This window comes from Dermacentor albipictus, chromosome 5, assembly GCF_038994185.2.
Source record: "Dermacentor albipictus isolate Rhodes 1998 colony chromosome 5, USDA_Dalb.pri_finalv2, whole genome shotgun sequence".
Classification (NCBI taxonomy): domain Eukaryota; kingdom Metazoa; phylum Arthropoda; class Arachnida; order Ixodida; family Ixodidae; genus Dermacentor; species Dermacentor albipictus.
This window is the reverse complement of record NC_091825.1, coordinates 41,061,513-41,205,691: the sequence shown is the minus strand read 5'-3', so window position 1 is coordinate 41,205,691 and position 144,179 is coordinate 41,061,513. Positions and strand designations below refer to the sequence as shown.

The 144,179-nt window shown below is 47.9% G+C and overlaps 3 protein-coding genes across 5 annotated transcripts; 2 read left to right on the top strand and 1 right to left on the bottom strand.

Moving 5' to 3' along the window:
- The first annotated feature begins 28,805 nt into the window (after window positions 1-28,805).
- Window positions 28,806-110,450, top strand: LOC135902101 (uncharacterized). Of its 3 annotated transcripts, none has more exons than XM_065431999.1 (14): window positions 28,807-30,208; window positions 32,397-32,526; window positions 38,531-38,692; window positions 54,722-54,816; window positions 57,794-57,842; window positions 62,233-62,345; window positions 63,548-63,631; window positions 68,252-68,384; window positions 76,372-76,454; window positions 79,196-79,243; window positions 81,942-82,166; window positions 88,951-89,202; window positions 102,270-102,449; window positions 110,101-110,450. In XM_065431999.1, the coding sequence occupies exons 1-14, from the start codon at window positions 29,054-29,056 to the stop codon at window positions 110,308-110,310; spliced, it is 2,919 nt and encodes a 972-aa protein (XP_065288071.1). In that variant the 5' UTR covers window positions 28,807-29,053; the 3' UTR covers window positions 110,311-110,450. The 3 variants fall into 3 exon arrangements, with proteins under 3 accessions (XP_065288072.1, XP_065288071.1, XP_065288070.1); XM_065431998.1 differs by having other exon boundaries at window positions 28,808-30,208; window positions 62,227-62,345; XM_065432000.1 differs by lacking the exon at window positions 102,270-102,449 and having other exon boundaries at window positions 28,806-30,208; window positions 62,227-62,345.
- LOC139060425 (uncharacterized) lies at window positions 97,682-99,776 on the bottom strand. The gene has a single exon (XM_070539558.1). The coding sequence runs from the start codon at window positions 99,774-99,776 to the stop codon at window positions 97,788-97,790; it is 1,989 nt and encodes a 662-aa protein (XP_070395659.1). The 3' UTR covers window positions 97,682-97,787.
- Window positions 110,451-111,304: 854 nt separating the features above from the next.
- LOC135902143 (uncharacterized) lies at window positions 111,305-112,165 on the top strand. The gene has a single exon (XM_065432072.1). It carries the CDS (start codon window positions 111,305-111,307, stop codon window positions 112,163-112,165), a length of 861 nt encoding a protein of 286 aa, XP_065288144.1.
- The last annotated feature ends 32,014 nt before the right edge of the window (window positions 112,166-144,179 follow it).

The window sequence follows — 144,179 nt, the reverse complement described above, 5'->3', positions numbered from 1 at the left end:
CACCACAACTTACTATGTCTGCATCAAAGCTTGATATTACCCACACGTCTGCACTGTCTTTGTGTCTTCCTTTTGTAGCTGTAGGTCACTGCATAAGCAGAAAATTTTTTTTTGCCCAACTGTTCGTGTGCTTAGGTAGGCAATGTAATGTACTCGATTTTCACAATGCTTAACTTAATTGGTGGTATGCCTGCAGAATGCACATGCACAAACTGAACAGTATATCCAAACAAGAAAATGGCTAGCCTATCACAGTTATGTTGAGTCGTTTGAATGAACGTTGGGACAGTTTTTGTATGGGATGGCTGATGGCATCCAGGCTCATCATGTCACCCTCAAAGTGGGAGCAAAAACACTGTATATGTATAAAAGATGAGCACTTTGATTGGCATGTGCTGATTTACATGCATCTCACTTCAGCACAACGATGTCTTTGCATGTCACCTGTGTCGATATGAAGCCACTGCAGCTGGCGAGCAATGTGCTTGCAGATGGCACTGGCTACATTCCTTTGGAAAGGCATCCTCATCTTGCACAATGTAGTGAAGATGAAGGCTTTCAAATCAATGTGCACTTTATTTTTTGTTCACCTCTCCCCTAATGTTTAATGTTGCCAACACAAATGATGTCTCCTGGTGAGCCGAATGCCTGTGAACATTCCAAGGCAGTGTCAGGCAACCCTTTATAATTTTCAGCATAAGACTGTAGAAGGCGGCCGTCTGGTTCATACACATGAAAGCACCAGGAAAGCAAGCTAGATACACAAAAGACTGCCTGACTTGACAGCTCTGTACAGCCTATACTGCTTACAGAAAGCAAGTCATGGGACGTATAGCAGCGGCATGCAAATAGATGTATTTTATTGCCTGTAGTACATATACATAGCCTTTCTTTGAAAAATATGTTTGGTCACTTTTCATTAACTTTGCCTAGTCAGGACGTACATTATCACTTAAACTACTTGGTCTTTAAATAAAACGAACATTTTCTGCATAGTAACTATTACTTACATGAAATATGTAGTAGTGTTGACCTGTAGAAGTGTACACAATACATAAACTTTTGAAGCACTTAAGCATAATTTATAAACTATGCTAAATTTAGGTGCACTGACAAACTGGACTGTACAACACAGATAATATAGAGCACTTGCAAGACAGTTTCTTGACGGCCTAGTTCCTAGAAGGTTTTTAGAACGAAAACAGTGTCAACTGATTGGAAGAGGAAAGGAGGCAGACGCAGTTCTCACTAATGAATCAATGTTTTTTTGTGTGTGAGTGCAGTAAAATATACGAGGTGTGTTCAAAAAGAAACCGAACTTTTGAAATAGCGTGCCAACCGGCAGAGAGAGAGCGCTGCGGCCACTGCGCACATGTAGCGGCAGCTTAGACAACAAACTGCCGTTTGCCGCGTTTCACTCTGACCATTAGTTGGCGAGCTACAGCCGCTGAAGTGAGCACATGAACAAGCTGCTCTTCGGATTGGTGCCAAAGTGACAATGAATGAATTGGAAGAACAGCGTGTGTGTGTGAAGTTCTGCTACAAACTTGGGAAAACTTTCACAGAGGCATTTAAATTGCTTAGCCAAGCATACGGGGAGGTCTGTATGAGTCGCACGCAGGGCTATGATTGGTTCACGTGTTTTGAAGACAGAAGAATGTCGGTCGGTGACGATCCCAAGCCTGGACGACGTTCCACATCCACAGATGGCGACCATTTCAAGAGAGTTCGAACTGTGATTCGTGGAAATCGTCGTTTGGCTGTTCGAGAAGTCGCTGACGAAGTGGGTATCAGCGTAGGATCATGTCATGAAATTTTGAGTGACAAACTTGGGTTGCGTCGTGTCAGTGCGAAATTCGTGCCGCGTTTGTTGACTGACGAACAGAAGCAGACTCGTGTTGAAATCAGCCAGGAAATGCTCGCTGCTGCCAATGATGACGGAAACTTTCTTAAAAACGTCATAACAGGGGTGATGAGACATGGGTTTATGGCTACGATGTTGAAACGAAAGTGCAGTCATCGCAGTGGGTGGCCAAAGGTTCTCTTCATCCAAGAAAGCACGCATGAGTCGGTCAAAAATTAAGGTGATGTTGGTTATGTTTTTTAATGCAAAGGCATCGCCCATCAGGAATTTGTGCCACATGGCCAGACGGTAAACACAGAAGCTTGCCAGAGAATTCTAGCACGTTTGAGAGATCCTGTGCGCAGTAAGAGGCCTGAATTGTGGGAAAATCAGGCTTGGATGTTGAATCATGACAATGCCCCAGCTCACGCGTCGCTCCTTGTCCGCGGCTACTTAGCGAAACACCACACTCCTCTTGTGCCCCACCCACCACATTCTCCGGACCTAGATCCAGCAGACTTTTTTCTATTCCCCAAACTGAGAACCACAGGACGTCGTTTCCAAATCGTAGAGGAGATCCAGGACAATGCGAGAAGAGACCTACGTGCTATTCCAGAAAGTGCGTTCCAGGCGGCTTTCCAAAAATGGAAGAAAAGATTGGAAGAGTGCATTGCCAGTAGAGGGGACTACTTTGGAGAAGACAGCAATTAAGATGTTGTACCATAAGCAGTAGAGATGTTATAGCAAAAGTTTGGTTTCTTTTTGAACACACCTTGTATGCACGGAAAGGATGGGGTTCAAGACAGGTACAAAAAGAACACAAAATGTGAGGTCAAATGAAGAATCCGGTGTCCGAACCACAACAGTAAGCTGGTCACCTTTAAACGGTTAGCAGAACAGTAATGCTACGGGAACTGTCATGCCCTTCACAATTGCAAAAGTCGGAATGTTGAAGTGTCTTTTCAATGTCCCATTAATTTCCACTATTCTCATTCTAAATTGATAAATGCACCTCCATTCATTTACCGTGAGACATCTTCAAGAGACCAAACCCACAAATGCTTGTTCTTTCTAGGTAGCTGCAGCAAAATAGCATTTTGTTCAGTCAGTATTGATGCAAGTTTCGAAACACTCCTATCGTGAAATAGCGCAAATGTCCACCTTGAGCAAGGCAGTTATTAGCTGGTATAGTGTCAGAATTTCTTTATCATTTACCGGTAGACCTGCTGATGCTGATGATAATGTAAGCAGGATGCTGTTGAGACCACTGAGAAAGTGTGAAAAGAAAATAATTATTACATTGTTCCAGCCATCATTTCCCAAGGTGTCCACCCTGTCCCATCGTAAGCAACCACTTCACTTCCCAGTATGCATATTTTTCTCATTTCTTTATTTCACTTTTTCTCTATTGTGTAGGGCTGGTCATATTAGCTTAAAGCACTAGAAATAAATAAAGATGGCATCAGCAGTGCCGCTGAGGAATGACTGAAGGTAAAGAAAACAGAACAAAATCATACAAGTAAACTAAGGAACACACACGAGCCGCTATTCACAACTGCAAGCTTATTGGTAAAAATACAGGGACAACACAAATTGATAAGGAAAAAAATTTTCTCATAAAAACTGTACATGTGTAACAGAAGCTTGTGGGTGCATAAAGAAAAAAAGACTAAACATATACAGTATCTCTCCTTGAACGGTTACTCAAAAAAGCTTTGACACCATGCTGTATAAAGAGCTGAATGTGGTTAAAAATTTCCCTCCTCTAAAGCCTTTCCTCTCCAATGTCACTTTCATTCTATGTGGCCTTGGCTATGTCCTGCCTCGTTGGGCACGACATCGTACAGTGTCAGTAGTGTTGGCTTCTTGCAGTTTACTTGAAGCGAGTGTGTTCCTGTGTCACTTAGAGATGCAGTTTTTTTATTGTGGCAATGGTGGCCTCAGAACGATGTTTACATAGAGCGCTTATGTTTTGTACAGCGTGCAGTCGCGATAGCTTATACTCTGCACTCACCTGCAGTACAAGAATATACGTGCAATAGGTACAGTGCAAGTTTCTGCCACCACATGTACCCTTCTGCTGCTTTGCTTCGGTTGCTGTCGTCACTGTGCTATTGTTAAACATTATTGCCTTCTTTTTCACTATTTGCCTGCACATCTACAGCCTGGCACATCCACAGCAAACCCCTGCTTTTTTGGAGAAACTCTAATTGATACCTTCCCTACCACACACATACATATGTACTATCGACCAAGAAAGTTTACGAACCAAGGGATCTGACAAAAAGTTGAATATCTCCGCAGCCTCAAAGCGCAGCCTGGTATTTCCATTTCCAGCCTCTACTGGTATATGCGAACATTGTGATGTATGGTTTTACTGGCTACCTTTAAAGGCTGCTCGGATATTTAGCGTTTTCTGAGATCCCGTGGCCCGTAAACCTTTTTGGTCGATAGTACATGTGCAGACAACAGTAGCAGACAATCTGCTATCTCAGGCAAGTCTACAATTGGACTCAAGAAACATCTACATGTCTTACATTAGTGTGTTTACTTTTACAGGTACATCAATTACTATGCCTTCATATCCTGCTAAAAGTAAGCTTAATGGAGAGGCTTGCTTTGTGTATTCTTAATAATGTCATGTCAGAAGCCAATCCACTTCATAAAAAAAGATCACTTGTTCTACTAGAGGTGGCTCAAAACCTGGGGAGTGGTGCCACTGTGACATTTATAAATGAATATGTTTATTACCTAATAGTTACACAATTGATGCAGAATACATAAATTTTATTTCATCATTAGTACACAAGGAGATCTCGGAGTTACAAAAACTGTCAATGTGACCTATTAGTAGTTTAACAATACAGTAATAATGCATTATGGCAACATAGCAGTGATACACATCAGAATACACGTAGTTAATGAAGCAAATAATCAAATACAAGGAAGGTGCTTACAAATACCAGCAAATGAAATAGATACTGCGTATGTATAAATAAAGATGTAGTAATTGGCACGTTATAGAAACATAGGGATGACACATATCACAGAACACAAGGTTAATGTACCAAACAATTGGAAACAAAAATATGCTTACAATATGCGAAGTACAAGTGAGATATGTACTGTTCGACAAAAAACTTAAAATCTCTAAAAAGAAGGAAGAAAAAAATAAAGACAATGGGCGATAGAGAATAAAAACAATACATTAGGCAAATACAGAAGCATTGAAAGTGGTAAAGTAAATTTGTAATACAATATGTGTTCATAGTAATGAGTCTGTAGCCTGTAGTGTCAATAGTAAATATTTCTTGATATCTCTCTTGAATGTTAATGTGGTGCGGCAGGCTTTAATATGGGGTGGTAGTTATATAGGTGTAAGTGGCATTGATTGCATGCATTTAAGGCCGCACTGCTCCACTGAAGGCCCATATGTAGTAGGGGTTTTCATATTCTGATATTTCTGGATAGAAATAAATGTGAATGTTTGAGGAAATTGACCTATTGAATATTGAACAACAAATATGATTACGTTTCAGAGAAGCGCGGAGAATTTTTAGAAAAAAAAAAGAAACTTTAGATGGCAAGGATTGACTTTTAACATTGTTCGTGCATTTTTTAGTGCTTAGCGCAGAAACCTTAGACTATGCAGACGAGAGAAGAGACACACACAAGTGGTACTTTCAAGAATGATTTATTGGAAGTTAGATCACGGGTTTATACATGCAAGCATTTGCTAGCATTCTTCATAAACCTGACCAGATTGATGTTATATTCCTGTATTGGAGAAAAGCATTTGAGCTTGTTTGTCACTCTAAACTAATTGAGAAGCTCGACATCACAAATCTTCCGCCATACTTAATTGGCTGAATCTCTGCATACTTAACTAAGCACAAACAATTCGTCAGCATAAGCGATTGCCCTTCCCATGAAGTGCCAGTTATTTTCAGTGTTCCTTAAGGCAGCATGCTTCGCCTCTTGTTATTTTTAATAAATAATGAAGATATTGTAGAACTAGTCTGTCACCACGTTCAAATAAGGTTGTTTGCTGATGATCTTTTTTATTTAATGAAATACATTTCTATGGGCCCAAACTTCTGTTATTTCCATCTCAAAATTGGCCTTCGCCGGATAATTCGAACCTCACTGCTCAGATTCGCCCCAATACAGCCGTGTTATGCGCTGAAGCATACGCAACTTATTGTCGTGAAGCATACCAAGAATGGTAAAGGGCCACGGTCACAGGACATAGTATGTGTTCTTTGATTATATAGGTACGCAGTCTCCTGTCACAGTAGGAGCACCTAGCTACCTAATAAGCATACTGGCAGCCATTCAGAGCTGTTTCCTACGCTTCAGTTGTGATTTGAGTCCTTGTTTCACCTTCCATGCGTGTCTTGTATATGAGACCGTTAATGAGGCCTAGTACGTATTCCTTAATGAAATGGGCCGTGCACGGAGAAGTGAAAAACAATCGTGTTTTGGGAAAGCTAGCAAGAAGGAATGCAGAAAGTTTAAAAAAACTGCGATAAGTCAAGGAGATGTTATAAGCCAACAAAAGAGTGTGAGTCTATCTGAAACTCTGAAGGCCTGCCCATACACGTCTTGGTGCTCATACTGTGACTGGAGACTGCACATGTGCATGTACATAAATTAGGGAACACGTGTTATGTGTTGCAACAATGGCACCTTTCCCTGCTTGGTATGCTTCTGTGCATGACATGGCTGCATTGCAGTGAAGCTAACCTTAAGAAAAATAGTAAACTGGGCAAGTTGGTAGCTGTTCATGGTTGCAGGGGTAGCGCTAAACTTAAACGTGACCAAAGTTAACTTTAAAGACAATTACTGCCAAGTGAAGCAATGCCATGTCTCGATGTTTGCTTATGCCTTTTGTATAATTTGACCGGTCTCAATGGTCCCGTCAGGATCGAATTAACGGGTGTGCCTCACAAACAGAACTGGTTTTGGCACGTAAAACCCCTGAAAGATGATCGAATTAAAGGAAGTTGACTGTATATATGGCTCTTGAGTAGAGTCACACTGCCTTAAATACATGCAACCAATGCCACTTAAATGTAATACAACAGCTTAATTTGGGGTTTTACATGCCGAAACCACGATATTGACACGCGTACTTATTTATCCTTTTTGGGGGGACTGCATTTCACCCGCTAACAACTTCAAGCTATCGCTCAGCGCAAGAGGCACCTGCATGATAGGAACTTACTCAAATGTTATTGTTGATTCTACCTGTTATGTCTGTTCTGGTCTAGCCTAACCTTGTGTGATTAGATTGTATGCACGACACGAATTGTGAAGTACTTTCTGGAAGGCATGCGGGCACCAGTGATTACCCTGGAACCTTCTACGAATCATGTATAAACGCTCACACGCCTTACATTTCAGATCATATTTTCGCAGATGGCCGACTGTGCTTGCCGCCGTCGTTGTGCTTTACTGTTGCTTGTTGTTTCCGAGCACAGGTTCGCCCAATAAAGTGTTATTTTCATGATTCACAGCTTTTGCTACTGCGTTCTTCACCGTGACTACACTGTGACAATATGATTATCAGGCACTCCGTAGTGGGAGACTCCAGGTTAATTTTGACCATCTGAGGTTCTTTAACGTGCACTCAATGCACGGTAGCCAGGAGTTTTTGCATTTCTCCCACATCAAAATGCAGCCACTGTGGCCGGAATTTAATTGCGCACCCTTGGGCTTAGCAGTACAACCCAAAATGTCACCATGGCGGGTGTTGAAACTTGAGTGGTGGAAAACGTGTGTGACTATGAGTGAATTCTCCTTTCTTTATGGGTGGCTGAAAATGCGGGGAATGGTGCCCCTTCGAACTCTAGTGATACAGATTTCTTAAACTTATAATAGATGAAACGGTTTATATGAGCACAAAAAACTTGCTCCCTTACACGACTTTTGGATGAGACGGTTTATTTTGCAGTTCCCATGAAGATCGTATGAATGAGACACCACTGGAATTTCGGTGGTGTTCACAGCAACAACAGATTTGGTGAAGTAAGGGACAGGCAGAGTGAAAGAGGACTGTGAAGTCTATCAAATGGTATGTTGAGCTAACAATGTGGACTGATTGTATAAGGCGAGCAAGCTGTCGGGAATTGCCAAGCTTGATGTGCAGACCTCGCATATCTTAGGCAAATAAACAGTGCAATGTCTTGTTTTATTATTGATGGCTGCTCTGCCAGTCTGCCTGAATTGTCATTTTTTGTATTTATCATAAAGCAGGCACTTTCATGTTTTTGTGGCTGTGTGACACAGAGTCATTTGTTTCTTACAGCCATCATCTTCTCTGAAGCAGGCACTCATGCTTGGAGGCCTGCAGAGCACGAACTGCAGCATGTATGCCGAAATAAACAGTTATTGCCTATTTCAAATAGAACCAACGTAAGGCAAGGCCCCTTCCTGCTGCACTGTCCTTTCCCGTTCGCAAAGCAATGATAAGATAGAATGTAGAAAGAAACATTTTCTTTTATTTGGCGGACATTAGAGTGGCATCACAAAAAAAGAAATATTGAGCAGCCCCAAGTCAGTCACTACACGAAGCAGCTCCACTGCATTTCACATGACCTAGCAACTCCAGCCATACAACCGAATGATTATTCGTATAAGTGACGCTCAAGATCATTCTTCACTTGAATGCCACAGTGCGCTGTTCAGTAACATCAGTCAGTTTGGGTCCCTGCAAGCAGGAATATTAATGCGTGTTTTGGTTATTGATGACATAACGAAATTTGTAATTTTCTGGCCCATCAGATGTTTGAATCAGGAATAACTTCTCCAAAGATGTACACCTTGTCAGCGGTTCATGGAGGATGATTTGCGGTGGCCAGAGATTTTTGAGTGGGACATCGGTATCCATGGAGGTATAATGTGTATGCGTGCTTCAGTACATGGGAGATTGGAGGCAGCATCAAGGCAACCTATAGGCACTGTGTGGAAAATCTTGAAAGCTATGATATTTGCTAATGCTCTTCTGCCCTGTGCACTTCATAGAATACTTCCAGGTTTAATTTCAATCAGAAAAGAAATGTAATATTTTCTGATGCTACCTTGACATGTAAACAAGTTTTTATCATGTAGGAGGGGGGATAAACTACAACACAACATATTTTGTCTAGAAGTTTTGCAGCATCCTATTTGATGTGTGGTACACTTTCTTTCATTTGCCTTACTGACCTGGCAGTCACGTAGTGTTGGGCCAGGGATGACCGGATGGGAGAAGACGATGAGCTGTACTGTTCATTGTTTAATAGGCGCTTGTGTACTGTAATATGTAAAAGTGAAAAAGGAGTGATATTTTTGTGCTTTATGCATTTTTCAGCGTGAGGTAAGGTTATAACGATTTTTTTTTACTTTAAGAGATGACAGAAGATAGCGTTGCTTGCTCATGATGTTGCTGGGATACCCTAGTACCTAGCTCATAACTCTTTAGTGCAATGAAGATCACCAGGTAGAAATCATGTCAATTTGTAAGAGTTATGATTCTTCAGCATAAAAGTAAATTAGTGCTTTATTTTATTGGATACGTTCCCCTTTTGGAAAGTTCTGTGAACAGAATGAAAATTTCCGAAAGGAGCAAAGAAGAATTTGCAACAAGCATGCTATCAACACAAGTAATGCAGAAGCAGAATTTAGTTACACTACATACCAATACGGACTGTGTAGGTGTGAGAACGTTGCTAATACTTTACGTTTCCACCGATGACAAAGGAAAAAGGTTACTTTAGTAATTCAGATGAGAACACAATTCGTGTTACACCATCCTTATAATGTTCTTTAATACAACGGTTTACCTGACTTGGAGGCAGCTTTATCTAGAGAGCTCCTATCTGAATACATGGGAACAGAGAAATAGTTTTTCTCTTAAGTCAGCCCATGGAATTCGATGAGGTTGGTTACATGCAGTAAAAAAACAATTGTAGCAACTGTTTCCAGAGGCAATTTCTTGCGGCAGGAAATGTTGAAAATTACGAAATTAAAGAGACTTCCGTATGAAGTTTACAACTTTATACAAAAGCTATGAAATTGTAAACTTCGTGCTTATATTTTTTAAAGCTCACTGACTTCCAGCAATTTTTCCTAAATATTCAAGGTCCTAAATCAAAATTGTGCTGCCTAGAAGGACTAAAATTTAACGTTCTCTCTCAAATGCAACAAATTTCATTGCAATTGGTCCAGTAGTTGTTACAAAAGCATGTCTGCATTTTACATGTATTTGAAAAAAAAGATTAGAGCTGGCACTGAACTAAAGCATGCTCCTCAAGGTAAGCGCATCATTTCTGGCCGTAAGGCCGGTTATCAGTCGACACTCTACACTATAAAAGGGAATAGCCTTTTTTTTACACTTTTCCAGTAATTCCAACTTAGTAGCACGCTTAACTGAATGCAGCTAGGAAAAAGGAAATTTGACAATGTTTAGTTTATGTACAAAATTAAAGCGTTTGTATGTCACTGCACTTCGGCCTTCATGAGCATTCAAATCCTTGAATTTTCTTTGAATATTCAATCGAACATTCTGTACAATACCTGAAGCAGCTATCAGACCACTAAGCAACATAAGGGCAAATAAGAACTTCATGTGGAAGCACTTGAAAGGTCCGTTCGATTCGCCTGCACCACTGGGAACCAGTTAATGGCGGTTCACGAGAAGTTCAGAAATTGTGCAGCTCGATTTCCGCGGTGCAGGCACAGCGCAACACGCGAAACGAATGCCAAGGTGCAGATGCGTGCAGGCGTTATGCTATGCCCGAATAATGTGCACAGAGTGCATTAATTTGAAAGATCCTGAACTACAAGTATGATCGGCTTGTGGGCCGTAACTACAAACCACACTTGTCGACACATCAGACGTGCGTAAGCGGGCTTTTAATGGCGCTCGCGCCCGTGTGCTGGGTTGTCTGCTGCTTCGCACCTGTACGCCTGCACCAAGTCGGCACCGACAGCGGAGTAGGTGCAGCAAAATCATGAACCAGCCTGCACCTTTTGAAACGGATGGAGTGGCTCAGCGGGCACCATTGCTGCACCGCTGGAACGAATGGCAGGGTGCAGCACCTCGTGAATTGGTTTAGGTGGTGCAGGCGAATCGAACGCACCTAAAATAAAGCACGTTCAGGGGCGCTATAGCGTAAAATTATTCCAAACTGTTTTAATTTTAATCTCCTGACGTAAAATTTACGTAGCCACCGGCGAAAGCATCGACTGGTGACCTGCAGAGTGGTCTGAAGAACCCAATCAAACACTCTCCTCGTTTATCGGTCCCCTTTGTTCGCTTTCAAAACCAATAACATTGCCTACACTCAGCAGTTTTTCTTATCTAATTGGCTGACAAGAAGCGAGGAGCACGGTCTAATAGAGAGAGTTTCGATGGGGCCGAGCCAGGACAGTGAAAATAGATACCGCATGAAGAAGGTGGTGCCGGCTTTTCCGATTGGTTCGCCTTACTTAGCTTGCGGTGTCCCGTCGAAAATTGCGGCGGCGTGCAACTGAAGGATAATGGTATCTTCGACTGGTCGCCTGTATGCCCCGAAGCAGAGTCAGGTAGATCGGTCGCTTCCCGAGCTCAGAGGTAGAGGACAAGTGCGCTAGCCAAACGTGCGACTCGCTCTCGGAGGAGGAAATCGCTGATGCGAAACCACGTGACTACTGCCAACGTCCGATCTTTCGCCTATCCAAAGCCCCTGGCGCTGCCGGGAAAACCGGCGGACGTGCTGGTGGGAGGAACGTTCGTCGAGACGCCAGCATGCAGTGGCCTAGGTTGCCAAGGTTACGGTGAGCCGTCGCCAACAGCAGCGACGCGGCGCTGCGATGACGTTTCAATCTCGATGACTGCTCCGACAACAGGGCTCGGAGCGCCTCAGAGCGCTCCAAGATAGAGGAGAGCAATCGAGAAGAACCAGCCAAACGCAGGGCGCGCACCCTCTTTCAACCAGCCGAAGACTGCGCCGCTCGCGAGAGCGCTCCAGAGTGCTCAGAAACGACCAGCCGAAGATAGCATTAGAATGCCGCTAAAACGGATCCTCAGCAAAGAAGAGTTGGCAGAGCGAAGCCGTATACGTGCCGAAAGGGCTCGATAACGTTTTACTGCCACGCAACGAGGTTTATCATGTGCAAATAAATACATGCTCACCGGCAAGTGCGAGTAGCGAGGGCCTGAGCGATTGGCGGGCAGCTATCTTCTATTCCTTTCGGAATGGGGAAGTCTCTGGCTATTCAGAAAAAATTTTCAGTTTTGTTCTTCATATTAATGCATTTTTTTCGTGTGCACGTCACTTTGACGCAGTGAGTTTTCGCGGTGTTGTGAGGTCGCCTGACACATAGGCGAAGTGGGCGTAGCCCGAAAACATTGAACCAATAGCAGAGAGCTAATGGTGAAAAGGCGTCGAATCACGAGTAATTATTTTTCTTTTGTGCGGTTTAATCATGTATAATCCGTGTGTACACGTTATATCAGATGGGGAGCTTTCTCGGCTTTCGTGACCTCGCGTGACAGACAGGCGAAGTTGGGAGTAGCCCGAAAAAGTTTTGACCAATCGTGGTGGGCTGATTGCAGAATTGGAATAGAAAAGTTTAGAATCATTTTACGTTATAGCGCCCCAGTACTCTACAGGAGGCCATAGAATGTGGACTTCCATGCAAGATGGTCAACCTCACAAGGCTGACGTAATGAAGTCGACCTAAGCTGATCTCAACTTCCCAACGGGATGCGACGTTGGTTGGCTGTTAAAATTGTTTAGCTATGGCAATGGCAACCTCATGGACGAACTTGAGGTTGAGTGAGATCGAATGCTCGGTGAGGTTATGATATTTCACAGCTGCTGGTGTGCGCATTTCCTCCTCATAAATAAATATTTGGAAAGTTTTATCATTTTACTGATTTGAAGTGGTAAATATTTAATACAATAGCCCCAGGCAGGAATCTGGAAGTGGGCTTCACCCCAAGCCACCTGAGGCTTCGTTTTCAGTATGTATAGACAGCTCTCATCATATGTGAGCCATAGGTGTACATTTCTTTTGCTTTACATCACATACGTGACACCACCGCAGTTGGATATCTTGCATCGGCCTATATCATCTGACCTTGCTTTCAAAAGACAGTGAGTCACGTGTCAAACTTCTTCCTCGTCGAGTATTCCTGCTCTAAACCAACAAATGACAGTTGTTACCTCTCATTAAGTGTTGGCCAAAGACATCTAGCCAGAATCTTTGTACTCAATAATAAAACTAGGCAACTAGGCAAAAAAAAATTTCTAGTATGTTGCCTGTAGGCAACAATTGTCAATAAAGGGTTCATGAGAAATAAACTAAAAACTGAAATACAGTAGAGCCTCGTTGATACAATCTTCATATGAACCGTAAAATAAAGTTTATCATACGAAAATCATATCATCCAACATATTATCCTGCCAAACCGGATTTTCGGGAAAAGAAAAAGAAACTTAACATCCAGAAAATTGTATTAAGCAGAATCGTATCTAGGTTCCACTGCATAAAAAGAAACGACACTGAAACTGGCTGTAGAAAAGTTAGTAAATTACTAACTGCGCTCTGAAGCTTGCCACAATTTTTGCTAGAGTTTAGAAATCTAGGACCTTGATTTAACACAAGAAATGAATAGTCAAAAATATAATGTCAGCACCCCTTTAAAGTTCAACATCTTGAGACATATTTCTGCACATTGAGAGGTAATATTTACCTAAGCCATAAGACTCTTAACAAAGCATGTTTCGCAGTCTTGCAGGCAAATCGAACATTAGCAAAGGTGCACCTTCAAATGGTGCAGTCAGTTCTATGGACCTAATGCTTGCATCTTGCATACCTGCTCAAGTCAGAGGCAGGAAATTAGGACAACCTCCAAAACACTTCTATTATCTTTTTCTGAAAGAGAGAAGTGTGTTTTAACCAGCAATTCTTGACATAGCCAGACTGGTCTAAAGGCAAACTAGCAACTCTGTTCCTCATGAAGGCCTGACTCACACAGGTGTAATCGGCCCCATCATAGTACCCACGTCTGTCAGGACAGAGCATTTCCTTGCCGATTTCTCCGCAGAAACAAGACGCTATCGACATTTGCTGATGCTCTAAACAACATCAGTGTCCTATGTTAGAGGAAAAACTGGTGTGAAAACCCTCTATTTTCACAGATACAGGTTCCGTAACATTTGGTGCCGAGACATGACAGGATGGATCAAATGAGCGTGAAGCAGAATTAACTTACAATGGCACTTGAACATAAGATAACTAAGAAAAACATTGCTGTAAACAGATGGCGACACAGGTGAAAAGTTTTAGATAACGATGCCAAAGGACCGACACCATTGCTTGTAATGCTTCAGTAGAAGCACAACGTGATATTTTCAAGATCATAAGCTGAAATCTAAACTACGCAAGGCAAGCAAAGCCCGCCTGCCAACTGTGTTCACAGCAGCTTACACATATTGTCAACCAACGTGACGTTTCTGTGGACAACATACCATGGCGGTTGTGCCAGGATGACTGTGGACGCAGATGGCAATGTGCCCGATGCACTCTCGCCTTGAACGGGCATTGCAGATGCAGCCGAGGAGCGCCTGCTGCATAAATCCGTCTTGCATCTGGTAGCGTCCGCAACCTCCATGAAAGTCTTGCAGAGAAAAGAAACGCACCAAATATGTTTACTGAATATTTACAAAAACTGTAGCAGCTGACAAGGTAGTAGTTAGCACGCGAAGTCCAAAACTGTTACCTTCTTCATCAGCCTTTAAAATATGCTCTCTAGATCACTAAACTTTATCTAAAGCAGGAACAATCGATCGATCCTCTTCAAAGACAATACAGAACTGACATGCGTACTCACATGCTTCATGTGTCGACCACTGGAGTATGTTTTAAACACAGGCCTAGTTCCAAAGCCCCAACTGCAGTGCACTTCCTTTCATGAGTTATATGTAAATTAATTTGCGCTAGTTGATGGGTCTTAACCTGAATGCAAAGTGCAAAACAAAATATAGGTGGAAGTGACAACGTGGAAATAACTGTCTTCCAACTGTTTCTATTAGAGCATAACCTCCCTACGAAGCAACATATAGGGAACTGACAGTTATAGTGAAAAAAAGTGCCAGTCCTAATTACACTCCCATAGGCATTCACATATTTTTCAGTGATATCCCATTCATGCACTGCGTGCACAAGAGACTATTTGAATATGACACATGCCTTTGATGTAACTTAGAATGATCAGGGGTTCCCTGTACTGCGATTCAGTTTAGTTCAATACATATTGATTGGTTTCATTGCATGGTATTTATATAATTGTTATTTTTACTGAATATTTCGCCTACTGCGTAATGTGAAATTTGAGTGCAGCTCTATACATGTTTTCATTTTGCAATATATTAGCTGGCGCGGACAATCTGTCTCGTGTGGCACTTCGCAAACGAACCGAAATGTGGCGCGACTGACTTGCTAATTGGAAGACCACGAGAGCAGCACATGGGTGATGTGTGGGCGCAATTCACAGCAGCTCCCGCAGACAGACCTCCGCTCATGCAGCGCTTTGTTTCCATACAGATGATACGCACTAGTGTAGTGTAAAGGCATCCAAAATTTTCCTTCCTAGGAAACATCTAATGAAGCAATAGCTCCTAAGAAGGCAACTATCCAAAATAATCAAGAAAGAGCAATAGAGAAAAATGTAACAGAAAATCACATCAAACTAGGTCAGAGCATTAAAATTGACCAACATTATAGGCGTCGCCAATGGAAAAAGTCTTTCAGCAAGGTTAATAGCAAGGTTAATTGAGCACAAATGATATGCAGGTATTCTATGGAGTGATGTCAAGGCTCAAACACTGAGCTCTGCTCTTCAGCAGGAACTTGGTAATGCACAGTTTAAATGTCATTTTCCTGGCTACTATGGTTTCCAGGAAAATTGGTCATCGTTAAGAGGACAGGACATCACCATAGTACATTTTCAGGCATTTTACTTGCGCTGGCAGACATAACAATTCAGGTCTACTGACAACGAACATTTGCCGCAGGAAACGATAGCAATAACAGTATTTGGCAGGATGTTTAGACAAAAGACTAAAGATAGTGGACTGGAGGTGAAAGCAGTTCTTTTGGTGAAGTATTTAACTCAGCATTCAACAGTGCATTGCTTGCATATAGGGTAATGTACTTGTCATATGTAAGTTTGTAACATGGTACTTATGATGGAAAATTCTGATCAGAACCACACCGTGGCATGGTGAGGCGAGTGGACAACACAGTGATTTTAAAGCATTGTTTCGTGCTGAGTACTAAGTAGCAAGTTCGGTATACCCGCAATGCAGCCAGGTTAATGTGATAAAAAATGCGGATAAAATGCCAAACCAAGTGACAAAGTATGAAGCAAGACCTATAAAGTTTCGAAGTGCTTTGAGTCGTGTGTGCACATTGTTGGCAAATGTGTGAACTTCTGACGTAGAAAAAATGCCATTACAAACAACTTGTCAAAGATAATCACTTGTTTATCAAGAAAGCTAGATTTTATCAGACAGGAGTTCAAAAAAGCCTGCCTAAAAATGAAAAACACCAGTAATTCTGACGTGCTTTTACATTGAACTCCCTGTGATTAGTCTGTCTATGGCATCTCTAGCATGTCATGCGGACTAGCACTTAGGCAAGAGACAATGCCAGCAACTGCTGAAGAATAGGCGAAGGCAGAGAACACAGTAATGGCACGAAACAGACTAGCATTACAAAAATAGAATGCACAAGTTTTATGACAAATTACCGTATGAACGCGTGTAAGGGCCGCACCCGTGTATGGGCCGCACCCCCAACTTCCCGAAGCAAATATTTAAAAAAAAATATCCGTGTAAGGGCCGCACCCCGAACTTTCCACGACCCACGTGTGATTAGCCTTCAAAATGCGCGCGCACGGAAGCTTCCAGATGCCGCCCACGGATGGCGCCGATGTCGCGGGTCATCATCATCATCATATTTTCTTTCTGCCGCGAGCTTCCGCAATCCATATCGTCATCCGTATCATCAGCCCTGGCCACCATGCTGGCCACCCCGGCTTTGTTTTGCGACTGTCGAAGGCACGCGAGTTGTAGCAGCGTTGTTGGCGTGGGCGCACGCTGTTGTTGCGGCTCTCGTGTGTGCTCTGCTTTATTTTTCACGAATTGCCATCGAGCGTTGCCATTCTAGCACGATGGGCAAACATATCAATAGCTACACGGCAGGCTTTAAATTGAAGGTAGTGGAGTTTGCCCTCGACCATGGCAAGCGTGCGGCGGGTAGAAAATTTGACGTGGACGAGAAGTGCGTCCGAAGGTGGTGCAACCAGAAGGATGCGTTGAAGACCACCAGCTCCAAAAGGCGTGCTTTTCGAGGCAAGCCATGCAAATATCTTGAGCTCGAAGAAGAGCTGTTCCGCTACGCAATGGAAGTGCGGAACAATGGATATGCTCTGACGACGGACATGCTGCGCGTGAAGACGCAAGCTTTGGCGCGTGCGAGAAGCATACCCCGCGAGGAGTTCAAAGGTAGCGTCGGCTGGTTGCGGAGATTTTTAAAGAGGAAGGGCCTATCCTTTCGGCGAAGGACCACGCTGTGCCAGAGGCTGCCCCCCGACTACACCGACAAGGTGCTGAACTTTCAAAGGTACGTGATCGGGATGCGCCATGAGCACAACTACATGTTGTCGGAAATAGCAAACGCCGACCAGACCCCCGTGTGGCTCGACTGTCCTGAGAACTGCACAGTTGAGCTTAAAGGAAAGAAGAGCGTTTCTGTGCGGACAACTGGCGCGGAGCGCCAGCGGTGCACAGTTATGCTGTGCGTCACTGCAGACGGGCGGAAGCTGCCCCCGTATGTGATTTTGAAAAGGAAGAGGATTCCGAATGAGGCTTTCCCCAAGGGAATTGTAGTTCGAGCCCAAGAAAAGGGCTGGATGGATGATGAGCTCGTCCTCGATTGGATCAAGAGCGTTTGGCAGAATCGCCCAGGCGCGATGTTGGCCAAACGATCGCTGCTCGTCTTGGATAGCTTCCGCGGTCATTTGACGGATAGAGTCAAAAAACAACTGGGCAGTATCCGCACAGACATGGCCGTTATTCCGGGCGGCCTCACCGGCGTGCTGCAACCACTGGACGTGAGCATTAACCGGCCTTTTAAGGTTGAGTTCCGGAGGCAATACTCGGAATGGATTGCAAACGGCGATCACGATGAGACTCCGACCGGGCGGCTCAAGAGGGCACCGCTCGCGACTGTGCTGGGCTGGATTTTGACCGCGTGGAATTCGGTGTCTACGGACATTGTATCCCGCAGCTTCAAAGTGACCGGGATTTCCAACGATTTGGACGGAACTGAAGACGACGACTTGTGGGGTGATGAGCCAGAAGAATGCAGCACCAGCTCGGAGTCTGAGGACTCCGCGAGTGATGATGACTGATTGTAAATAGTGATGATTGATGAGGATTATTGTAAATAAACGCGCATTCACTTATTGGTCTGTTTTTACTTGAAAAAAAAATTTTTTTTTCGTATGTCGCGTGTATGGGCCGCACCCCGAAAATAGGCCCTCGAATTTGTAAAAAAAAGTGCGGCCCTTACACGCGTTTATACATAAAGAAATACAATTCGGAGCCCTTCCGCTATGTGAAGATGGAAGACCAGCTGCAGGTCTACTTGTTGATAGTATATTGACTTATATATGGTTAATTGCTATATTGATTGAATAAAGACACATACACACAACTTCGTTGTTTTCTTTTATTTTCTATTTACTTTGTCACCATGCTAACCATTGCTTTCTGGTCACTGTGATATACTGCAATTGGTCGCCGATGCTTTCGCACCCACTTCCGCTTCAGTTCTCAAAGGTGATTCTCACGGGGACGCTGTTACTTCATCGGTCACACAGCAGCTATCCGACATAACGGATCTGCGGACAAGACGCGTCCGGCTATAGCAGCTGCCCGTCACCTTCACGCCCATTCACGCTGTTGCTCACACCGGTGCTCTTTACATGCACATTTTCTTCTTCAATATGGACTACATGTCCTGGCCATAGCAGGACCAAAGTAAAACTGCTGATAACGTCGCTAGACGATGTCGACGCCACAAGAAAACGAGGCACAGACATTGGTGGGTACACAATGACGTTTTATGATTCCGCCATCCACTCCGGAGCCACTGAGCCCCGCCGGCGCACAGTAGGCTACTGCGGATTCAATTTTGTCGACGCAACTTTTTTCTACGCATCCTGTTGATGTATCCACTTTTGGTCAGAACCTAGCCATATACAGCTTCGCTGTAAAAATAGCAAAGGAAACGGAAGCAAACACGTTCAATGCATGACAAAGGAATGCAGCAGGCAAGACAAAGGAATGCAGCAGGCAAAAAGATGCGGTTTCTGCAGCCGTTAACACAAGCCATGACCTTGTACAGCCTGTGGCAACAATATGCAGCACAAGCAGATAGCTCAATCACTTCGCAGTTCTTCTAGCCTTGTGATCTGGAGCAATTGGCTTTCCTGTTCAGGAAGCACAGGCAATAACACTGCAGACGTGTTGGTAATATCAAGCTTTGATACAGACATAGTAAGCTGTGGTGAGGAATGAAGTGTAATCTTTGTTTCCACTTCTGTTGAATTTTGTGGAAGTGCTGGAGGGTGAAGGTGTTATACAGCACTTAATAATTTATGTATGCGGTCTAACAAACAATTGCAAAGTGAATGTGTGGCATCTGCAACAGATAGCCAGGCACTATCATAAAAAAGGTAAAATAATGCTGGGGAGTGGTTGTCGAAAGTTGCAGGTTCTGAGGAGAGAGACAAAAGGACAAGACTACATCGATCCATTGGACATAACTGAAGGTATGTGTGGTATGTCGAGGAAGAAGCGGACAGAAAGACTGCAACGAAACACATGAAGGAGAACAGTCTGACAGTGTGAAGGCAAGAACATCACATAAAAAAATTGGAAGAAAGTAGCAAATGAACGGGGAGATCACATGCCAAGGAGCAAGCATTCTTTGCTAGAAATGTTATTGCTGTTGTGCCTTAGCCCTGGTGCTGCAAATGGAAGAAGGAATAAACAAGTACACTACAAGTCTAAAAAGTATTGTGGTAAGAATGAGCGGATTAAGATCGGTGCCTCATCAAAATGATTGAATTTGCAGTGCTCATCTGCACTCAACAAAGTGGGGTAACCTGAGTTGCTGGAAGTGTGTGAGCTATCTCGAGATGAAATGTGCTATCAGCCAGCTCTTCCAGATTCAGTAAAGACTTAAGATCAGAGGAAAATTTCTAAAACTACAAGACGGCAAATTGATTAGGTAAATCATAGTTTGAATGTTTCCAGTAGAAGCACCTGCACCAACGGAAACTAGGTTGCAGTAAAAGTTGGACTTCAGAAAGTACGTCAACATTACACCAACGATAAACGCAATTACACTACATGGATGACTTGCCTTGTATGAAAACATTTTGCTCTCCTGTTCGCCACATAAGCATTGCGGATTAAGACGAAGTCTCACTGTTTAGCGCAATGCGTTTGTCACTGGCTGACCACAAATTAATCGCTATCAATGTCGTATAATGAGCATTAAAAAGTTCTCTTCCGCTCCTACTTTGTGACTGATGAGCAGGCTGTGCTTACATAGGTGTGGATCCACCTCCAGCGGTTCATCACTGAATTGTGTGTTCTTTTTTTTTTTACAGGAGCATGGACACCTGCATAAATAGTGTTTTTTGACTGACTGCACATAGGTTACCAGGCTTTTTATCAATGTTTTAAATATCCCACACAGGCGTACGTTATCCTATTCATTTAATAAAGAGGGGTAAACATCGACAAAATTATGCAGCTGAAATAGCTTGAACGTTTTCTATTCGCAGTGACGCACAAGATGGCTCGAGCGTTGCATAATGCCATTTGCATAAATTCAGCTTCGCCGCAATGCGTCAATGTCGCGCAGTCAAGCATGCGCAGTGTATTGCGGCAAAGTATACCAAGAGTGGAAAGCGGCCACTGTCAAAGGATATAGTGGGATATACGTGCGCATCTGCCGTCACGTCTCCTGTCGCAGTACAAGCACGGAGACGCCGAACAAGTGTACTGGTAGGCCTTCAGAGCTATTTCGCACGCGGTTGTAGCGATCTGAGCCCCTGTTTCGCCCACATGGAGCGCCGCGTATATGGGCTAGCCATGAGCTCGACGCAGAATTCGGGATTGAGGAGATCAGGCAGGCGCTCCACGCCCTCAACGGCAGATCGGCTCCGGGTCCGGACAAGATCACAAACAAATCTCTACGGAATCTGGACGAGAAGTCCATCGAATACCTAACGGACATCATTAACCAAGCATGGAGCAGTGGTAAAGTCCCGGAAATGTGGAAATCTGCCAACACCATCCTCATTCCCAAGCCAGGCAAGCCGCCCAGCCTCGATAACCTCCGCCCAAATTCGCTCACATCGTGCGTGGGGAAAGTTGCTGAGCACGCAATCCTAAACAGGCTTTCACGCTACCTGGAGGATCACGACATTTACCCACACAACATGATCGGCTTCAGGGTCGGACTCTCGACGCAGGACGCGATGAAGCTCATCAAGCATCACATTAATGACTGTAATACGCGGGACAAGAGAGCCATACTAGGTCTAGATCTGGAAAAGGCATTTGATAACACTCTTCACTCATGCGTTTTAAACACAATCTCTAGCCTAAACCTGGGGAAGCACTTTCATTCCTACACGAGATCTTTCCTGTCAGACAGAGAAGCCGCCCTTAAGATCGGGGACCTGACTTCAGACATGATCAAGCTGGGGTCTAAGGGGACGCCACAAAGGTCAGTCATATCCCCAACCCTCTTTAACCTAGTCATGATCGGTCTATCCCGGACACTCTCTGATATTGATGGTATCAGTCATACCATATACGCAGACGACGTTACCATCTGGTGTACGGGAGGTAGTGACGGACAGGTAGAGACGGCCCTGCAAGAGGCGGTTGATGCTACCGAGAGACACCTTGAGTCCACGGGCCTTCGGGGCTCACCGCACAAGTCGGAACTGCTACTTTATCGACCCAAGCGCAGAGGCCCGAAACCAAAGTGATGGAAGCCACTCGCCGAATGCGACATAAAACTGCGCACAAAAGACGGAGGCTATATTCCGAGGGTAGATGCTATCCGGATTCTCGGCATGATGGTAGAGTCGAGTGGTTCAAACAACCAGTCAGTGCTGCGACTCACTAAGACGGACAATGCCATCAGACTGATCAGAAGAGTGGCCAACTGGCAGCAAGGCCTCGGAGAAGATAACCTCGTGAGATTGGTACATGCGTTCGTAATGTGTCATTTCACTTACGTCGCGGCCATGCACAGCTGGCAAAGATCGGAGAGGGATAAGCTCAATGCAGTGATCAGGAAGGCAATCAAGAGAGCTCTCGGCCTCCCCGTATACACAACCACGGAACGCTTACTTCAACTTGGCATGCATAACACGCTAGAGGAAATAGCGGAAGCACAGGAGAAGGCCCAGTTCATCAGGCTATCTACCACACAGGCTGGAAGACACATCTTACAGGAGCTGGGCGTTCCTTCCAGAGTAATCAAAACAAAGTTCTGCAGCATCCCTCGAGAGCAGCGGGACCGCATCACTGTCGCGCCGATCCCACGAAACGTCCATCCAGAACACAACGTGGGAAGACGTCGGGCGCGCGCGAAGGCTCTCCTGGAAAAGGCTCGTGAACGCGCTTCGCAGAACAGTTTCGTAGACGCAGCGCGCTACGCCGACGGACAGGCCTTCGCTGTAGTTAGCGTAAATCATGAAAGCCAAATAACGAACGCAATCTCGATTCAGACGACGTCCTCTTAAATCGCAGAGCAGGCTGCAATAGCGGTGGCTTTATTGGACAAGAAGAGGACATCAATCTACAGTGACTCCATATCAGCTGTTAGGGCATTTGCCAAAGGAACCATATCCGAGCTGGCCCTAGGGATATTAGGAAGCAAAGAGATCAAGCCACACACATTGATCTGGTTTCCAACTCACATGGGACAGATCGAGAGTGCCCCGCCCAACCTCAACGAGTCGGCACACGGAGCTGCGCGAGGGATCATCAACCGCGTAGCTACCGGGCAGCGTGACGCCGTGGGTACTGACAATCGGGACTCTCTTTCCTCATACACCGAAATTACCAAGCACTTTTACTTGGCTCGGAAGATCTACCCCCTCCCACATTGCAAACTCAATAGAACTCAGGCTTTGACACTAAGGCTTCTACAGACGGGGGCATACCCAAACCCCCTACTTCTTCACAAGATGTACCCCGAAATTCAGACAGCAAATGCATGTGCATTATGCAATGACTTAGCGAACTTACCTCACATGCTCTGGCGATGCCCCGCGTTACGCGGCGATGAAAGTAACACTTCTTCACGCTGGGATGCTGTCCTACACAGCCCCAACCTCGAAGAACAGTTATGGGCTGTCCAACGGGCCCGCGACGCAGCGGAGAGGCTCGGCCTCTCTGTCCCGACGTGGGAGCGGCCCGCTGCGCGCTAGGGCGCGCCCTAAAGGACCCTAATAAAGTTTTTCATCCATCCATCCATCGTAACAGCCGGGATTAGTAATATGAGCTCCTTAATTTATTACCCTTGCGCACAAACACCTCAGAATCGCTACGAATCTGCACAACGTAGCCAATACCGCTGTTACTGTACAGTTTTCACAACAGTCTACTGCTATGAAATTGCATGACGACCATCGTTCTTTAGCATACATATGTTCCGTATTCATCAGCAGGGCGTAGTGTTTTGCCAGTGTGGCTGTACAGCTCTCACAACGATCTACGGCTCAGATTGCATGGCGACGCAAGCTTTAGTACTTTCACGTACAGAATACAAAATGTTCCATTCCCACGAATCTCCAAGTCTGCTGTATGCTCAGTTACATTAAGAACTAATACATCGTCACAGCAATTGAATTCATAATCTGTTTCTGTAAACTGTAATCTCAAAATAACTTTCATTCATTCCTCCTGAAGTGTGCGGCATGCTGACCTGGCTCAACGACACTAATGAACAATGCATCAGCACGATGTAATGCTTTGCCACTAAAGTCATCCGAGAAGACACCTCACTTCCATACGTATCCCCCTGCGACGATAAAAATTTAGTATGATACCGTCGCAAGAAAATACCAACAAACTCGCCTCGGACACGGCTGTCTGCTAGCTTTATAGAGAGCCGTTGTCAGATGGGAAGAGGACTTGGCACCTTTGAAGGCACCGTGTCCATGAGCGTTCATGTACTCATCAACCCAGCATCATCCGATACATTGGCCCCGGCGCCCCCCCCCCCCCTCCCAACCCGGGTTGACTGGGCGGGCGGCTTTGGTTCGGTAGAGACAAACGGAGCTAACAACTTTTTTCCCCGTAGTACCTAGGCGAAGAGAAATCTCAAGAACCGAAAGTCCCCACATTTCTCTCTCACAACCTCGCAACTATTGCTCCTCACACATGCGCAGAAAGAGCGGAGAAATCCAATTATGATGTGCTCGTCACGTCTCCTGCCGCCCCAGCCTCCTCCGCTCCCCCATTGGCCAATCTGCGTCACGTGGAAGCCGGCGCCGCGCTTTCGTATGTTTTTTTCTTTCCAACGCTGCGCAAGCGCCGCGCTTTTGTATATTTTTTTCTTTCCCGCGCGCGCCGACCTCCATTGTTGGGCCTGCTCGACGAAAGCGACGAAAGTACGGCAGGCGGACTGACGGAGTGCGTTAGCGTAATAGAATGTGTAGGGCCGAGAACCTAATTGCGATGCCATGCTGCTGCGCCTTCGGTTGCCACAACAGACACAGCGAGGGCAAAAAGCTTTTTGCTTTGCCGTCCGGCGGGCGCAACGCAAAAAGAAGTGGGGATTCGCAGGATCGGGCGGGCTGACTTCGAGGAAGTGGCAAAAAACGCACGGCATAGTGAAGTAAGGGCCACGGCTACTCACAACCTCTTATTTTGAGCCTAGTTCACGCCTTCCGCTTCGAAAAAGTGTGTGTTCATGCTCTGCGTGGTTTTTAGCGCGTTGTCTGGCTTCTTGTTTTTTTTTTTCGAACGTGCTCTCTTTCTTTCATGTAGTTTCGTCTTGCGGTGAAATTCACGCATCTGCAGCTGGCCTGTGACATAAAAGCGACCTTATTCGGGGTGTGTTTTGAGCTCCACCAGATGTTAGCACATTCTGGACGCTTTTGCAAGGCTCAATATGACTTACGAATATGGCTTCGAATGTACGCCCACAAGTATTGATTTGGTTTGTGGTGATTAACGTTTTTAACGTTCCGAAGCGACTAAAGCTAGGATGGAAGTCCTAGTGGATGGCTCCGGACAACTTTATCTAACTCGCCTGGGGTTGTTAGCGTGCACTTTGATCGTAGAGTCGTACGTGGGCCGGTAAATTCCTCGTTGGCGTTTCATAACACTCGCGCGTGCGCGCTAGCGCTGCTTTAGAAGTCGGCACCTCGGCGCGATTGTATTTCTTCAATAAATTTTATTTACTTGTTGTAACAATTTGTCATTATTACGAAATATTGACGGCGCCTCCAGGGCACCAAAGCGGCAACGGGAACACCAAAGCTAGAACCAGGGCTGGATGGGGCTCACCGAAGCCTGTGCATGCCAAGGGGGCATAGAGTTGCAAGGGGGTATAAGATCGCGGACAGCCAATTTTGCATGCGAACACTCCCTGCGACGCCTGCATTATTGTAATGTCACGTGCTCTTCGGAGGCCTCCGTTAGCCATTACATGTGCGCTCCTGGAGCAGTACTTGTAAAAAAAAAACAATATATCGTCACGATTACCAAAGCACCCCGCAATGAAAAAAAAACGGCCCTGTTGCCAGGCATTGCTGACCGCACACGGTCGGAATCTCTCACGTATCCTGCAAAGTATCCTGCAGGTACGTAAATGAACCTACGAAACCACGTACACATACTTTCACGCTGTCAACACCTGAAACTTTGGTAATTACGCGCGTGTTTGAGTACACCGTGTGCTTGCGTCGTGTTCCAGCAACACGAACGTGCGCTTTACGCCTTAAGTACGCCTTGAATAATGGTCCTTTTCTCTATTTCTTCCGCAATTCCAACACGAAATTCCAGAGGCCAGTTACTGACTGACGAAGAAAGATCTCGATTGAAAAAACTGCTCCGCACGGCTTGAACGAACTTTTTTACGGATTTCCTCCCGTAGCGTGTTAGCCGTCGTCTGCTATGGCAGGCCCACCACCGGCGGCGCCACCGTCGAGGCCGCGCCGAGCGGTGGAGGAGGGAAGTGAATGGCGCTACTACAGAGGCTAGAAGAAAACCTTCTAACTTTGGGATTGAGGGGTTTTAGTTTTAGTTGGATGGATGGATGGATGGATGGATGGATGGATGTTATGAGCGTCCCCTTTGGAACGGGGCGGTGGTTGCGCCACCAAGCTCTTGCTACTATGCTGCCTAATATCCTACCTAGGTTAACCAATGAAAAAAAACAAAACACTATGAACTACCACGTCCAAATTTTCTGATACCCTATTGCGGACTGTGCTTTTGTACGTCTCCGTCCTTTGTCGTTTCCCTACTTTTCTTTCCTTACTTTTCTTACTTACTTACTTTCCTTACTTACTTACTTTACTCCTTACTTTCCTTACTAACAGTTTTGCGAGACGCGTAGTGCCACCTGCCGGTACGAAGAAGCAGTAATTGAGTAGTGCGAAGCCCGACTCTCTTGCTAAGTTGCCTATGCAGCTAGCGACTACGAAACAACTATTTAACTAGATTTTGGTGCATATTGCGAGTGTTTTGCGCATTTAACACTCAGACAGAGAGCTATAGATTTCTACGATAGTCGGACGGGCCGCCGAACTGGCCGAACTGCCATAAAGCGCTTGATGGCGGAAACGGCGAAAACCGGGATAGGTCCGCGCGCTACGAAGAAACGCCACAATCGACGCTACTGTTGTGTATAAATTGCCATGAACGTGAAGGACGGAATAACAACGTTCAGTTTTACCGATTTCCATCGCCATCGTATGAAGGGGAAAGGCACGAGCGCTGGATATGGGCCGTTCAACCTGTTGGGTAATCAGATTACTTGCATTCCCCACAACAAAGCGGCTCGCATGAGAAAGTGCGACAATTTTGTTCTTCTGTAATTGTGTTGCGTAGCTTTGACTGAGGACCGTGGTAACCAAGCGAAAACTCAAGAATCTGCAGCCGCCACTTCGCTGGTAACAGAAAAAACTACGTTGCGAACCATCCTTCTTATGTGCTATCGATATCTCAAGAAGTGGAATGGAGAGATTTGCCAGGTCAGCTTAACCAAACATTTTGGTTCGTTTATGAATTCAAAACCCTGTTCTAGAGCATCGTTGTATCGCGAGCTCATTTCTACTTTCGGTATTTGGTATGCTTTGCGCCGATACAGCAAGCACGCTTTGCAATGTGCTGAGCCTGTTCGACTGCGTTTTTCAAATGTGAGCAATAAAGTTGCTGTAGCAGCACTGGATGTGTAATTGCGAAGTAACGCACGTGTGTAAAGAAAAATATTTTGCGTTTATTTACATTTATTTGTGTGCGCTTGTTGCTCGAAGGATCTGCGAAAAGTTCAAATTAAGGTACTGAGCGATGCTGTAGCTCCTGCGAGAAAGAAAGATGCAGCGCGTAGGCACTGTAGGAAGCTTACTTTCGTTATGATCGCACGCTGTTTGCTGCCTTGAAAAACGTTTTCTGTTTAGTATCCTGAAAAAGGCTATGAAAGGATTTACTCTGTAAATAATTGTGAGACAGAACATTACTATAATATACATAAAAATATAGGAGATACTCAAGTCTTGTGTTCAGGACATATTCAATATGAACCAATTTGAAATGCTTAGATTTTTATGAACCTAATGCTCTCTGTACTTGCGAGTTGCAGCACGCCGAAATAACACTCAATTGAGACTTTATTTTATATTGTACACGCACTCAACCCTGCAGCGATTCCTTTCCGTAGCGTGGATGGGCGGAAGAAGTTTTCCAGGTCGTTGATTTTTAGGAAACCGTACCTCAACACAAACGAAGCACCTTCGCTTGCGGACAGCTCTCCTTGCACTACTCAGTTCGTGCCAAGGCTGCGATGGGGGCGCTGGTGACGGGTTTTTCGGCAGCGCCGCCTGGGCAGAGTCTGAGGTCTATAATGGCAGAATTATATAGTAGGCACGTTGCTTATAAATGTACCGTGTTTGTTGTAATCAGCCAAGCAATTTTAACGATACTGATTTGTTGTTAAATTCGAGGCTCTGACCTACTAATGTTTGAACGTGCGCTCGTTGATTCTTCGGCATATTTTGACAAATTAAAAACAGCGCGTTGACGAAAAAGCGCTCCATTTTCAGAAAAATGCGTAATTCCATTCCAATTCCATTTTGGGCAAACTGCGCTAGTTTCTTTCCTCCAAGCGTTGTCGCCATTTCATTCCCATTACGTTCCGGGGAATCGAAAATGTGGAATGATTCCGGAGTGATAACTTCATTGTCAGTCTCCAAGTTTCTGCCCCATATGTTAGCAACGGTAAAATGCACTGATTGTACACCTTTCTTTTTAATGATACTGGTAAGTTTCCAGTCAGGAGCTGAGAATGTCTGCCGTATGCATTCCAACACATTTTTATTTTTCCGTAAACTTCCTTATCTTGATCAGGGTTCCCTCTGAGTAAATGACCTAGGTAAACGTACTACTTCACAGTCTCTAGAGGCTCACTGGTGATCGTGAACTATTGTTTCCTTGCCCGGCTATTCAACATTATCTTTGTCTTCTGCATAGTAATCTTGAAGTTACGCGTCTGCAAAATTTGGCCAAACCGTTTCAGGGACATTCTTAGGGGGCGCTGTGTGTGTGCCGTGAGCGTAATCATTCAATGAATCATCCATCCACCTAAGAGCCGCTATGAGCCGCCACGTTTGCATTGCCGCACGCGCGTAGTCAATCCAATCCGTGGAACAAACGACGCCAACAAAGCGTTCGCGTTCCATTTTGTCGTTGGCGTGTCCCGTCGCGTTGAGATACGAAAAGTTGAACTCTAGCCCTCGTGTGCCTCAGCTACTCGGAGTCCGTGACTCCCTTTGTGCGTCCAAGTAAGTGAGGGCCACGTAGTGGACGGTATCCAATCGTTTTCAGGCGAGATAACGCGACAATGCCCCCGCGCAAAAACACGGCGCGCCGCGGCCGGCCATTCAAGTTCGGAGAAGGCGGTGATAGGACTGCGTCGCAGGACGACGCTCCCTCGGATGCAGCGGCCGTCGCTTCTTCCGATGCTACAGAGAAGCCCTCGCCCCAAGCTAAGAAGCCGGCTGTGCCACCGCGCAAGGGGGCTGCGCCCAAGCCCAGCCCTGCCAAGCCTCGGGCAGCCGCCATTGAGCCCGCCGCTAAGAAGCGCGCCGTCGCCGCCAAACCGGCAGCCAAAAAGGAGGATCCGACGGCACGAACTACCAGCGACGCTTCCGAGGCCGATGCGGAAGACGACGGCGCCTTCGAGGCGCTTGTTCTCGATGCGGACGACGATGACGAGGTCCTTGCCGAGACCGCCGGGGACGGGGAGACAGGCGTCGGCGACGACTCGGTGCCCGCTGGTAACGAGGAAGGCGTCGCAGAAAGTACCGACCAAGACGCCGAGGGAGGAGACGCAGGGGTGGGCGAAGCCGACGAGGCGCCGGGCGATGACGTGGTTGCCGAGGAAGGGAACGGGGACTACGCCGGCGAGCCTGAGGAAGGTGCGGAAGGTTGGCAAGGGGACGCCGATGGTGCCGACTACGAAGACGACGGTGCCGCGGAAGTAGATCCTAACGAAGAAGGCGCAGAAGGAGAAGGTGGTGAGGCGGAATACGCAGAAGGCGACGAGATGGGGGATGCCGAGCATCCGGCAGAAGAGCTGGAAGGCGACGCTCTGGGGGCAGATGCTGCGAACGATGCTACGGAAGCAGGAGCTGACGACGGAGCGGAGGCTCTCGAAAACGGCGTCTCCGCTGATCCAGAACACGAAGAATCTGGAGATGTTGCTGCAGCGGCTACCGGAAGTGGCGAGGGCGAAGGCGAGACGATCGTGGGCGATCTGGCGCCTTCGGAGCGCGACTTTGTGATGGCCGAGGTTGAAGAAATCAAAGATGAGCCGACAACCGAGGTCACTCGGCTGTGGGACCTGTGCCCCGACGTGGAGCTCGACAGTGCCGAGACCATCACGGCATCGGTCCACGATACCATTCAGCGGTCGGTACGCCAGTTCATCGAGAGACTTCTGCGGGACGCCAAGGAAACGGGCACGGTTCCCGACGATGCGAGCGCCGCCGCACAGGTGAGAGCAGCGTTGATGAAAACTGCGTGTGCCTTGAATAACAGCAGCTCGAAAGGAACAGGCAGAGATTCACTCTGATCCCCGACTAATTAAACCAATGACTCAATAGCTAAATGTAGTGACTTTAGCAACCTGCTGAGAGGTTAAGATTATCCAATAGAGGGGAAGGGGTCTTATCTGCGCAGAATTCTGATCACGCCACTCAGTCACTAACAAGTGCACTGCAACGAACGCTAAAAAGCATTGGCATCATGATGCGCCATGCTGTTAGTGTGTCCATTGACTGGGGGCAAAAAGTAGTGCTGGTGTTTGTTGACTCCCTACGAATTTCCATTTTGTCCACCTTATACAGTAATAACACTCTGCACACACTAATTTTGATATGAGCAAGTTAGTTCTCCTTTTTTACTGTGTGATGGCACATGCTTCCTGCTCTAGCAAATTAGTTGCGAGGCGTTTTGGAAAGGCCTTGCACACCAGCCACGAGGCCCGATCCCGAGGGAAGGCCCCCCCTAAAAAGAAAACGCGTTCAGGCGTATGCTGCTGCGAACATCAGTGCCGTTCTTGCGCTCGAGGCAGGGTTTAGGCCAGGAATCCACATGACGGAAGGATGAGTTCGTGCGATAGTAGGAATGAAAGAAAAAGGATTTATTTCACATTATTGACACTGGCTCCAGATAAAGAAGCCCACTCCATGTAGGAGCATAATAAACAACTGAGTTCACATCGGGACGCGTCAGCAATCCCCTCACTGTGCCAGAAGTCTCCGCTTCTTAAATAGTTGTCTTCCCTAGAAGTATAGACTAGGGAATCTGATGACTATATCTCGGCCACTCGCTATCTTCGAATCGGTCACAAGATCCCTCCCATGATGTCCGCTTTGCCCACTTTCACCGGACTCTGCCTCCTATGTTTTGTCTTTGCCCCGGCATATGGCACAAGTATGTAGCAATTGGGGAATCTGAGGTTGACGTTCCCACGGCAGCCGTCGACGTTGGCCCCTTTCATCAATTAATTCAGCATGTCAAGGTCAGGTTCTTTGATCTTTGCCATAGTTATCCCCTCCACGGAGGGTGGTAGTGGCTGCCTCGAAGTGAGCTCCTTTGCTTGTGCGTTGTCGTATATGTTGAACCTCGTCACCGTCTAGGTGCATGCTGATCAAAGGACAGCCTCGTGGGAAACGTCTAAGGAAGTCTCATCGACGTATTGAGGCATAGCACCATGTACTGCGTTGAAACTTGACCGGCAGCTCGATGTCATTGCGGTGCTGAAAACTTGCTTAGTGCGAGCTTGCAACTCCACTTTAAAACAAAAAGCAGCCAGGGTTCCATCCAGCCACTGAATGATCCAGACTGCACCGTGAACCATATAGTTGCTGCCTTTCATTGTTGGCTTCGAAATTTAACAAAAGACCTTTGTGTGCACTTGGGCGACAGTTAAAATCATCACATTGCTAATTAAGTCTTCTTGCAGCATCGGCCCTTACTTGCTGGTGTTGGCAGTTGGTGAGCGCTACATGGCTTCCAGGAACAACACGCTGCACGGGAGAAGCCATTAATAATTATTCGTGATCCATAAAATGCACAACCAACATGCACTAAACTTGGGCGCAGGTACACAAATCAACTGGGAAAAGTCTCGGCACCCTACCAAGATGTTTCCAGTGGCGTACAGCAGAGGCCAGCACAGGAAAATGAAAAAGGCGGATTGAGAATGTAGCCACATTTTGATTCATCGGTGCTTGCTGAACTTGAGCTTGCCTGTGTGACATTTTGTTTCAACAACTGCTCCATGTGCTGGTTAGTGGCCTTGTGTGAGGCACCAAGCTTCGAGCCCGGGTAGTAAAATGAGTGGTGTGGCAGTGTACGTTTATATTTATTCCAAAACAAGCTGTTGGTTGATGGGCCATGTGCATGCAAATATCAAAGACTTGTCTCCTGGAGTTGTGCAGTTGAATAGAGTAAATGGGTACAAACCCCAGCAGAATTCCGATGGGGTTGGGATGCAAAAGCACCCATGTACGTAGATTTAGGTGCTTTTTATAAAACGTCCCAAGTGGTCAATAAATATCTAGAGCTCCATACAACAATGTCACTTATAGCCTGTGTGTTGCTGTAGAATGTTAAGCCTTGTAACGTGATTGTATCTCAGGCCCCTCATTTGTCCCTCTCTGGTATCTCTCTCACAGGATGGGAAGCCAGTGTATGGCTGCAACCTCTGCAATGTCCAGATGGACCAGCCGGAGCTGTTCGACTGCCACGTGGAAAGCCAACGCCACATCAAGCGCCTCCGCTGGATGTACTTCATGGGCATGAACAGTCAGTCAACTTGTTACTGTGGTTTTCTTCACATTTGTGAGCATTTAGTGATGTAAAACTATTGACGTCCGAGTCATTACAATACGGTTGACAGTAACAAAATTGTTTGTAGTACTATCAGGCATTCTACCGATAATACTATATGATCACGTGATGTGCCACATGCTGCATGTAAACACTGCAACCCATATTTGTAAAGTTTCCCGGTTCCTACTTGCGTGAATTGGGTGTTGCTGGTGGTCAGCTGTCAGAAAATTTCTGGTCCAAGAACTTCCAAATTATTGATCGCACCGTCAGTTGTGAATTATTGCTATGCTATCAGTTGTACTATTGATAGTACTACTATCAGTGGTTTTTCTTATGCTATTGATAGTTCTCTAGCAAAATACTGTAATTATAGTGGTATTGGCAATAATACTACAGATTGTATATTTTACACTATCAAAATAGTTGCAAATAATGTTCAATTTACCAGTAGTTTTATGTCACTAAATTATGCCACCGCTCAGTATTCTGGTGATGTGTCAGACCTATTGTAAAATAATATCCTAAACAACTACTAGACTTCCACATTACAATGCAGATCATCAGAAGCCAACAAACACTGACACCAGGGACAACATAGGGGAAATAACATGTGCTTAATAAATGAAATAAAGAAACGATAAATTAATGGAAATGAAAGTGGGTGAAAAACAACTTGCCACAGGTGGGGAACGATCCCACAACCTTCGCATACCCAAGGAAGTGGATGGGGAAACAGCGCTGCGGTAGCTCAATTAATAGAGCATCGTACGCGAAATGCGATGGTTGTGGGATCGTTCCCCATCTGCGGCAAGTTGTTTTTTCATCCGCTTTCATTTTCATTAATTTATCGTTTCTTTATTTCATGCACGTGTTATTTCAAGCACGTGTAATTTCCCAATGTTGTCCTTGGCGTCAGTGTTTGATGTCTTATGATATGACTAATAAAATTCGGGGCCCTCGGTTAACCCCCTTTCTTCTCACATTACAAGGCAGGAGTCATACCTTTATGGCCCAGAAAAGATGAGTCCAGTGTTATGGCAGAGGTTTTCCTCCACCAAATTATTTTCCCATTGGGTGTGTTGCCATTCTGTAATGTTCCCGCATCTTAAGTTGCCTTTGCCTGTGTTGGTCATTTAAAGGGACCCTGAAACGACTTTGACGATTTTCTAAAAACGTACTGAGTCGTTAGAGTAGGTCCTTCTGATCATTAATTGACGCATCTAATTGCTCCGCGTAAAGCGTGTAATTTATTATAAGGTTTTAAAAATGCACATCACTGCCTATCGCAGCTCACTGCTCGGCGAAATTTTAAGCCACCCCTACCCATATGACGAAAATCACACATATGACGTCAGTGGGGCGAGCTATCCGATTGGCTGATCACGGCGCGTGATCGATAGCTTTTCCAGCTTTACGGTAAACAAATGGTGTTTGTAATAGTCGGAATCTTAGTTAATTTGTTTTTATAAAAGGAAAGTAACATAAAGAGAATGCACAAGAAAAATTTTTCAGTACACTTCAGCACTTCCGGCACAGAGCAAGTGTCGTCAGCTTGTGTTACAACGTGCTCCATCTTTGACGAAAGCTCCGCTGTCAGTGTCGGTCTGTCTTTCCGCAAGCGCTGTGATTCGACTTTGTTGCGTTGTGGACTGCAAACGTAGCGACTGGCAATATGTCAAGCTGCGGCATTGTGTTCTTCTGCAAGCCAGTAGACAAGCGGACTGGCTGCAGCGCAACGGACTGCCGCTATCTGATCTGCGCCAGGATTTGCACGATTGCGGCCATCACTTTGCACCGGAAGATTACTAACACAATAGCGTTTCGCGAGTCTGGCATTAGGGTAAACTCAAGCGCAAGGGGGCAGGGCCTGGCCATGTCCCCTTGAGTGTCGTTTCATGGAATGAAAAGAAGAGCAAATGTGAATGGTCTGCATGGTGCAGCCACCTGGTGCCATAGAGCTCAACCGCACACAGTAGCAGTAACAAAATGTATTCTTTGTTGCCTGGGCCGAAAGGGTCACTCCTCGTGAGGGGCCACCCTAGGACTCTGGCCTGCCACTGTGCAGAATCTGAATAAAGTTCTTACCACCACCTTGCTGCTGGTGTAAAATTTTCTCAGCAGTGTAATCATTAACATGTTTTTATAAATGTTTAAAATCTTTTACACTTGGTTAGGGCAATATTAGCTCTTTCTTTGGCTGGTTAAGCTCTGAGCTTCGGGTGGCTGGACCGTGAAGACCGATCAGGCAGCTCACGTACGTCTACGCTAAAGTTCCTTCATCAGCTTGAGTTTATGCCTCCATCATTGGGTCGAAACGTTCAGCTAGTGTGTTATTACCGCAGTACCGGACACGTTCAGCGCTGCGACAGAATGCTCGCAACGCACGCTGCTTCAATAGCTCTCGCTTGGGGTCGACGGCTAAATGGCTAGTGGAGCAGTTTCGCGCGGGCGGGGCCGGGCTCCAGAACTACCGGAAGTGGACGATATGATGTCGCAACGTGATGCAGAACCAGTGAAGGCGGAGCTTAGCCGTGATCGCTCGGCGAACAAGTTGAGGAGGAAAAGCATGGCCAAGGAGGAGGGTAACTTGTAATCGCTTGTAGCTTCATTAATACGTAATGCTTCACTTAAATTGTGGTGCGAATGTTCTGCTTAAGCTGTACCCTACGCATCTACAAAATTTGTCCGAACTGTTTCAGGGGCCCTTTAAAGTTAGTGGTACAGAGGCAAATTTGGGAGTATGAAATGCCGGGAGGCATGCAATCGTCAGTCCCGATAAGAGTGTGACGGCATTGTTGTAGTTTTGCCAGCTCTGTGCAGTCAGCTTCGTCACAGTACAGTTGTGTTATTTGGTGAAGCACGGGAAGCAGTGGGAAGGGGCCATTCTCACAGAACATAGTATATGTCCCTTATTTATTACGTTGCTTTTGCGATGTGTGGCCTTCACTGTTATGCTTTACCGGCTGTTATGTATTTAACTTCGTACTTCTGGCTTTGAAAAACCTACTGGTTGCTTGTTTTATCCTAGCATTGCCATCTCAGGTGTCCCATGTGAGTATGATTGGGCTAACTTGCTGTTTAATTTCTACCACTGTATTCTTTTCAGAACTTTATATTCAAAAGACACTTCAAAATACCTAAATTAATAGTCCACGGGGAGTGTCACTGTCTAATATCCATCCTTATCTTGCAGCACACATACTCAGTGTCGATCCTTAATTATCCTTTCAAAATTACTCAACAAAATGGAGTAGTTGTCATTGTAAAGCACCCTGTTGCTCAAAGGAAATGTTGTGGGACCAACACGCAATGCAGCTGGACAGCAAAGAAGAATGAAAGGAGCTCTAGTTCGCTTTCTCAATGGAACCGTGCCAAATTGGTATACTACTCATTTGAAGCTGCATTTAAAAAAAAAAAGAAAAGAAAAATTATTCTTGTGATTACGTGACTGCCATGCCAGATTCCCCTACAATAATGTTATAGAAGGACCTGCCGTGGTGCCTTAGCAGCTACGGTGTTACGCTGCTAAGCACAAAGTTGCAGGATCAAATCGTGGCCACATTTTGGTAGGGGCAAAATGCCCGTGTCCCATGCATTGGCGGCATATCCCCTGGTGGTCAGAATTAATTTGGAGTCCCCGCTACAGTGAGCCTCATAATCAAATTGTGGTTTTGGCACGTAAAACCCTAGAATTAAATTCTATTATTGGTAGGAAACTCTTATGTGAGGACTGCAGTCGAACCTGACTATATCGAACTTGTTCACATAGAATTATTCTATATATCGAACAATTTCTGGTCGCGGTATAGTTACAGTGAGGATATATATAGCAAAAATTACGCTTACAGCCACCGTAGTCCTCCATAAAGCAAGCAGCAAAGTCCCAATAAAGAAAGGCGTCAGGCAGGGAGATACGATCTCTCCAATGCTATTCACAGCGTCTTTACAGGAGTTATTCAAAGACCTGGATTGGGAAGAATTGAAGATAAAAGTTAATGGAGAATACCTTAGTAACTTGCGATTCGCTGATGATATTGCCTTGCTTAGTAACTCAGGGGACCAATTGCAATGCATGCTCACTGACCTGGAGAGGCAAAGCAGAAGAGTGGGTCTAAAAATTAATCTGCAGAAAACTAAAGTAATGTTTAACAGTCTTGGAAGAGAACAGCAATTTACAATAGGCAGTGAGGCACTGGAAGTCGTAAGGGAATACATCTACTTAGGGCAAGTAGTGACGGCAGATCCGGATCATGAGACGGAAATAATCAGAAGAATAAGAATGGGCTTGGGTGCGTTTGACAGGCATTCTCAGATCATGAACAGCAGGTTGCCATTATCCCTCAAGAGAAAAGTATATAATAGCTGTGTCTTACCAGTACTCACCGACGGGGCAGAAACCTGGAGGCTTACGAAAAGGGTTCTACTCAAATTGAGGACGATGCAACGATCTATGGAAAGAAGAATGATAGGTGTAATGTTAAGGGATAAGAAAAGAGCAATTGGGTGAGGGAACAAAGGCGAGTTAATGACATCTTAGTTGAAATCAAGAAAAAGAAATGGGCATGGGCAGGACATGTAATGAGGAGGGAAGATAACCGATGGTGATTAACGGTTATGGACTGGATCCCAAGGGAAGGGAAGCGTAGCAGGGGGCGGCAGAAAGTTAGGTGGGCGGATGAGATTAAGAAGTTTGCAGGGACAATGTGGCCACAATTAGTACATGACGGGGGTTGTTGGAAAAGTATGGGAGAGGCCTTAGCCCTGCAGTGGGCGTAACCAGGCTGATGATGACGCTTACATTGAGCAAAAATAATAGCAACTCCCGATATATTGAACGTCAAGCGGCGGAACAGTGCCCCCAGAAGTTGGCTTTCCCTCGCGGTAGTGGAGAACCCGGCGGCGGCACTCCATCCAACCGCTCTCCCTAACGTGACCGCGCTGCGTCAGGCGAGCTGTCTATACCCCCCTGCAAAAAAAAAATGATCCTGGCCCGCCCACAGCGCTTGCTCAGACAGCCAATCAGGGGCTTTTGTGCCCTTGTCGTGCAAGATGGTGAAAGTGCGAATTGTGTAGCTGCTTTTCTGGTTCATTGTGTTTGCGCATTGTGGGCCTTGTCCCGCAGTGTTGCCGTGAGGAAGCGGCGGAATTCACCTTTCGTCGTGAAATTGAAATCGTAAATCGGGTCGAACGTGGTGACAAGTCGGATGTCCCCGCAGCTTGCAAGATTCTGAGGAGCACTCTCAGCACGATCTTGGAGATTAGGGCTAAAGCGGCCAAACTCGCAACCTGGTGCCCATGGCGCTCGATGCGTACGCATGGCCATGTACAAGTGGTTCTTCATATATGCCGGTTTCAGCGTGCTCGGTGATGACTAAATTCTGATGAATGCGACGAATCCGTTGCCTGTGTTGCCGAAGTTTGGAGCGAGCTGTCAGAATTTCCAGAATCGGTTGATGAATCAACAGTGGAGGAGTTTGTGAGGGCAGATGATGGTGTTGCGCCCACGGGAGAGCCCGAAAATGAAGGCTACATCGCCGAGATCGTACCGAGCACAAATGAAAGTGGGCACAATGAGGAAAGCAACGACGGTCCTTTGCCCATGTTCCCCGAAGTAATTGGTGCGCTCGCACTAGTTGGTGCTTCTGCGCGAATGCGGAAGGTTGCGGCCTCAGCTGCTCTGACTCCTTTTGACAATGTGGGGAAGTGCGTGCGTCGCAGGCAGCGAATTTGCCCAAGCAGAAGAAAATGCAGGACTATTTTATGTGAAACTAAGCTAGTTTCATCAATAAAGTGATTTTATAAATTGTATGGGCTTTTATGACATCCAATTATTTAGCAGGCTTATATCGAATTATGCTCTATATCGAACTGATAGGTGTTTTTTTGTGAGTTCGATATAACTGGGTTCGACTGCATAGGGAATTGTTGAGCCTTGGTTATCCGTCTGATATATATGTTTTGTCTTTCCCTGCCACAGAGGAGCTGAGCAAGTTCCACTGCCGGGTGTGCCACATCTCGGTGCCGTGCAAGGACCACCTGGTGGGCCACCTACGCAGTGACCGCCACGTGTGTCTCAGCAAGTCCCTGAACGTGCATCCCAAGTACTCCGAACACCTGCTGTCCCAGCACTTCCCCAAGGGTGAGTTGTGCCAAGCCGTGCGGGCACTCGACCCGCCCTTTCTTGTCGTCGTTTTGGGTGCATGGGTGTAGGTGGCTGCGCACTATCACTCTCGCGGGCTTGTGCTCACAACTTCTAAAACTGAGAACAAGGTCCCAGTCGAATGATGATGGAGTCGGGGGCAGTCGCTGTACCATGATGAGTGCTTACGGTGAAGTGGGTGGGGAGGAGCACTAGCTCGTAGCTCCGAAGCTTAGCTGAAAAGAGTGTTTTGTAAATGACCAGCCAGTTACAGGGTCACACACACACACACACACTGCATAGAAAACTTCTGCACGCATGCAATGAATGAATCAGTGTCACGCAGCTAGTGGAAAACATGCAGTACAGTAAAACCTTGTTAAGTCGGACTCGTCCTTTGGTTCCGTCAGGCTTAGGGTTTATTTAATGCAATGGAACTAATTACAGTAGACTCCCTTTAATACGAACTCAAAGGGACCATGAAAATTTGTTCGTCTTATCAGAAGAATAATTGGAAGCACAACCAGGTGCACCCAAATATCTCTCTTCAATACGGTAAATGAAATAGACTTAAATCAGGGGTGGGGAATGACATTAAGGTCAATTCGATTCAGCCAAGTTTCCCTGCACCTATTCACGGTACGCTGCACCTAGGCCTTCGATTCCTCGAGGTGCAGTGGTGCGCCCGGCACACCACAACTGGCAGCCTCTGCACCTTTTCGTTTGTGGTGCCGTGCACCTTTTTCTGAATCGAACAAACCTTTAGCTGAACTTAATACAGTAGAACCCCGCTGTTACGTTCCTCACTGCTGCGTTTTCCCGGCTGCTACGTCGTTTTCATCCGGTCCCGGCATAGCTTCCATAGGATACAATGTATAAGGAACCCCGCTGTTACGTAGTAGCTGTGAAAACGTTCCCGCATGATACGTCGCAACTTAGCACACCGCACCCGCCTGGGCTAAAGTAGGCAACGCGTTCCAACCGCCATTTTGGCTTCTGACGAGTTTTGGCTGGGCTTGGCCGAGCTTGGCTATGGAACTGGCTGCAAGAAGCCGCACGCCAGTTAGAGAGGCCGCCACTAAGTGGCCATTCGTGAAAAAATGCTCTCACTATCATCACTGTGATTACGGTCACCGCATCGTTGTTGGACATGTCGACTCACGGAGGAAAGAAACTCAGGAGAGGCCCTGACGTCACTCTTTGTGAAGGTAAAGTGAAACCGGAAGTTGGCGTGCTGGTGGCGTTGCTCCGCCTATCGGGCCAGCTCTCCTCTCTTGTTTCCATTTATCCCATGCCACGCTGCGCGTAACCGGGCGACTTGGACGCGCGCGCTCCGCAGCAATACTAAACAATTGTTAGCATGTTAGCATGATTACGCCAAAGAGCAAAATTTCCCGCGGATATTCCTTCGTCCGTTGCCATTGTCGTGGCGCGGTGACGACGAGGAGCACTAGCCGCATGATGCCAGTGAGTTGCCAAATTGTAGCTTTGGAGAAGCCGTCGCGGCTCTGGACCTCCTCCGCAGGTACGTCGCACCTCGCAGCGACGCTGACAGCAATGCGGCCTTCCAGGCTATTCAGAAGCGTGTGGCGATTTCTAGCGAGCGAAAGAAACGGCAAGCCACCATTATAGACTTTTTAAAGTCCTAAGCACACTCTGTGGAAATAAATTGTCTATAGTTGAAGCTGCATTTTTTCATTCATTTTGGAGCTTTCCTCACTGTTGCGTTTTCCCGGCTGTTACGTTTTTATCCCCCGGTCTGGTGAAAAATGTATGAACGGGGTTCCACTGTAGAAAACTGTTTTCGAGTGGTACTCTTGCTTCGTTTCATCCAGTCCATGATGGACATTTGGCGCTTCTGTGCAAATCGGTGAGCACCCACAAATGATGTCATCTCACCTAATGACCATAAACACTATTCTGTGCCTCTGTGCTGCTGGAAAAAATTAGCAATGGCTTAGCTCGGCTATGCCAGGATATACGTAGCGTGAGCTGAGGCATGTCGCTCAGCCTTCTGGCAACGCCGCTTTGCTAGACAATCCTCCCTTTGCTCCAATGTCTCTGCAGCACATTTAGCCTTCTTATGTTCCTTCTTCCTACGCTCAACCGCTAATTGCCAGGCTACTACTTCGGGATTCGATGAGTTAAGCTTCTCCACTCTTCTGCGCCCCTGAGCAGCAATTTCGCTCTCCTTTTCCACGGCTATACCACACTGGCAAATGCCCCGCTATATGCATACCCCCACTGATACCTCTGCGCATGCGCACAAAGTGAGAGGCGCTATCAAGCAGCTCCGACGCAGCGTCAGACTTGGCTACTGCGCAACGGAGGCGCACAGCTGGGCACGCGCCGACTCTAGTGCATCTGCTGCAGTTATGACGTCACTCTTCTGGAATGCGCAGACCGGCGAGGCCTGCACGGCGGCTCCGGCAGGCTATCTGTGTGCCGTGTGACGTCACTGCTCCTCGCGCATGCGCAGCACGGCTCTCCAGGAGCCACGCGAAACTGCACAACCTCGGCCAGTGTAGTTCACGCTACAGAAGTTAACTAGGGAGCCAAAGCAGGCATTTGCTGCCTCACAGGTCGTCGGTGCAGGCTTTGAGCTAGCAAAGGTATGAAGGAGCGCGGAGCAAAGTAGCACATCCTAGATGAAAGTCTAGATGACGTTGAGCGAAGTGGGGAAGGAGAAAAGAAGTTGTCGTGAAGGAGGAAGGCAGGCAGACGTGCACTGGGTTGACATCCTCCGACAGTTGCTACAGGTTTCGTTTCCAATACGGACGTTACCAGGTTCGTTTCATGCACAGTGTCAGATTGGTCTCACGATAATATCATCCGTGCTTGCTGTACGCTGCGTGTGCGAGTGAAAGCGTGTGATGGTGAGCCGACAATAGCGCTCAATATTGTGTGCGTGAAGGAGGAAAGGTGGAGGGGGGGTGGTAGCCCGCTGTCTTCCGTCGCGCGCATAGCACTGTGGGGGGAGTGAAGGAGAGGGCTGTTGCACTTCGGTCGTGCGGCTTTAGCTTGAACACGATCTGCTTTGGGAGCACAATCAGGTGGACCTATGGCTCACAGCTTCGCGTGCGCTGTGTTCTCGCCGCTCATTTTTCGTCGAAGCAAGAGACAGTGTGAAGTTCACTTCGCTTGCTGCTACTGCCGCGATTCCTCACGCCAGCATTTTGACGGAGAGCGACCGCGGTCATCGAGTGTGATGTGTTCATGTTTGCCTGTGCATGCTGTCACCAGGCTTGTTAATTTAGTTAGTAACCGAAGGTGTTACCGTATTTACTCGCATAATGATCGCACTCGCGTAATGATCGCACCCCTAAATTTTGTCGTCGAAATTCGATTTTTTTTTTAATTTCCCGCGTAATGATCGTACCCTGAACTTTCCGCAGCGATATGTCGTGTGCCAAGTCTAGCTAATAATGATCGCGCTTACCATCTGTCGAATGCTTCGCGAACGACTCTTCAAGACAAGCCAAGCGGCCTGCACGCACCAAACATTCTTAAGTAGATGCCTCATTTCATTAATTTCATCACTTTCCGCACTTCTATGACATAATGAGGTACAACCAAACTTGCCTTTATTATGGGTTGGCTTTATAATGGTTGATGTCAACAAAAACGAAGGCGCATTTCGATTCTTTTCATCTGCTTTTGCACTCGTGAGCACGCAACAAATCGCGCGCGGCAATGATAGTAGCCACGTTTACTCTGATACGTTAAAAGTGCACCCTATTCATACGTCGACGCTTGTAACACAGCTAAGATATTCGCCCACCCTTAGCGGAAACGTGCCGTATTAGGATAGTAGTGAAGACAGATGCCGCGGTTTCCGCAGCACGTCGGCCATGCATTTCTATGTCACTGGCAGCTAAGCGCGCCCACCAGTTTCTGCCTCCTCATTGTGGACATGGCTACGTTACTGCCGCAAACTTGCCGATATTAACGATAGTATTCAGCACTGATACGGAAGAAACTGTTTGAATACTTGTAATGTACTCACGAGAAGAAAAAAAATCGCGTTCGGCGCGTTCGGCTTGCTCCGCCGGCCGCCATTTTTGTTTTGGTGTCCCGCACCCGCAATCTCGCATCCCACAGCAAACGCGGGTTGAAAAAAAAAAAACTTTTTTTTTTTTCGCGGGAAATTTAACCCGCGTAATGATTGCACCCCTGAATTTGCGTCAATTTTTCTGACAAAAAAAGTGCGATCATTATGCGAGTAAATACGGTATATTTAAGCAACTGCTGCGTATGGCATGGTTGGATTATGATCTGCGATGCGGACAGTCTAGGCGCACCGAGGGTCAATAACTTTGTATGCGCTAGCAGCACTCGTACGCTTGCGCGTCACCCGCATGCATGAAGTGAAACGTCACTGTCTTTTTGTTTCGTCCTCTTGTTTTTGCTCTGTCCACGGGTGATGTGCACCGCAGGCCTCCAGTAGGGTGCCTTGATGCGCCCCCGCCCCTAGGCATGGCTCATCGAGGCACAGAAGCCTTTGGTAGCGGTGGTGATCACTCCGAATGTTCGTCTTAATCAAAGAGCACGTCTGAGGCAGTTTGTCCTAAGCAGATTTTTTTTTTGCATTGAGTCTATGGAAAACCAAACAAACGTTTTCATGTTCATTATATACGAGAATTCGATTTGACTGAGTTCGTCTTAACGAGAGTTCTCTGTAATTTGGACGGATTTGGCTGCATGTCAGTTAATTCGAACAACTCTCGGAGCTTGTTGAGCGCGGAGCACCGTAAATGTGCAACGAAAAAATGCAGAAACGCCATTAGCGCCCACCAGAACGAAACGGTGGAGTTCACATCGCCATGGTCATTAGTGGAAATCGTGCGTGGATGCGTGATTTACAGCAATGCCAGAATGCTTTGTGTCAATGTGTGTCGTTAAAGCCTTTATTTTTGTGTTTACAGCCAAGCATAGTACCGTGTCGCCCACATGCCTTCATGGCTGCGTAGTTGCCATCAATGATTTTGTCGAAAGCAGCCACTGTTTTGTCTGCAGTTGCAGAAAACTGTAGTTTCGTTCCGACTCGCTGCGTGCGACGGTTGCATGCCTTCAGAACCGCAAGGTCGCCACCCTTGATTGCATCGACAGCGGCTGCTGTTTTGTTCGCAGCGGCTGAAGCAAACTGCAGTTTTGTTTTTACTCAGTGCAAGGCTGTCGAGGATGAAGAACACGATCTGCATCACGATGGGCGGCGACACTGGCGTAAAAATAATGGAATGTTCGCGTGCTAGTGAAAAGCATGCCTCCGAAGACGAAGCCGCGCGCTGCGGCCGTGCTGGGAAGAAAGTCGTGAGGCCTTCTTCACGGCGTGCACTAATCAGTCAAGAGAAGACCCGAGTTGCAGCTTCCACACTGATTTTGTGCAAAATAGAAATGGTATGTGCCGATTCATTCAGTTCAAGCATTTGTTTGTTTCCTAGATACCCTCAATAATTTGACATTCGGTTAATTCTGGCATTTTTTTTTTCGGTCCCATGAAATCCGAATTATTGAGGTTTTACTGTATATCCACACGTTATCAAGATAGGACAACTGTCCTTCAGAGAGTAATAGTTACAGAAAGTGACTAATTGTTTTCAGAATAGGAAATCTGTCTACGTAGCATGGAGTCTGCTAACGCAAGATGTTGCAATGCATTGTAGTGTTATTCAGTTTCCAGCAAGACAGGGCACCACTGCTGCCGTGAAAGGCCATGGCTCTGCAATGGACCTACACAGGCTGATGACGAAGACGACGGCTACTTGCAAGAACTGTAAGGGGTGTTCACTATGGGACTTCTGCCGAGGATGAGAAGAGGGATCATCACCGACGTTGTTTTCGACAAGCCTCCTACTCTCTCGCCTGCGAGCAGCAGGGTTGCCAGCCGCCACTGAGCAGAAGCACGCACCAACGCTGGGCACTTGCTCCTCCCCGGATGTCGGGGAGCGTTTGTAGCTTGGGAAGAAGTGCATTCTTGGCTCCACGGAGAGGTCCCTTAGGCTGTGCTGATTGACAGAAGCGTCATCACCACGTGGTGCGAGGAGGTGGATTTCTCTCTTGTGTGAACACCCCTGTAACGATTGTTGCACACCTTTGGCACTTCAGCAGTATTATCGTGCAGGGTCCGAACTGGGGGATTTCCTCACGATGGGCTGCAGTTGTTTGGCAGCCCACCATTCAAAGTCGCCGCTCAACAGTGCGGCAGATCTGCTCACCATTTCATAACGCCAACTGCTGGTGCAGGGGCCAGCAACACTGTGCAGTGATGTACAGACGCCAGGTGCATAAAGAAAACCAGATGCACAGCTCTTGGCACACAAAGTGTGTCATACTTGCCCTTTACTTGTTGGCTGTAGAGGTGCGAAGGGCGCACTCTTCATCTGTTATTGTTGGCAGTCCTTGCACTAATGCAAAGCACAGTTCTCCCTCGTTTACGATGTTCTTGTGGTTACCTATAAGCTACACTTATATGAACCTGATAAAGTTAGGTTGAGTCAGCTTGTTGGACCAAGGACCAGTTTTCTGTTTCGTGTAAGCTTTGCTAGTGGGTTGAAGCTTTCGTGTCCATTCCACCCTCGGTGGCTTGCCAAGATAACTTTGGGTTTTGCTCACAGTGATATGACACCAATGCTCCGTTTGCCACACCGCTGCTCTCCACATAGTCCGATGAACGCAGCATCAACAGCCGTTGGATGCTGCAAGAAATTTTCACTTTAACATTGCATGGAGGCAAGGTGACAAACTGAATTGTGACAACTTTGTTTTCTGTTTTGCAACATCATGCATGTATCATGTCAAAAAAGTTGAGGAAGCCGTGTGTTGCTCAAGTCTCTGTAGCCATGCATTAAATGAAGTCTTGTGAGCCGGTTTTTTCGCACAACACCCACATGGTTCTGCGGAATACTGGTGCTGCGAGTACGTGCGAGTAATAAAATCTGTTGGGTGCTTCGGTATATCCAAAATTTGTTTCAGAGGCACTGAACTCACCTAAAATCATCTTATTTGCGCTAGAAGTATCCATCGTAGTTTCAATTGCTTAATTTGTCCTTCTTTTTTCGAGTCAAGGATAGGTTCTTTCAGCTTCTTTCGACTTCCAGATTTTGAAGAGGGAGTGTTCATCCTTTTTCTCCGCTTGTCAAGACCTCTTGCAAGACACCCGCCTTGTCCTCAAGCCATAGGGCATTGCATTTAGCCCTACCGCTACTCGTGCTTGTCACTTGCTGCACAAGGCAGGGAAGAGTGCATTATTAACAATAAAAACGCCAAATCGGGCACTGGTGGAAGGCATCCATACAGTAAGCAACTATGCTGCTGCACAATCCACCGACACATGTTCCCCGTGGTGCCTCTGATGGACTAGCCAAGTTATGGCCTTTGACATCTGGCGGTGTGTCTCAAAGGCCATGACTAGCTATGTTCGCTGATGCCAAAGCAGAGGCTGTTCTGCTTTGGTGATTCCCCTCTGGCACTCGGCACGCGATTTGAAAGGTGCGCTTGCAAAGAACTGCATGCAAATAATTCGACCACTGGTGCCCATGGTAGTTTCTGTTATTGCCTCAGTATTCCTTTGCGAGAGCTGTGAAATTTTGCTATACAGTAAAACCTTGTTGTAATGAAGTTGAAGGGGGGCGGTCGTAATTATTCCATTATAACAATTAGTTCGTGATAGCCACTGTCTATTTCTATCCACAATTAGGAAGCAAGAGAGGATGTACTCAGCACCAAATCTCACAGCAGCCCACCACGTGAAAGAGAAAACGGCGGTCGCATGGAAAAAAATAAGTGAAAAAAAACTGCAAGGAATTGGTACTTTATTTAGGCCAAACAGCTCATCATTGATCGATTAACAGCGCACCAGCTGGCGGCTTACTTCACAGAAAAAGAGTTCTTGATAGATTTTCGCCGCGTCTTCTTCAGGCGAATGATGGCTTTTTCAGCTGCAGCCACTATTTCGAGTCTGTCCTAGCTGTCATCGTGAGCGCCAGAGAAGTGGCGCAGCAGGTCTGCCGCATCCAGTGCTTCTGCGGGCATTGGTACGTCGGGTTCGCCAAGATTAGCGTTCGGGCTGTCATCGTCACTGTTGTCATTAGGTACCCCAGTCACTGCGTACACAATTTCCACCTTCGTTAGCTCTTCCATCATCACCGCGTCAGCGTCGACACTGACGTACGTGTAGAAGGTGTCGCAGTCGGGCACAACGCTGGCGTCAAAGAGGGCCTCCCACGACGCTAGGGTTTGGTTGCCCACGGCACCCTCATTGGCGGCGGCACCGAGATCTTTGCTGTAACCGCCACTGCTGATGACAAATGAGGCGTACTGGAAGCAATTGGCAATCGTGCTTTCCGGTACACCCATCCAAGCAGCCTGTAGCACCTCGATCGCCATGTACAAGTCAACCGTGGACTTGCGTTTCATGCTCATATTGAGCAGAATCCGGTCGATCACACGCTTGCAGTAGCCGAACTTGAAGTTCGCGATAACTTCTTGGTCGAGTGGTTGCACAACTGCAATGCAGCTTGGCGGCAACGAGCATAGCTCAACATTTTTGAGCACAGCGGCAGTGTGGCGGTCTGTGCAGTTGTCCAGTACGAGGCATATCTTCCGGTTCAACTATCCCAGCCGCTCTTCCCATTCCCGCAGCCATTGTGCGAAAATTTCTCTCGTCATCCAAGCCTTACGGTTAGAGACATAATTCACTTAGAGCTTTCGTTTACCTTTGACGCATCGTGGTGACGCACTTTTGTCAACCACGAGGGCCGGCACCTTTTCCGACCCATCCATGTTGGCACAAAGCAACGCTGTTACGCGGACCTTGCTCTTGCCCCCTGGCAGCGTTACCTTTGAGGGCCAAGGTTATTTTGCGGCAGCATCTGGTAGAACGAGGTTGTCTCATCTGCGTTGAACATATCCTTGGCACTGTATTTTTCTAGCAGCTGTCCGTTTGTCTCCACCCACACCACTGCAGCTTTGGGGTCAACAGACTGCGCTTCCCTGCTGACAGCCCTGCAGACGATGTCGTGGCGCTCCTTGAAAAGCTGCAGCCAGCCGACACTCGCCACAAGATTGTCGTGTCCCATGATGCACGCGAAGTCCCTCGCTTTGCACTGCAACAGTGCCCCACGCACAGGAGGGCTCCTTGCTCTTGCGTCCAAAAACCACTTAAAGACCGCCTTCTCTGCAGCTTCGAAAGCAGGGGCTTGCAGCTTCTTTCTGTCGCCTTTTACGCCACTTGCGACAGCACTGGTGGCATCTTCTTTGTTGCTCGAAATCCTCGACACCGTGCTCAACACTGTGCCTAAATCTTCCACCGCTTTCTTCTTCACGCCGGGCTCAATGGCTTTCAGCGTAGCCACCTTCTGCTTGATTCATATCGTTTTGAACTTCCATTTGCCGTCGTCCATCTCCTTTCTGGCAGCGGGAACTCGCATGAACCAACTGATGGAAACGCTGATATTGTTGATGCACACGGAGGCAACGACAAGCTACAACAAAACTGCAGTCGGCGCTGCCCGACGCATGCAGCGGAAGAGCGGGCGGGTCTACCAGTTCCACGGGAAAGGGGAGGCCGGGAGACGCGAACGTCGCGCGCTATAAGACATTAACCTGATGGGTACCCATATGGTCTGTAAATGCTCGTTGTGGAAAAAAAAATTGCCGACGATTACGCTACTTGCTAATGCGAAATTTGAGCACAGCTCTTCAGCTGTTTCGGCTTTTTTATGTACTGAGGCAAATAATTTGAGCAAGACAGGTATGTGCAGCTATAATTTTTTTATTTTTCACTTCTTCAAGGAATACTCCACTCCCAATTCTTGATTGCCATGAAAGTAGCTTTGTGGTTGGAGAAATAGATGGATATATGCTAGATTTGCTGCACCAGTGCCTGGTTCGGTGTAGCGCACCTCTGGACTCTGGCGGAGACGGCGCTGGGCCTCTGCTTGGTCAGCTCGTTTAGCAGCAGCGGCAGACGAAGGACTTCCACCAGTTGCCTCCCTCGTGGCACAGAAAGAACTGGCTCAGAATAAACTACTTATATAGGCAGATGGATTATATTATAATATAAACTGTCTGTGAGCCTCGGTCAGTCCATCTGGTGCGGAACATTTTGCACCAGCCGCCACAAACGGAGTGTAGCTTCACGCAGCTGCCTCGGTTATCGGGAGGTTGTGGGGGGCAATGCGTAGATTGCGTAGGCGCATGGGAATGTTGTGCGGCGAAGAGGCGGCAGCAAGTCAACTGAAGGTGGCTTTGCGTTTCAGATTGGGAAGCGCGCACCATGACCCGCTGATACCGAGCTGGCGCTCAGCAACCATGGTGGCAACTGCGCGCGGTCGCCGCCACAGAGTAGAGGAGCGGGGAAAGGAGTACACGCAGTGGCGAACGGCTTGCTTTTTGGCTTGGGCAGCAGCACATGATCGATATCAGCCGCCACCGAGCCGGCGCTCTGATTGCCGCCGCACAAGGGCGGCATTGGAGGAGCAAAGACTGCAAGGCTCGCGCCGTGTGTGAGAGAATGGCGCTAGAGCAGTGCGCTGGCCCCGGCTACGGAGCTGGTTATAGAGAGGCACGACGGTGCTGCGAAACGCAACAAACGGTATCCAAAGAGTTGCGCTCTAAATGAAGGTTCGGTAAACCCATTGTGAGGAAATTTTAGCTTCGTTAAAATGAGGTTTGCAATACATTGGCATCCATTGGAATTTCAAGGGGAATCACGATTGCTTCATTATATCCATTAGTTTGTTATATCCTGTTTCATTATAATGAGGTTTTATTTTATTGAAATCGCACATAAATACGTTTTGTTATGGTTAGGTTAAAAACTCATTGTGTTCATTGGATAATGCCACGCTGCACGCCGATATGACACAGGTCAAAATGGTGGCGCTGCTCGTGTACTTCAGTTGGCTACTGGTGCATCTCGTAGCAGCTGCGGTACTGGCTTTTATAGATGGCGTTAGTTATGCACCATATTGCACCATATTCGATTAAAAAACCCCGTGTTTTTTGAAATCCTCGAACCTAAGCTGACCCTAGAGTTTGGTATAGGACTACTTAAAAAAAAAAGAACTATCAGCTTAGATTCGAATAAGTACGGCACATTGACGTTTAGCTACACCCGCCTATGCTCTCCTTCCATTCAGTGACCACTTTACCAGCTTTGTTCACAACAGGCGGTTAGGACCGTCTTTCTAACAACTCACACCAGCATCAGCACACTCTATAGTCGTACTGACTACATTGCTGGGCCAAAACATTCCTCAAGAGTTGGTGGCTGAAAGTGACCGTTTGGTGCATAGTCGATGCAGGATTTCTTCACAGCAGCTGGATGGCACTTTGAATGCAGGGAAATATCCCTGCCGCTGAAGTCAAGGGTACACGTTACAGCCTGAGTGGCGCTGGCTTTGTTCTCAGCATTATCTTTGCGACATTGTTTGCATCTGAAAAATGTGATGAGGCGCCATATTGCATTCAAATCTCCGATCGCCGCTACTCGGTAACTGTGGTACAGGAAATTTCAAATAATTTAGGTTTGGCAAGTAGGACATGCGGCAAATTGGTTGTCGTCCAATCATAAACTGCATCTTATCTGCAAAAGTTGTTTTGCCTTGGGAGCCGTTGTAGTCCACAGTGTGTATTTGAGAGGTGGAGAGCAATAGTAGCCTTGTTTACTGGGATGGCGATTCATACTGAATTTTCTTTGATTAAACTTGCATGCGTAAGCTTCTGCCGATCTCTCCTTGTTCTGATGGTTTCGGGTGCCCCTAAACAACTCACGGAAAAGCAGTTTGCATCACTTGACTGCCTTTATCTCTTCGTGACTCGCCATGCAGGTAACACTTCCTTACTTTTGCTTAACACGCTCTTGAGAATAATAACTGTCTTACGAGAGTAGCACAGCCTTCAGGTATTTTAGAGTGCATTCTGTGCACCATTCCATTAGTTGATACTATTTGATCTTGGGAGGAAATTATTGTGTATTTTTGTGCTGTTGCTGTGAGCAGTGATAAAGGTGAACACCTTGACCGGGCAAGAGGGGTGGTGATCAGACTTCCAAGGAACAGGCCTGATGACGGCACTGGCTATGTGGGAGGCAACTAGATGCGAAATCTGTTCTGTGCTTGTGTATGAGTGTCTGATAACTCCGACTGTCGTACAACTGTCCAGGCAGTTTGTTGTTTGTCCTGCATCCTGTTGTACACTGCATTTCGTTGGAACTTGCTGGAAATCACTGGTGTGCGGCTCTTGGTAAGAGAAGTCCGACGCTGGATTTCGTGCCGGTTTATGCCGTGCAGTTCCTACTTCCATCGCAATCACCGCTCGTGCAGTCACATTCACTAGCACTTTGCATACTTATGTGCTCACAGAGCACAGCACAAGGCGTGCGAACATCAGCCAAGCTATATCGAATGCTGGCTGTCCGTGTCTGTATGTTGCCACTGGTAGGCGCGACATCATGCCTGTTGGCGCGCAGACCTATGTGGGTTGACTTGCAGCCAATGCGAGCCTGTCAACCTTTGAATAGGGCAGCCATGCGTTCACAAAATATGTGATATGATCACTGTGTTTCAGAGTGATTGTGTGTCCTCGGTGCAATTTTGATGGGGTCTTCATCTATTTAATGTGTTTGTTCAGTATTCTTCAGTACCCTGCCTACATAGGGCATGTTGGATGATTGAGCCCAATCAAGATTGAATTTGTCTATCATGATTGGCTCGCTTATACAGCTTGCACAATGAAGCCAATCGTGATCGAGAAATCTGATTTCGATTGAATTCGGTCACAGTTGAAAGTGCCCTGTGTGACTTGTGCACAACAAAGCCTACTTCTATGGCAACACTCACTTTAGATATTATTAAAATGATTTTTCTTATGTTGGTAACTTTCATAAATGCTAAGCTTTTGCTCACGATGCTGGCGCTACAATTGCTTGGTCTCATATTTTTTTAAGGACACCAGCGGCCGTTGAGCCTCCCAGGTAGCGGCGATACAACTCGTGCAAGTCTGCAAAATTAAGATACATTCACACCAATGAGCCGCAAATGTCATGCAACTAAGTTGGAGACGTTTGCAAATGGTTGCTTGGTGGAAAATCCTATCTCACGTCTGTCGCATGCCGCACAAGTTCTCTGCTCCGCGACTGGCATCGCAACACTGCTGAACCAATCGGAGGTACAGGAGCAGGACGTTGTAATCAACTGACGGTTATGATACAACAATCACAGTGCGAGCAGATGTCAGTGACAGTTATTGTGAGATGTTGCGGTTTGATGACAGGCAGGTTGCATATGCCTATGTTTACACCGGTTGCCTCGAGTCTCTCCTTGGTCGCGAGTTGTGGGCAGTCATGCTACGTGTGTCAATCACCAGTGTGAATGCATGAGCCCATTGGGGAATATCGGAGGCAGTTGACTCGATAACCATTTAAATGTGCCCATGTTACATGTGTATAACACTTTGGTGTGCTTGATATGGGCCTAATAGTGGGCGAGCAGAGATCGGTCATGCCACAATTTGTAGACGTGTGGGTAGACATGTGGGTGTGGGTCATAGCTATTGCCTTTGATCACGTTTGACATAGGGCTAAGTAGTCTACTATCCTTGCTGTCAAAGTTGCGAGACGCTGAACAGGTGTGAATACGATTAGGTGTGACATTGCTGCTGACCTTCTTGCAGCTGTAGTGTTATTCTGCAGCAAGGGTGCATGCCACGGTCGGGAAGAGTCCTGCAGTGGTTGAAGTGACCTGTCAAAGACCTTCTTCAGCAGGCAAGCTGTTGATGGGAGTATCAATAATGACCAATTATTTAAATTCAAGTTACAGGCTGTATTCAGCAGCGGTACCACTGGTTGCCTCGTGTGCCGCACCTGTTTCCGTGACACGGTCCTCGGTAAAATGTAGGCAGACGTCGTCTCTACCCACTGCCAACAGTTGGTGATTTGGAACTTGGAGCAGAAGGTGCCTACTTGGCACCTTCCAGCTTACTTGCTACCAGCTTAGAGGCTGCTGTTTGTAAGTGGTTGGGGGTGGTGGGCCAGATGCATTGGTATTTTAGCCCGTCTGGGATTCCTAGGGTGGTGTGTAACTGTTTTACTGTTTTTTTTTTTAATTTTATCTTGCACTGGTCATGGTGCTTGAAAGGCCAAGCTTGTGCATTGAAGTGCCATTTAGTATGGCGTGCGCTCAGGCTTGTTGCAACGTGTTTTTTTTTTGTGCAGGTAGCTGTTTGGGGAAAAGTAGCTTTCTCTTGTTTGTACACCATCGATGCTACGGGAAGAGGTGAAGCTGTGAAATAAATTGTTTTTACCCTGCCTGTGATGGGCAGAGGCAACAACCTTAACTGCCTATTATGGTGGCTGAGCAGCTATAGTGTTTTGCCGCTGACTGAGAGATTACTGGTGTGATCTTGAGCTTTTATGGGTGCATTCTAGTGGAGGCAGTGCATGAAAATTCTCACGTGCATAGTTGTAGGTTCCCATTAAAGGAACCCTGGCACCTAGGTCCAGCGCAGCTTCCCTTGTAAGATAATGCAACGTTTTAGGATGCTAGACCTTGAGTACCGGTAACCTCGCTCTGTACTGGTTTGTGGAGATGTGAATAGCCGTTTATGATCAGTTCAGGAGCGGCAAAGGTCATTCTCGCATCTGTTTGCCACGTTTGGCACCATTGAGGTATTTTAGGCACTGCGGCATCGTAGTTGCTCTACCAACATCTGGGCATGATATGCGAAAGAGTTTGCGGTAATGGGTCTTGCACAGTCAACGGTCTTTAAATTGAAAACAAATGCTTGGGTGCACTTATGTCTGAGTGATCTCCAGGCATATAAAATTGCTGGGTAGGGCATGTCAACAGACTTGTCCTGTTCGCAGGCTGGCACCACTCAGCCATATACTGTTTGTTGTAGACCAATGACAGCACAATGACCTAGTGTCCTGCCTTCTCTGGAACTTTTCAAACTTCATGCGCTACTAGGTCCTTCAAAAGGTTGGCAGTCACATATTAGGGTGTCACTGGCCTCTGGAAAAAGCGACCACCACCATGCAGCGATCCCTCTGAAGACTTTGGGATGGTGACTGTAGAACCATGCAGTTCCCCACGTGTTGGAAAGTGGCATGGTTTCACAAGGGAAGGGCTCATTGTGGAAAGAGTTGCCAAGTCTGTCCTCTCATTCTTTATCATGCGCATGTGAGAGAGGGTGAAAGCACTTCGCAGTGATCGTGGGTAGCGTGTGACATTGCGTGTACTCTTCAACGGTTGGTGATGTTGACAAGTTTGAGTTGGGGAAGATACCACCGTTTTAGGGCTGCGCACCACCTTGGAGATTCAGAGGGCGTCGCAAAAATGCCAGATCTCTGTGCTGGCAAACGTTAGTGCTTGGGAGTGGATGGTGACTGTCTGAGGAGGGCTTGCTGCATGGAGGAGAGGACAGAGTTTGTAGTTGTAGCACGATTGGTTGCCTGAAGGCCAGTCTGCAAACATTTGTCTTCGATGTAGCGTCCCGGAGCACTGGCAATGGTGTTCGCACTTGTATTAGTCGGTGCTTGTCTGTCTGTCTGCCCGTAGAACAATACAGCAGCTTCCAAGCTGTGAGCAGCACAGCTTGGAGACTAGAGGAATACTGCAGCAAAGGGCTCGTTCCCTGCTGGCAGCTGAGGGTCACCGTCATAGTTCGGAAGCCGCCGTTATGTCCATCGCACAATGCCCAGGCAGCTTCAGGTTTTTCTTAGCCCTCGAAAGCCATCTCGAACGCTATTGCAGATAGCATTCTCAGCTGCCGAACTGCGGGCGTGCTGTAGTGTGTGGGCATAGGAGTGCCGTCCAGCGACATTCACAGGGGCTCCTAGGGCAGCGGTGGGCGCATAGAGTTCTGCGGTCAGGACCCACAGTGTTGCTCCCTGGACCTGGGCTCTGCGATTAGGGGTGCAGAGACCCTTGCAATGGGAGCAAGCACACCTGACCTCCCTGACGGCGCCCGGGCTGTGCCTATCTTCCGAGATGCTCATGGTCTTCTCGCTTTTCTTCTGCTTGACAGCCAAGGTGAAAAGCTTGCTCCAGTCACAGCAGCAACAGCAGCAGCAGCAGCCATCTGCAACCGCAAGTCAGCCATCGGCCACCGGTAAAGGGAAGGTAAAGCTCGCCACTCGTGCTTTTCTGGGGTTGCAGGGGGCGCGCGCCGTCACCTGCGGCCTTCAGGTACCAAGTGTCCACAGTGCACCCCGACGACACACGAGCCAAGTCGATAGCATGTTATTCGTGCGTACCTCACCTTGCATCCCATTGCTGCAAGGGAGCGTGCTCGCTGAATACGTCGAGTTCATCACTGCCTCTCTAATTTGGGTAGTGCATTGGTGCGGGCAGTTTTCATTTATTTTCTGCCTACGCTGTGAGCTAGGTAAAATCCAGGGTGTTACCTTTTTTTTGTTTTTTTGCCCAGGTTTCAGCAATTTGGGTTTTACTGTGGCTGCGTTGTTAGAAATGACACAATATGTTCACCATTCATGACAACTTGTTGTTTTTCACAAGCCATTTGAAGGGAATGGTCATGCAATGACAAATACAGCGGGCATATTATTCTCGTCAAAAAATTTGACTGTTACTTATGAACTTCATTTTCTTTAACGCTTTCTACAGCCATTACCACTTACATTTGCCTTAGAAGGAATGCCTTATACAGTGCGTTTGTATCGTGACTAAATGATAGCACTACATTTGCATCATAACCAAATAAAACAGGTTCCTGAAGAGTGCCGTTGTTTGCATGGTGTCTGCAGCTATTGCCTCATTTCTGCTTGGCTACTAACAATAATTTTTCTAGCGTACATTGTCATAGCTTTTATTTAGTTTCTAGCATAACCTAGTTTATTTTTGTTCTACATCCTGCTTAGAATGTTGAGCCTATAGCTAGAGTGTTATGCGAGTGCGAGTGCGTTTGCTTAAAGCATTTCAGTTGGTGCATTGCCAAAGTTTTTCGCAAGGGTGAATAAAGAATGAAATGTGTTTTGTCGTTCAAAGGCCAGGATCTCCGAGTGGAGCGTGGGACGTAGTTTGAGCCTTGCCTTTCTTTCTTTTTTTTTGCATGTGAAAAATGTGTCTTCTATGCGTAACCTTACAAACCATGAACCTGCACGCTCTCTCAGCTTTCTGTCGTTCTAATTTTTAAGAGTTTCTGGATGAGGATAATAACATTACATGTGATGTGACAAGCGGGGTTTTCCTTCCTAGTCTTCCTTGCAAAGTGCTTGGAAGAGGTTGTAGTGGCAGCAGCATTGGAATGCGTTGTTGGGCAAGTTGGTTCATTGTATTTGGTAAGATTGGATGCGCTTTGTAGACGATCACAAGGAAAAAGTGCCTGTCCCGTCTTCTTCCTTGTGATCGTCTACAAAGTGCGTCCAGTCTTTCCAACAAGCAGCATTGGAGTTGCATTAAATCAGTTGCATGTGCTTGCATCCTCATGTGTTGATGCGTCGCACAGCATATGCCAGCATCGGGTAGCATTCAGCAGAGGACGTATCCTCAGACGACCGCTTTCGGCGATATCGCTTTCGTTGCGTGCTTATTGGCTGGTCGAGCAAAATGGGATGAGCTGTTTGGCTGGTTGAACACTATGTCACGCAAGGGTGATAATATTGCCGAAAGAGCGTCCAAGAATACGTCCTACGAAAGATGACATATTGATGGCATTTCCTGTCTGCTTGCTTCGAGGGCCTGTCAAGACCTACCAGTCAGCCCTGTCACTCTTCGTCACAGTGTTGGACAGGCATTTTCTAGCTATGTGTTGCGCTAAGACTGTCCAGTAGGGGCTCGCGAAAAGGTCCGTTAGTGCAAAGAATAGGCAAGGCATTGCAGCAACGTCTATTGGGGTTTGTGTAAAAGGTTAGCTGCAGTTCCTGCAAAGAACATGGTGCACTGTATGGGCAAGGAATTGCATAAACATCTGTTAGGGTTTGTAGAGTACCCGTGTCACACGGGCACCCACAAACTCCTTTAGCATAAGGGAGCGCCTAAGGGAGTTCGACCTCAAGGATGTTGTGCTTGTGTCACATGGCCAATAACGAGAAGCCGCCAGAGACCCACTCAGCGGTGTTTGGTCTTGGTTCAAGTACAAAAATGTAACTTCTAATTGCGCTTGTAGCTATAATTAACGTTCCCTCCATCAAAATAGTATGGCACACAGCATCGAGCCAAGATGTCAGTGCATTCTAACTGGGCTTGCGGTTCCCGCTGCCATCTGCAACAGCTTTATTTCATGGATCTTATCGCTACGATGAGGTTGCTCTGCACGGTGCCTTGTCCTGACACCATTCCCACTGCCGGTGCTGGCAAGCTGGAACCGTCCGCGTTTACATGCACGCTGCACAACGGGTCAGGCTGAGTCAACCTACCCCATGCAGTCAGGCGGGCTCATCCCGACTTGACACTTGTTCAGTCTGATCGGCTAGTGTCTACATGAACTCGACAGGCATATTTGAGCCCGACAAGCTGGCTCGAACTGATTCTGTCGTGTTCGTGTAAGCTCCCTGAAAGACGAGAAAAATGTGGCGCCAAGCGGTGTAGGCTAAAAGTATTTGTGCAGCAGCAAGCATAGCTTTTGCTGAATTGTGTTTGAACTTTATTTAATTCACTAGAAACATTCTTAGCGCATGCAGCATTAATTTTAATGCTGACAATAATCAGTTTTACAACCACTGTGGGCATGATAGTACTCCCTTCAGCCGCCAAGGGAGATCGTTTATGTCCCTTGACCAAAGGCTCCGTTAAACACCCTTAGCGGAAGGGCGACCGTGCAACATCTAGTGCATCTCCCTCAAGATAGACGGTGTAGTGAAAAGGAGTTTGCGGGTGCCCGTCTGACGGGGGCATAAAAGGTCATCTGTAGTTCCTGTAAAGAACATGCAGTGTAAGGTGTAATTAAGGCATTGCAATGATATCTGTTGGGGTTCATGTAAAAGGCCATCTGCAGTTCCTGCAAGCAACATATTCCTTTTCTTGGCGCTCACAATTTGATGCGTATTCTCGGGAAAGGTGTGTATGACAGTGGAGGCACACATTAGCCTGTCTTTTCTTGTTACTAACTCCCCTCTCGTCTACCCCCTTCTTATACCAGGAGCAGAAAGGTGCGGATAAGCGTCCTGACAAAGGCAAGGCAAATGCAGGTGAGTCGCAGTGCTTCGCTGTCTTTCTTCAGCCGGACTTTAAAACCTCGAATGGCTGAAGTTTTTCAGTTTTCAAAAAGACACCTCACCAGGTTTGGGTACTGCAGGCGGACAAGTGTGGCGAGCAGATTGCGCCGTGACAATTGTGCGCAAAGTATTTCACAGATTATAATATTCATTGCAGTAGCAGCCGATTGAAACGAAAGCCTGCGTACCCTCCTTAGACAGGACGCCCTCCCCTTCGGCAGAGACATCACAGGTGTCATCTCTGCGTCACCTGTGCTGCCTCCGGCACGCGAATCACCAGCGCCGAAGCGAGACGCTGTTATTCCCGCGAAATACGAAGTGCACAAAACTGCCGCCAAAAGTGATCTGTGCGGCAGCAAGGGACAGAACGAGGCGAGATGGCGCTGGGTTCATGACGTAAATGCCATGTGGGCCTGTCATCTGAGGGTGTGGCAAAGCAGCGCACGGTACAGGAATAAACAGACAAAATTGTCGTGTTTGTTTATTCTCCTTTGTATTTTTTTCTCTGCCCTGCACTGTGTGCTGCTTTCCATGTTTTAAAAGCGATTTGCCACCAACTCACCAAACTGTTGACTTTGTTCAAGTTGCATGGGCAGCCCCCTCTGTGGGCCGACACGATGGAAGGATTTCTCTTGCCGGTGCTGGTCTACGCAGTGGTTGAGAGAGCATCTGCTGCACGGGGAGGGTAGTTCATCTCCTTGCACCATCGCATTGAAAACCTTTCATTATCGTCTGTCTCCTGTCTTTCTAAACCATTCTTGTATGTTATATGCAATACTCCCTTGATGCTGCTTTTACTACTTCCATTGTTTAGCCAAAACTTGCGCAAAAGGCCTTGTGAGGGGCCCTTTGAAAGAAATAACCAAATTGCACTTAATTGTTGATGCTTATTTTCTCTGTGGATGCATTAGAAATGTTTTTATAAACATTTGCGCCTCATAGCAGAAATGGTAGTTATAATTGTCTGAGTTAGGCGGGAAGCTACGTATAAAAGCCAACTTACCTATTTATTGATAGACCTTAAAGGGACACTAAAGCGAAACAAAAAATCAGTTTGGACTAATGAAGCATTGTTTGAGAACCCCGTAGGCAGTCATTTAAAAGAAATACTGTATTTACACGATTGTAAGTCGACCCCTTTTTTTAAATTTGAAAGTCTGAAGTTGGGGGGTCGACTTACCATCGAAACCGAAACATGGCCCCGCCAAAAAAAAAGCGATACCAACGGGAGCTACAACGTAGTTAGAATTTTATGTTTGCTTTATGGCCCTACCCGTATCTTTTCGCTATCCCGCGTGTTTGTTCGCTTTTCAGAAGGATTTTTCAACATTTTTGAGAGTTTTACAGTACATGCAACACTCATGGGCGGGTGTCGATAGTTGATGGAAGCGTCGCTGTTCCCATTTGCGGCGGCACCCTCAGAACGGCGGCGCTTGCGGGGAGTATCGGTAGTTCATAGAAGAGCAGACACCGCTCGCTGGTTTCTCTTTCTCTGTTTGAAGGCATTGGTATTGACATGGTATGGGTTTGACGCGTTCTACTTGACTGCCGGCTACGTGCTACTTCTATGCTTCCCCAGTCGTCATGAGTGCTCCAGGCCCACTAATCGTTCGGCACTCGTTCACAGCACCGTTCAAGAGGGCTGCCATCCTTTACGCCGAAGAAACAAATCACTGCACAGCGGGCCGCAATTTCGATGTTTCTAAACGGGCGGTGCGAGAGTGGCGACTGCAGCGAAGCGAAATTTCCGCCTGAGATGAGAAGTGAGAAATTCCCGACGTGCCAAAGTCTGGACGCTTTCCGGAGCTATTAAGTCGGATTAAGCCGTACCTTCGCCTTAATTTTAAGGTTCTGCACCGCCGTGAGTACGAGTGGTTGGCAGCAGAAGACTGCGAAATTACGCCAACCGGACCTGTCAAAAGAGCCTCCCTGGCGGCTGCGTGTGGTTGAGTGCATTTGGCGTGGGCAGCTGTTCTGCAAGATGTCCTGGTGCGGTCGTTTGCCAAATTTGAAATTTCGCTAGACCACGACGCGCTGTGCGACCGCAGCAACGATGCGATGGCAGCACTAGTGAAGACGAGTAGTTCAGTGATCATGTCAGCTACTAATAAATTTTCGTTATCGAATGCGCCCTCGGGTATGCTCTCTTATTTTTTTTTTTCCGGTCACGCGATATGGGGGGGTCGACTTACATTCGAGTCGACTTACAATCGTGTAAATACGGTAGTTTGATTATTAGATGAGAAAATGAAGGTGCAAGTATCAGTAATTGAATTTTGCGCCGAATCCCCAGCGCCGGTACGTCAGCGTGACGTCAGGGATTCCAAAGTACGTTTTCGCATTTGGGCCGCGTTGTCTGAATAAAGGCTCCCGAAACTTGCCATGTTTAATATTTGGTTCCTTTAGAACCCATTTTAGTCAATCTGTACCGCTATACATTATTAGTAGGCCCTAGGAGATGCCATCAAAATCCAAGACGTCACAGCCCCCAGGTGCGGGAACTTGAGGTCTTTCGTTCTTGCACTTTTTCTGGCTTACCAAACGTCTTATCTGTCAGCGTTGATCGCAGAGCTCCATGCTTGGTGCAGCCACTTGATGAGAACTTTTTCTAACTTCTCATGCTGTCCTTTTTTTGCCGCTTTCCGCTTGAGCCCGAACTTTTTGGCATTCTCACTGCTTTGTTTGCCAGGATCGTCTTACGCGAAGATTTGGGTATCTTAAGGTCTTTGGCAATGCTGGATTTCGTCGCTCCATGCGACTTTTCCGCTTCCTCGATAATATTCAGCTCATCGCCAAGTGACAGAACTGTCCACTTCCGGGACATCATGCATCGCGTTGCTCCACACAGTTCAAAACCTCCGCTGAACGCAGGTCGCTAGGATTACAATGAAGAACACATGCGATAAACCTAGGCCTCTCCACGCTACCTTGTCGGCAATCTGCTGCCAGCAAACTGGAAGGAGAGAAACGGTTCCCCAATGCGACGAGAGGCGACGCCGCCGAGAAGAGAGGAAGAAAGTGATTGTGGAGAAGAAAAAACGCTATTTCAGCACAGCTAGCGTCGCGGGCAGCTGGTGGTGGGGGAGAGAGAAACGAACGAATATACGAGGCAGGGAAGAAAGCTGCACCGGAGCGAACCGGTCGAGCAGTGTCAAGCGCTCCACATGCGGAGAGACGGAGCGAGGAAAGAGACCCGCGCCACTTTTCTTACGTCTGCCGTTCTGTCCCGTGCTTCGCCAGGGTCGTCGTATAATGCGGGTCAGGCATAAAAAACCGTCGGATAACTGGGGTTTTTAATGCATTGCTTCTATGGGGACTTCGCCGGGACTGCGCTAATCCGTCGCAATACTGGTGGACATATAACCGGGGTTCCACTGTATTGGCCAGAATACACGAAGCGAACTTTCACGACGAAGTTGGGGCGGCAGAAAATCTGCCGCGGCGTGACGCCGTATGTTCGTCGGGCTGCGCTACAAAGAGCCAAGACACGGCGGCAGCCGCCGGCGAGTCACTGTGTTGTTATCAGTGTGGCTAGACGAGGCAAATGCGCTGTAGTGAAACACATGAAAAAAAAAAAACTTTAACGACAATTATTATCGCTTTTGAATTGCAGAACCCTCTAAAAACGTGTAAAATTTTGTATAGAAATGATTTCTAGTGTTTTTATGTGTTTGAGACATACATGTGCCGATGTAGTTGAAAGAAAGCGGCGATGCTATGCGTTGTGGCAACACTAGGCAGGAAGCCTACTCGGAAGTTGGGGCGGATAGTGAGAGCTGATTGGCTCCCTTTGGGGCGCCGCTCGTTTGCTGCTTCCGGTATCGTCGATGCCCTACGAACTTTTCTGCGCCAACTAGATCGGCGGCGAACGACGTTTTCTCCGCCGTCGCGCGTACGCTGCCGGGCGTCGAATGCTGATTATTCGTCGCATACTAGCTTCATGTATTCTGGCCTTAAATGCTAATATGTGATTTGACATGAACTTGCGTCCACAAGTTGTAGTTGTAATATGTGAAGTAGTTATTCTGAAGAGAGCATGTCTGACCCAAAGTAAATGCACTGAAAAACGTGTGTGGAGGCAGGATTTTGTGGCTGCCCTACCTGTGTAGCTTCTGCAGTGCTCCCTGTTGTGTATGGAACGGAACATAAGCCTTGATTGCTCAAGGAAAGCATAACTGCTATCGCTGTGGAAAAATGAATGCATTATGGGCTTGCCTTTGCAGTATTGTGCCATTCTAGCCTAATTTAGTGCCTTGCCTTTGTTTGGTACCCCATTATCAAGCTGTGTGGTTGATCTGCATCACTCGTGAGTCACGTGGTCCTTAACGGGGTCGGCGCGTTTTATGTCTCGCGGTAGGAACAGGCAGTGGACAGCAGGGCAAGAGGGAGCAGTCGCCGCCGCCCATCAACTCCAACTTCATCTTCCATTGCGAGCTGTGTGAGGTGATCGGATACAATGAAGACCAGATTCAGGAGGTGAGAGAAAGGGCACCATTGTGACGTACCATATTTACTCACATAATTTTGTGTGTGTGTGTGTGTGTGGCGGGGGGGGGGGGGGGTTGCAGCACCCTATTTCAAAAGTTGGTGTGCAATATCTATTCACTTTATTTTTGTGTGATTGCCACTGCAGTTGACAATCGCAGTAACGGATTGTCTCTCTTGTTCTTGCCTGGTTGCTCCTTCCTGAAGCAACCTTGAATGCTCGTTTTCAGCGGGAAAGGGAGCGGGAGGGTCACGTTTTCGAACGGGACCAAAATGACGGCCCTCCGTTGATAGGTTTTCGAAACTGTGAGCGGCGCAAAATGGGGCATTTTCGGTGCGTCTTGCAGATGAAAGTGAGCGTCTCGCGTGATAAATACGGTGTCTTTTTGCCCAAAGACGCATTATTTCGCTTTAATTTTTCATCGACAAGCGCGTGATGTCTAGATTGTGAAAATAACAATACTGAATACTTTACTTTTTAGCAATTTTTTTTCGTCTCCAAGACCCGTATATCCCCTTAAACGGTTATCACACTGGGGACTCCTTGCACCGATGATAGGTGGGGCCCACCTATGATGTTTCCAGTGAGCTGCTTCTACCTCCCTGGCAAGCATCTAGGTTGCGCGTTGCCACTGAGCAGATGTATGCGTGAAGGTTAGGCACTTCTCCCTCCCCGGCGAAGAGGGCTGGTGCAGCGTGACGTAATGGTGACGTGGTGCGCTCTCTGTGCCGCTGGGAGTGGGTTTCTCCCACATGTTAATACCACTGCTTAGGCTCGGGAAAACTGAGTCACCTGGTATGTGTTCGTCTTGAAGTTTGTGCAGCACTCACAGTTGGACGAAGAACAAAGTGTTTTTTTGTGATGAATTCTAACTATGTGTTGTTATTTTACTTTCTTATGTGTTTTCAAATAAAAGTCACTTGAGAAAAAAACTCTACATGTCCACTGTGCTTTCTTTGTCTAGCTGTGAGTGCTGCACAAACTTTAACATGTGTTAAGCTTGTTTACGCATTTTCTGATCAATTGGGGTTACGGTGAGCTCTCACTTTTCTTTCATCTAAAATGGCTCGTGCTTTGGGCCATTTCCATAGCAGTGTTGTCGTAAATAAAGTGTAATCATTTGCCTCTCCCTTTTCGAAATACAAAATTGATATCTGTTCTCACTTGCATTTGCCTGCCTTGTCTGTGACAGCACTACAGGGGCAAGAAGCACCGAGCCAAGATGGCCGAGGAGCTGGAAAAGCTGTCCAACAAGAAGCAGGACACCACGAAAAAGGTCAGGACTCTCCACAGTGTTGAGTGAATTAACTGCAACAGCAGCATATGGCTCCTTCTTACTCGATGGGCCAGTGCTTGTGGTAAATGTTCATTTGTTCGGTATTCTCAGAGCTGCCAACTAGTCTGTTTTGGCACAATAATAGAATTTTTTCCCTTTTTTTTCACCCTTGTTTGGCATATCTTCCGGGTACAGCTTGCTGTTTCCCATCTGTAGTGCGAAGCAGGACAGCTGAAACACATGATTGACAATATTTTTCCTACCTACCTCATTATGCAGACTTCCCGTGATACTGTCTCTTCCTCCATAAAACCAACACATGATGGCAGCTCATGCTGTGCTGTGCTTCTCGGTCATTTGGGCATTGTGCGGTGTCACTGAGTATGGTCGCCAGGAATAAAGTTAGCGCCACTTAAAAAGTGGCCCCTGCATTTAAGGGGGGACACGGGCCTTTGGGATAAAAAAATAGCAAGAAAAAAAAAACTGACTTTTTGAAAATGGTGTTTCTGAAATCTGCTGCCTTTTTTACACAACCAGACCGAATTTCTAAACTATTCGATCAGTATTTTAGCCTTAGCATTGCTTCATTTCATTGATACTAGCAAAATCTGAGCCGAAATTAATACTAAAACGGCACTTCTCCTGCGAAACGCAGCTGCCGTTTCACACAGTAGCGCAGACATCTTGGTCTCATTTCAAAGAGCGGTCTTTTTTCTTCAATTTCCCGCCATCGCAGGCTCTACGCAGCCATTGGATTCCTTCAGTTACCGTGCCAAATAAGGGTCCCAGCGCGCTCTTATTCGTTGTTGAGTGCAAGTGACTTGAGGGTGCGATATGATTGGCGAAATTCCTTTCTCGTCGTCTGCTCCCCGCTTCAGTCGGCTGTGCGCCATTCGTCACATTGCCCTAGCATCAGTGTCTGCTGAGCGATGGCCCGTTTGGGAAGAAGATTCCACACGAGGAACAAGTTTGGTGAAAGAAAGGTGCGACGTACATTGATTGAGAACTGCAAGAAGCGCTCCGCAACCCAGCAAAGCGTCAAAATCATAGCGCCCACCTGCGCTAACGCCGATCCGATCGCCGATAACGCCAATCTAGGCCTAGGCCTAACAAGCCCTTCGCCTTCATCACCTGCCGGAGGTACCGAAGGTAGTGTGCGTCAGGACACGAAGTTTCTGCAGCCCGCAGAAATAGAAGAGGGCAAAAGGAAAACGCAAGAAAAACTGCAGCGCTTCTCATCAACTCCCGCGGCGCGCCCCGTTGATGGGACTGTGTTTACCGTTGTCAGTTTAGATGCAGGGAACACTATGCTTGCAATGGCCAATTGCAACATATGTAGTGGGGCTTAAATATACAGTCGCCGACCGTTTATTCGGACCTCACGGGGACTGCGAAAATGCCCGAATAAACAGGTGTCCGAAAGAGCAGATTAAGAAAAAAAATGAAATCCTTTATTTCCACACACTTATTCGGGCTCAGCAGTAGGCTTGGAAGAAATCGTGAATGCGCCGTTGCACGCTGTTCCGTTTACGCGCAATCAGATAAGCCTGAATCACGGAGAGGGTCGTATGGTCACTATTAGCAGCTGAAAGCACAGTCACTGCTTGTACACGCTCCGCATGCGACGGCAGCGTAGCACATGGTGCTTCATCTTCCGACTCAGAGTCATCGCCCGGCGGTGCAGCAGAAACCTGACGAATGATCTTGCCGTCGTCGAGTTCTGCGCATGTCAATACAGCAGTGTCAGCACCTATGAAACTGTCAAATGAGACGGTGTCCGGAATCGCAATGCAACCACTGTGCAGGTCTTGGCAGAACATTTTCCGTGTCAGTAGGGAGCACATCGGAAGGCAACAAATCTTAGGCCTGCCGGCACCCGCTTGCCGGCATTCCCCACGCGGGCATTGTCGGCGCCATTAGACCCAATGTGTACGTATGGCGCGTTGGATCACTGAAACCTCGACACAGCACACAAAGCAAACACCACCGTGCTGACACCAGTCGCACAAACGAAAAACACGGCCTCCTCGCAGCATCTTGCGCGAAAAAACAAATCAGCTGCTGGTTTGTCTTGACATGGCTTACTAAGCTGAAGCCGGAACTGCTGCAGAGCCACTCTATCTAACCAGGCAGAAACGATGATGATGAGCGGGGATTTCCAGTAGCGCCACTTTGTGGGGCAGCAAGGAAGCTCCGTTCAAAACAAAAATGGCGTTTAGCAAGTCGAACCATGCGCCGGTCAGAGTGGGTGCATGGTGCTCTTGACAGAGTTGGCTCAAGGAGTGTCCGAAAAATCAGACGAGAGGTTGCAAGGTGTCCGAACTTTCGGCAGTTGATATACATAAGGTCTATGGGGAGAATGGGTGGTGCCGCGAAGCTGACCGAATAATCGGGCATGTCCGAGTTTTTGTAGTCCGGAAAATCGGTCGGCGACTGTAGTCAGAGAGCAGCATGAATATGGACTTGCTGTCAAGTTGCTTCTTACGTGCGTGAACTGCGGTGTGGTGTCATTGAACTGGAGCTTGCTGCGCATGTGCGGTGTACAAAAAGTGAACCCGTTTGCTGTGAACGTTCTCGCCGCTCGCGCTATGCAGGCAACTGGAAATTGCCAAACAGCCTTGAATGATGTGTTCTCAATAAGGAACATAAGCCGTTGCGGACTTTACACGAAGACATGGCAAAGGTACGTCAAGGGAAAGCTGACACCTGCAGCCGATCGTGCGGCCCGCAACCTGACAAGCGAGTGTGCACGTTCGGTGCACGATCTTTACGCTGAATTGGGCCTTAGCAATCGCGGAAACACCGAGGTGTGCTGAAGTTTAATGCAGGCAACTACAGAGCGTCGGCGTCTATACTCGAAGAGATGAGCCTCAACTGTAGCAGAGTAAGCAATGACCGCATGAATAAGAAAGATCAGCGGCGAATGAAGGCTTCAGCTAGAAAACATGAATCGAGCCTTGAAAAAGTGCCACACAGGGAACAGTTCCCAAGTTGACTATCTGCCAGGGGCATACTAGCCTGTTGTGGCTGGTATTTCATGATATTCTTGAATAAATGAAGTTGTGTGTGTTTTTTGCAATTCTCTCAGAATGAGCTTTTCATTCACCCTGCTTGTTTGTGGCAACAGTATCTCAAGATCTAGGACAGCTAGAGCTGTATTTTTTTGTTGTATATACAGCTAAATGCATAAAGCTTGAAGTGCTGCAAGCAGATTCTTGTTTTTCATTTTCCTATAATTTTTGTTCTTGTGACCTGTAGCCTCGGTGTAAACAATGGACTTTGATGAACTGCTAAATTGCTAAATATTGTTGGATTTGAAAACTGCTTGCAGCATTTCACTCGTTAAACATTCAGCTGTCCACTCATGCATTAATTATAGCTCTCTGTCCAGAGTTTTTTATCCATTGTCTCCACAAATAATAGTAGTGTACTTTTAATTATCTCCATAATTACTTGACCTATAAAAAATGATTACACTTTTAAAATCAGCTTGAAAAACTGAGCAAGTCTATGTACTTTAATTGAATTTCGTCTAAAAATAAGTGTGATATCTCTAATCGCCATTTGCCCCCTTACCACATAGTATTTCCACTTTCGTTGCGCAAACACAATGGTATGTCGTCTTCATCGGACAGCCCGGCCGAACAACAAGCCTCAGAGATAAGAACGGCCTCCACGCACCCTGTGCGTTTGTGTGTGAAGCCACATCAGCATCAACATTGTTTCGGCGCCGTGCCAGAGAGTGTTGTGGCGTCGTGTAAGCAAAGACTTGCATTATTGCCGAAGCTCAGATAAAAAAAAGATACCGGATGCTCAGCATAGAACAAAAATTAGACATCGTTCGTGATACTGAACGTGGCACGAAGAAGTCGGCGCTGGCAAGCGACATGGGACTACTGTTGAATACGGTGTGTGGCATTTGAAATGCGAAGTTGTTTGGCAGCGCTGCTGTGACCACGAAGAGATGCGGCTACGAGATTCGACTTGTCGCCATCGTTGTCTCTGTTGTTGCCGAAGTGTCGCCTAGCGACAGTGATGAGGGTGACACGGGAAGTGACAGCACGGCCGATTCAGGCCCGACAGTGGCAGAAGCTGCGCTTTACGTCACGTCATGATTGCAATGGTCGAGGCTAGAACAGCACCCTGCAATAAAAAGACGCCTAGCGACTTCTGCAAGACTACTGCGCCTGTGCACGGAGAACATGCAATGCCAACGAGGAATCTATCATGCAAGTGTTTGCCAAGAAAAGGGAGCTGGCTTGAAAAGCTGGCTCGCAGCTTCAGTAAGTTTGAGGCCGCTGTCGTCGCTGCTAGGCCGCCGTGGCATCAAACGAACATAACACTTTTGTCACGCAAAGTGAATAAATGCTGCATGTTTTTTCTCCCTTTCATCGCACTCTCTGAGTTCCATTTTTTACAGGTAAATGGGCGATTTCATGCTATTTCGGTTAAGCAGTACTGTCGTTTAGTACATACTTTTTTCAAGCTCCGGTTTAACAAAGTTTCACTGTACTTCAGAGGGTCTAGTTGGCCTTCATGTTGACTGGAAAGCTTCTCAAGCTTCCTTGTTGACCGGCCCCATGGTATAGTATTGACCAGTAATGTACTTTGCTCTTTTAGGCACCTGCAAAAGGAGATGGCAGTGGTTCCCAGGCGACTAAGGAAAGCCCCAAGGGTCCTGCCAAGGGCCCAGGTCCCAACAAGAAGGGACCGGTCGGCAGGCCACAGCAACAGCAGTTCAGAATGAAACAAGGTGTGAGACTCGGCTAGTTGATAATCCGTTATTACCCTATTACTGTATTTACTCGCATAATGATCGCACTTTTTTGTCAGAAAAATTGACGCAAAATCAGGAGTGCGATCATTACGCTGGTTAAATTTCCCGCGAAAAGAAAAATTTTTTTTCCCGCGTTTCCTGCGGGATACCAAAACAAAAATAGCGGCCGGCGGAGCAAGCCGAACGTGCTGAACGTGATTCTTTTTCTTCTCGGGAGTACATTACATGCATTGAAACAGTTTCTTCCGTACTAGTAATGAATAATATAGTTAATATCGCAAGTTTGCGGCAATAACGTAGCCATGTCCACTTTGAGGGGGCAGAAACAGATAGGCGTGCTGAGCTGCCAGTGACATAGAAACACATGGCCGGCATGCTACGGTATGCCGTTAAATACAGTATATGAATGTAACGCAACCGCGATTGTAATGTGAGGGTCGAGTTCGAGCAACAAAATTATGAAAAAATCGCATTACAGTCGAGTAAATATGGTATGCGCCCAGCACAATTGCGGGCAGAGTGCTGAAGAGAAAGGTGTGACGTATACTAACGTATCAGCAGTTTAGGCTGGCATGACGTGTGCTAGGGCTGTTTGTATATGTGTGTGTGTACGATAAAAAATTTGCTGGTTCAACTTCACTCCTGAGCATTACAGACAGGGTTCATCAGCAGTGACTATAAAGTACATTGGCATGCAAATGAAACTGATTTCATTTGCATGAAACTGGTTTCAGTTATGCCCATGGCAAACCTGGCTTTGTCAAGAACCACCTTACTCCTCAGTACAAGAAACTGCTCAGGAAGGCTTTGCAACTCAAGGAAGAATAACACACAAGTCAATAACACAAGTTTTGTTATGAATATGCTCAGTGCTGTTAAATTCATACAGTCGATATATAATACAGATTGGTGTCTCATTACTTCAATAAATGATGTTGAGTCACAATGCAGCATTCTCCTCTAACAAATTTGGCTAAATTCAGCAAACGCTTGTCACCCACTTAAAGAAACATCCAGGCAAGTACAAAGAATACTCAGAAATACACCAACATTACAGTTTGCCGAAAAAGGAAAGTGAGTCAACACACAGCTATCATCACAGCTATCCATGGCCAGTTTGTTTAAGCCTAAACTTCAATCATCATCGATAAAAGTGCAAGAAATGACTAAGAAGATAGCAGCATTCATTGCACGCGGCCTGCAGCCGTATAGCGCGGTCAAAGAAGAGAGCTTCGTCTAGATGATGCACTGTGCAATTCTGGAGCATGTCGTTCCATTGTGGAACACCTTTTCATGAAAGGTCATTCCGAACTTGTACGTGATGAAGACAAATGACCTGAAGAAGCGCGTTAGGGATGTATTTGACAACGGTGATGCTGAGTGCTTCATTTGACAACGGATGGGTAGACATCGAGGGCCGGCGACAGCTACCTTTGTGTTGGGGCCCACATGGTGGATTGCGACTTCAAACAGCACGCATACGCCCTGGCCTGCAAACCAATGCCACAGGAGCATACTGGAGAAAATATTCAGTTTCTCGAAGACGTGATCAAAGAGTGGCGTCTGCCCGATAACATCCCGACTTTTGTCATTACTGACAACGGCAGGAACTTAATTTCAGCTGTTGCCAAATTGCAGTGGTCAGGACTTTTCTGTTTTGTGCATACCTTGCAGCTGTGTATAAATGATGCCAGAAGGGAAGTGGCAAGTTTTCCCCAGCTTTGTGTGAAGTGTCGAGCGATTGTGGGTCGCTACAAGAGAAGCGCGCGTGCACGTGCACGGCTCACGGACATTCAAAAGGACATGCACGTGGTCCAGCATGAAGTGATTCAAGGCGTGCCCACACGCTGGAACAGTGAGTACACCATGATGGAAAGACTTGTCACACTCTGTACGCCTATTTTCGTTGAAATTTGCCAATTTGATGTGGACAAATGGAACTCCAAAGAATGGAAATTAATGGCTGCAGCTGTGAAAGTCTTGCAGCCCCTAGACCAAGCAACGACCGAGCTGTGCGCAGACCGGCACCCTACACTTTCCCAAGTGATACCTCTAATGCATTGTACACAAGTGGCATGCGTCTGTAGAGGAGGAAGCGGCACTTGCAAAGAGCCTTCTGCACAGTCTTGCAACAAGGTTTCCTGGCTTAAAAAGGGCACATGTTCCAGCAAATGCAATGCCAGTTGACCCTCGCTACAAGGACATCTGCTACACTGAAGAGAGCCAAAAAAAGTGGGCAAAAGCCACACTTTCAGCTGCAGCAAATGAGTTCATGCCAGCCCAAAACGATAGTGCCCGAACACGGAGGAGCCTTCAGCTAACACTCTTGCACACGAAAGGGCTCCTTGCCAAGTGGCAGACTAATTGGCTGTCCCTGTGCTTTCCAGGTGAGAAAACCCTTTGGAGGGGTGGAAGAGCCACGGCAGCCAGCTGTACCCAGCGCTGCTGTTTTCAACAGCAGGAAATGTTAGCAGCCGGCGAGAACTGCTGCTCCCAGACCACATGGAGCAGCTGGTATTTTTGCGTGAAAACTTGTGAATGCTGTAAAGAAAATCAATGTGGGATTGCTGAATGAAATTCAACTGTTAATAGTTGTCAGTATCACAAAATGCTGTGCATACGCGTGTTCTAATTCGTTAAAACAAGTTGTGTAAGTTAGTCAGGTCATGATAAAAATGCTCATTTAAAAAAATATTCGATATATATTATTCGAACTATTTGATTTGATATTAATCAACCAAATCACTATTCGCTTCGAATTCGCTTCAAGCCTCGGATTCACCATTCGCCCATCCCTACAGAGTGCATGTCAGGGGTGGCGGAATTCGATATATTCATTTTACGCCCAACCCTGTTCTAAATAAAAAATTTAAATTATGTGCAATTTTCCAGGTGTTATCAAAAGTGTTCAATATATGCAATAATTCTATATATTCTTGATTATCGAGGTTTGACTGTATTGCCATTGTCGAAACGACTTGTGTATGATGAGTGTACTGTAAACGGGACTCTTCTTTCGCACTTCTCTAAGAACACTCCGTGCCGCTAGCGACAGCACCGCAAAGCCTGCACATGGCCTCCGAAATGAATGGCGTGCTGGTGTGTGCTCTTCTAACGCCAAGAAACTCGTCATGCAGCTACCGGGCTTCTGTCTCGCGCTTCTTTCTGGACACGCTGCGCCATCTAGTGGCGCTGCCGAGAGGAGGAGGAGTAGATCTTAAGGGGGGATGAGGGTCTTGAAAACTTTTTTTAAATTTCTTAACGTATCTTCCTGAAAATTCGCATGCAGATATATCTTTCAACGCTGATTCCAAATATATATTCAGATTTGATATATCTCATTTAGAAATGAAGATATCGCAAAATAACTTATCCCACATAGGTCTTTTGTTACGGGCCATTATGGTAATTTCTTAATTAAAAAAACTAGTTTTAAAGAATAGCTGTCATTTCCAAGGACCCACTGCACATCCTAAAGCTAAAGAAATTTTTTAAAAGGCATCATATAGGTCATGAATGAATAACAAAGTAGGAAGAAAAAAACAATGCAGGAGTAATTAGCTTACACCTGACCTAATTGCTAGTCTATTGGGTTTAATGAAAAATGGAAAGCTTTAGGATGCAGCTGAGGTTTCACTGAAAAAAATGATACCTAATTCAATAAAATCAGTTGATGCAAACATTATGAAAAGTTCCGTAAGGCAAAGGCATTTGATCGAAAAAGCAAAGCTGAGAAAATTGCATTCAAAGTTTTGCTTACTCTGCCACTTTTGTTTACCTATCACATGGAAAAATTTAATGCTTTAGCATGCAGCCCAGTCATTACTGAACACAATAACACCAAACTCACAGAAATCTGTTCATGTAAAGATTGTGAAAACTTCTGTATTGAGTTGGCACTTGACAAAAAAAAAAGCTCAAAAAGTTACCTGCTATTTTCTATGAATCTGCCACACATTCACAAAAGTCCTGGGCAGTAGTCCTGGGTTCTGTCAGGCTTGTGTTTCTTGGCCATCCTCTTCTTCACCTTTTCAGCATTGGTGTGATTTTTATCAGACCTGCACAGCCTCTGTTTATCTTTCTCAAGGCTCCTACGAATGAGGCAGCTCCCAGGACTGTAACCAAGCTGTGCTGCAACAGCTCTGCTGGTTGCTGCCATTCCTTGGTTGAAGCGAGAAATTGCTTCTGCAACAGCTCTTTCAACAGCCAGCAAAGAGTCATGCGTGTTCTTGGAGCTTTGGCTCCAAATGACAGAGTGTAGGCACTCGATGGCGTTCTGTGTCATGCCATCTTTGCAGCGCTCCAAGAGGGCCTCGTCGCCCAGCCTTGCGAAGATTGGCTCAAGAGCAGTGCGAACGTGGCCTGGCAGAGGGTTTTTGTGTGGTGGCGGCTCCACTTGGTTCGCCAAAGCACGATTGAAGGCACACCACGAAACAACCCCTTGAGGACAGCAACTGTGGTCTGGGGCTTCATCTGTCGAGGTCATGTGCAACAGCGTGGCATGCACTGCCTTTTTCATGCCTGCAACGTCGTGGCTGTGGCTCCGCAAGGCATACCCATAGTAATTCGTAATTTTCTTTATCTTATCTTGGGTGAGGTTGCCCTTTCCGCCAAGAGATTCTCCTTGTGCCTTCTTCTTCTCAACCAAGTTGCAAAGAGCCGTCCCCATCCGCTTGTGGACATGGTTCAAGCAGTCTTTCTTTTCAATGGATATATATCCATACACTTCTCCTGAGGTCAATGCATGAAAGGTGCGGCTATCACCATCAGAAAGTATAGTTGTGTACCGCAACCCATTTTTTTCCAGAGACCTGTTGAACAAAATGATAGCTGCTTCAGTCTCCATCCGGCCGGCATTGCAGTCGATGTTTTTCATGCACTTGTGGTTCACAGCCCAGTCACCGTACCCATCATCACTGGGATCAGGTGCCCCTTGGCACCCACGACAGTACCTCGAGAGCACAACATGGTCCAGTACTAGGCCAGTGTATAGCTCTATGATGCAGCCTACTGCAATATTTGAATTGTGACCACGTGTTTTCCATGTGCCATCAAATATAACATCTACATTTCCTGGTGGATTCAGGAAGTTCTTGTACATGTCCTTCACCACTTTGACGCTTGCTGCTTCTGTAGCAGTAGCTACTGCCTGGCAAGCTTTCACCATGGTGTCCATATGCCCCCTGAAAGTCTTGTGGTGAAGTCCTCGGTGAGAGAGGTTCATGGTGGCACAAAAATCTGCTAGGGCAGTCGCTCCCTTGTCTATACTTTGAATTCCCTTCATTGCCCGCAAATTGACTTCAAAGGGCGTGATGTTGGATTTCCCGGGCACTCGTGGCGACGAGAAGTGCCGCTCGGCGAAATCGCAATTTGAGCATGTGAGCTCCAACTTCACTGCTAGGCCGTATTCTCTCTCACTGCACTTTGCGAGTTGGAGAGTGGTCATCCCACACTTGCTGCAGCTTGTGGACACAAACATCTTCTTTAGCACTGAGAGATCAACGATGATGTACTCTGTGCCGCGATCGTCATCTTCACTTGCTGTGCCGACGTTCATTAGCTCGAACTTGCGGGAAGTCGTGGACTGCTTCGCCAATGAAGTTTTAATGTTGTCTGCGTAATTTTCGCGCCCCGCGCACTCCGCCTCCGTGAAAAACACCGTGTCGAAGCGTTGAGCACGCGAGCTCGGTTCAGCCGCGTCCGTCGGCACCGAAGCGGCGTGCGGAAACGCCGAAGTCAACGTTAGGCTTAGGTCAGCCGGCTCGGCCGCTTCCGACGACACGGAATCCGAAGCGACTTGCAGCGTCTCAAAAGTTGGCATTTTCGACGGGCTTAGTCCAGGCGCATCCACCGGCACTGCACAGACTTGCGGTAACGAAGTTGACACTGATCGGCACTGTCCAGCCGCGTCCACAGGCGAAGCTAGCGTCGGCGGGGTTTGTTCAGCCGCGTCCACCGGCGAAGCTGTTGTTGGCGAGCTCAGTCCTGCCGCATCCACCAAGGGCACAGCAGCTTGCGGCATCACCGAAGCTGTAGTTCTCGACGATGTAGCGCTGTTCTTATTCCATGCGCGTCTCTTTTTGCCGACTGCTTTTCGCGTGCTTGCTTTCAAGCGCGCGTCTCGCGCCGTGACACACGGAACAAAGCAACCAGGCACGCAAAAGCAAGAAATTCGTGGTTAAAAGAAGCGACCCAATAGCCAAAATATCTAGAAGAACGATAAAGAAAAAGGCAGAACGAAAAATACTAGGAAACAAAGAGGAGCTCGAAAAATGATGTGCGTGCAGGCGAAAGCAGACGACGTGAAGGAGTCGAACAACGCGGCCGCGGAAGGCGAAGCATACGTCACGGCCAATCAGAGGGCTGCGCCTCGAGGAGGCGCCCGGTTCACCCAATCAGCGGCTGTCTCGCGACGATTTCCCGCTTGAGGACGGGTGCCAATCCCTCCGCTGCACGAGGGTCTACAGCGTTGCCGAGGGGCGCCAGAATGGAGAGCGGGAAACCAGCTTTCAAACAAGACCAAGATGGCGCCGATCGGTTCGCGTCGCGCGGAGCTACGGCAGCTTGAAAATGAGGCAAATCTTCGCGCTTGGCGTTCAATTTCGGCTCACCGACGTTTATAAATTACCGTTTATTTTATACTTTGAGTAGGAATTGCGCCATAATATTTTGTAGAGGCATAGTTGGGACATTAAAGACTTCAAAAACGCAATTTTTGAAAATTGCCATTTTTGACCATTTTTCGCGATTTCAAGACCCGCGTCCCCCCTTAATGAAGAGAAAGGAGGAGAGGTCGGCCTGGAGAGCGTCTCTCTAGCCTGCTACTCCTCACTGGGTAAAGGGGAAGTGGGAAATGCAGGGAAAGGTAGGTGGTGGGTGATTATGTTATGGTACAATGAGATACTACATACACGTTGTCCAATATGCTGATGCGCACTGGAGACGCAATACACGCAAAAGTAATCTTGACACAAAAAGTTATTGCGCAAACATATTTCACGCTGACTGCACGTCTCACAGCCGCTGCCAAGAAGTTCACGTGTGGCCTCCGAAACGAAGAGCATGACACGCCGGTCCATGCGAATGCCGAGAATCGTTCCTTCACTTGCCGGAACCGAGTGCCACCCACTCGGTGACCAAAGAGTTGGTGAGAAATTCATTAAAAAGTGTCACGCGACCAGTCCATTTCTGGCGCAACCTACGAAAGCGTCAAGTTGCTATCCTTGAGGAATCCTTGTGACGTGGATTTGGTGGAGCATTGAAGAAATTTAAGGCATCTTCTTTTTCTGTCGTTGTAGAGTGGGACATTCCCAGTGGCACATACACAGTTAACCTGAGTTGATGTCAAAAGCATTCATAGAAGGAAGGAAGGAAAACATTGAAGAGCAGCACACACACTTACTGGCCCATACCCACTGACCCAAGATGTCATCAAAAAGGTTCATTGAAGACCAGTACAGACCGATTAGCACTTACTCAGTGCTCAAAGTCGGCATCAGAGTTGCGTTGAACAGTCGTGTCTACCCAGTCGCGCATCTACAGTGACCCGTGTCGGCACGAAAGCTTCGTTGAAGAGCGGCACACGTGTGTACATTGTCACATACTTGGTGACCCAGGTTGGTCCGACGGTTGGTCTCGAGACCTGTTTCCTCTGCACACCACCCTGATGCACCACCCATTCGACCGTGGACTGCCCAGAGACCAAGCTAGACAGGAAAAGAGATAGATTGATAGATAGCCCCCGGAAAGTGTGTGAAGTACTCTAACAATGCTAGTGCAATAATAAAGTTCACTTGGAAGTTGGTGCTTGCATCCGACGTTCCTTGCTGTCCTTTGTCTGCAGTTTCACTGTGCACGTCCCCAAAATAAAAGGTGCACGCTCGCTTCCCACCTGGCGTGCCTTCTGTCTGCATTGACGTACTCGCGGTGGTCGTGTGGCTGTTAATGCAGGCTTCCCTTGCAGGGCCCAAGTTCGGTGGTGGTGGACCCACCTACACGTGCTACGTGTGCAACGTGGTGCTGCACTCCACTCGAGACTACAGCCAGGTGAGTGCACTCTGGCCTGCTTTGTTGGCCACCTGCAGGGTTTTTTGGTTGGCAGTTTCTGTGGTCTCTTCTTGCCAAGGGACTTGCAGCCTAGACTAGCGATTTCTTTTATTGCGTGAAGCTGTCTTTGCTGTGGTACGGTAAATTTTATGGTGTAGTTGGGCTGTGGAGAAAGCAGCATGGAGAGGGGAGGCGTGCTGTCGAGAGAGCAGAGGGATGTTGTGAAAAGAAGGGTGTATTGCACCGTGTGCCGCCGTGGTGGAGTAAACCTGCGCTTGGTTGGCAGCAGAACGGCCGAGTCATGTGAAGTTGAAACTGCACGACTTGGCATTTTGTGGTACTGACCGACGGTGGGTTGCAGCCGTCATTTCAGTGAACGTGGTGGGAAAATTGCATTGCTCCTAGTTTTTGTCGCGGGCATGAACAATTGTCCCGCGTCGTGACGCCACGTGCACTTCCGCCAGCAACCGTAGAGATTGCAGTCACGTTATACAAGGCGTGGTTCTCTACAACCCCATCAGGTGGGGCTGCTGTCCACACATCTGCAGTCGGGGGGGTTACGGTGGGATAGGCAGCAGGGTGATGGTGTCGACCTTTTTGCTTCTAGTCAGATGGTTGCTGCTAAAGTCATTGATGTGCATTCTTTCTGCCGACGAAGAGTTTTCTTCTAGTCTTAGAAAGTACAAGCAGAAAAATTACTTGTGCAGTTCATTGTTCTTCTCTGCAGTGCACAACGAACATTGCATTTTCTTGGCTGTGATCGCGGAGTGCAGATGCTAGCACGATCTGTCTAATCTTCTTCAGCATGCTTATTACAGGAATGGTCTCACGTGGAATCACTTACGTGCCTCATTCGAAACTTAGCGTATGTTTTATATGTGGAGGTGCTCTTCCTCATGAGGGACTAATTTAGTACCTATAAGGAAAATCAGACTTGAATGAGGTTTTATTATTAATAGACAAGATACAGGAAAAGCAAATATTATACAGCAGGAGCTCCTGAGGCCAAAGAGTGTAATGGGACCTCATTACAGCGTGTAAGTAATACTATAAACAGTTGCAACAAATAATGTAAATTTACCTTAAATTGTGAACGCTTTTCGAGGCTCTTGTGTTCCATCACAGCTATTCGTTGTCGTGATGCAGAGCACTCTGAACGGAGAACCTTGTTCTTGGCAGCTGCAGCCTTGGGCATGATGTTGGTGTTTTCAATGAAATCAGCTAGGTGTGCCTCCAGCAAGCGTGGCAGTTGCAGTGTACACGGCAAGGAACGTGAAAAACAAACAAAAAAGAAACATTTCTCTTTGGGAGGCAACATAGAGCTTCTTTTCTGTTGGTGGTTTTCTCAGCTTCAGTGTCTCTTTTGCACATGCCACTCTTGCGGTACGGTGCTTTGGTGGTGCGTGGCGGCAGAATCTGTGTAAAATAGCAACAGCGCGAGCCGAGAGCCAACAGTGACGTTTTCGTGGATAGCTCACGAGGTGACAACTAATGAAGTGGTGGGATTTTTTTTTGATAGGTGGAATGGTTAATTTTGGGGCTTTCGCTATAATGACCTTTCAGAATAACGAACGCTTTGCCACGGTCCCTTGGAGTTCGTTATATCGAAATTTCACTGTAATGCAGTAAAACTCTATTTGATCAGTTTTTCAATAGACTATGGAACAAGAAAAAACAGCTGGGAGAGTGCTAACATTGAGGAATGGCTGCCAGTACAGTTAGATGTCTTGGCACTCCTACTGTGATCGGAGGTTGTGCGTGCATGCGCATATAGTTAAGGGACACGTACGATGTTCCGTGACCTCGGCCCCTTTCTGCTCTTTATATGCTTCACCATGTAACACAGCTCTATTGTGGCAAAACTGGCTAAAGAAAAGCCTGCGATTATGCAATACAGATAGAACCATTGCAGACCCCAAAATAAGCGTAGCCCTGCGCCTGGCTTGTTGCAAACATGGTCGCAAAGTACTGATCCCACGTTTTTATTTCCTTATTTATTCCTCAAATGCGCCTGGAGAGGGGTTTTACATGAGGGGTGGGCAGCTTCAAAGAAGCTGCTCGATGGCAGCCTTGAAATCAGTTGCACTGGAGTGGTGCGCTGCTTCTTCAGGCACATCATTCCAGTCTCTCGCTGTACGTGGGAAAAATGAATGCAGATGGGATGATGTGCGCGCATGCGGGGGGTATACCGACGTTGTTATGTATGAGAGCACATTTTCTTCTGCACAGCTAAGTTTACGTGAGCACCACATTCAAATACAACGTAAGATGTTGGAACATAACGGAATGTTGACATATCAAATAGGAACATAATACATAAGAGTCAATTGGATTAAGGTTGGGACTGTGAAAATGTGATGTTGGAGCCAGAAAAATGCAACAATGAGGAATGTGTCAACAGGGTTCTTTCACAAAAAAAGTGTTGCTATCCCATAAATATTGAAAGGGAATGAATATTCAACATGAGTAGTGAACACTCGAATCGAGTATAAAGCGAATAGCAAGGACTGTTCTATTTGCATTCAAAATTTCAAACATTCGTACACTCCATGTCTTCCTTTTTTTGAGGACAACTTGTGTGAGGCCATACACTGCGTCTGCTCGAGCTTGAATTGTGGGGGAAGGGGGAGGAGCGGGGGAAGAAGAGGTCAAGGAAGCTTTGCTTTCAAACAGCAAAAGCTTGTCCTAAAAGTGGGAAAGTGTTCGCACCCTGATCATTCCTGTTTCCTGTCTGCATGCAGCATTTCACCACCCGGGCGCATCGCATGGCCACAGGTCTACAGTCATCGGTGAGTTACCTTGGCATGTTCAGCGTATTCTGTAGAACTTTGGTTTAACGAATCTTCATTTTCAATGTTTGCAGTTGTACCTAACTTTTGTGGTATTGCTAGAACTCTTCCTTGGAATGCAAATCATTGTTTCTCTCGATTTAATGGAGCGTTCAGAAATGAAAGCGGCACTTTACAGTCACTGTAGACCATTTTGCTGTTTAGAAATACAGGCCCTCAACTGCTTCCGGTTTCACCCACTGATGTTAGTCTGCTAAATTTAGTGGGCAAGAAATGGTAATGGTGAGTAGCAAAAGTGCATTAAAATGGAAACCCAGAGATTTTCAACACTTTTGCCATGTGCGCAACCAAGTTTGCTGTAAATGATACAAAAAACTGATACGAAATGATACTTTTCATAATCTATTGTCCATAGAACACCATCTATTTAGAACCTCAATGTAATTAAGTGTGTTTGTATGCAATTGCAATACCATATTTACTCGCGTAATGATCTCACCCCTGAATTTTGTCGTCAAAATTTGCTTGTTTTTCTTTCCCATGTAACGATCGCACCCTGAACTTGTCGCACCGATACGTCGTGTGCCAAATCTAGCTAATGATGATCGCACTTGCCATCTGTCGAATGCTGCGAGAACAACTCTTCTAGACATATACCAAGCGGTCTGCACGCACCCAACATTCTTAAACAGATGCCCCATTTCATTCCTGTCATCACTTGCCGCACTTCCATTAAAAAAAAAAAAAACCTACAACCAAACTTGCCTCGGCTTTATTATTTGTAGGCTTCATAATGGTTTTGGTCAACAACAACAACATAAAAGGCACCTTTAGATTCTTCTCGTCTGCACTCGTGGGCACGCAACAAATTGCGAGCGGCAACGATAGCAGGTACGTTTACACTGATAGGTTAGTAGTGTACCCTATTCACACGCCGACACTTGTAACACAGCTAAGATATGCACCCGCCCTCAGCGGAAACGTGCCGTATTAGGATAGCAGTGAAGACAAATTCCCAGTTCCTACAGAATGCCCGCCATGGGTTTCTGTGTCACTGGCAGCTAAGCGCGCCCATCTCTGTTTCTGTCCCTTCAAAGTGGATATGGCTGCGTTATTGTCTCAAGCATCCCGACATTAACAATATTATTCATTGCTGATACGGGAGAAATTGTTTCAATGCACATAATGTACCTATGAGAAGAAAAATAATCGCGTTTGGCACGTTCGGCTTGCTCCGCCGGCCGCCATTTTTGTTTTGGTGTGCCGCACTGACAGCGGCAGCTGCCTGCTTGTTATGGTGAAAAAAGAAAATGTTTCTTTTCGTGGGAAATTTAATCCGCGTGATGATCGCACCCCTGAATTTGCATCAATTTTTTTCACAAAAAGGTGTGATCATTATGTGAGTATATATGGTATAAGGAAATTTCGCTTCCACTGCAAAGGAATGCCTAGACAAACATAAACTTCCGTGGACACACATGGTGAAATTGTGGAATTATAAATGGGTGTTTAAAAGCACCTCTTAGATCGTGCGCTACGCGATAAGAGCAAGCATCGAAGCCAAGCTGCATGGTGTTCCGTATGGAGCCCAAGTACGATAAGATCCTATCGTACCCCACGTACTTTGTGCTTTAATGTGCGAATGAAAGTCTGCGAGGGTGAGACAAGAAAGATGGTGGCTTCGCGAGAGCCGCCTTCCCGTGCGAGCGAAGGGAAAGAGGGGGAGGGCAGCGAGCTCACAATAATGCGATCAAGCGCATGCGAGAGGGTAAGTTGGCGTGCTGGCGATTTCTGGCATTTGTCTTGGTCGTGGCTGTAAGCGTGGCTGAGTGTGCACACAGCTGTGCACCCTGCTTTGGAGGTAATCTGCCACGTGTGGAAAGAGTGGGCATGCCGACATGGCGTGCCATCATGCAAGCTGTCTTCCCGCACATTTAGTGTTGGAGGTTGATTAATCTCGAGTTTTGGTGACTCGTTGGAGCGAGAGGCTGATGAAGTACGCTGCCGGCGCTTTTCATGACAGTGTCAGCTCGGTGCGGGTGACAATATCAGCCACAGGGCCGGAGTGTACGCGAAAGCGTGGCCGGCTTCGCCTATTCGTACCGCCAATGTGAAGATATCGTCGACGTGGCATGAAATAGTATCGTTCGTTGCTGACTCCCAAATCCATTAAAATTGTTTTCTCATTGAAACTCACTTTTTCGATTGCGCGATAATTCGAAAAATTCTGCGGCCCCTTTCTATGCAAGAAAAATCGATCGGCGACTCTACTTTTTTCCATGAAAGGTCAGATTTTCAATTCAACAAAATTTCGATATATTGAAGCAAATTGTTGCTTTTACTTACTTTGTTATATCTAAGTTTAACCATAATGAAATCGCATACAAACAGACTTCGTTATATTGAGGTTTTAAATACATGGTGTTCTATCGACACGAGGTTAAAAGATGTTCAATTCTTCATTATATCGAGAATTTTGTTATATTGAGGTTTAACTGTATGTGCAAGCTACTATGTGTACCCTCTACTGTTACGGCAGAAGTGTGTATATGAACAAGTTTGGATTGCTCATTAGGGTGAATGTATTACTCCAGTGGGAAGTGTAGTGCAGAGTATTTTGTGCGTGTTGCTGTGCCGGTTTTGGGACGAAGTATGGCTGCCTTCTGCACAAAACCCTCGTTCCCTCTTTCTTGGCCAGGGCCCACCATTTGACCGCAAGCGGCCACGCTCCCCGTCACCATTTTCACGGCCACCGGCGTGGTCACCACCACGCATGCGGTCTCCTCCACGAGACCTCTGGTCAGGCGGCCCACCGCAACGGAAACGTTCCCCCGAGCCCTTCCTCGACCCCATGGCCCGGGACCTCTTTGCACCTCAGTCTGGCCCTGGCGGCTCCTTTGAGCCTGGCTTTGGAGGCCCTCAGGTCTGTCCTTCACACCTCTCAAGTCTACCAAATTTTTTTTTGTAAAGTTCACGAATTTGATTTTTTTTTTACTATTTTGCAAGTGTTGCATCAAGCTTTACAGATAAAAAGTTGTTGAGAAAAATGTTCTTGTCAGTCCACGAGCCTTCCGTTTGAAGTCTGCAGTCGAAACCCACTTTAACGAAATCATGCAACGAAATTCTTGCTACAAACAAACACCTCTTGTCAACGAAATGTCACTGTACTACAACCTTGCATCAACGAAATTAGCCGGAACGTAAGCGTGCATACAGTCGACGGCCGATAATTCGGACTCCACGGAAAACATAAATAAGTCCGAACTATCGAATGTCCGAAAAAACGAATATATCCAAAAAGATCACTTTATTTACGTTTTAAGGCCCCCGTGCACAGAACAAGTGGTCGATGCATTGCTGCACGCACTTCCGCTCATGTGCAACCAAGTCCGCCTGTATTCCTTTCAGTTTAGAGTTTGGCTGTACGCCAGTGCAAGGACAGCAAAGGCTTGAGTCATATTCGCATGTGGAAGGCTCTGGAGCACATGTCACATCGTCAGAGTTGCTGTTTGAGGGTGGGAGAAGTTGCTTAATTATTTCGTCATCATTCAGTTCGGCACATGACAAAACCACGCTGTCGACGTCTGCAAAGTCTTGCGAATCTTAACGGAGGCAGGAATCGGCACACCGCAGCCCAGCAGGTCTTCAATGATATCCGCATTTAAGGGGGGAGGCTACACTGGAAATACAACTTTTTTATTTGTGGACAGATCTCAACGAAATTTTCACACATTGTGTATTTTAATATGCAGATTCTAAAAATATAATTAATTTTGCCATAGGATAAGCACTTTCTGATATAATCCAAATGCATTGTATAACTGAGTCCTTTGTTTGGAGGAAAATTAGCTTCTAAACAGAAAACCCTAACACAGTAATTTGAGTATAAAGACTATCTAGGATGTTCAGGGAGTGCCATAAGGTATTATTCAATGTTCTAGGCTAATCTGAGCAAGAGTTAGAGCTCATCAAAGTTGCGAGAAAAAAATGCCATCTTGACATGTCAAGAATTTGACCCATTTCAAAAACTTTTGGAGAAGAGTGCTGCTTTGAAAAGGTGCATATTGCTTACTGCATACATTTATCTTTCTGGCAAAAAAAAAATTATGTTGATAGCTGAAATAGGACAAAAGCTATTTTACCTCCAAAATTGGAAGTCTGTCGGAATTGTTGTTTTGAGAAATCAAGGAAAAACGTTCTGCAACATCTTTATTGAGAACATACCAATAAAATCTCAAGGAAATTCACTAGGGGCATAATCTGGATACATCCTATCTTTTTGCCACTTTTTGGCCAGCTTCCTTGCGCTCAAAGAGGCTTCTCGCTTCTTGCTGGAGTTAGCACTTCGAAGGTCCGGCGCTCCGGACGTTTTCCGGCGCTCGCTGCGCGCTCGCTACTTTCTTCAGTCGTGAAGGAAACGGTGCCTGCACGATCTGTGCCAACACGCGTGGCGTGGGCGGACGAAGTGTTGACGCTAGACGCGCCAGTTGGCAGCTCGGAACTCGATCCGGTAGAATGTCCAGGCAGACCAGCAACCGGCAACTCCGCGAGTATGACAGGCCTAGCCGCCTTCCGTCGCGCATTGCACAGCCGCTTGACGCGTAGTAGCCTTGAGACAACAATCTTTTCCAGCCATCCGGGCAGCGAAATGAGCATCTTATCAAACGTCGCGAAGCAAGCGGCTGAACAAACGTAGACAGCGGCGTGATGAAACCAGAGATAAACAGACGTAGCGAGACGCGAGAGCGGTCGAGCGCGCGCCGACGAGCACCGGACCAATAGGAGCGAGGCGCGCGGGGGTGTGCGCGCTTTGGCCAATCGGCGGCACGGACGCATCCTCCAGAAATGACGTGATAGCGTCGGTTTCCCTTCTCCGACGCCATTTTGAACTGGTGCAAAATGCGCACAAAGAAAACAGCTTCAAAACAAGCGCAAGATGGCGGCCATCGGCCACCGCGTTCGCAAATGGTGACGGCGCGAAGTTTGAGCATTTTTGACCAAATTTTGCTGATTTCGCGTTCACCCTGGCCCCTTTAAGCGCGATTTTTTATTATTTTCCGATTAAATTTAGCTTCTAGATTTCGCGGAGGGATTCTTGAATGTATAAACGTAGCGAAAATGCACTTTTCCGAAAATCGACTTTTTTGTGATTTTTTGCCGTTTCAAGACCCGCGTCCCCCCTTAAGCTCGTTGTGGTAAGCGGCCGTTCAGCCTCTGCGGTTGCGGAGTCTGGCTCATTAGGACTGCGACTCGAGACGCGCTTGGAATCTGACTGCGAGGGCACCCTTGGTGTCATTTGACGCGGCCTATCTATAACGTCACGCGAAAGACTTGCTGGAGCCAGCAGAGCGCTGTCTAGAACGCAAACTAAACTAACAAGCACAGCATGGCAGAACACTTTGTGCAAGGCAAACTCAACAAGCAAAATGGTGATAGCGGGCCATGCGTGGGGGTGTCGGAAAAGGATGTGGGGTTCGCGTTGTTCATGTGATTTTACAATTCAGGCAAAAGCCTCCAAGATCAGCACTTGCAGTTAAATCTTAGAGGCACAGAGTGGTGAACAATGCAAGGCCTCAGAGATTACCATCTGGTGTGTAATCTCCAAGGCTGTACTTGAGGTATTGTCGAGTTTGCCAGAGGAGGTAATGGCGGCAGAGTTGGCGAATGCCACACCCACAGATGGAGTGTGGATAATCGAATGTAGAGGTGGCGGCTGTCCAAAATATTGGTCGTCTAGGCGTCAAGTCCGTGGGGCCATTGGCGGGGCCGCAAAGCTGTCCGAATTACCGAGCATGTCCGGATTATCGGTGTCTGATTTGTTGGTCGGCGACTGTATTGCCTACACGTGCAAGGCTACCAGGTTCTAAAATGTGCTCAAAGCTTTGCACGAAAATAGCATGCCTCACGTGCATGCTCGCGTAAGCGAACACTGTTGGTGCACAGCGAAGTATAGATGGAATGCCCAGCGAAGCATAGACGGAACACGTGGGGTGATAACGTTTCTTGACTGAACTTGCATAGCTTCCAAAACGTTGACTACTATGTATGCAAAGGAGTATAGATGCGCCGAGGGCTTATAGCTTTGAGTGCACTGTGTTCTCACCGCCTAGTTGTCTATTTGCTCGTTGCTGCTACCTTGACAGCAAGTGTGTGCAGTCATCGAATGAGGTGTTTTCATGTTAACTTGTACACATATGGCAGCATGCTTGTTAATTTAGATGCCAAACAAATAGTAAAAATTTTATACAGCTGATAGAACCACTATTCTGTGTCAAATAATTTGTTAGCGGAATGCATGCTTCTTCCCTTTTTGGCAAAACTGCGACATATTTAAGGGGGGACGCGGGGATCAGATCGTGAAAATCACAAAAAAGATCGATTTTTGGCAACGACGCGTTTCGGTATCCGCAATTCCTAATCTACATTGTATCAAAATGGTTTGACTGAAAACGCACTAAAAGTGCCTGAAAAAAATTAATTTGTCAGTGCGTAGGGCGAGAAAACAGCTTTAAATCGCGTAAAATCACCGCAGTTCGCGGAGCCCTAACTCGTCTTTCCTGCCACCGAACGCCGCCATCTTGGTATCGTTCGAAAGCTCGAAGTTTCGCGATTCCGTTTCTGAATTCTTTGGTCGTCGCCATCTTGTAACAAACACACAAACATAAAAGAAGCGCCGGTCTGCTAGAGGCGATCACACGGGCCCTGCGATGAAAGCGGGCCTCCGATTGGTTGCCGTACTGAAAGGCGTCTCGCCATTGGTTGCTGCTGCAGCAGCGTGCAAGCTGGCAACCACAGCGGACCGTAGTTGTCTGCTTTGAAAACCACGCCGGCGTCTTTCTTCGTTTGTCACTCGCAGAATTCGGATTTATGAAAGCTCCCAGGTCAGTGATGGATCGTCGCTCGTTCGAAAAGAACTTTTAAATGAAGCATGCCTTCGGAAAACGGAAGCGCAAGCCTCCTACGGCGAGAAAAAGACGGCGGCCAGCGGGAGAAGCGGAGAACCCGACTGAACGCACGGATAATGTGCCGCGTTATCTAGCACCGTGCGATTCCAGCAGCGAAGCTGACCATCGCCCTGTGACATCGACACTGATAACCAAGCCACCGGAAGACGTGCCAACGGAGGCTCTCGCACCTGTGCGTACGGCCGCGCGAGTCAGCAACCGAGATCGCGTTGTTAGAGGCGACGCGGGTCGAAGGTCTCCATCGCTGGCAGAGACGGTGTGCGTTTCCGATGCACACTGCGACAGGGACACGCAGCCTGCGAGTGAGCCCCAACCGTCGACGAGCTGCATACTGTATGGTGACTCAAGGCTCACCAGACGAATCGTCGCACAATTCAGATGCACCTCGGGCCGCGTTTTGTGTCAGCGGTGACTGCAGAAGCGCAGGCATGCAGCGTTCGTGACTCCTTTCGCGCAGTGTCCGTGACTGAGCGGAAGCAGCAATGCCAAGAAAAATTTCGGCCCCTTGTGACTGTGAGTTCATTATTATGCCTGTTTCCGCGATGAACTCTTTGATCGCTAAAACTCTGTGCCCAAGATGCCAACAGCGTTCTGTGGGTGTACACTGCGATACCAAGCTCGGTTTGGCAGTGAAAATGGTGGTCATGCACTACTCCAGACGGCGCAAGAAAAGGGTAAAGAATGCCTGAAGAAGGCATCCAAAGCCCACCAAACAATGAGGCAAAGGTGTAAGAAGATGCCTGACAGCAATGATGCAAAATATTACAGCCCTGGTGCTTTTTAATAAATTTGCAGTGCTCTTAAAACTTTGCAGCCAGTTTTCTCAATTGCATTTTTTTTTGTCAATCACCTCGCTCGTGGAAAGCGTAGCACAACAATGGCTGGACCGATTTTGGCCCAGTTTGTTTTGGTGTGATCCACAAGCTGTGCTGTACTTAAAGACAGTCTTGAAATGTTTCTTTATCTTTCCATTAATTATTTCACAATTACTACATGGCTCCATGCAGTGAAGCACAGTCATGTGCATGTCATGTTGAGCAAAAAATTAATAGCGCACTAAAAAAAAAAGAAATCGAACACTGTCTTGATGTTGATTAGACATATGGGCAAACATGCAAAGTATTCCCAGCTTCCTGTCATGTTTTGTTACTGTGCCAGGCTTTCCACAAGCAAGGAACTTATAAATTCTTATAAAACAAAAACTAATTAAGATATCCTAATGAAACTTTAGATTTGTCTCTTTATTGCAATCTGCAGTGTGTGTGCGAAATTTCAGCCCTTTATGTCAAGAAACAAAAAAGTTAATTCTGATGCCCTCCTCCCCCCTTAAACTGAGGATGCCATCCGATCACTGCTGCGGGGCAGTAGGCGCAGTCAGCGATAGCAGCTACGATTTACAGCACCACGCGACGCCGCTCGCTAATCTCGGATGTGGTGAGCCACACCGATGCATAGCTCTCGGCGCAAGGTGCGCCACGTGCAGTAGCGCTCATAACTGCGCTATTATGGTCCAACCTTCTTGCGATTTGTTCAGAAGTGATTACTGACGAGGTATTATTTATCCACCAGGAATATTCTGGGAATTTGTGAACGTATTTATACTGCTTAAACTTTAAAATCTTGGATTAATTAAATTTGTGGTCTAGCGAGGCATTTCCTTTCAAGTACAACTTTGTTATATTGAGGTTCGACTGTACTATCAATGTAATCTTGGCAAAGCCACAGGGATACACAAAAGTGATTGTGTCACCAGCCAGAGGATACGAGATATAGGTAATTGCTTTTGCGCTGTAGGCTAGCCGAATTTTAAGTTACATTTCATTCTGCGATGCATTTCCTCTCCATACTGTCATTTCGCAGCAATGAAATTCTCACGATAGCGAATTTTGCGTTCCCTGCCAATTTCGTTATTGTGAAGTTCAATGGTACTGTAGTTCGCTAGTGCTTAGTGGGTGACCCTTGACTTTTTTACTGTATTATTTTAATCCGGGCTGATACTCTTTTTTTTTTTTTCAATTATAATCGTATAACAAAATCTAAGCTCCCCGCAGAATCGACGATTTTAAAGAAATGTGCCTGTTTTTAACAGAAATCAATAAATATCGTGCATAGCTAACGCAATGTAGAAAACTAAGTATCGCAGCCGGGCCAGTTGCCAACTGGAGTAAATGAGTGACGTCGCTATTAGGACCTGTGTCGTATCGGCGTGTGGTGTAGCACTATCGTAATGGCACCAAGCAGGCAATGCCACTACAGTGCCACTTTCAAACTAAATGTTGTGCTAGCCACAGAGGCATCGTCAAATTCTCAAGCCGGGCAGGACTTCAGCATCGACGAGAGAAACGTCCGTTGTTGGAGGGGTCAGTGGGAGACGCTTCTTGCGTGTGCCACAACGAGGAGATCACAGCGATAAGAAAGGTAGCGACAAGGCTAGCAGTGACAATGTAGAATGAGCTCAGGATGTTCACATTCATAAAGTGCGGTTTTCATTTTGTGACCACTGTCCTCGCTTTTTTATTCAGCAATCATTCGAGGTAAGTTTTTTTTTTTTCTTTTTTTTGGGCTTAGAATAGATTCTGACCTAGATTCGGGTAAGTTTCATGAGCATGCTGTTGCAAATTTCCATATGAGTTTTCAACTCTCCCAAATCCGCACTTACAGCTTTTCTTCCATTGAACTTGCTTCCATCAGCAAAGGGTTTACCGCTGTCGGTTGATGTGAGTGTTTCTGCTGCCACTGCAGGGTGGCATGCTCGAGGACTACGGTGAGCGTCGTGGTCCCAGAGGTGGCGGGGGCTCGGATATGCCCGATCCATCGTCTGTGGCTGCCACCTTGGAGACCATGATTCAGCTGCAGCAGCGGCTGCTGAACATGACGGGGCCGCAGGACTCGGGCGGCTACCACGACGAGGAGTTCAAGGCCGTTGCACGGAACCTCCAGGACATGGACCTGCAGAAGAGCCTGCAGCAGCTCAGGCAGAGCCAGCGGTACAATGTGAGTAGTGCAGCGTGTACTGCATGCCGTGGAGCTTCCTACGGGAATTACTCTAGGGGCGTCTGGTGCTGCGATCGTTCTGCTTCCACGGGAATTATGGTTAGCACATGTACAGTAAAACCTCGTCAAACCGTACCCGCTTAAACAGTAGTTTCGTTTTAAAAGTAGTAAAGTTAAATCGCCGACTAAGAGGCCATTGAACATACTGTGTTTTGTATCTGCATAAACCGCACCAGCTTATTGCATATGTATCGGTTAACACGTAGTGTTTCCACTTTTCGTCGCACAAACATGGTGGTACGTCGTCTCCATCGGGTGGCCCGGCAGTACTACAAGCCTCAGAAATCAGCACAGTGGCCTCCAAGCGCCCTGTGCGTGTGCGCGTTAAGCCACATCAACATCATCGTTTTGGTGCCGTGCCTAGAGAGCGTTGTGGCGTCTTGTAAGTGAAAACTCGCGTCATGCCGATCGTTGCTCTGAACGGGCAGCGCGAGTAAAAGGCTTGTTTTGACAAAATCAAGAAAGGTAAAAACAGCTCGATTTATTCAAAAATATTGTAAAATCTTTACACATTACCAGCTGTAACTGGTTAGTATCCCCTTGGCAGATACAGTAGAATCTCGGGGATACGAACCCGGCTGATACGAAATTCAGTGTGATACGAATTCACAAAATTCCCCCGCCCAAAAGCATTGTGTACAATGGGCCGAAATTCGGATGTTCCGAACACTTTTCCGCGTCGCGCCGGGTGATACGAACTTCGGTATCGCAACCGTCGAGCCGCCAGCAGCGAAAAAAAAAAAAAAAAAAACGGCGCAGCGTGCGTCAGTGCCAGTTTGGGATTCCGCGGCAGCAGGGAGGGTAACGAGGCAAGGGAAGCTTTCTCTCTCTCTCTAGTTTTTGGGGGCGGCCTCTTCGTCTTTTTCTGTTTAGTTTGTTGTTGCCGGAGGCTAGAACCGCTGCTTATTGGTCCGTTCGCCCTGCGAACCAGCCAACCCAACCGGTCGAGCGCGATTTGTCCTCTCCACATTTCTCCCGGCCCTGCGCGCCCGTTCCGCCAGTCTTTCCGCTACAGTCAGCAAGCAGGTCGCCACGCTAGCAGCAGCTCCCGCTTCTTTGTTTCCTCGTGCGCGACGACTACGAAAGTGCAGCGTGTTGTTTGCGTGTGTCGTTTTGTGAGCATTTATCGCGTCAGCCCGAAAGGTACTGCAAACAGTACGATGTCGCGAAAGCGGAAGGCGCTGTCCTTGAAGGACAAACTGGATATTTTGAAGAAGGTGGACGAAGAGCCCAAGAAAAGGCGCATTGACATGGCCAAGGAATTAGGCCTGCCAATTTCTACGCTGTCTACCATCGTCGGTCAGCGCGACCAAATTATGCAGAATGTGCAGCACTTTGGCGTAAACTCCAAAGAAGCGAAGACTGCTCACCATGTAAAGTTAGAAGAAGTTAGTAGAACGAGTGCCAAAATGGTGACGATCAACCACCGTCGGCAGCCGAAACTATGCACGCTCTCGATATTCTGCGGCGTGCTGTGACGTCCGAGACTGTGCGTGAGAGCACTACCGCCCAGTTTTTCAGCTTCCAAAATTCTCTGCTAGCCGACCTCGCAGAGAAGACGCAGAAGGACATCCGTGACTTCTTTGCACGTAAATACCGTATTTACTCACATAATGATCGCACTTTTTTGTCAGAAAAAATTGACCCAAATTCAGGGGTGCGATCATTACGCGAATTAAATTTCCCGCGGAAAAAAATTTTTTTTTTTCGTCCCACGTTTGCTGCGGGATGCGGGTGCGGGACACCAAAACAAAAATGGCGGCCGGCGGAGCAAGCTGAACGCGCCGAACGCGATCTTTTTTTTTTCTTCTCGTGAGTACATTACGTGCATTGGACCAGTTTCTTCCGTGTCAGTGATGAATAATATAGTTAATATCGGCAAGTTTGCGGCAATAACGTAGCCATGTGCACTTAGAGGGGACAGAAACAGATGGGCGCGCTTAGCTGCCAGTGACAGAAACCCATGGCCGGCGTGCTGCGGAAACTGCGGCATCTGTTTTCACTACTATCCTAACACGGCACGTTTCCGCTAAGGGTGGGCGAATATCTTAGCTGTGTTACAAGCGTTGGCGTATGAATAGGGTACACTTTTAACGTATCAGTGTAAACGTGGCTACTATAATTGCCGCGCGCGATTTGTTGCGTGCTCACGAGTGCAGATGAAAAGAACCGAAAGGTGCCGTTTTTTTTTTGTTGACTACAACCATTATAAAGCCTACCCATAATAAAGGCAAGTTTGGTTGTACCTCTTTTTGCCATGGAAGTGCGGAAAGTGATGAAAGTAATGAAATGAGGCATCTACTTAAGCATGTTTGGTGCGTGCAGACGAGTCGTTCGCGTAGCATTCGACAGATGGTAAGCGCGATTATTATTAGCTAGGCTTGGCACACGACATATCGCTGCGGCAAGTTCAGGGTGCGATCATTACACGGGAAATAAAAAAAATCGAATTTTGACGACAAAATTCAGGGGTGCGATCATTACGCGAGTGCGATCATTATGCGAGTAAATACGGTAAATGTGTTTGTTTGTGCGTGTCTCATGGTTTCGGGACGGATTTCGCTCGTTTTTGGTGATACGAAATTTCGGGTGATACGAATATTTTCGCCACCCCTTGAGATTCGTATCACCGAGATTCTACTGTAGTAAGTTTGAGAATTGTTGCCTGTGTGGTGTTTTTTGAGGGCTTTATGCCTGTTTTCAGCTGATTCACGCTTTTGAGCTGAAGCTATGAATCACCGCTGATTTTTTTCAGCCATGCGATCACTGCATAATGAGCTGGGGCTGAAGCTCAACTCTTCCATTGTAGATGCAGACGCTTTGACGTTGCCTGCATTAAACTTCAGCACTGCCTCCGCCACAGCTGCCTGTACGGTGAAAAGAGGCATTGCGATCCTTCGGTGCAAGAGACCAGATAACCGAGTGTAGGCTCTCTTTGCTGTTTTAGGTCTTTCCCCTCTGGTACCTCTCAAGCAACTTCTTGTCACTCAAACGCTCGTAAATGAGCAGCAAGGCCTGGCAAACATGAGGGGGCAAGTTGCGAGGAGGCTTTGGTGCTGGCTCGCCCCTAGCCTCTGCGGCATTTTGACGGCACCACGAGTTGGGGGCCTGTTGGGCAAAATGTGTGGTTTGATTCAAAGTCATTGGAGGTGATATGATAGTAAGTCGCCATCACTGCCTTGTGCATGGCATCCACGTCTCCCTTGTACGTATTTAGTGCCCATCCGTAATATGGTCTTGTAAAAAGGTCTGCTGTGAGCCGACCCTCTTCACCGAGGCTCTGAAGGCCAGAACCTTTGTTTTTTGAAACAAGGTTGCACAGTGCCGTCTCTGTGCATTTCTGGACGTGGTTTATGCAGTCCTCCTTGTCTATTTTCAAAAAACCGTAAACATTTTCCTCCTTTAGTGCAAGATAAGTATGGCTATCCCCATCACTCAATATAGTGGTACAGTAAAACCTCGTTAAACCGTACCCGCTTAAACAGTAGTTTCGGTTTAAAAGTAGTAAAGTCAATTCCCCGACTCAGCGGCCATTGAACATAATGTATTTTGTATCCGCATAAACCGCACGAGCTTATTGCGTACGCATCGGTTAAAACGTAGCGTTTCCACTTTTCGTCACGCGAACACGGCGGTGCGTCGTCTCCATCGAGCGGCCCGGCAGAACAACAAGCCTCAGAGATCGGTACAACGGCCTCCAAGCACCCTGTGCATTTGCACGTGAAGCCGCATCAACATCAACATCATTTCGACGCCGCATGGACGCCGTGCCAGTGAGTGTTGCGGCGTCGTGCAAGCGAGGACTCGCGTCATGCTGAAGCTAGGATAAAAAAAAACACCGGGAGCTCAGCATAGAAGAAAAATTGGACATCGTCCGTGCTATTGAACGTGACACAAAGAAGTCGGCGCTGGCCCGTGACATGGATCTGCTGTTGACTACAGTGTGTGGCATATGGAATGCGAAGTTGCTCGGCAGCGCTGCTGCGACTGCGAAGAGATGTCGGCTACGAGGTTCGACTTTTCACCATCGTTGCCGCTGTTGTTGCCGAAGTGTCAACTAGCGACAGTGATGAGGACGACGCCAATGCCGCTGTGAGAGGTGTGTCCATGGGTCATCCACGACCCATCGTACGACACCGTGATGCTCCCGGAGTTGTCGAGACACAATTCGTTGTAAGGTTCGTGAACCGAGCGCGCACACTCGTCACGTTTCGGGCAGCACAATCGGCGGCGGGAGTCAGCTTTTCCTTCACGTAGCGTTGCCACGTCCATACCTGCCAACCCTCCTGATTCGCCTGGGAGACTGCCGATTTTTTACTAAACTTTCCGATTGTACAATCACTGTCTTATATCTCCCGAAAACTGGTCTCTGTTTGCGCAATAATGGTTTTCACGAAACCGGCACCGCGGAACCTACAGCCACATCGTAATTGTCAGCATCACCAACAATGGCAGCACTAGCACCATCGGTATCATCGACTAAGCAGCCGGCTACAGCGCTTAGTAAGCCGACCAAAGGCAGAGCCAATGTAGTTCTTGCATTTCATGCATGCCTTCCTCCATGGTGCATCGTGTTGCTGCTGCTTTTGTGTATGATTAGTGTTGGGTAGGCCGTGTGTGCGGTGCGCCGTGTAAAGCTAGAATTCTCATGTGCTTGATGCCATGGCGCTACCAAAGTCGAAGAAAAGGTATTTGCAGAAGTTATTGCGAACTTCTGAATTTCCGTGCTTTTTAATATCAAGAAAAGAACATTTTGCATTTTGTAGAATGTTTGGATGCGACGTCAGCATGTCTCACGGTGTCAACGGTGACTTGAAACTGCACGTTTCCACGGCGAAGCATCAAAGCTATGTTCGTACCGCTGAGCAGCAAGGCAACATAGTGAACTTTCTTCGGAACAAGTGCGACGACAGTGTCATACGTGTGGAGTGCCTGTTTACGGGATTCCTCGTCGAACACAACCTACCACCCCTTAGTGTCAGCGACCACGTTGGGCCTCTTCTACGGAGAATATTTCTGAAATGAGACGAGGCGAAGCGCTATGATTGTAGATGCAACTCTGAAGTGCAACTCTGATGAAACGCAACTATGAAGAATGCGGAGGTGGCCAACCTGAAATTTCAGACATCGCTCTCGAGTCTTCGTTTCTTTATTCAGAGTTTCCCTCAGCTGCTGCCTCGAGATGCCTATGAATCTGCTGAAGACGCTTTAGATGCTCTCGAAGCCTTCCAGAGGACATTGTTAATGAAGAAAGGGTGGACATGCAGTGGTCTGTGGTTGGAAAAAAGAAAAACACTGATAGAAAACATGTTTCACCGAGTTGCTAAGGCCACCGGAAGTTGAAACACTGAGGAAGCCAGTGGCAGCATGGAGCCGGAGTTGGCGCAAATATTAAGAAAGATGGCTCTTTTTCAAATGACACCAAGACATCCGCGCTACGATGCATGAAATGGCAGGTGTTATTTTGCGAAAAAAGTACCGTTTTTGCAATAACTTCGCTTGAAATTCTGCAGGTATCGACAAAATAAAGTGATTTTATGGCTAAAATATTGATTCAAGAGTTGAGAAACGTTGTGTAGTTGCGGAACAATAGCTGCAGATTTCAAAAATTCTATTTTCCAAAAGTCAACTTTTTAACAATTTTTTCGTCCCATAGAGCTGTGTCCCCCCTTAAAACCTTCACTTCCCAAGCGCAGAGACATTTCTTCGGCTTTCTCCTGCAGCATTGGTCCATTTACTGAAAGGCTGGGGCTGCGTGTGCGCTTAAGCCAAAGCAGAACAGACTTTTCCAGATCAGGGTGCACTGCTTATCTAAGCCTTTTTCGATCTGGGGCGAAGCGGCTTGCATTGTTACGCAGCTTGTCCTTGGCTTTAACAATGGTTGTCGGCGTACTTTTACTGATTTCATATTTCTCCGCTGCTGCAGTTTTCTTAACTCCAGCGTCGACTTCTTCAATGGCAGCCAATTTCTTTTTGAGGGATAGCGACCCGCCACGGTTGCTCAGTGGCTATGGTGTTAGGCTGCTCAGCACGAGGTCGCGGGATCGAATCCCGGCCACGGCGGCCGTATTTCGATGGGGGCGAAATACGAAAACACCCTTGTACTTAGATTTAGGTGCACGTTAAAGAACCCCAGGTGGTCGAAATTTCCGGAGTCCTCCACTACAGCGTGCCTCATAATCAGAAAGTGGTTTTGGCACGTAAAACCCCATAATTGAATTTGAATTGAAATTTGAGGGATAGCGTTCGGTACTTCCCCCGCAGCGACATGGTCGGTCGATCGTGGAATGTGCGGTGTGCTTAGGCGTAGCAGCATGTAGCAGGTGGGAAGGCGGGTCACATGGTCCAGAGTTGGCCGCCACACCGGGAAGGCAGAGTAAGCCAAATGGCGTGCGTCTCACTTTTGTACCTGCCAGGGAAGCGCTTTCTACAGCGTCTTCCAAGCGGAACCGTGGAACTCCCTCTGCGCCATTTTGAAAGGGCTTTCATTTCTCAGAGCGCTTTTGTGAACGCACAGGCACACAAGCCACACAAGTGTCCTTACGCGACAAATGAAGCGACCATTACCTATAACATAGCGCAGATGAGGCTCCGCTTGAAAGACGCTGTGGAAAGTGCCTCTCATCCGCCAACCCCCCCCCCCCCTTGTTTTCGCCGTGCCACAGCATGTTGATGCACGATCGTGCGGTGTGGTGCGCATTATTTTTTTGCCAGTGGCCTGCGTGGTTTTGACCGCTTTTTCAAGTGCAGACAGACAATCAGCTTTAGTCTAATCCTGCAGCTATTCTATTTGCGGATATTTTCCGGTATGAACACGCAAAAAGTACGAATTAACCGAATGACGGAGTTTGAATTAAGCGGCTTTTAACTACATTGAAAACATAGCGGGGCAACCAGAAATTTGAATTTTGTTTGAATTAAATGAAAGTACAAATTGTCAGATTTTTTCTACTATATAGCTTCTCTAGTCTCAAATTTTGGGATCAGAACTGTAGCCGCGTTTACGTGAATGCGACAGTGTCGCATGGCATTGCACTTCTGGCGCATCACATTCATGTAAACAGCAGTAATGCGCTAGGAAGGCGCATCGCATTAATGCGCCAGGCGATGGTAGATTTACGGGTGCGAGTCGACTCTCGCAGAGCATGTAAACGCAGGATCTTCGCATTAGGAATTATGGGAAAGAATTAGCCACCAACATGGCGGCGGTCCCAGCTGCCTGCTTCGAATTGAATCTGGCGTTGCTTTTGTAAAATGCATATCGTTCGCAGCAAATGATTGTGTGAACGGCTTTCGCTTAGTCTCAGGCCGCTTCGACGACAGAGTATTATGGATAACCTTGTGGTGTTTTCGAGATCGCTTCTCGTTTCGAACGAGTCAAAGCCTAACGAAAGAAACATTCCAGATGTCAGCGCTACCTATCGCTAGAGTCAGGAAAAAAGTCGCAATGACGGCATATGGCCTCTGAGATCCGAAGATCTCGCTGGCCAACTAAACCTGTAAAAAACGTGCGTTGCTTAGTGTATGCTACACTATAGCGTATAGCGTACGCTATAAGTTGCGCACGCTGAACTAAAACTGTCTATTTCTCGGCACTCGGCCACCAACATGCACTCGGCCCACTACCGGAAACCAGTTAGACCGGAAGTCGGCTGCACTTCCCTTATACGACACCATGTGGCGCTACGTTCTCGCGAGAGTTAAAGCCCCTCAATCTCCCAAAGTAGCGCCATTCACTTCCCTCCTCCTCCGCTCGGAACGGCCTCAATGGTGGCGCCGTCGGTGGTGGGCCTGCCGTAGCAGACGACGGCTAACACGCTACGGGAGGAAATCCGCAGAAAAGTTCGTTCGAGCCCTGCGGAGCAGTTTTTTCAATCGAGATCTTTCCTCGTCAGTCGGTAACTGGCCTTTAGAATTTCGTGTTGGAATTGTGGAAGAAATAGAGAAAAGGACCATTATTCAAGGCGTATTTAAGGGAGGAGGCTACCTTCGAACACCAACTTTTTTGTTTCTTGAGATAACTGAATGAAATTTTCAGGGTACACTCATGGCATAGACATATGAATAACTACAAAGTTTCATGGAGCTACGTACACTGGTACTCAAGTTACAGGAGTATATCAGAATGGTTCACATAGGTTCCCTATGACATGCCTGGAGAACTTGCAAAATGTGTTAGCACTGTCAAATTCAATATGAAGATTCCTGAATAGGTACCACAGGGCAAGACAGAGCCCTTTTTTTTAATTTCCTTGCTGAAAAGTTTTAGCACAACATTGAATTTAGTGTTACTAATTAGACTTGCATTAGCCTAATTTTGATTGCTTATAATAAATTCCAGACTCAATAACTTGAAAAAGTGGGCCTGTCTTGCCTTCATAAATTTATTCAGGCACACAATAAAAAAAACCTGGTGGGAATCTGATTAGCGGTTCCAGAGATACTGCTTGCATAAGCAGCCACACCAGGAAAAAAATTCATTTCGAGAAAACGGCCCTTGAAGTTTTGACACAACATTTCTGGGTCTAAAATGACCCCGCAGAATAGTTTGCGGTGTCTTTGCAGGCTTTCTTTCTCTGCCGCCTCTCAGTCTTCGCTTGACCTCGCTTCTCAGCCTTTCCCATGCGCAGGGCATCTTTTTCCACGGCTCGATGGATGGCTAGGTGGCCAGGTGTGAGCCCCGCAGACAGAGAAATTTCTTTGGTGGCCCTTTGGTTTCCAGCATTATACCGCATCACTGCATCATTCAGTGCTGTCTCCACTGCAATCAGGGATGCATGCTGCTCCTTGGGCATCAGTGACCACAGAACAGAATGAAATGATTCCGATGCATTTTGAGTCTTCGCTCCAAGGCACCGCTGAAGAAGGGAAGGCTCGGAGAGGCGCTGATAAACAGGCAGCATAGCCTCAGCGACATAGCCTGGCAGATTGTACCTGTGCCTTGGTTGTGGTAAGCCATTTGCCTCAGCAGCCTTGTGGCGGCACCATGAGCCAGCGCCCTCTGGGCATAGGTCATGGTGAGGCTCCGCATCGGTGGATGTGATGTGATGGTAGGACGCCATCACTGCACGCTGCATTGCTGCCGCGTCATTCGAGTTGTTTCTCAAAGCCCAGCCATAGTAATCCGTCAGCTTGTCGATCAGAGCCTTTGTCAGCCTTCCTTTCCCTCCCAATGCCTTATCACTCTTTTGCACTAGGTTGCGCAGTGCAGCCCCCATCCTTTTCTGCACGTGATTGAGGCATTCTTCTTTGACAACTGGGACTAGCCCATAAACATTCTCCTTCACAAGGGCAGAGTAGGTGGCACTGTCTCCATCGGACACAATCGTTGTGTAACGGAGGTTGTGCTTTGTCAGTGAACGGGCAAAAAGGATCAAGGCTGCCTCGACCTCCATCCTTCCAGACTTCGCATCAGTGTTTCTTTGGCAGATGTGCTGCTCACGCCAGCTTGAGTCTTCTGGTTTGGGTCCTGTTTGACACCCGAGGCACTGGTTTGAGAGGACAACTGCATCCAAGATGAGGCCAGTGTGATACTCTATCACTGCCCCAACTCCAATGTGGGATGTGTGTCCACGCTTGTGCCAGGTGCCATCATAGACCACAGTAATGTGTCTGGTAAATCCTGGGTCCATTCCCTGGTAAACCTTTTTCACAGCAGCTGCTGATTCTGAATAGAAACTCTCCATGCGTTGAGTCTCTGGGCCCCTGAATGTCTTCTTCAGATGTTCCTGGTACGTCTTGTGATGAAGTCCTCTGTGAGATACATTCATAGCAGCCCAAAAGTCATTTACAGCTGTCTGCCCCTTACCAATTTGCTTCATAGCCATAATGGCTCGGATGTTCACCTCAAAAGCATTTCCTGCGTTCTGGCGTGGTGAACTCCAAGAATTAGCAATAATCCCACAATGTGGGCATACCAACTCACGCTTTGTAGCCAGTCCGAACTGGGTACCTTGTTGAATTGTCAGTCCAGTTGAAAGGCAGCGCTGGCACAAGGTTTTGGAGAGCAGGTGGCCGAACACACACATTTGCACAAGGCAAAATACCTCATCTACGGTAGTAGCAGTGGCAGGTGCGGGATCGGGCGACATCGCTTGAAATTTTCGTAGCGTCGCGGGCGTGGCACCAAGTTTGTTTTTCACAGCATTACGTTGTGCCTCCGCCGCCTCTATCTCCTCCGGCGTCAGAAAGTGCGTTTTCACGCGCACGGTCGACGATGCGTCTTTGCTCACGGCGACAGACGCGAGAGAGGGTGCCGCGATCGCCGAGGTTGATGCGGTCAGGACAGCAGGCACACTTGAAACGCCGTCTCCTTGCATTGCTGACTCGGAAGGTACGGCGCTGGAAGTGGCAACGCAGACTTCTTCTAGCGGTGTAGCAGAGGCAGCACTGCAGGAAGCGCCTCCGCAATCGCCGGCGACGCGCTTTGCCAACTTCGCCATGCGGACGGCATTCATAGAACGACGCCGCGCACCGAACGCATGTTGCGTTTTGAATTTCCGCTTAGGGCCCATCGTGAACGGACGCGCGACGATCCGTAGGGTGCACAAAACCGTTCAAAACACGCCACAAGAATCCCGACGGTAGCGAAGACAGCGATCTCGAAAATGGTGAAGAGTAAAGCGAGCGCACAAAGAACGCCGTCAACGGAGCGAGCAGCGGCAGACGACGCGCCGGGGGAGAGACCACGTGTCAGCGTGCCCAGCAGCCAATAGCAGCCACGCTCTCCCCCGCGTTCTCCAGGAGCGCGCGCTTCGTCCAATCACAGCTCGAATTCGAGACGCGGGAACCTCAAACACTGCTTCGAGGCCTCCAATCTCGTGCAAGCCATGCTTCTACCATGCCGCGGCCGCCGCCGGCGAAGGCAACACGGGAAAGGGCAAGCATTCACAAGCAAAACAAGACCAAGATGGCGGCGCTCGGTTCAGCGGCATGGAAATGGCGCGCGCGCGATGTTTGGTTATTTTCGCCGTTCGCTCGCGGCTCGGGGGCTGCCGTGGCCTGTTGTATATCGAATTAGAAGCATTTCCACGGTGAATTAGGCGTTAATAATTACAGGAAAGGTAGTTTACAACACGTATAGCCGAAATATATACTTTTTGAAAAATCGGTTTTTTCGCGATTTTTCGACTTTTGAAACCCGCGTCCCCCCTTAAGGCGGAAAGCGCGCGACGTTGAGAGTTCGTGTTGCTGAAACACGACGCATGCACGCGGTGTACTCAAACACACGCCTAATTACCAAAGTTTCAGGTGTTGACTGCGTGAAAGTATGTGTACGTGGTTTCGTAGGTTCATTTATGTACCTGCAGGATACTGCAGCCGGCACGTGAGAGATTGCTGACCGTACACAGGCGGAATGGCTGGGTGCAGTCAGCAATGCCTGGCAACATGGCCGTTTTTTCCATTGCGGGGTGCTTTGGTAATCGTGACGATATATTTTTTTTTACAAGTGCTACTCCAGGAGGGCACATGTAATGGCTAAAGGAGGCCTCTGAAGAGCACGTGACATTACAATAATGCAGGCGTCGCAGGGAGTGTTCGCATACAAAATTTGCTGTCCGCGATCTTATACCCCCTTGGCATGCACAGGCTTCGGCGGGCCCCATCCAGCCCTGGTTCTAGCTTTGGTGTTCCCGTTGCCGCTTTGGTGCCCTGGAGGTGCCGTCAATAATATGAAATAATGACAAGGTATTACAACTAGTAAATAAAATTTATTGAAGAAATACAATCGCGCCGAGGCGCCAACTTCTAAAGCAGCGCTGGCGCGCCCGCGCGAGTATTATGAAACGCCAACAAGGAATTTACCAGCCCACGTACGACTCTACGATCAAAGTGCACATTAAACATCCCCAGGCGAGCTAGATAAAGTTATGCGGAGCCATCCACTACGACCTGCATCTTAGCTTTAGTCGCTTCGGAACGTTAAAAACGTTAATCACCACAAACCAAATCAATACTTGTGGGCGTACATACGAAGCTAAAAGACTGCATCGTAAGTCATATTGAGCCTTGCAAAAGCATCGAGAATGTGTTAACTTCTGGTGGAGCTCAAAACACACCCTGAATAAAGTCGCTTTTTTGTCACAGGCGAGCTGCAGATGCGTGCATTTCACTACAAGACGAAACTACATGAAACAAAGAGAGCACATTCGAAAAAAAAAAAAAATCGAACAACGCGCTTAAAACCACACAGAGCATGAGCACACACTTTTTCGAAGCGGAAGGCGTGAACTAGGCTCAAAATAAGAGGTTGTGAGTAGCCGTGGCCCTTACTTCACTATGCCGTGCATTTTTTGCCACTTCCTCGAAGTCAGCCCGCCCGATCCTGCGAATCCACACTTCTTTTTGCGTTGTGCCCGCTGGATGGCAAAGCAAAAAGCTTTTTGCCCTCGCTGTGTCTGTTGCGGCAACCGAAGGCGCAGCAGCATCCCATCGCAATTAAGTTCTCGGCCCTACACATTCTATTACGCTAACGTAGTCCGTCAGTCCGCCTGCCGTACTTTCGTCGCGCAGGCCCAACAATGGAGGTCGGCGCGCGCTGGAAAGAAAAAAATATACAAAAGCGCGGCGCCTGCTTCCACGTGACACAGATTGGCCAATGGGGGAGCGGAGGAGGCTGGGGCGACAGGAGGCGTGGAGGAGGACGCGCCAGGGTGAGCGGGGTGTCGGAAAGATCTAAGAATGGCGCTACTTTTGAAAAATTGAGGGGCTTTAGCGAGAGTTAATGCGCTACATGTAAACGGTGTCGCATCGCCTTTCCCAAATGCGCTTGGAAATGCGATGCGCCACTGTCGCATTCATGTGAATGGGGCTTGTGTCCCTTCTACTACGATGCATGGCCATACAGGCTTCAGTGGAAACCAAGACAGATTCATCACGTTTCTTGTTTGGTATTCTGCACTGTCTGTCTCACTGGATGCTACTTAAGCTCAAGTACCTTGTGTGTAGCTGATTTCTCCCTAGCCCCCCCCCCCCCTCTTATGTTTGTCTCGCTCTCTTGGCCGCAGGTTGGTCCCTCCCCACCGCCGTATGGAGGCGGCAGCACACCCACCGGCAATTCACGCAGCATGCAGTCGGGGCCCTACATGGACAGCTCCCCACCACCGTTCCGTGAGAGTGGCTCCAGCTACCAGGGAGGCATGGGGGATGGCTTTGCTGGCAAAAGGGGACCGTACGGCGGAGGAGTTGTGAGTGGCCCCAGTACAGCTCTCCTCTGTGCCGCACTGTCTACACATTTTCCATGAGAAAGGCACTCGGGTAGGGCACAGTGTCAACAGGACAAGTGTCTGTTGACGGGTGGCGCAACGGACACTGCTAAACAGAATCCATAGCTGGCAGTCAATCCTTGAAAGTACACAAACTTTTTGCTTGCTTTGGTTTTTCGTAGCTTCTCTAGTTATTCCCACTCAGGAACAAGAGAGGAAACATAAGGAGTGCCGTTTCCTCTGTCCGTTATGTACAGATTACCTGCTCCAGATTCACTAATTGAACTTGCATAAACCTTTTTCATATTATACAAAACTGCAAGAAATCTCAGTAGCTGAACTGGAGCATTTGGTTTACCTTGTGACAGTTGTAGTTTTTTTCCTTAAGGGGGGACGCGGGTCTTGAAATCTCGAAAAATGGTCAAAAATGGCAATTTTCAAAAATTGCGTATTTGAAGGCTTTAATGTCCCAACTATGCCTCTACAAATTATTATGGCTCAATTCCTACTCGAAGTATTAAAAAATCGGTAATTTAGAAACGTCGGTGAGCCGAAATTGAACGCCAAGCGCGAAGGTTTGCCTCATTTTCAAGCTGCCATAGCTCCGCGCGACGCGAACCGATCGGCGCCATCTTGGTCTCGTTTGAAAGCTGGTTTCCCGCTCTCCATTCTGGCGCCCCTCGCCATGCTGTAGACCCTCGTGCAGCGGAGCGATCGCCACCCCAGGCACCCGTTCTCAAGCGCGAAATCGTCGCGAGACAGCCGCTGATTGGGTGAAACGGGCGCCTCCCCGAGGCGCAGCCCTCTGATTGGCCGTGACGCCTGCCGCGGCCCCGCGGCCGCGTTGTTCGACTCCGCGTCGTCTGCTTTCGCCGGCGCGCACGTCATTTTTCGCATTCATCTTTGTTTCCTAGTATTTTTCGTTCTGCCTTTTTCTTTATCGTTCTTGTAGATATTTTGGCTATTGAGTCGCTTCTTTTAACCAAGAATTTCTTGCTTTTGCGTGCCTGGTGTCGTTGTTCCGCGTGTCACGATGGCGCGAGACGCGTGCTTGAAAGCAAGCACGCGAAAAGCAGTCAGCAAAAAGAGGCGCGCATGGAATAAGAGCGCTACATCGTCGAGAACTACAGCTTCGGTGATGCCGCAAGCTGCTGTGCCCTTGGTGGATGCGGCTGGACTGAGCTCGCCAACAACAGCTTCGCCGGTGGACGCGGCTGGACAGTGCCGATCGGTGTCAACTTCGGTGTTACCGCAAGTCTCTGCAGTGCCGGTGGATGCGCCTGGACTAAGCCCGTCGAAAATGCTAACTTTTGAGACGCTGCAAGTCGCTTCGGATTCCGTGTCGTCGAAAGCGGCCGAGCCGGCTGAGCTAAGCCTAACGTCGACTTCGGCGTTTCCGCACGCCGCTTCGGTGCCGACGGACGCGGCTGAACCGAGCTCGCGTGCTCAACGCTTCGACACGGTGTTTTGCGCGGAGTGCGCGGGGCGTGAAAAGTACGCAGACAACATTAAAACTTCATTGGCGAAGAAGTCCGCGACTTCCCGCAAGTTCGAGCTAATGAACGTCGGTGCAGCTAGTGAAGACGACTTTCTGAGCTTTTTTTTTTTTTTTTTTTGTCAAGTGCCAATGCAATACAGAGGTTTTCACAATCTTTACATGAACAGATTTCTGTGAGTTTGGTGTTATTGTGTTCAGTAATGACTGGGCTGCATGCTAAAGCATTAAATTTTTCCATGTGATAGGTAAACAAAAGTGGCAGAGTAAGCAAAACTTTGAATGCAATTTTCTCAGCTTTGCTTTTTCGATCAAATGCCTTTGCCTTACAGAACTTTTCATAGTGTTTGCATCAATTGATTTTATTGAATTAGGTATCATTTTTTTCAGTAAAACCTCAGCTACATCCTAAAGCTTTCCATTTTTCATTAAACCCAATAGGCTAGCAGTTAGGTCAGATGTAAGCTAATTACTCCTGCATTGTTTTTTTCTTCCTACTTTGTTATTCATTCATGACCTCTATGATCACTTTTTAAAAATTTCTTTAGCTTTAGGATGTGCAGTGGGCCCTTGGAAATGAAAGCTATTCTTTGAAACAAGTTTTTTTAATTAAGAAATTATCATAATGGCCCGTAAGAAAAGACCTATGTGGGATCAATTATTTTGCTATATCTTCATTTCTAGATGAGATACATAAAATCTGAATATATATTTGGGATCAGCATTCAAAGATATATCTGCATGCCAATTTTCAGGAGGATATGTTGAGAAATAAAAAAAAAGTTTTCAAGACCCTCATCCCCCCTTAAGGGCACCAGTGTTGGGGGCATTACATAATAGATGCATCATATTTACTTGAATCTAACGGGCACGTTCTTTTTCACTAAGACCGCTCCTAAAATTGTGTGCACGTTAGAATCGAGTGCGACCCTAAATCTGTGTTACCATATCACCATTGGCATTTCAATATGGCTGCCTCATACACGCTTCGAGCCTAGCTGCCGTAGCTTCCTCCACTTGCTGCGGTACAGTCGCCGACTGATTTTCCGGACTCCGAAAATTCGGACATGACCGATTATTCGGTCAGCTTCGCGGCACCGCCATTCTCCCCATAGACCATAACGTATAACAACTGCCGAAAGTTCGGACACCTTGCAACCTCTCGTCTGATTTTTCGGACGCTCCTTGAGCCAACTCGATCGAGAGCATCATGCATCGACTATGACCGGCGCATAGTTCGACTGGCTGAACGCCATTTTTGTTTTGAACAGAGCCTCCTTGCTGCCCCATGAAGTGGCGCTACTGGAAATCCCCGCTCATCATCATCGTTTCTGCCTGGTTCGATAGAGTGGCTCTACAGCAGTTCTGGTTTCAGCTTAGTAAGCCATGTCAAAACAATCCAGCAGCTGATTTGTTTCTTCGCACACGACACTGCGAGCAGGCTACGTTTTTCGTTTGTGCGACTGGTGTCGGCACGGTGGTGTTTTCTTTTTTGTGCTGTGTCGAGGTTTCGGGGATCCAACGCGGCGTATGGAAACATCGCGTGAAGTGTCTAATGGCGCCGACAGTGCCCGCGCTGACTTCGCTGGGGAATGCCGGCTAGCGGGTGCCGGGAGGCCTAAGATTTGTCGTCTTCCGATGTGCTCCCTACTGACGCGGAAAATGTTCTGCCGAGACCTGCGCAGTGGTTGCATTGCGATTCCGGACACCGTCTCATTTGACAGTTTCATAGGTGCTGACACTGCTGTACTGACATGCGCAGAACTCGACGACGGCGAGATCATTCGTCAGGTTTCTGCTACACCGCTGGACGATGACTCCGAGTCGGAAGATGACGCACAATGTGCTACGCTGCCGTCGCATGCGGAGCATGCACAAACAGTAGTGACTGTGCTTTCAGCCGCCTATAGTGACTGTACGACCCTCTCCAAGATTCAGGCTTGTCTGATTGCGCGTAAACGGAACAGCGTGCAACGCCGCATTCACGATTTCTTCAAGCTTACTGCCGAGCCCGAATAAGCTCGTGGAAATAAAGGATTTCATTTTTTTTTTCTTAATCTGCTTTTTCGGACACCTGTTTATTCGGACATTTCCGCAGTCCCCGTGAGGTCCGAATAAACGGTCGGCGACTGTACTTGTGCTTAGGTTAGTTCACCATCTGTCTTCCAGTTTTATGCGTTTCCTCTATTAGCATGGAATTGCCAACTGCAAAGACCGCCCAGTTCATCACGATGCCACAATTAAAAGGAAAGTGACCACGTTGGCGGGGACAGACGGAAATCGAGCCGCATGATGGGCGTTCGCATTCCATGAAACTTAAGCGTGGGACTGGTGCAAACAGGAGAGCTGTTCTATTCTGGCGGCTGCTGCGAATGGCATGCCCACGCACCCATTATCTTCAAAGCAATCTGCCGTGAGGGCAGAGTCTATGCGTTTAGGAGCACCACATTTTTCTCATCGCTTAGTTCGCTTTGAAGCGAGAGAAAGCACAAAGTTCAATTCCCTTGCTCCTGCTACGGCACTTCATCACTGCAGCGTTCTGATAGCGCGTTTCCGCGGTCCTTGAGTGAAACGTGAGCACGAGGTCGCGGGATCGAATCCCGGCCACAGCGGCCGCATTTCGATGGGGGCGAAATGCGAAAACACCCGTGTGCTTAGATTTAGGTGCACGTTAAAGAACCCCAGGTGGTCAAAATTTCCGGAGTCCTCCACTATGGCGTGCCTCATAATCAGAAAGTGGTTTTGGCACGTAAAACCCCAAATATTATTATGTTTGCTTGTGCCCGCTTGACACTGTGCTTGTTAGTTACAGTAGAACCTCGTTCACACATTTTGTAAAAAACCACTAGAAGAAACGCACTAACCAGGAAAACGTACGATCCGAAGTAACTAAAACATTTGACAGACTTAACAATTGTTGACATCTACGTAATGGGAAGCTTCGTGCGGATCATTGTGGCACGAGATTGCGACACACATCTTCCTAGTACCAGGGCAAGAAACAGTGCCAACCGTCATTTTCACGTGAGACGGGCAGCTATATATTGTTCTCAATCGCGCACCTTGCGCCTTTTCTTGTTCACATAGGATCATGCGGCCGGAAAACGTATGCGATCGCAGTCTACAGCAGGGAACGGTAGTGTGTTTCGCTTATCGCCTATTAAAAGCGTGCGCTGTGCTTACGACAGCACTACGTGCTGTGAAAGAGATAGGCGAAGATGCTTATCGGAATAGGATTGGCTGTGATAGCTGTGAATGCCGCGTGCAATGACACCGGTGAAGATTTGCTGGTGCTGAAATGAAAAACTGAGTGTGCCGACAGGCGTTCTCACGTGAGACGGGCAGGTGAGTATTGCGGTGAAGCTGCCGTGGTGGGTAGCTATATTCAGTCGAACTTCGATATATTTAACAGCGCGGCGGTCGCGAAATAGTTCGAAATAGCCATTATTCAATATGTAAAATGATATAAAAATGTGCAAATGAATCAATGAACCAAAGGTGCAGTCGGGGATTGCGCGTTCAGTTGCACCGTGTGCAGTTGGCCCAAGCAACACCAACTTCATTAGCCGTGAAGTCGGTGTAGTCTAGGCCCATCGTGCCCGGCACAACCAATCATGCCCTCCGAACAACGATCCCCGATTGCGCCCCAGTCGTGGCGCAGTAAAGGTCACTTGAAGCTTCACACAAAGTATTTATTTATTTGGCTGAAAGTCCTGCAGCAGTGAGCCTGCTTCTTATTGGCAGCCGTGTGCCTAAACACTGAGTCCTCAACATAGTCTAAACAATCCACAAACGATAGGCCGGTGCCCTCTATAGCGTCGCAATAGCGTTGAGAAGGGCCAAGGCAGCTACAGCCCCAGTTGAAGTTGAGAGTGGGGCAACATCAATGCTTGCAGGATCAACCTCGGCAGCATCTTCGTTTGGCCGTTACTTCTGCTGCAATCGCCACGTCCGTCAATCGAAGCATTGGGAAACACTGTCAATAACAAAGTATTAAGTGGCGTCTGCCAAGGCATCTACGAGTGAGCCCAGTGAGCGTGGGCTGTCGCACACCTTTGTGGATGCAAACCGCCAGTCCTCGCGAGGTGTGGCACGTGCAGAGCACGGCACCGAGGAGGAGTCAGTGCGGCAATTAAAATGCGTCGTTGACGTTGTCGAACTAGCCAAGCCGTCATGAGTGTACACCTCTACGTTCAAATGGCGCCCTCGGCGCCATCAATCTATGCAGCTATAGTGCACAGCAATCGGCAACGCCCATAGCGCCATTGAGGATGTTGTGAGAAAGCTTGCCATTCGTCAGCAGAGTGCAGATGGTCTGGGGTGGCAGAGTTCGATATATCCATTTTATGTCTAACCCCGTTCAAAATTAAAAATTAAAAATACCGTAAAAACCCGCGTATAATACGAACCCGAATATAATACGAGGTGAAATTTCTGGGACGAGAAATGGAAAAAAAAAGGTTTACCCGCGTATAATACGAGTGAGAGAAACTCGGGGAAAACATTTGTTGAAATCGGACTCAGCGCTTCATTCACTGTCGTCCTCCGCTGCGCTTTCATCGGACAATTCCTTGTCTGACATATCCTCCCAGAGGTACTCGTCCTCGGTGCCATCGAGCGCGTTCGAGATCCCGCACTTCTTGAAAGCGCGACGCACAAGGTCTTCTGGGATGCTCGCCCATGCGTCCACGATCCACTTGCACAGCGTGGCTGGCGATGCCCGCTTCAGCCGCCCAGTTGGCGTCACTGCAGGTTCACCTGACCGCATCCACTCTGCGTAGCACCGCTTCACCGCGTCCTTGAAAGGCTTGTTGACGCAAACATCTAGAGGCTGCAGCTGAGACGTCATACCACCAGGGATAACGACGAGTTCAGTATTACAATCACGCAACAGCTTCTTCACCGAGTCGGCCAAATGGCCACGAAACGCGTCCAGCACGAGGATGGACGGGAACGACAACAGTGCACCGGGCCGCCTACACCAAACGGACTTTATCCAGTTGAGCACAAGACTCTCATTCATCCACCCTTTCTCATGGCATTTAACGATGACATTTTTCGGCAGCTCACCTTTCGGCCTTGTCTTGCGCTTGAAGACGACATAGGGCGGGAGCTTGCGGCCGTCTGCCGTGCATGACAACATGACGGTAACACGCGTCTTCTCGTTCCCAGTGGACCGGACGCAAACTTGTTTCGAGCCCTTTTCGTGCACGGTGAGGGGCGATGGCATGTCCAGATAAACTGGTGTTTGGTCAGCATTGCCGATTTGCCCTAGCTGAAAGTTCTTCAACTTGCGCAACGAAATAACGCGGCGCTGGAAAGCCACCAGTAACTCTTCAAACGATTCCGGCAGCTTTTGTGAAATTGAAGTTCTCCGGCGCAATGAAAATCCTGCACGGCACATATACCGATAAACCCAATGCTTGCTTGCTTTGAAGGTGGAGCTCGTTAGGCCTTTTTCTCTCGCAAGCTCCCTGGCTTTTGCCTGCATGAGCTCCACGCTCACAGCAAGATGCGCGGCTCGCTGTTCTCGGACGAATTCCGTCAGTTTGAGTTCAATTTCAGGGAATGCCCCATTCTGGAAAATTGCCTGGTGGGGCAATCGGACACAATACCTAAACAGCCGTCGCAACGATCGTATGCTTTGCCGTATGACACGGATGTATTGCGGCAAAGCCTCATTCAAAAACCCTGCGGTGAAGCTGACTTCAGAAAACCCACTGCCATTCTGAAACAGTTTCTTTTGCTAAAAGATTGGGTGAGCGTTAGATTTATCCTTAGTTTTGCAGCTTTGATGTAATTTCTGCATTAGTTTTCAACTTTGGACACATAGAAAGGGCGCATTTGATTTGGGGGTGCATTAGAATCTGGCAATACTGCCAAACGAATCAGTGGTGTGTTTTGGTGTCTTTTTCTGTATGTTGTTTAATTCAACCCACCCAATAACTTGATCAGTTTCTTTGGTCCTGTGACGGTCGATATAATGGAAAAGTGTAGCACAACGAAACATTGACACAAGGAGAAACGAAGATGAAGAGAATCACTATAGTGCTATAATGGAAGGGGACTGTGCATCATTCTTATTCAGGATTAGACGAAGACAAGTTGCCACATGTTCCTGTTGTTTGTCTTTCCCAGGATTCCTACTCGCCTGGTGGAGATGACCGGAAGGGCTCCTACGGCATGGGCGGTTCCTTTGGAGGTGGCGGTCCTGGTGGCAGTGGGGGTCCACGGATGAACGAGTATCGCAAGAGCAGTCTGGGCCCCACTGCACCAAGGCCGACGGGTTTCGGCCTGCCACCTATGAGCCACATGCGCGGGAGCGGTGGTGGCGCCAGTCGCTACTAAGCAGTACTGTCGCCCAGACCTTTATCTCCGGCCTATGCACAGCATGCCCTCTTTTCCCCATGGCTAGAAACATTGCTTTCTCTTTGCTCTCACCTGCTGTACATATAGACATCACTTCAATAAAGGCCTTGTGGTGTGCATTTAGTGGAATGCGTGTTTCTGAACAATTGTGGTGCTGTGTGAGCCGTACTGTGTCCAGAGTGGTCAGTCCACCAATTTAGTCGCCATCTTGGGAAAAAAAAAAAATTACAGGCTGATGTCGCAACAAGACTATGCATTGGAGGTATGCAAATATTCTATTTCGAATCGAGCATGAATGTTTGAACAATTCCATTTGCTGATCAAATATCAAATATTTGATTTTTTTGCATATCGGTACCTTCGGTGAATGACCCTGCTGTGGTTGGTGCCTTGACGCGTGCAGTGTTCCCACGGCACGCGATCCCAGTCGGTACAAGTTCATCCAGGTTGACGATACTGATCGAAGCAAATAACAGATTGTGGAGAGGGGGAACTACAACAGCAGCGTTTATGGAAAGCACATGAGCATGTGCAAAGAATGGTGTGATTAGCCACCAGAATCTGCATATCCGATGCTGATTCTATCGAATATGCCAGTTCATGTACATGCTTTTTGGTGGAAAATTGTGTGTGCTGATTTACACGAGCATCACAGGTCTGTGAAGTAGCCCTGCCTGAATTAAAACTACCCACAGCCGTGACTGACTGGAACTTGTTGACAAACTTGTAGTGGATCCGATTCCGCCGCCGCCGCCGCCGCCGTGAGCGTCTGCACAACGAGCGGATGTTTATGTTCGTGGCGCCGGCCTCCTCGGCGTGGAAGTCACGTACAATAAAGTTTCAGTTTCACCGCCGCTCGGCTGCTCGCCGGTCGCTCTCGAAGTTCGTTCTCTTCTCTCTGCGCGCGTCTGTCTATAGCGGACGCAGTTCGCGCCCCTATAGCTTGGTGACCCAGACGTAGCAAGCTCACGCAATGGAAGACGAAATGAACACTACAGTAGTCAGCAACGACGCCCCGGCTCCTCAGCCCCAATCAACAGTGCCAGGCGACATCCCTGCCCCCAGCGCTGCCATGGACGCCATTTCCAGTGCCCAGCTGAGGCTGCCGCCGTTTTGGCCGAAGAATCCCGCCGTGTGGTTCACGCAAGTAGAAGCCCTCTTCGATCTGCGGCGCATCACATCGCAACGTGTGATGTACCTGCATGTCATCTCAGCACTTTCCTCCGAGGTAGCTGATGAGTTCGACGACGTCATGAGAGCCCCACATCCGGCCGCGCCCTACGACCATTTCAAGGCCATAGTGCTCACACGCAAAACCGTGTCCGAGAGAGGCCGTTTGCAGCAACTCCTCAACGCGGAAGAACTCGGCGATCGCCGACCGTCGCAGCTATTACATCGGATGCGACAGCTACTCGGCGACCGTACCCAAGACTCCGAGAGTCCACTATTGCGCGAGCTGTTTCTGCAACGCTTGCCTCAGACACTTGTCGTGGTTTTGGCAGCTGCGGATGATATGCCTCTTGACAAACTGGCAGAACTCGCGGACCGCGTGAACGACTACTCCGGCGCAAGCTCCGCGGTGTCCTCGACCACTGTCTTCGAGGCCCGGCAATCTCGCCTCGAGGAGAAAATTGACAGGCTCATGGACACCATGGCAGCAATGCAGATGGACACGCCTCGTCGCTCTCCACTGGCTAGGGGTGGCTCACGTTCGCGTTCCCGCCCAAGACACACTTCTGACAACTTCTGCTGGTACCACACCAGGTTCGGTGCCAGCGCTGCAAAATGTCGACAGCCTTGTCGCTGGCAGGGAAACATGGAAGCGAGTCACTAATGGCGGCGCGTGACTCAACCGCTACGGGAAGCCGCCTATTCTACATCACAGACAGGATCGCAGGCCATCGCTTTCTTGTGGACACTGGTGCAGAGGTAAGCGTCATTCCTGCCTCTCTCCAGGACCGACACCGTTGTCCGAGGACTGCGCCTTTGCAAGCTGTAAATACATCCACAATCGCAACATATGGCCAACGCTCCCTCACCATTGACCTGGGCCTGCGTCGCATATTTCGGTGGATTTTCATCATCGCCGACGTGCGCTTCGCCATACTAGGTGCGGACTTTCTTACCCATTTCGGTTTGAACGTGAGTCTCCGCTCCCGTCAACTTGTGGACTGTACGACCAGCCTCTCCGTGCAAGGTATCCTCGCACCGCTGTCCGCCTCTACGCAACCAGCTCCGCATTCGCCATCATCAGAATTTGCCTCTATCCTCAGTGAATTTCCTGAACTTACCAAACCTACCAATTTGGAACTTCCAGTGCGGCACACTGTGACGCACCACATCGTCGCCACGGGTCCTCCAGCGTTCTGCAAGCCACGACGTCTTGCTGGAGACCGCCTCGCCAGAGCTCGCAGAGAATTTGATCACATGCTGCAGTTAGGCATAATCCGCCCATCGTCAAGCAGCTGGTCATCTGCGCTGCACATGGTGCCCAAGCGTGACCCCGGAGATTGGCACCCTTGTGGAGACTATCGTGCATTGAATGCCCGCACCGCTCCCGACCGGTACCCACTCCCGCACATTCACGACTTTGCTGCCACTCTTGCTGGAACAACCATATTTAGCAAGATTGACCTAGTCAAGGCATATCATCAAATTCCTGTGGAACCAGCGGACATACCGAAGACTGCCATCACAACGCCTTTTGGCCTATTCGAGTACGTCCGCATGCCTTTCGGGTTACGTAATGCAGGCCAAACTTTCCAACGCTTCATCAACGAAGTCATTCGTGGTCTGCACTTCGTCATCGCCTATCTTGATGATCTGCTGGTGGCAAGTTCTTCACCAGAGCAGCACGCTGACCATCTGCGGTTGCTGTTTTCGCGACTGCAGGAACATGGCTTAACTATCAACACAGCCAAATGTGTCTTTGGTGTTGACAACGTCGAATTTCTCGGACACCTTGTCACACCTGAAGGAATCAAGCCATTGGACAGGAAGGTTCAAGCTCTGCGGAATTTTCCACGTCCAACGTCGCTTCGCAAGCTCCGCGAATTTCTCGGGCTTCTGAACTTCCATCGTCGGTTCCTGCCGAATATAGCGCGCATCATTCTACCTCTGACCGACATGCTGAAGGCTCCAAAGGCACCATCTGCGATCTTGGAGTGGACATCCGAAGCACATGCCGCCTTCCAAGAAGCCAAGAATGCCCTGGCACAAGCCACCCTCCTAATGCATCCCCTAACTGACGCGCCCATGCGGCTCATCACCGACGCCTCCTCCAGTGCCGTTGGTGCAGTTTTACAATTCCAGCAAAATCTGTGGTGCCCACTCGGTTTCTTTTCGCAGAAGATGAAGCCGGCAGAGACTCGATGCAGCACTTTCGACCGCGAACTCCTTGCTGTCTACCTTGGCATACGCCACTTTCGCCACCTTCTCGAAGGTACCGTGTTCCACGTACTCACGGATCATAAGCCACTAACATTCGCTTTCCGTGGAAACCACAGCACACACACGTCCCGGCAAATTCGGCACCTGCATTTTATTTCCGAATTCACGACCGACCTGCGGTACATCGAGGGACCCGTGAATGCGGCTGCCGATGCCCTGTCACGTGTCGACGCGCTTTCCACTGCTGCTGTGGATTTCGACATCATCGCAGAGGCACAACACTCTGACAACGAGCTGCGTGACCTGTGTGCAGGGTCCACATCTCTCTCGTTTGCTGACGTGCCACTGCCGTTCTCCTCCGGTACGATCGTCTGCGACATGTCAACAGGCTGTGCCCGTCCATTTGTACCTTCCTCGCACCGTCGTCAAGTTTATGGCAAGCTACACGACTCGAGCCATCCTGGTGTTCGCGCCACTCAGCGCCTCATCACCTCCCGTTATGTGTGGCCCGGCATCAACGCAGATGTCCGCCGCTGGGCTCGAGAATGTCAACGCTGCCAACGTGCAAAAACGACCCGCCACACCAAGTCACCACTTCAACCCTTCCATCCGCCCGACTCTCGCTTTGACCACGTTCACATCGACATTGTCGGTCCGCTGCCTACATCGCGTGGTAAACGATACATCCTCACCTGCGTTGACCGCTACACGCGCTGGCCTGAAGCGTTTCCCGTACACGATATTACAGCGCCAACCGTGGCGTCCGTTTTCGTGGCCGGTTGGATATCTCGTTTCGGCTGCCCCAGCGTGGTAACAACCGACCGCGGACGAGTTTGAAAGTGAGCTCTTCGGAGCGTTAACAAGCATCCTCGGTATCCGCCACATCCACACAACTGCATACCATCCGTCAGCAAATGGAATGGTGGAAAGGCTTCACCGCCAGTTGAAAGCCGCCCTCATCGCCCGCGACGCTCGAACTTCATGGGTCGACGACCTGCCGCTAGTTCTACTAGGCATTCGGTCGGCCATAAAAGAGGACCTCGGGTGTACTGCTGCCGAAATGGTCTACGGGACGACACTACGTCTACCCGGCGAATTCTTCGCACCACCTGCAGTCCCCAACCTCTCGCCTCCTGCCTACGTTGAGCAACTTCGGTCGCTCTTTGAGCGCTTGCGACCTACATCGCCTCGACAGCCCTCCACTTACGACGTTTTCGTAAGCAAAGACCTAGCTGCCTCAACTCACGTTTTCGTGCGCCGCGAAGGCATCCGACCCGCCCTCACTGCACCGTACGACGGCCCGTTCGAAGTGCTGCAGCGCGGAGAAAAGACTTTTACTATTTCTGTGAACGGCCGTGAAAACGTGATTTCAATCGACCGTGTGAAGCCTGCGTACATGGCAAACTTGTGCGTTCCTCCTGCACTCCCCACTCATTCCCCGCCCGATTCTCCCCCATCCGTACCCTGCCCCGTGAGTAAACACGTGTCCTGGGCACCCGCGCGACAGCAGCGACCTTTGTATCTACGGGGGGGAGCCCTGTAGTGGATCCGATTCCGCCGCCGCCGCCGCCGCCGTGAGCGTCTGCACAACGAGCGGATGTTTATGTTCGCGGCGCCGGCCTCCTCGGCGTGGAAGTCGCGTACAATAAAGTTTCAGTTTCACCGCCGCTCGGCTGCTCGCCGGTCGCTCTCGAAGTTCGTTCTCTTCTCTCTGCGCGCGTCTGTCTATAGCGGACGCAGTTCGCGCCCCTATAAAACTGTTCTGCAACTTTCTAATTTGAATTTTTTCCTAGCTTCATTGCGTCGGAAGGTAGTTAATTAATCAATCTTTCTCATATCTACAGCGACTCAATAGCCGCTATCAGAGCATTCCAAAAGGGCACGGTCTGCGCACAGGCTCTCAGGATTGTTTCAAAGAAGGAGATTAAGAACCACTTCATATACTGGTTCCCGGCACACTTAGGACCAAAGATCGGCGACGTCCCCAACCTTAACGAGGCGGCACACGAGGCTGCGCGCGCGCTTACAGACCGCGCGGCTTCACCCAACCACTCGGAGAATAAGGACGCGCCCACTACATACAATGAAATCACTAAACACTACTACCTACAACGCAGACAGTATAGCACGCCACACCGCACGCTCACTCGAGCTCAAGGGGTTACACTCAGAATGCTACAGACACATACCCCACTCAAAACAGATTACACCATTACATGCCTGAGCTCTACGACAAGTCTCATTGCACCAATTGCAATACATCCCTTAACGTACATCATTTACTCTGGCCGTGCTCGCAAGCTCACGTAAACTACGACCAGGACAAGCGCGAGTTTGAAGAGGCAATCCGGAGTGAAGAACTCGCTCTCCAACTCTGGGCCGTCCAGCAGGTCCACGACGCCGCCAGGAAACTCAACCTCCCGGTTCCGTCGTGGGAGACGCCCACTCCATGAGAGCCCAAAGCTCTCGTGGCCTGCAGGACCTGAATAAAGTTGATTTCCTTCCTTCCTAATCAGGACTAATACAAAATATAGCGTGACACGCTACATACAAAAGTGAGCAACCGGTATTTGGGCTCGTCTTGGAGCGCATCAGCGTATTTTAAACTCTGGCTAAGGTTAACTGAAACGCCCTGTATGTACGTGCGTGCGTGTATATATATATATATATATATATATATATATATATATATATATATATATATATATATATATATATATATATATATAACGTATGTACATATATACGCACCTGTATATATGTATGTACGTACAGCCGCCCTGATTTTTAATAATATAGCGCGAGCGTCGACTGAACTGCTGGTGAGCGCCTTATAACGGCGATAAGCGTGCAACAAGGCGAGTGCAACAAGGCAACAAGGCTCGTGCGCGAACTCTCGCCTTGTTGCACGCTTATCGCCGTTATAAAGCGCTCACCAGCAGTTCAGTCGACGCTCGCGCTATATTATTAAAAATCAGGGCGGCTGTACATGTGTGTATGCATACATACTGAAACGTGAGCACGCAGGCGAGCTTGGCATGCGTGCTCGTGGTAGTTGCCAGCTGGTTGACCGTGGATGGCGAACCCGAACGCAGCTTCAACGGCCATCAATCTAACCCTTACGCGTCATTTCTTGCCCGATCACTGACGATTCACCTGTAGGAACATTCGCGGCAAGCTATCCGCGACGGTTTGGGAGCCTTTATCGCATCGGCCACACCATTGGCTGCAGTCTAGCCCGGTAGGCCTATTTGGAGCTGCTTCGTCGGGTGTCTGCGACCAAACCATCGGTTACCAAATCGGCGCAGGTCTATTCACAGTGGTCATGCGACCGTCAGAAAGCCGACAAAACGTCTCGCCAATAAAAGCGGGTGCGCGGGATGACACTCAGTCGAATGTTCCTGGTCATCCTTGCGAAATACCGTGTGTTGGCCCATCGCTCCTAACGCCATTCATGTGTAGGTGCACAATGGGCTTTTCGTAGCTTTGAGGGACCCATCACAAGGCTAGCTATGAATTTGCGTGACGGGTTTGGAAATAACTTTTGACAGTGCGCTGACCCCGCCGGCTGCAGACAGATTTAGACAGCCGATGGATGCGGCCGGAAAAAGCGGGGGGGGGGGTCGACGTCGCGCTAAACTGCCGTGGGTCTCCCGATTTGAGAACTCTACCGTCGGCGCCGACCAGGGTCGACATGTGCGGAGTGGTGCCGATCGAGTGACGTTATGCGCATCCCCCTTTTGTCTGTCGTGCAGATTGGCCTTATGGCGAGCTAAAGATAACGCACAAAAACCACCCGCCATAAAGATAAAAAAAAAAACCTATTTTCTGCACGAAAACTGGAAAGCAATATTTTCGAAGCAATAGAAGATTTCCATTGAGCACAGTATGGTCAACTGTGCCATTGTTATTTAGACGAACTTTGCCATTTGTTCAGCTTCAGAGGGAAAAACAGATTCCATCGATAAAAAGGATTTCCATACATTAGTATACGAAATTAGTATACGAACTGAGTCATCAGTACAGGCGCAATAATTTGGTGTTCCCTTTAAGAGTTGAGCAGAATATGCGTCTCAATTCATAGGTACACAAATTAGTGATAGCTGGCATTTAAGTAATGTGATTAGCCACCTGAGCATAGGCACCATGTATTGAAGGGGCAAAATTTGGAAGCACAAAAATTGGTGTTAGATTTTCTGATATTCGATTCGATATTTGGCTTTCTTTTCTTTGATTCGATTAGAAATGTATCATTCGGCACCATACTACGCATGGTCATGCTGCGCGCTAGCGTGATGCACTACGAAACAAGCAGGCTCGCGACCCAGCAGCTACTGCGAACCTTCAAGCAGTCTGCAGCTGGCCACCCGGCCCCTCTAGATGTGCGGGTCGCACTGCATTGTGCTGTTATAAAGACATAGGTCTCTTTATCTGAGTGGACCAGCTGGCTAGCTGCACGATGGCTCTCGCATAGGTAAGTTAGCACAGTGGCAGGAATGAGAAACGGTCTATTGTGCCCAGTGCAACGAGACGGCAAGTAGCTGGCAGAATGTTGAACTTGAGTACCTGCCATTTGGAGGTATGCCTGGTCATTACTCACTCATTCCTCCTCAACGCTCACGCAGGCCAGAACGACGGTGAACACGTCCGCAAGTGATGCTCTGCGAAAGAGCAAAGTGGATAACCATGTGTTCAACATCTCGTGCCGAAATGCTAAGGGAAAAAAAAGGGGGGGGGGGCGAAATGACCTAGGCCACAAGTTAGCGACTCCAACTCTCTAATATGCGATCACATGCTAGAATTTAAAAACATTGACGTTTCCACTGCAGCCACGCGAGCGTTCGTCACGGGCAATATTGCGCGCTCTTGTTTATCAAAGCAACGCTTTTATACCTCGTCTCCTCTATAAACTTGCCCCTGATCGCGTACACTCGGCACACCTCCGATTTTCTGTTACGCACCTCCAAAATGAACGAAGTCGGCGAATAATATATGATGTGCCAGGGTGGACATCGAGCCTTTCTTGTAGCGCAGCTTCCCAATGATCTTAACACTGTTAAGCCACGATCGCACTCATCCGTATCTCGTGCCTAAGTCGCTCTTTGAAACGTCTGATGTGTGCATCACGTGCCACTTTCTCGCAGTGTTCCGACGTGACTGCTAGCGATTCGCGTTAGTATGCAGCCTGCCCGGCCTTACGCCATCCCTCTCTCGCCCTCCTCGTCAGCTCTCACGTGCGTGCCACTGCTCCCTCCCCCTCCCCCCGATAAAGATTTTTGGGCTACGCCACTGCTAACAAAGTGTGTAGTTCGCTGCAGTATATCGCAGCAAAGCATTCCGGGAAAAGTACGTGGCAATTAGAAGATGACATCGTTCGAGGAAGAGTACCAGCCATGCGGTAAACTCATAGACACAATAAACTTACCATGGAGCTTCGCATGTGAGGCTTTAATTCCACCCTGGCCCGCCGCGATAACTTATTGGTTATGATGTGCTTAGAAGCACATCATAACCAATAAGTTATCGCGGCGGGCACGAGGTCACGGCTTCGATTCCTGGCCGTGGAGGCCGCATTTGAATGGGGATAAATGCAAAAAAGGACTCGTGTATGGGGCATTGGAGGAATGATCTCTGCGGTCGAAATTGATCCGTATTTCCGCCCTACGACGTGTCTTGATATATGATCAGATTGTGGCTCTGAGGCTTGAAACACCGAACTTAAATGTTTAATTTGAAATTTCATAGTGAGCCACACTTGTAGTTCCTTTATTAGCCGCTTCCTCAAGTAGGCCGCTTCCTCAGGTAGGGGCTGCGGTTCAACCAATCCCAGTGAGGCCCACCGGTGTACGCCCAAGTGTGAACTGTGTGGGGGAGAGCATATAACGGCTGCCAAGGAGTGTCAGCAGCGGTTCCGTACCCCATATGTGGTCCGGCGCCGTCGATTTGAGCGGGCTATGGCGGACATCAAGGCGGAGGATGAAGAGAAGGGAGGCTTCAGGTACGACGACAGCCAGTTCCCGACGTCGGGCAAGACGCTGGAGAGCGGGCAAGGACAAGATCGTGGGCGTCGACGTTCAAGATCAAGATCAAGGAGACCAGGTAGAGCATCTCGCAGCCGCTCCGGTGGCCGGTCTGGGAGCAGATCGGCGTCTAAGGTGCGCTTCGGACTGGACGGGCAGTTGGGAACTGATACTGCGCGTGGCCCCAATGGGACGTCGGGACAAGGTGTGCGCAAGAGTGGTGTGCTGCAGGGTCTACAAGGCAAGGGCACCGATGGAGCGGCAAGTGGTACTACCTGGACGGAGCGCACAAGTGCTCGAACGGAGATGCCTAGTTTGGTAAGGCCAGAGCAAAGCAAGAATGAGGCGAGATTCAAGAGGCTAGAAGAGGAAAACGCAGAGTTGAGAGAAATGGTGAGGCTGCTTAGGGCGGAAATCTCGGCCCTTAAGGGTTTGGCAGGACCTGCACCGGCAGAGAGGGCAATGCCTGAGCCCATAGAGAGCATGGATTTTGCTGATGTAGGTGAGGCTAGTGGGTCGCGCCCCTCAAAGAGGAAGGCGATGACTCATGAGGCGGAGCCCGCGTCGAGGAAGTTGAGATCTGAAGTGAAGGAGATGCTGTCGAGTGTTGTAGATAGTGTTAAGCAGGTCAATGATGGTCTGGCGCAGCTGAATACGCGTCTCACAGAGTCGCTCGGCTCGATTGATGGAAGGTTCAAGGAGCTGCAATGTAGAATAGAGGTGTTCGAAAACAAATCCAGTCTGAGTGCCCCTCCCCTTCTTAGGTCCGGATCTCAGTCGGCTGGTTCCTCGACAGGGAAGTCTCAGGTTCAGCAAGATGGCTCGCAGCAAATGCTTCAACATGGCGCGACAAAATGAGGCTTTTTGTGTGTGGCAATGGAACTGTAGGGGGTATGCTCGTAAACGGGCGCCTCTACAGCAGTATATTCGCGCGTGTAAGGGTAGGCCGCAGGCTATTCTACTGCAGGAGACAATGACGGAAGAAGTTTCTCTGACGGGCTATCGAACCGTCTTCGGCGGATCCAAAGCTCGGGGGACCTGCATTCTGTTGGATAGCAAATGGACACATGTGATCCATGACCTTAAGATACCTTTAAGTTCCCTGGAATATGTCATGATTGAGGTGATTCCTAACCGGGTGAACAAGAAAAGCGTGTTTATTCTGAACGTGTATAGTACCCCGAGGGACAGGGTGCAGAGATTCAAGTTGCTTCTGCAGAAGGCTTCTAAGCTTGCCAGGGACCATCCGCTGATCGTGGCTGGGGATTTTAATGCTCCGTATCACGTGTGGGGTTACAAGCATGACACAGTAAAAGGGAGAGACCTTTGGCAGAACGCTGCGGAGTTTGACCTTAGGCTGGTCACTGACCCTGCCTTTCCGACACGTATAGGGACGTCGACGTGTAGGGATACTACCCCAGACCTCTGCTTTGTAAAAAACGCAGCCAAGCCTAGTTGGTGCAATCTTGCCGAAGACCTAGGTAGTGATCATTATATTAACCAAGTCGTTTTTGAGGTTGAGGGTAGGCGCCCTAGGGCGTTAACGTTTATAGACTGGGATAAGTTTCGGATGATCCGGGAGGAGAGAGGAGAAAGGGGGAAGGTATTCGAAGGCCTGTACCGGCCGTCCCTGGAGGATTGGGTCACCCAGGTGAGGGAGGATGTAAAGAAGGCTACGAAGGAGATCACTACGGATTTGGAGGTGGATAGTATTGATAGCAGGCTGGCCCATCTGATTGAAGCCAAGCAGTCTATGCTGGCTAGGTGGAAGAAGCAGAGGCTTAATCGAAGGCTGCGCAAAAAGATTTCTGAGCTGAATAAGCTGATTGAGGAGCACTGTAAGCTTTTGTCTAGGCAACAGTGGGATGAGGTATGCAACTCGGTGGACGAGCAGGTGCGCAACGGGAGGTCGTGGGGCTTGCTTAAGCATTTGCTGAACGACTCCAATACGAGGGTTAGTCAGGGGCACGTCCTTGCTAGAGCTGTACACGAAGCAGTGGGGTCTGCCTCAGAGGAAGAGCTGGTTGAAAAGCTGGCCAACAAATACCTTCCTGTTGCGGACCCGGATGCTTTTCTAACGGAGCAGGCCTACACGGGAGAGGACAACTTTTCCCTAGATGAGGACTTTTCTGTGGAAGTGTACGCACGGTTTTGCATAACCTTAAGAGCAAGTCGGCTCCCGGAGCGGACGGGATATCGAACAAGCTTTTGAAAAATCTGGACGATAGGTCAATCAAGTACCTTACCGGGGAGGTTAACGCTATGTGGAGAGACGGGGTGGTTCCGGAGCAGTGGAAGACAGCTCTCACGGTGCTGATTCCCAAGGCTGGCAAAGTCCCGAGCATCGATAACTTAAGGCCTATTTCGCTCACTTCGTGTGTGGGCAAGGTAGCCGAGCATGCGGTGCTTAATCGGCTTACAAGGTACCTTGAGGAGAACCAGGTATACCCCCACACTATGATTGGTTTTAGGGCTGGGTTGTCGACTCAAGACGCAATGAAGCTCATCAAGCATCAGGTCATTGATGGAGATGGAAGGGGCGTTAAGGCCATCCTAGGGCTGGACCTGGAGAGGGCTTTTGACAACGTTCGCCACTCTTATATCCTTAAGTCCATTTCGGATCTTGGCCTCGGCGCGCGCTTTCATGACTATGTCAGGTCCTTCCTGTCAGGCAGGAAGGCTACCTTGAAGGTTGCGGAGCTGGAGTCAAAGATGTTCAATCTTGGAGACAGGGGCACTCCTCAAGGGGCCGTCATCTCGCCCACATTGTTCAATCTGGCCATGGTCGGATTGACCAAGAAGCTCTTGGAGATTGAGGGGATTAGGCACACCATGTATGCAGATGACGTGACCATATGGTGTCCCGGTGGTAGTGAGGGCTATGTCGAAAGTGTTCTGCAGGAGGCAGTAGATGTAATTGAGAATTATTTGGACCCGACGGGGTTAAGGTGCTCCCCCTCTAAGTCGGAGCTGTTGCTGTACAGTCCCACTAGAAGGGGACGCAAGCCAAGGGGATGGATCCCCGTGGACCAGCTGAGCATTCAGCTTCGTACAAGAAATGGCAATCTCATACCTAGGGTAGATAAGATTAGGGTTCTGGGGATGATTATTGAGTCAAACGGCGCCAACACGCTGACGATCCAGAAGATCATTGCCAAGACAGAAAATGCGGCACGCCTAGTGAAGAGGGTGGCCAACAGGCAGACGGGGCTCAAGGAGGACAGTCTCATTAGACTTATGCACGCATTTGTATTGTGTCACTTTACTTATGTGGCGGCCATGCACAAGTGGAAGCCATCGGAGAAGGAAAAGCTTGACACGCAGATTAGGAAGATCACGAAGAAAGTGTTGGGAGTGCCAATGTGCACCAGCACCGACCGACTTCTCCAGCTGGGAATTCATAATACCTTGGATGAGATAGCTGAGGCTCAGGAGAGGACGCAGATGGTGCGTCTCTCTACGACTAGCACGGGTCGGCAGATTCTGAGAGAGTTAGGGGTTCCTCAGGAGAAGATTTCGCAGCTTCATGTCGGTATTCCCGTGAAGGTCCGTAATCGATATCACGTCAAGCCTGTTCCCAGGAACATGCATCCGGAGCGAAATGTTGGTAGAAGAAAGGCAAGGGGAGCTTGCCTACTGAGACTCATTCGTGATGAGAATCAGAAGGTTGGCTTCGTCGATGCTTCTTTCAACGAGGAGAGAAAGGTGTTTACCATAGTTGTCGTGGACAATGAGGGCAGTCTCGTTAACGCTGCTACCGTTCGGACTGATAGGCCAGAGGTCGCGGAGCAAGCGGCTATTGCGCTCGCCTTGGTTGACAGGCGCAGGCCTTTTGTATATAGCGATTCAAAGTCGGCCGTTAGGGCCTTTGAGAAGGGCACGGTGGCTAAGGTTGCTTTTAAAATTATGCAGACATGTGAGATCTCTCAACACTACTTATGTTGGTTCCCTGCTCACCTTGGGATGATCGAGGGAGCCCCTCCGAATCTCAATGAGTCCGCTCATGAGGCAGCGCGAGATCTTACCCTCCGCTCTGCCCCGCGCAACGGCGTGGCGGTACTCCCCGAGAATAGAGACTCCCCTTCCACATACAATGAAATCACGAAGTATTACCTTCTTAATCGCAGGGTTTACAGTTTGCCGCATCGTAAACTAAACAGGGCTCAGGCACTCACATTACGCTTACTACAGACTGGTACTTATCCTTGCCCACGGAGACTGAACATGTTTTATCCAGAGACGTATACAGAGCCTTACTGCCAAGATTGTGGTGCTTTAGCCACGCTCGAACACATGCTCTGGTCTTGCGAAATAATTGAAGACTCGGCGATCAAGAATGCGTCCACGTGGGAGGCTGCACTTCGCAGCCCAGACCTGGATGAACAATTCTGGGCTGTCCAGCAGGCTCACGATGTGGCCGTGAGGCTTGGCCTTCCGTTCCCAACGTGGGAGCGGCCCGCTTAGTGATGAATTATCACTACTTGCAGGACCAAATAAAGTTTTCCTTCCTTCCTTCCTTCCTCAAGTAGGCCTCGATCCATCGTGTAAATGTAGTATTCTCTCTCGCTCTCTCCATTAGTTACAGAGTTCATTCGCACTTGCGTTACGTGTACAATCGCAGCCGCAAGTCTTATAGGATGTGTTAAAGCGGCGCTGTCGCGTAAAATAGGGTGCTTCAGTGTCCTCGACGTAAAACACTTCATCGTACAATAACTCTAGCGCAAAATGCTTGGCTGCGCCATCTGTTGGCCTTTTACGGGACCTGCTATGGAATTTTTCTTTTTTAATTTTATTCTTGTACTCCGCGCCTAGACACTGCGGAGAATAATAATAATAACGTCATCATGCCAGGTTCTTTTAATAGAGGCTAGATCAATGCACATCCTTCGGAAACCATAAATTGCAGAGATAGTTCGGTGCAGCTAGAAGCAGCCGGCATATTGGTGATGCTGTAGGCTTCTTATTAAGAAAGTGTGAAAGCTTGGACAGGTTGTCTTGGCGCAAATCAACTTCATGAGTTTAAGCACATGTGCCCAACTGTGCACTTCTGCCTTTATAACCGATACTCCTACATTACACAAGAAGCACCTCATGCCTACGGTACATCACACAAGGTGTTAGAAAACACTGTGTGCGCTCCCAATTAAATTTCTAAGCGCTGGTGGCATCAGGCTCAGTTTCCTGGCATCATCAGTAATAAAAATAGCTGCCTCGGGGAAAGCATTGAATATATTTTGAGTATTTTATAACATATAGATCAGCGTGGACATGTACGTTATAAGGAAAAGTACTGAAGTACTAGTATGAGGGTTTCGCTGCATGTATTTTGACTGTCTAATGTTAAGATCTAAAGAAAAACCGTGATTTTGTGACAAATATAGCTGAGATGAAATATGAGCTACGACACAGTACCCGTGGTGGAACTGGCCCATGGACTGCAGGGCTACATTGAACCACGAAATGCTGGTTTGATAAATACCAATAATTGGGAAGTGTTTAGCTCTTGAATTTCTCGTTTGTCGGCGCCGCTGTTCACTCTTTGGGGCCCTTTTTATCACGAGCGCTATGTTTCAGCTAATATTCAAAACAACTGTACGCTATTTTTTTTCTGGGGGATGGGGAGGGGGAACCTTCTCTAGCGTCTAACTACTGTTCCAAAGTTATCGGTCAGCTCAAGACGCGCCTGCATGTGTTTCTAATATCCAGTATGGTGTTACGGATTCAATATCGAAAGAGCTTTATCTTATCGAATTGAGCAAGAATACAACATTATTAGAGAATATAATTCGAAAACAAGTTCACTTATTAATGCAGTGTAGTAAAAACGAAGTACTACCTCCACAGTATAGCTATGGAGGGCGCAAATAATGAACAGGCTAAAAAAATATCGGTCTTGTAGATCTGCAGTAAACTGGATAGACCGTTCGCGCCTTGGCAACAGGATAACGTTGCTCATGGAGGCAGAAAGTCTAGTGGGCAGTTAAATTGGCCTGTTGGCTCTCGCCACTTAGAAATCCCGCAAAAGACGTGATGACGCCACGACGACACGTCACTGTACGCCAGCAAATAAAGACAACTTTTTTAAAGTGAAGCTTTCTATGCTTCTTCCTTCGAATTTTCCACTGGTGCTGTTACTGTCTTGCATGTCGTGTCGGGGTAAGATTCAGAGCATACACATACATGGAAGGAGCGTGGTAAAGAGGAAGGGTGGCGCAGGAAACTCGTTTGGACTTTTGCATCGCGTCACATGTGCATAGTGCCCTCTGGAGCTCCCTGGGCGGCGTAACATTAGCTACTTGACAGCTGTAATTATCAGTGACCCCTAGCACAAGTCATTGCAGATAAATATATAGAATAAACTTTATTTTCCACCGGATAAGGTGATCTACCCCCCCCCCCCCCCTCCCCCGACACGCAGGTCAGGGGGCGAGTGCCGCCGCCTCAGATGCAGGCTGGGAGGTCTTGGGTCGCAGCAGCTTCTTCAGCCAGTTGGACGAACCGGAGCTGGATCAAGAGTCCGAGCTGCGCAGCAGGGTCTCCCAGGTATCTCTACTACCTATTTTGTGCGTTCCCCCGGGAGAGTACGGACATTCCCATATTATGTGGTCGAGGGTCCCTCTCGGCCCACAAAGATTACACCTATCGCTCCTGGCCTCGGGGAACATGTGGTTCGCCATAATCAGGTCCGGATACGTGTAAGTTTGTAGTCGTCTCCACGTGGCTGCTTGTCTGTTGTTTAATTTTGGCTCTGGTGGGGATACCAGTCTACAAGCCAATCTATAATGCTGCGTGATCTCCCCATATTTTAGCATGCGCTCTCCGCTCCCTCGGTCATCTAGGGGCCCCGTAGTGGCTCAGCGGTAGAGATCTCGAGCCAGCTCGTGGGCCGCCTCGTTGCCAGGGACGGCTTCGTGCGCCGGAGTCCAAATTATTTGAATTTTTCGATCTAACTTTCTCTGGCCAAGGATTCTGGCCGCTAAGGGCGAGATCCTTCCCTTGCTAAAATTTCGTATGGCAGTTTTGCTGTCACTGATCACAAATTTCGCGTCCGTTCCAGCGCAAGCTAGTGCGATCGCAATTTCCTCGGCAACTTCTATGTTGCGCCCGCGCAGAGCGACAGCGGTCACGGGAATACCCCGGCCGCTGACGGCCGTTGCCACCGTAAAACTGCCGCTACCTCCCGCCGCGTCTACATAGGCCATCTCATGTTCCGAAATTTTACCGAATCTAATTTTAATGCTTCGGCTCGTTTATGCCTCCTGTCTTTGCTATGTTCCGGGTGCATGTTTTTTGGCAGGGGGGGGGGGGGGAATAAGATTTTTTCTCACTTCCCTATCTACTTCCACCTTTTGGGTGGGGCCTCTGTCGGATTTATTCCAACTTTGGCCAATATGGCTCTTCCTGTCCTCGTGGTGCTAAGTCTCTCAATTTGAGAGGTTCACACCGCTTCCACCAGTTATGCCCATGTGTTGTGCGCTCCTAGAGCCATCAGTCTCTCTGTGGATGTGCACATGGGCAGTCCCAACGCTTCTTTTACACATTTTCTCATTAGAGAATCAATCTTTTCTCTTTCCACCACTTTCAAATCGAGATATAGCGTTGCATAGCTCACCCGGCTGAATACGAACGCCTGTATTAGCCTGTTCGTTACCCCGTCGGGGCCCAGAGCCGACTTCGTTCTGAGTCTTACAATCTGTGCCCTGACTTCCGCTTCTGTGATGGGGGCGTCCAACGCCTCGTTAGGCGCTCGTTCGTGGGGGAAACATCGCGAAGTCATTGCAGAAAGTGCAGCGCTTACCCTTATCCTAACGTGCAAGTCCTGAAGAGAGGTATATAGAATGGTAGAGAGGGCGCAGGGAGAAGAGGTGGAGAATGGGTAGAACTGGGCTATTCGCGAAACGAGTGACTAACACCCGTGCAATTCTTTGCTCGCAGTTCTCATACAGTGGGGAAGGACGGGACAGGTAAAAGACGACGAGAGAAGATAACTAAACTTTACTACTATAGACACGGCAGCGGTTGCGGGCGAACTGAAGGCACGGTACTGTACGTTTCTGCTATTTCTAAAAATTAAACACCATGCAAATTCGTCAATTGGACAACTGACGCAGGGCATGCCGACGCAAAGCCGCAATTAATTACCGTAGGGTATCGCTGAGACTACTAAAGTGGTCGCACGTGAAATCAACACTTACGTGCCCGCCGCGGTAGCTTGACGGGTATGGCATTGCTCGAGGTCTCGGATTCGATCTCTGCCGGAGGAGCCAGATTTGAACGGGAGCGAAATGCAAAAATAATCGTGCACTTTGATTTCGGAGCCCGTTAAATAACACTGGGGTATCAAAGTTAATCTGGAGTGCGCCACTACGGCGTGCCTCATAATCCGTTAGCATTTTGGCACGTGTAGCACCACAATTCTGCCAACACATCTGCCTCGATGCGATATGCCATGTGAATTAGCAATGAGAATGCTAAACCCTCACACAGGTTACAAACGATTGCGCACAACAAGGTATCAAACAAACACGGCGCGCTATATGTTGTGTACTACACAGACAAAGAGCAGTAGTGCACGCAAGGTAACATATGCCGTCCATTAACTGCTCTCGTATTGCACTATGCGCTGAAGAAATCATACATTCGCAGTCATCATTACCGCTAAATAACGTCATTCAAAACAAACAACACAGATAGCTTGGCTTACATTGACTCGCACAGTGCGTGGGATCCGCATAATCTTTAGACTATGAATTTATATGCTTAAGAATGGCGCTCATTCATATAATATTTGCATTCGCAGTGAGCAAAGGCGGCTGTCGTGTCCACGGTAGAATTGATTTAAACGGTTTCAATCCCATGGCCATTATATTATTGCCAACTTCGACGGGATTGTACCCGTCAAAATAGGATACAAGCGAAAAGGAAATCAGGAGGAGGATGAATGGCAAGAAGGCAGAAGCTTGCACAAGACCCCAGGGAAATAAAATGACTTTTTGAGCAGCGTGGTCAGGGGGCCGCCGTGCTATGGTTTCAACGTCTATTAAAAATCCTTCAAAATATGAACAGAGGCCGACAAAAATGCGGGCATTTTGGGAAAGGTGAAACTGCTTGAAATCTCAGGGCAGCATTGGCCTAATTATTAAAGACGACCTAAAAGTAAGAAACCATAACGTTGACAGGGTAGCCAAATTTTGGCACAAATAAAGTGGCTGTTGAAGCAGTTCAGCTGAAACGCGATGGTGCAAAATAAGGCGAGAATGTCGGCAAGTGTTGAAGAGAGGTCAAGTAGTTCCTGTGGCCGACGCCAGCGCCCTGTGTCAGACGACTGCACGTATAAGCAAAATACCTGGACGTCAGTCGCTATAGTGTGATTCGGGTCTGAAATAATGGGTGTTGACTTCATCACATTAAATACAGTGCAGTCTACAGTGTCATTATTGGACGGCTGGTGCCGATTCTCGCGCTATGAGGAGGGGAACAAATTGTTTCACGTGCCAACTGTCACCTTCCTCGAACTGCCAACATTCTTTCCCTTGCGTAATTGCTTAGTTTTTGTTTGGTTAGGCTTCTAATCACGAGGTAGCTGGATCGAAGCCCAGCCACTGCAGCCGTATTTTGATGGGTGTGAAATGCGAAAACGCCCTTGTGCTTAGAGTTAGGCCCACGTTGAAGAACCCCAACTTGTTCAAATTATTTTGGTATCCCCCAATGCGGCGTGCCTCATAATGAGATCGTGGTTTTGGCACGTAAAACTCCATAATATGTCATAGAACGTCCGTTAAGGATGTCCTTGGCTGTCGCACAACTCTTGAACACAAGTAAGTGTCAGCAGTTGTGCGCGAGGTCTTTGAGTATGTGGGTAGCCTTTATGGCGTTCGATACTGGCTAGTCTACATTGCGGCTACATTATAAAGGCGGAACGGCAACATGGTAGACAATATGGAGAACAGACAAATCACACATATATTACTGCACAATCATTTTAAATAACAGTCTTCCTTCACGCGCGTGGATAAGATTGACAGGAGATTATTATAGGAACTAACTGCAAGTGCTGCATATGTCATACCCAAGGGTGCAGCTGGCCTGGTGGCCAGTAAATGCGACGTAATATTGCGAGCAGCTTCGGCCATTGCATGCTTGCAGACGACGACACAGAGACAGTTTGCTCAATTCTTGTGTCGTCACTTTTGCGCCAAGGTGCAAAACCAACATATCCATGTATATGTCTTAATACTTAAGCACATCTCGATTTGCAGCTGCTGCGGTAGCCCATGAGTGCGGATAGCAAAGTCGCTAGGGAAATTATTGGGGGCATCTTAACGAAATCGATAGGTCAAAATCAAAAGCCGTCCACGACGGTGTCTCTAGTAGACGCTGTGCGATGTTCGGATGTTAAGAATGTGTGCCGACTGAAGAAAGGCTGCCACGGAGGGCTTCTGACGACTTTCTAGCTTGAAAAAAAAAAGAAAAAAAGAACCACATCAAAAGCCCAGAACCAATCATCGCTTGTCGCGACTAAACGCTCTTAGCATGATAAGTCATTTGCAGACGACGAGCGGCTACGCTTCATCAAGAACACTGATAACGCTGGTGGAACAAGCATTGTGGCGAAGTTCAATGCGCAGGGATGGCTTTTAATTAGTTTATTTTTGCTTTGTTGACGTCATCAAGTGCCACCACAGGAAGTTTGAAAAGTTTAGGGTCAGTACGCCACCACGTGGTGGCACTTGTGCGTATTAAACCGTCGTGTCCAGAAAAGCTGGATACGGGTTTTCACCTGAAGCGTCATCCTGCGGAAATATGGTAGACACCTATTAAGGCAGAAACGAAGGTCCCGCGAAAATGCGTCATATCAGAAGTTCGCCTTACAGAGTCTATCCCCAAAACTCATTTATCTAAGTTCGACGGGCAGCTTGTGAAACTTCCTCACTAAGTAGGCGTGAACCATAATATATGCTGTATAGAAAACCAGGCGTTATAAATAAAAAGCAAAGGAAAGGAAGAAAAAGAAACGGCATGCAACAAAACACACCTATTGGATCTGTGTAATACGAAATATTGCTTTACGCACTTTCAGTAAATTAATATAAATTTTAGCCGCTACCATGTAAACCTTTGCGGTTTCACAACAGCTAACATCTCATCAATCTTCCTAAAAAAATTCCGGTGTTCAAGGACTCGAGGCCGTCACCTAGGCTGGCGTGCTTATGGCCCCATCCCGCCCAAATCGCCGGAAATTTCGAATAATGTTTTCACTCACTGACTCACTCTTCGTGTTACTGAAATGAAATGTGCCAAAGAATTATTGCCAGCTGCATCATGTGTGAATCACTTGCTGTTTCTTGAAGCGCTTGGGCAGACGCACCGCCTAAAACGCAGCGGCAAATGTTGTGCTTAACTTTTGGCTGACTACACTACAGGCACCTGCAGGACCTTTAGAAGTAGCTGTTTCTGTGGTGCAAACCCCACAAGTTTCCACGCAATCATCAACAATAGAATAGTTGTTTATGCCCCAAAGAAATTCCATTTGCTTTCGCACATGTAGCTAGCATAGCTGCCGTCTCCAAATCTCTCGATCCGGTCCTCTCGCTGAGCCGATCGATGTATCAGCACAGGCATATTTAGCGGTCTGCAGGGGTGTGGGGGTCACTTGCCCCCCCCCCCCCCCTTCTATTGTCAGAAGAAGAGGGGCAAAGTGCGTCATTTGCCCCCGTTCCTCAACTTTTGAAAGTGGGCACTTTTGACTGCACATTAGAAAATCCAACAAAACAACAGCTGAGGCCAAGTTTTCTTTGTGAATGCATTAGCCCCGTAAGTAATGCTTTTCTTTTTTGCGCATCCTCTGTTTGGACAGCGAGGATTGTCTTTCGTGCCTCGCGGCGAAGAGCTGCAGCAGACAATGAACGGGGGAAGCCATACACAGTGACATTGTATGGAGAAGGCTGGCGCTGGGCAGCTGCCGCCGTGAAAAATTTCACGTTGCGCTTCTTCCATCATGCCCAGTTTTTTGGGACAGTCTAACCATATCTGATAACCTAAAGTTAGCTTGCTTTGTTTACCCTAAGGGCGCGGGATTGTAATGTATTGTAACAATCCGCGCCCAACGATGTTTCATGTCTTATGACATGACATTTTTGGATTATCAAATACCGGAACTATTGAATCTAAATATATGTAAAGAGGCTGTAGAGTTTCACTGTGTAGTCACTAGTTACCCTAGATATGTTGGCGAAAATTACCTTTTGGTATATCGGCAGCTGGGCGAGTTGGTGATCGATAACTTTGGCAGCAGTTGTCCTGTGCGGTATCGGTGCACTTTTGTGTTGTGTTTTTGTTTTGTGGATCATGCGTTAAAAATGAAGCACTGTCGAACGTGGAGAGCCATTAAAATACTATTACAACACAGCCTCAAATTTCTTATCGGCATCTGTCACTTCTGACGTTGTCTGACGTTGTCTGTTAATTTTATTTTTAGAGTGTTTCAACATCGGAGTTACACTAGCTCAATCTCCTTGACAGAAGCAAAAAAAAAAAAACGTAGAGATTTCATGCGTTCAAGAAATAGGAGTAACTTTTTGGCTGAACATATTGAAAGTTTGAACTGTCTAGGTTCCTTATCTCCATTGAAAGTATTGATTAAATACATGCTTTCTCCCAACCTTTATGCGTTAAACAAGGTATTTAGTTGCTTTTCCTTGTTTCCTCAGTAAACTATGTGATTCACGGTATTTATAGTTTAAGTAGAAATCGTATTCTGCTTCACGAACGATAAATGTTTACTCTGTATGGGTTCATTGCAGCCTTTGTAGAAAGTTACTAATTATAGCGTCCCAAGTTGTTATACTGTCGTTACTACAAGTTTTTCCCAGGCTCCTAAAACAACGCACGATGTACCAACTTCAAATCCGGTGAAAATTGGGTGAATTGTTAGTGTAATGCACTGCGAAACTTTCACATACTTGTTTTAAATGTAGCATTGCAAATGATTACTGAACCATCGTTTTTGCCCTACTTTTGTTCGCCATACGAAGCTAGGATTTTCTTTCTCCAGTGTCTTTGGCGAACTAAACAAGGCACCTTGTTCATATATGGGTACAGTTAGAGGCAGGGTACGTGTAATGTCTAGGCAACGTTCCAAAAATATGGGTTAAATGCGCCTTTCTACGACATGTTGCGTATGCATGTGGTCCGGAGCGTTACAAGTGTCCGTAAACTTATAGCGCTGCCCTGGCATAATGACAATTGCAACCGAGGTCAAATTTTGCTAACATATGGGGAACGCTACCCCAAGTTTGCGTGTGGAGTTAAGTGCGTGTTGATGAAATATAGGTTTCGCAAAAAAGAAATAAGAGACTAAGAACATCCTAAGCAGGCATTCGAAAGCGTCAAGCTGCCGTAATGAGCTACGTTTTCCTATTCCGAAGAGTACTCTGCATTTCACAAACTTTATATTTAGAAGGAATGGGCGCAGCATAAATGGAATGTGTGGCGAAGTAACGTTTCTGGCTTACTTAGGAGCGTTAAGAATAATTATTGAACCCTCGTTTATTGGTTCGTTTTTTATGCGTGTTACGTGTGTTGTGTTCACCTGGTGTCCTCTGTGAACAAAACGAGTCGGCTTCTGGATGTTTGATGACAGTAAGAACGAGGTAATGGGTGGTCTGTAAGTAAAGTTCAAGGTAGGTGGGTAATTGAGGCTGTGGTATTAAATTACCAATGTAAGTGCTCCAGCGTTATGGCTGTGTCTAACGAATGGGGCACAACCTAATTCGTTGCCCGGGCATAACTACAGATGCCACCCAGACCAAATTTAGGACGAATGGGTAGAACTATATGAATATCTCCGTGCGAAGTTAAATGAGTTGGAACAAACACAGTTTTTGTAAACAAATGTCTTAATATTAAGGTGTGATATTACCACCACCAGCTGTGCTTTTCATTCTCCCGACATAGCTATACGTTGCAACAAGTTTATATTTCGTGGAAATGGGAGGGGTGCCCATGGTATATGCTATGACTGAAAATACATCTGCGTTCCTGGTCCGTTGCAAATGATTACTTAACTGTCGGTTTCTATGTCCTCTGTGAACTAAACAGGGCACTTTCGTTATGGTTGGTGAAAATAAGGGCGGCGTTAAGGGTAATGTGTAGGCTAAGTGCAAAGTGAGAGGACAGATTACGACATTTGCAGTAAATTACGAGTGCAAGTGATCCAGAGCATTATCAATGGGGTTTGTGAAAAAAGTAGAATTTATCTCGCTGCTTCGGGAGATCCGGAAACTTAACAGTGATAATAATAGCGCCAAGGTGACCAGCAGTTGGTTCGTCATGGAGCTCATGTAGGACCGTGGAACGCAGGTGTTTGGGCACAACGAGAAGCAGCTCAGGGCCATCGGGCTGGACGTAACGGCGGTAAAGTGTGCCATTCAAGAGGACGAACGTGCGCAGCGACGCGCCATTAGGTGTAGATTCGAGACGGTCAATGAGCGATCGCCAGGAAGGATCACGATTTTGTTCGTCACCAATCTGGGGAAACTTAGACATTGACATGATGCGGGGGCTAGGCTCGATGTATGATACGTCTGCTGGGTCAACATGGTAGCAGGACAAGCAGTCCGCGTTTAGATGGAGGCGGCCAGACTGTAGGAAACTGAGTAAGAATACTCCTGAAGGCGCAGCGTCTGACGATAAGTCGTCCAGTACGGTCCTTCAGTGAAGAAAGCCCACAGAGAGCGTGGTGGTTGGTGACAACACGGAAAGGTCGGCAATAAGGACGGAGTTTCGAAACCGTCCAGACAAGGGCAAGACATTCTCGTTCTGAAATAGAGTGGTTGCCTTCAGATTTCTAAAGGAGACGACTGGCGTACGCAATAACACGATCAGTGTCTCGTTGGTTTTGTGCCAAAACGGCACCGACGCCGTGACCACTAGCGTTCGTGCGCACTTCGGTGGCAGCAGCTGGGTCAAAGTGTGCAAATAGTATCTAGAAAAAAATTGGGGGGATGCTATGCCATCAACTATGGTTAAGGTTCTGGTGACATAAATTAACGACAGGCTCGCCGCCATCGAGCGGAAGTGTCAGCAGTTAACGAACGCAATACAGCAAATAATGCAGCAGTACAATCAGCAAGAATCATGGCCGCTCCAGCAACAGCAACAACTACAGCAGTGAAGGGTCTCGTGATTGGCACTGGAACTGTAACGGTTTCGCTAGCAAGAGGGCATCCTTGCAGCAACACATAACACAAATAGCACGCAAGCCCGATATAATCATGATACAAGAGACTCGCGCTGAGGCGGTATTGCTACCTGGTTATTGGGTATACGCCAAGTCTCCGAAGGTCAGCGGTGGTAGAGGGATATGCATGGATTGGTTCGTAAGGGACTCACCTTCATTGAGCACGAGTTGCACAACAGTAAAATTGAATACACCCTCATCGAGGTCGTTACGGGCAAGAAACAAAAGAACAGCACCTTTCTGCTTAACGTCTACAGTAGCCCTTCACACTGAAAGCAAAAATTCAAGACGCTCCTTCAAAGAGCCAGCAACGTGGCGGGGACTCACAGCCTCGTCGCCTGCGGGGACTTCAACGCGGCGCACCTCCCTCGCATAGGGATATAACAAGCAATTGGCCAAGGGGCGAGATCTGTTCCAAGGCACAATAGATCTGGGATTCTCCCTCATCACAGACCCGACTGATCCTACGAGGATTGGGAACTCTTTCTCCAGGGACACGACGCCGGACCTCACGTTAGTGAAGAGCGACGAGAAGGGAAATATCTCATGGCGCAACACGGTGCCTGAGCTCGGCAGCGACACTACATCGTAGAGGTCATCATACCGGAGGAGGTCAAGGCCTCGGAGGACACCAGAAAACATAATTTTACGGATTGGGATGCCTTCCATACCCTTTTACCAATGGAGGTGGAGGAAATCGAGAACATAGAAGAATGGTCAGCCCACATCGCGGGGAAGATGAAGGAGGCGACTAAGATCATAGAAATGGATGATCAGGTCGACAAGGTTGACAGCCGACTGGCGCACTTAATTGAAGCAAAGCAATCTATCCTAAACAGATGGACGAAGCAATGACTAAATCGGCGCCTAAGGAAGGAGGTGACGGAGCTGAATCGCGCCATCGAAGTCCATTGTCGGGTGCTCTGCACGCAACAGTGGAACGAAATCTGTAGCGCTGCGGACAGGCAGATGCATTACGGCAAGACCTGGAGCTTGATGTGGCATCTGCTCGACGAGACTCAAACCAAATTCCCCCAACGCGACCGCTTCGCAAAGATAATTCACAGAGCAGTGAAGGAAAACGGGCAACCCGAAGTAATCAGACGCATAGACAGCAAGTACCTTCCGATTACACCCACGGGAAGGCCCTTCGAGTACAGCGGTCAAGCCAATGAGAAGCTCGACCGCGACATCAGCGTCGAGGAGGTGCGAGCGGCCCTGCACGAACTAAACAGCAAGTCGGCGGCCGGCCCGGATCACATCTCGAACAAAGCGCTCAAGAACCTCAGCGATGCGGCCATCGGGAACCTCACCGGTTATTACAACAAGTGCAGGAGGGCGGAGTCACTGCCCCAGCAGTTGAAGACTGCCAAGACTATCCTCATCCCCAAACCAGACAAGCCGCCGAACACGGACAACCTCCGGCCCATCTCGCTCACGTCCTACGTGGGCAAGGTGTTGGAGCACGTCCTCATGTGTAGGTGGCAGGACTACCTGGAGGTGTCGGGACTATACCCCGCTATGATCATCGGGTTTCGGCGTTCCCTCGGCACCGATATCATAGACGATGACACCCTAACGAAAGACAACGAGGCCATCCTGGGGCTGGACCTACAGAGCGCCTTCGACAAAATGAAGCACTCTCCGATCCTAGCCCAATAGTCCAGACTCAACATGGGCGCAAGAACGTACAATTATATCCAAAACTTTCTGACGGGGCTGACTACTGAGCTCTGCGCCAGCGATCTACGGCTCCAAGAGAAGATGCTTGGCAGTGTCGGGACCCCGAGGGCTCGGTCATCTCGCCGTTGTTATTCAATCTCGTTATGATCGGTGTGGCCAAGCGACTCTCTCGAGTCGAGGGTGTCCGGCACACCATCTACGCCGATGACATCACGCTGTGGGTTCCGGGAGGCAGCGATGGTCACATTGAGAGCCCGCTGCAAAAAGCCGTCGACGCGATCGAATACCAGCTAAACGGTTCCGGTTTGGTCTACTCGCCGAGCAAGTCAGAACTGTTGGTGTTACCACCGAAGTACGTCAGACGTAACAAGAGTGAACCCAGGGATTACGAGGCCATCAAAATCGTGACGAGGAACGCCCAAGTGATCCAGGAGGTCGACAAAATCCGGGTGCTCGGCATGGTTATAGACAAGTGACGGGGCAACGGTGAGACAATCTCCCGCCTTACAGCCAAGATAACCAACGCAATACGTCTCACCAGACGGGTCGCCAAACGCAAGGCCGGGATGAAGGAGGAAAGCTTGATTCGGCTTGTGCACTCCTTCGTAATCAGCCACGTCACCTACGTTGCAGCCTTCCACAACTGGATGCAGTGTGAAAAGAATAAGATCAACGCCCTGATGTGCCGAGCTTACAAGGCAGCGCTAGGACTATTCGAGTGTACGAACACCAACAAGCTCCAGAGCCTGGTGGTACACAATACCCTCGAGGAAATTGCGGAAGCGCAAGGGACCGCCCAGCTGGAGCGGCTCTCTACGACCGAAGCCGGCAGGCGCATATTCCAATACTTGGGCTTCACGCCCGGGGCGAAAAGGGCGAGCAGCGACGTTCCTGTCCTGGGCGGGACCTGGCGCCGGATTCGGGTAGTCCCCATCCCGAGAAACATGAAACCGGAGTTTAACAAGGAGAGAAGAGCGGCGAGCGCCAAGCCCCTCACCGACTTTCACGCCAAGGACGAGCACGCAAGGTTCGTGGATGCGGCAGAATACCAAGGAGACAGCGCGGCCTTCGTAGCTACCGTCATCGAGGCGTCGTCCGGAAAGACGAGGGCATCGGCGAGCTTACGGGTCCGAGAGGCGTGTCATGCGGAGGAGGTGGCCATTGCCCATGCCCATTGCCGACCCCGGGTCCCAGACGGTGTTGTGTGATTCGCGAAGTGCACTGCGTAATTATGCCAAGGGTAAAGTGTGTGGTGTGGCTGTGCGCGTTCTGTCCTGAAACGAGAGAATAGGTATGTTAAAATCAAGTGGATCCCGGGGCACGCGGGCACCGATGCGTCGGAGAATCACGATAACCACAACGAGACGGCACACGCAGTGGCGCGAGCGCTAACCAACCGCGCGGCTGCAACCGACCGTCCAACGTGGTGTAGTGCCAAGGACCGCATGACGACGTTCAACAAACTTACAGTTTCACCGCCTGGCTCGAAGGACTTTCCCACCCCCGCACCCGGGGCTGAGTCGAGCGGATGCGCTGCTGTTCAGACAATTGCGAACTGGTTCCTTTCCCACCCCAGGGTTAATGAACCATCTGTACACGAAAGTATATTATTTATTTTATTATTTTTATTTCACAATACTGCAGGCCAGAAGTGGCCCAAGCAGGAGCGGCATGAAAACACAAATCATAACAGCGCGTACATGCAAAGAAAAGAAAAACATTACATTTCATGGGACATACAACAGTATCAAAAATTAAAAGATGACAGAGCAGAAACGAAAGCAATGAACATTGAAATTTCCCATAAGAAAATTGTTTCCTTTCTACTGAAGAAACAAAATTAAAAGGGCCTGTTCCACGTCAGGAGATCGAAAAACCGATTCAGGAAGCGCGTTCCAATCAGCTATTGTTTGAGGGAAGAGACTGTGCTTAAATGAGTTTGCTTTAGCAAATATAGGCTGTAATGAGTGTTCGCTATAATGGCAGGTCCTTCGAGTAGTCGAGTGCCTGTGGAATGAGGGGGCAGCAATGCTAAGCTTCCCTGGCAAAATTTTATGCAGGGAAGAAATGCGGTTCAGTTTTCTACGTGTACTAAGCAACGGGATATTATTGTCATTCATAAGCTTTGTTGGGGAGTCTGATCTTCTGTATTTATGAAAAATGAAACGTACTGCCTTTCTCTGAAAGAGCTCTAATTGATACATTTCTTTCTTAGTGTGGGGGTCGCAAATTACGGAGGAGTATTCAAGTTTGGACCTGATGAAAGTTTTATAAGCCAAGAGCTTAATATGGCTAGGAGCATGTTTTAATTTTCGTCTCAAGAAACAGAGCTTCGAGAATGCAGTTGAAACAGATCTCAGAGATGTGAGTGCCCCAGGTTAATCGGTTGTTAAGAGTTATTCCTAGATATTTATATTGTGAGCCCTCGCTAATGTGACTGTTGTGGAGGCAATATTGGTAATAGCTAACATTTCTTTTTCGCGTAACTCGGAGAAGCACGCTCTTAGCAATGTTTAAATCCATGTTCCATTCCTCACACCAGTGACCTATCTTAAGCCAAGATTCTTGGAACGATTGATGGTCTTCTATTGATGTTATTTCTTTATATACAACGCAGTCATCTGTGAACAATCTTATTGACACTGACCGTGGAATTACATTTACTAAATCATTTATATATATTAAAAACAGCAAAAGTCCTAAAACACTACCCTGAGGAACACCGGAAGTAACAGCAAGCAATTAAGAAAGGGCGCCATTCACATCAACAGACTGCGCTCTACCACTTAAGTATGCTCTGACCCATTCTACAAGATACAGCGGAAGACCAATCAACTGCAATTTATAAAGAAGTTTTGAATGCGGTGGCTTTCACCATATCCAGAAAAAGAACATCGATTTGTCCCTAGTTATCCAGTACGCTGAGAAATTCATCAGCCGTCGTAATTAGTTGAGTAGTGGTTGACATGCCCTTCCTGTATCCATACTGAAAAGGTGATAGGATGGACTTTTACTTTAAAAAGTCATTTATAAAGCGGGCCACGATGTGCTCTAGGAGTTTGAAGGATGTAGAAATAATTGATACCGGTCGTTAATTAGTCACGAGTAGCTTATCCCCCTTTTTTTATGGATCGGTACAACACGAGCCTTCCTCCAATCCTTAGGGAACTCACTGGTTTGTAGAGATAAAGTGAAAATTATAGCAAGATGCTCCGAGATCTGGTCCGCATAACGCTTTAAAAAAGTACCAGCAATGCCGTCAAGACCATGACCTTTCCGAATATTTATTTTACGAAGCAAAGAAAAAACCCCTTCTGTGGTAACGACAGGAACCTCGCCAGGATCAATGGATCGTTTTGGTGCATCAAAAACCATATCCGAAAGGCCCCCCAAAACAGTTTGAAAGTATCCAATAAAGAGCTGAGCTATTTCCTTCTCAATGGTAACGAGGTTCCCATCATCACTTTTAATTTCTCTTATGACCTCTTTTTGATGACCAAAGTAATTCCAAAACTTGCAGGGATCTGTTTTTATGAATGAAGGAAGAGTAACCTTAAAATAATGGGATTTCGAAGTTGACAGTTTCTGTGCTAATTCATCTCTCAAATTCTGCAAATACTGAGAATATGTAGAATGATGTCGCCGAAGACGTTGTAGTCTCCGCTTCAAATGAATAATATCACGACTCACCCAAGGGTTTCGACGCTTATTTCTCACTTTCCGTTGAGGTACAATAGTTTTGATACAAAATATTATGCCTTCCTTGAGGCGTTCTCATAAGCTGTGTACATCACCCTTATTAGTACGCAGCAGTACATCAACCAAATAATCAATAATAGAAGCGTCATCAGCACGGTCAAAATCATGGACGTAGGCAAGAGACAAATTTCAAGTACTATCAATGCAATTGGTATGACAAGAAAAAGAAAGCAAATGGTGATAATAAATACCAGGCTCAACCCTGTGTTCACCATCAGAGAACAATTCACTGAGAAAGAACAAATCTAAGACGGCATTTTTACGGGTACAGTCACGCACAATTTGGTTAAGGTTTAAAGCTAACATGGTGTCCATAGTTACATCACCAGAGGCACAGCTCCCGTAAGCTAAACTCCTCCAGTCCAAGACTGGTAGATTGAAATCCCCCGTCATAATCACATTGTTTTCACGCTTGGTTAACAAGTGGCCACATAAGCTTTCAAGAAATGTTAATTGAGAATCAGGAGCACGATATACCGCGCATAATAAGAAGGTCAAGCCCCAACATGGCACATATAAAAACAAGCTTTCGTGATCCGGAATTTCGTCAAGAACAGTGACCTGGATAAATGACTTTACAATAACGGCGACACTCCCGCCACTTGAACCACGATCCCTTTTAAAGATATGATAGCCAGGGGGAATAATTTCATCATTACCTATTTGATCGTGTAACCATGTTTCTGAAAGAACAAGAATGTGCGGGTGATATGAAAGGAGTAGTAGGTCAAGGGCGTTAGTTTTATTCTTAATACTTCTGGCATTTAGAGACAATAGCCGCAGTTCTTGTGCTTGGTCCTGCAACCGCTATCTTTCAGAACTATCACCTCTGCTGATAGGTGCTGGCGCCCGTGTACTCGATGCATCATCCCACACGTAGTAGGCGTTATCAATTCGCAGTTTGTCGGGAATAAGTGACACCTTGTTGCCACCATTGCTTTCATTTCTTGCACTATGCCAAAGTAATTTACGCTTTTCGACTATTTCAGCAGAATAGTCGTTTTGGATAGACACGCCGGTTCCCTTTAGCTTTCCAACATTTCGCCAAACGTCCAGTTTTTCAATGTAATCCTGAAAGTACAAGATAACTGGTGAATTCGCAGCTGGGCGACCTAACCTGTGAATGCGCGCCACTGAAGAACAGGCAAGTCCAAGTTTATAGTGGAAAATTTCGTCAATAACCTTATGACTCAATGTTTCTTCAGTCTCATTTTCGTCTTTTTGATACCAAACACAATCAAGTTGTTCCTTCAACTTTTATCCTCTTGGTCAACTAACCTTGCTTTGCACGATTTCAGTGTTTCCTTGACTACTGCTATGCTTTCATGCAGGTGCTCAATTTCTTGCGTCTTTGCTGATATTTCATTCACCTTTTTGTCTAGTTCGTTCACGCGTATGCCAAACTTTGTGACAGTTTGTTCTGTCTGTTCTAGCCTACAAATCACATTGGCCAGATCACTGCGTATAGCTTGCTGACCTACAAAAAGTTGCTGAAGCAGTTCTAGCACAGAGGGACCGGGACCAGTGTTTTGCTCAACATCTCCGCAAAGCAGTAGCATCAACGTACAGAAGCACTCAGAAGCAATGACCAAAACCATATGTGGGCTCAGCACAACTAAAAGACACCTCTCGTCACTTCTGTACAGACAGACACTACCAACCTGGACAGAAAGCAGGAAACGTTGCATTGGAGACATGATCTCTGTCGCTTCGCTGAGCCCACTGCCGAAGTATCACTGAGGACAGTCTTATAGGCCATGCTGGTGACGTCACTGTCGCAGGAAATTCTTGAGGTGGTACACTGCGCATGTCGGGCAGCAAGTCCGTGTCCGATAAAGGACAGTTTTCACTGATGGAGACATCTTTGCTGTCGTCCAATCCAAAGTGGCGACACGTGCTTGAGAACGTTGACGTAGCGGCAGTGGCGAACTGGACATCATCATCATCATCATCATCATCATCATCATCATCCTGGTTACGCCCGCTGCAGGGCAAAGGCCTCTCTCATACTTCTCCAACTACCCCGGTCATGCACTAATTGTGGCCATGTTGTCCCTGCAAATTTCTTAACCTCGTCCGCCCACCTAACTTTCTGCCTCCCTCTGCTACGCTTCCCTTCCCTTGGAATCCATTCTGTAACTCTTAATGACCATCAGTTATCTTCCCTCCTCATTACGTGTCCTGCGCATGCCCATTGCTTTTTCTTGATTTCAACTAAGATATCATTAACTCGCGTTTGTTGCCTCACCCAATCTGCTCTTTTCTTATCCCTTAACGTTACGCCTATCATTCTTCTTTCCATAGCTCGTTGCGTCGTCCTCAATTTAAGTAGAACCCTTTTCGTAAGCCTCCAGGTTTCTGCCCCGTATGTGAGTACTGGTAAGACACAGCTGTTATAAACTTTTCTCTTGAGGGAAACCGAACTGGACAACCTGGACAGAAAGCAGGAAACGTTGCATTGGAGACATGATCCCCGAGAACCGATCCCCGTCGCTTCTCCGAGCCCTCTGAAGGATGTGTGAGTGATGTGTGGCGCGTTTGCCAGCGGGAAAGGGCCACCCTGACGCACATTCTATGGGATTGCACCAAGTTCCCCGACGAAGCTTCGACAAGTACAACGATTCCGCCGCGACTCGCGGCTGCGGCGGAATGCTACGACCACGAAATCCAAACCAGCAGCTGTCGAGCAGGTCTTGGCAGCTCTTGAAAGACAAAGGCCGAGCGAAACCGACGGAACGTTGCGCCTCAGGGCGACCGACCGCGGGAGTAACACGCGCTGGAGTTGAGTAGAGACCACCCGCTGAGAAGACGTCAGGGCCCGCGTCGCGGCGCCATTTAGTCATGGTGTCGTTCTGCAGGCGACTAAATAAAGTTGTTTCTCTCTCTCTCTCTAACAATAAGAGCTCAAAAGCCTTACAAACAGGTAACGTTTCAAACGGAACCGAGCAACCTTTTTAGTCCCCGGGTGACGTCACTGATAAACCTCTGGAACGTCTGAGCAGCGCTTCTCAGCCCAAACAGCATGCGGACCTCCTCCAAACGCCCGAATGTCACAGTTGCAGGATTTGGGATGTCCGCTGACTCAACCAGGATTCGATGGCGGGCCTTCACTAAATCTATCTTGCTGAATGTTACAGTTCCAGCTAGGCTGACTATGAAATCGTGAATGTGAGAGAGCTGATAGCAATAAGGAAGGGTGTGCGCGTTGGGCGCGGGGTGGTCCTCTCGCGTGGACCATCTCCCGGGTCACGCTTTGGTACCGTGTGGACAGCTGAACACCTACTTCTAGACGAAGGACGGATGATACCCTGTTGTAGAATGTGGTCGAATACTCTCCTTGTGGTGGCAAGGCGGTCGCCAGCGAGGCGTCTGAGTCGGTAGAACGCTGGGAGGAATGTGGCGACAGCATGATGCGTGACGTTGTGACGTAGTGGCGGCTCAACGATAGCGGCGAACGCAGTCGCAATTGTCGAAAATTTGATCTGCGGGTCAGAGGCACCGATTGTGTTTATGCAGGACTCGTCGATAACACAAACGTCACCATTGATGCTCGCGTGCCTTTCACTAAGTACCACAACACCATTTGCGTCGTGCAAGCAATCTGATCACGCGGTTTGGCAACAGCGTAGACAATGGATGGAATCTTCGATAACAATCGAGGATGACGTAATAGTCCTGCGGAAACCCGCAAGGTCGATGGATGGCTGGATGTCTCATTTTCCCTTTATTAAAAATCGTGAATGTTCTGTTACATG

Excerpts from the sequence above, each read along its gene's own strand:
- LOC135902101 (XM_065431998.1), top strand. The coding sequence starts at position 29,054 with ATGCCCCCGCGCAAAAACACGGCGCGCCGCGGCCGGCCATTCAAGTTC. Across the intron at positions 32,527-38,530 it reads GTACTTCATGGGCATGAACA|AGGAGCTGAGCAAGTTCCAC; the intron begins GTCAGTCAACTT and ends TCCCTGCCACAG. Across the intron at positions 54,817-57,793 it reads CGGCCACCGGTAAAGGGAAG|GAGCAGAAAGGTGCGGATAA; the intron begins GTAAAGCTCGCC and ends TTCTTATACCAG.
- LOC139060425 (XM_070539558.1), bottom strand. The coding sequence starts at position 99,776 with ATGGGCCCTAAGCGGAAATTCAAAACGCAACATGCGTTCGGTGCGCGG.
- LOC135902143 (XM_065432072.1), top strand. The coding sequence starts at position 111,305 with ATGGAAGACGAAATGAACACTACAGTAGTCAGCAACGACGCCCCGGCT.